This window comes from Plectropomus leopardus, chromosome 11, assembly GCF_026936395.1.
Source record: "Plectropomus leopardus strain MGB_pleo_1.0 chromosome 11, ASM2693639v1, whole genome shotgun sequence".
Taxonomy (NCBI): Eukaryota; Metazoa; Chordata; class Actinopteri; order Perciformes; family Serranidae; genus Plectropomus; species Plectropomus leopardus.
The window spans coordinates 10,993,971-11,138,149 of NC_142186.1; the positions used below are offsets into that span (position 1 = coordinate 10,993,971).

Here is a 144,179-nt window from a genome sequence, read left to right on the forward strand (position 1 = left end):
AACCTCTGTGTGTATGGTTAAATCAGTTTAGTCCTCTCATTAATATGTTTATCATCCCATTAATTTGAACTTTGTATTGGTAAAGGCCTGTTTATTTGGGGGGATTTTTTTTGTAAATGTTGATTTGACGGTCAGACAATTACGTTTAGTCTCATCCAACAACTCTCCATACACCCTGCAAATCAATCTTCACCCTGGATCATCAAAAAAAAAAAAAAAGTGAGTACAACCAAATACAGCGAGTTGGTCACATATGCCATGGCGTCTATGGTCGGTTATTTCAAGCTTATTTAGATGCCACAGTGCTTATCTTTGAATAAAAATGTATGCCCACAATTTTATACACTCTATCATCACACGACAGGCCTATGCCATTGTGTTCAACGTCACACTGTCACGCCTGTCACGCCATCACACCCTTCACGCCTCTTTTAATGCCGTGATGCCATAACCAATTTAAAATCACACACTGAAGCAGAATGATGCTGCTGTCGTTTCATTATGTGTAAAAATGCAAAGGAGTCATAAAGAAGGGACTTAGCAGCGGCCCTATAGCACAATCTCTGTGTAACAAGGGCTTCTGTCCGTCACTCTCTTTGCTCCCCCTTTTTTGTCCTCCCCCCTCTCTTGGTGATGTGAGCTCCCTGGCATTTGAGGCAGCCAGTCATTACACCATGGAACGTGGAGGAGCCAACCAGAGCCTTAAACGTTTGGAAAACCATAGTGCGGACAATTTTATTTATTGTTACCTTTTAGATGATGTTTTATGGTCAGTCCTTTTAACATAAATTATTTGTTTCTCAGGCTTACCAGAGTGAACTGCATTCAACTAACTTTTATTTTTAGTTTTGTGTTTTGTCTCAGTAAGCTCAAACTGTGTGGCTGGAAATGATTGCAGCCAAGCAGCCAGGGTACAACAGAGCAGGACAGCCTGGCTAAGCTCATATAACCAGTCAGGGGAAAACACATAGCCCAGGGAAAAAAAGCACATGAACGGTAGGCAGGGATGGTGGCAGATTGAGGGAAGAAGAAGAAGTGAGTGAGAAAGTGGCAGAGTTAAAGAGAAAGTTAAAAACACAGAGGGGAGAGAAAGAGAGGTGAGCTGGTGAGCGAGTCAGGTGGTCAAAGTGCTCTGCCACCTCATTAGTGGTGATGACATCACAGATGATTTTTCTTTTAGTCTGCTACCACTGCTCCACCACTCGTCTGTTACAGAGAGGTAGAGCTGCTACCGGCAGTAGTCTTTAACGGCAGAGTCTGGGGAGCAGCTTTTATGTCGTCAATAACTCAGCACGAGCAAAAAGGAGGCTGCTCTGATTGGGGAAGCGTTTTTTGAGCTGAGTAATCACAGCTCACATTTTGTAATATTTTTAATTTAATGAATGAACTGTACTGAACTGATTTAGTTGTAACTAAGCCATTTGCCGTTTCCCTTGAGGATATGGCCCACGTCAAGGCTACAGAGAGCTTTCAAAATTGTTTATACTGTAACAAAGAAGATATCTCACAGGTGACGAACAGCGCCTCCAGACTGACTCAGTCAACTTCAAGCCAATCCTTGCACTTTTGTGAAGAGTCTCTCCATTTTTATTTTCTGTGTCCAACATTCATACAGGAAACAAAGGCCTAATAGTCTTGAGAGGAGACGTTTAAGCACTGCTCCAGGTCTGATTGGTTGCAGAAAAGTGAATGGTGTCTTGATTTTTTCCTTTTTATATATCCACTGACATGAACCAGACCTTTCACCTCCGCTGGAATAAAAATGCTGAGGGTAACAGAGTGTGGAGAGGGGTCTGGCTTGAGTGCACTTTGCACATAATTAACATAATTCACAGTTACAACACTAAAAATGATCATAAATTTAGGCCTGATATCTAAGGAAGTTCTATTTTTGAATTATAGTTTAGCATATTTGTGCAGTATAGTTTAATTTACCCGGATGATTGGCACTGCTTCTGCATTACTGACCCTGTAGAAAAAGTGCACCAAAGACTTCAGCCACTGAGCTAGCTAAGTAATAGATAAAATGATTTCATCTCGCAGCTTTTCTGGATTGTCCAAATATTATCAGACCGAACAGATAAAATCCTGATAGTGAAACAAGTCATTTGCTGGTGCTGTAATGCTAAAAAAAATTATCCACTGATGGGAAAAAGTAATTTTGGGCCCAATAGCATCATGTGGCGGACTTGGGATTTGTAATTCCACTGTTTGGCCTCAACAAAAATTGGCTTCAAAGCCCAACACACTTCCTGGAGGCCTGGTTTCACCACTCCAACTTTCCTATACATGGACCGTGACGCTCCGTTTATATGACAGAGGACAGCCAGTAGCCAGCAGAATGTCCAGATCTTTTTTTACTTAGCAGGGGTGGCATGAAGTACGAGTGCTGCTGCGGGCACAGGTGTCGGCATAACTTTGATTAACCACTTTCGTCTCTACCACCCATACCTACTTTAATTACTTACATTGCATTGTTTATAGTTAAAGTCCTGTTTACCCAACACAACGACACCACACAAGTGAGCTCTGCTCCAAATCAAAACAGATCTGCTTCCTCCTCTGTGGCTTTTTTTTTTTTTGCAGCTAGACACTACTCTGCCTCATTACTGCCGCTCAGGTTTAGGACTGAATTGCACCTGTAAATTCAGTTTATTCCTCAAACAGTTCAAACTGACTGGGCAGCTAGCTAATAGCACCTAGGATGGCAAACCAGATTTCAGGGGTTTCTCGTGCCACCTCAGGCCATTCCCTAGACATGTGATCACAGCCTCCTGGCTCACAATTACACTATATGAGAAAAGCCCGACCATAGTTAGCTTGCACCTTCTAAAAAATATATGCTGGCACTACAGTGGCTGCAGAGATAAGCTGCAAGAATGTTTATGTTACATATAACAGGAAAATGTGACAGCAGTATTTTATTCTATTCAACGGCTAAGATTTTCTAAAACTTTTGCAACAGATCCAGGCCGTTCCAGACTACTGTTACATTCAAATATACGACACAAAGTGACAAAATGCTTGGCACATAGTTGCCCCAGCACATCCAGACAAGACGGATCAACCATATAAGGTCTATGTTTGCTGTAAATGTGCCGCCGATTCAAATTCCCAGACAAAAAGTGACTGTAACACTTTCCGGACTCTGCTGATATGCACTGGAGGTGAGACGGCCTTGAGTGTTGCACTACACCCTCAGCTGCCCCAGTGGAGCAGATCAGTGGCCAGCAGCTGTTTGTAGAAACATTGTAGGTGTGAATGCGTGTAATTGCATTACTCTAAAGCACAGTGCATCTGTGGAAAAAAAACCCTTCAAGGTTAAACGGCAACTCAGACAAGCTGCAGTAGAAAAGAAGCAAATCACAAATGAACACCAGATAATGGATTGGAAACAGACTTCCACCCTTCAAAGTTATTTTATTGCCCCAGTGTGTTCACAAATACTGCAAGATTCAAACAAACTAGAAGAGACACCCGCATGCAGCCGGGCTCAGATGTATGACGACAGCCTTCAGACACACTCAGACAAACGAGATAAAAGTCACACAGCCTTTAATTTCCCAGCATTTGTTTCATTGTTTTACAGCGTTCTGAGGGATGTCGAATCAAACAATAGCTTTTTACTATGTGTTTGAACCCGGTGCACCACGAACGTGTTTGTGAGAAACTCTATCATAAAACGGGATATGAACGGAAAAAACTAAGAGAGCGAGCACGGTTTCAACTGATGTCTTCCAGTTGTGTGACCTCTCTTTCCTTCTCCGTCTTTTTTCTGTCTCTCTGCCTCTCTCGGTTTAATAGGGCCAGCTGTAGAGTCTGGCTCTCTTGGGAAACACAGTAGAGTGTGGCTGGAGCTGAGGCTGAATGAGGCTGAAATTGGGGCTGGTGGTGGTGGTGGTGGAGGTGCTGGCGGGGGTGCAAGTTGGGGGGGCGAGCACTTCCGACCATTTTCCCCATGCAATACACCATGCAGTCTGGAGCGTTGGCAGGCCGCCGCCAACTCTCTCCCCTTCGTCTTCTTTCCCTCCCTCCTTCATTTCCTTCCTTTCCATCCCACTTTTCTTCCTCTGTCTCACTGCCTCTGTCTCCCTTTCCCTCCACCTTCTTTTCTTCCTTTTCCTACTCTTCTTCCTGCTGTCCTTCTTTCAGACAATTACATTTGGTAATGACCCTCTCCAGACGTCTGCTCAGTGGCACCATAACAAGTCTAGAAGCTCTTCCCCTCCTTCTATCACTCTCAGCAAGGTCTAAAAACGACTGTCCAAGGACTACGATAAATAGCTCAAGTCCTTGGAGTCCCTCTCCCCCTCCAGACGCCTGCTCTGTGGTACCGTATCGGGTCCAGACCTGCTTCCGAGTTTTGACAGGTCCCTGACCCACGCCAGAGCGGTTCAGCTAGGTTGGGATTGCGTGTGTTTAAGTGTGTATGTGTGTGTGTACTGGTGTGTGTGTGTGTATGTGTGTGTGCGAGGTTGGGCCCGGCTAAGTTGGTGGGTGTTTTTCATCAGACTAATGAATAATACGTCTGAGCTGAGAGAGGAGTATCAAGCGAGAGGAGAAGAGGAGGAGAAAGGAGGGGGGAGGAGAGGGGAGGGGTAATGACTATCAGATGGTGCTCTACTACTGTGCTGCTGCCGCCACTGCTGCTGCTGCTGCTGCTGTGTCCTTAAAGGAGAACGACACTCGATCTAAAAATTCACATTTGTGTGTTAATCTTATGAACTGTGTGATTAGCATTGTGAAAAAGAAAAAAAGTAGATAGAAAGACTTGAGAATCTAATGAGTAATTTTAAACCTGGTAAATGACAGCAGACTCTGGAGCAACAGACGAGTTGCTGAACGTTAACGTTTTCATGGACTGATTTAGTCTTTGGTCTAACCTGTGTTGGACAAATTACTTTAAAATGGTTAGAATCAATATTTCATGACAATTATAAAATGAAACAAATGTAAGATATGACAGAGGCTGCTCATTGTGGTTAACCTAAAGATAATCATCTGAATTTTCTACTCCCCTCAGCTAAACATTGCTTTATAGTGAGTTTCAGCCCACTGTTTAGCCCACAACTTTGCTATTTGGTTCATTCCTGCACTGCTGTTCGGCTGCAACTGGCAAATCCACCCCTCACTCCTCCCTAGCCCCACCCCTTTGTCCAAATATGGTCACTTCCGGCAAAAAAAGAATAAAATAAATAAAATAAAAATACTAATTGGTGTAGGCCAAATTGCCAAATTTGTGGTGTCAAAACAGTAGTTAACAAACTAATGGGTGCTTCACTGTAGCTAAGTCCAACACTTTTATACAATCTTTATTTCAGCTGCCCCCCTGTGGCAAAAAATACTCATTAACCTATTCATTACAGACTGCGGTTCTTTTACTCAACTTCACCGATTATTGCAATGAATCAGTTAAGTGTTACAAATTACAGATTACTAGTTACTCCGTTAAAATGTGATAAGTAATGTAACTACTTTAATTACCTAACTTTAATACAATGTAACACATTACATTTAATTACCTTTAGATTACTTTTCAAGCCAAAAGAAGGCAATAAAGTGAACGTTATATTCAATATATAAACTTTACACTGAAAAGAATATATTCTGGTTTGACTCCAGTCTAATCATCAGTATTTTTATTTTTACTGTAATTTATTTGTATATTTTTTTTCTCAGTAACTGTAACGGATAACATTTATTTATTTATTAATGCCTATTCAAGAATAAATTTGATGAGTTTTCCTCACTCTGTCGAGCTCTGTCTTTAAACAGCGCAACATAACTTTACCCATCAGGCCTTTCGACAAGACCTTTGACGAAGAAGCAGCAGCTGGTATCAATCTACAGTTAGCTTAACGTTAGCCGGGTGACTCCACATCGCCAATTATCTTCGCAGTTTACACAACCTTTAACTCTGAACAAAACCAGCGAAGTGTACAGTGAGCGACGGCCGCCGTTAGCAAGCCAGCTAAGAAGACACAACATGAAGAAGTCAACTTTGGAGTTTCCGTAAGGTGTATTTCTGCTGTCATGGCGGAGGCTCGTCGCCTGCACAGAGCGCATCGTGTAACCTGTCGTCCACCTGTGCTCCAGGTAAGACAACAAACAAAAACACGCCGACATTGTACATTCAAACACCAACGCACTAGTGAAGCCCTAATAGTGTCGTTCACTTGGCAACTTGTTAAATAGACAGGTTTCATTTTGAATTTGGTAGGAGCATCTTTTTTTTTTTTTGGACGGCCATAATGGACATTTGTGTAACGTCAGGCGAACTGTGTGTGCACTTCCTCTTTTTCTTCTTCACAAAAAGCTTAAAAGATAGGCTACTGTATATAAACATATTCAAAAACCCCACTTCATCCACTATGTGTTGACACATACAACTTGCCTAAAACCGTAACTATATAATTTTTCTTATTTTAAATAGATAAGTTACATTTAATTGCATGAATATAGATTTGAGACTACATTCATTAATTAAAAATCTAGATATAGGCCTAGATTTTCCATAGTAACTATTATGATAACATAAATGGTTATTCACTAGTGTTGAAACCAATGTTGGAAATAACTTTTTTATCCACCTGTCAGTATGGCAGATGAACTCCAAAATATACCAGCCACTCAACTGATAATCATTGTTTCTTTGGCTGGTAAGTGAAGCAAATCTAGCAGCCACTTGCATATTTTACCAGCATTTTGCTGGTGACTCCGGTTGCAACAGAGTGAGATTTTAACAGTATGATAGCCGTATTGCAAAATATCGCTGTTTCACTGTGTTACAGAAATATTGTTATCATTGAAAATGACCCTTGAAAACAGAAGGATTAGTTTTGGTTGAACAAATGTTTTATTACTATAACTGAAACTTGAAAGCATTTATTTAATGGAAGTATGTGTTAAAAGACTGTCTTTTAAAAATAACTAAAATTAAGTTGAACTTCTCAGACCAGTTGCATGTTTTTTCAAGATCATAGCTAAGCAAACGTACACAGTATAATAACCATCAACTTTAATATCACAGTGTACCTTAAAACCGATATATAGCTGCAACCCTAACATTCACTAGTAATTTAATTTGTAAACACACGTTTAATGGTATATCTGTTCTCTTATGCAACCTGAAGACTTTTTGCAGCATTCACCTCAACAAGGGCTGAATGTTGAAGCTGTCAGTGACTTCCTCATCATTAAATGCATAATTCTGCCCATGGCAAGAAGAATTATAGCCTGTGTCTGTGTTAGCTCAATAGCTCTTCTATTGTGGCATGCACTGTCTAAATTGGAGCGATATTGTAAACATAATATGTATTTCATGTAATTCTAAGAACACGCTTCATAATGATTTGTCATATAACCTGTAACTGACAACTAGTGCTCTTTATTCGAGACACATTCAGCATGATTATGTAAAATCTAGACTCGGTGTTGTGGACTTAGGTCAACACACTTTATGTAGTTTTATGTAAATGCCACCATTACTGTGCTGTAATGTAGCTATTTCCTTTTTCATACAGCATTCTTCTGGCAAATGCAGCCATGTGTGATTATGAAAAGATTTAAAGTCTACATTATACCCAGTCAAATGTTTTCTGGCCTGAGGGCAACAATTGAGAGAGAAATGGATACTGTGTTAGACCAGCCACAAACTCCTGGGAGATGAAAATCAGAGGAAGATCATGCTAATGCATGTAATGACGGACCACAGTGAGTGGAACTGGTTTGGAAATGCACCTCCAGAGTGCAGTGGGCAATCACAAATATATATGCATGTATGCAGTAATGGGCTCAGGCCCTGCTGTGTGGAGTTTGCATGTTCCTCCTGTGTCCGTGTGGGTTTTCTCTGGGTCCAAAGAGTTCAGAGACATGCAGGTCAGGTTAATTAGGTAATTGGTGACTCTGCATTAACCCTAAATGTGAATGTGAGCTTGACTGGTTGTCTGTCTCTATCGTGTTATCTTGGTGATTGACTGGTGACCTGTTGAGGGTGTACACTTTCTCATGCCAAATGTCAGCTGGGATCAGCTCCAGCCTCCTCTTGACTCTCTAAGGATAATTGTTTTACAGTGATAGATAATGGATGGATGGGTGGATCTACATGCTATTTCCATTTTTGCTAATCTGAGACAATATTTTATATTACAATATTATTATAATTATAATATTATAATATAGTATATGTTTTATCAACTCTATACTTACCGTAAAACTATAAATGATTGAATAAATAATTGACAGTTTTACTACAAATTAAAATAAAGTCTGAAATACTTTCAAAATCCATGTAGATTGATTTAAAATAATTTCAAGAACTGCACTGATTTTTTTCACTTAAAAAATAACAAATTGAAGACATGCCGTCAACTTGAGTATTCGGACTATTATATTGGGAAGCAGATCCAAAAGGGAATCAGAACCAAACTCCATTGTTTACCACATGTTGTCATGATTTTCTCCTTTGCAAGAGCAATGAGCTGTTGGATTGCATTGGCTCTCGAAAGACGTTTATTTTCTTTGGGTGATTTTGATCTTTTCGGTCATTGAGGCTGTTGTTTCCAAAACTAACATAACTCTAACGGCAATTATATCGGCTGTTGAATCTGGGTCACTCACTGAGGTGAAATCCATGCAGGTGTGGGAATCTGATCTACAGTTTAGGTCAATGCAGAGGACCCAGGGCACTGGCTGCATGAAGGCACTGCTCTTTCATGAGTGACATGATGTAATGTAGATCCAGTCTGCGTCTCAGATGTTCAGAGTTGACAGCCAGGCAACTGTTTTCAAACACATTTGCTATCCAGTGACCGGATGTGTCCAGTGAGAGCTGGAGGAGAGTGGAAAACTATAAAACTAACTATAAAATTTAAGACTTTTGTTTCCATTGCATTCTTGGTCCATACCAGTTTTGCAACAGTTTCTCAGTGAAGGAAATTTTTGTGAATTTGCCCAGCATGACAGCGCAAAAAGTAGACAGCAACTGCAAGACCTTAAAGGATCAGTCTAAAAGATTTAGGGGGCTTTAGTGGCATCTAGCGGTGAGGATTGCAGGTTGCAACCAGCTGAAACTTAACCAGGTTAGATTTTCTTCTGTGTTCATTGTTCAGGAGGTTTTTAACAGAAGCCAAATTACCTGCAGAGGTCTCTTCCTCTCCAAAACAAACAGACTATTTGATTAAATGCGTGGGAGGGGTTTCTGCTGCAAGCGAGTGAAAGCAAACCTCTAGACCTAGTGCAATGAACGTTTATGTTTCACTTTCACTGCACCTGACTCTCTGCTGCTCCATCTGTTCCCAGAGTACGCTGTGCGCTCAGAGAGTGTGGTGCAGTGAATAACTGAATGGTATTCTAATTAGTGCTTCTAATGAATGGTCCAGCTCCAAAAATATAAAATCTATACGTAGTAGCAGATGGTTTAATCATGGCAGGCAGCCACAAATACATGAATGAGTGGGGAACCCTGCCTCGTTATATTGCACCTTTAGGGGGGACATTGGGCGCCAACCCCTAATGCTTTCTGGTTTTACTTGTCATATTATGGGTCAAATTCAGTGTTCCTCCATCCTGACTGTTCCATGCACTTCCTGTATGTACTGTAATCCACCACTGCAACCAGCACTGGCCTCACTTCATACAGTCAATACCACAGCATAAACACCACGACTGTGATTGAAGGGTAGAGATAGATACACAGACGAGGGAAGGAGAGAGAAATATGGACAGAAGAGGAGAAGAGAGCGAGAGTGATGAGTGCTGACTTTAACATTGTGTAACTCTGACAGATTATTCATTGTGCTATTAGTTTTCAGCAGCGGCTTATGGTTGCCAATCTACACAAAAGAGGCATACCAGCAATGGCAGCTGGGTTTAGAGTTTTCAATAATGCACTACTGAGGATTATAGACTTCATAGTTGAGTTTTACATAGGTTGTCAACCTTTAACCACCGCACAGTTGAAGCGGGAAACAAAATTTAAAGGTCAGCCAGTTCCTTGGAAATAAGAGTTAAGTTGCACGATCATGGCTAATAAAACCCCAAAGACTTGAAGAAGGAAAAGCAGATTAGAGTTTGATCAAGGCTGTTTAAAAGCTTTGGTAAAATCTGAGGGAGGACTTGATTTTCGAAACTATTAGAGCCCCTTCATACACATGGTTAATTTGTATCTGTAGCGAGATAGATCTCTTTCATTTTGTTCTGTCTTTGTTTTCTCTCACTCATGTCTTTATTCCCCCCTCTGTCTGCTCCCTTTGCTGTCTGTTCTCATTTTTTCTCCTCTTTTGGAGGAAGACAGATTGTCAAAGGGAGTGTAAGTGAGTAAAGTAGCAGCTCCCCTACTATAAACCCCTGAGCCTCCCCTTCATCACCAAAACACTCCACCCAAAAGTCTGAATCCCTTGAGAGCAAACTCCCTACAGAACCTCCAGTGTCACAGCTTGTACAGATAAAAGGCTTCATCTATGGCTGAATAAACCTAGTTCCTGGCTTTAACCACAAGCCCAGCCTGAGCCGTCCAGCACTGTGGCCGCCCGCCTCCCAGCCTGCTGTCCAGGGACAAACACGGCACAGATGGGGAGGCAGAGGAAAGAAAAGAAGACACAGGGAGAAAGGCAAACTCTTACTTCACCACTCAAGCTTCTCAGCTTCTTGCTGTCAAGAAAGTGGCTTAACAAAACATCCGTTTGTGCAAACCCAAGTCCTGATCTTACCTCTTGCTGGCAGCCTGCTCACATATTGAAGTATATTGATGACAAAAGATTTGTAGCAGCACAAAACAAATTTGAGTGTTTCTCAGTCTGCAGTTCAGCTTTTGAGAGTAAGAGCAAATTAGATTTGTGCACAAGGAAGGACAGAATTGGGATGGACGATTTGAGCATGCAAGAGGAAATATATAACTCATTTTACCAGCAGTAGAGATTCTCACACTCCTAACTGTCAAAGCTGCTCTGGGAATTTAGTGTCACCCAGTTTATTTGAACGGGAGTTGAAAAGTGAAAATGTGCTGCCACTAAGTGACTAAAATCAACTGCAGTTGGCATATGATATCATTTTTAAGCGAGCAGTTTTAAGAGTCAAATAATTCATTATTTATAATGCTAGTAAATCATCATGGGCTGTGGCTTCATTCAAGATGTCAGCATTTTAAGAATAGGTGTGGCACTAGTCTGTCATACTGGAATGAATAAGTCAGGCAACAGTGGATGAATTGGATTCTGCAAACTTAAACTCTGAAAAAGGTAATCCTAACATCCAGGTGTGGGTGTTGTAGCTTGCTATCAAAAAGGGTTAGCAAGTGACCCCTTGCGATCTCAAGTGCTCCAAAGCTGCAAACTGTAGAAAATTGAAAGTGAACTTTGACAGTGTGCATGATCAGGACTGCACGTTGCAGTTGTAGACTGAGAAGTGCTCAGAATTTGTTTTGTGCTTTCTGTTAAAATCTTCTTCATCAATGTACTTTCACATTGTGTCAGAAAAGTCCAGAGAAAGAAAAATCACCTAGCATGGAAAAACAGGAAAATTAGAGGAGACTGTTTGCTTTTCTGTCTGCAGAATTGATCTGTGTCAAAACCTGCAATAAAAATGATCACAGAAGATTCTCAAATCATATTAGATAATCTGATCAAGTTCTTTGTTTTGTGAAGAATGGGCCTCCAACAAATTTAATTAACTTTGAGTTCATAGAGTCCGGTCTGTCTTTGCACTGCTTTTGTCTCAGACATTTGATATTTGATAGCACTGTCCAAGATCGTGGCTTTATTACCCCTGTCAGCTCACATTTTATCTGTTTCTTTCACATTTTAAGTCACCATCCAAGAAACTGAATATGTTATATTCATATTGATAGGAATATATGTTTCAGAAGCCTCTGTGGTCACTAAGGTCACCAAACCCACCCAGTACACGAGGGTGATGCAAGTCCTGTTTTAGGGTGGATTTCCCTTGAAACAAACTAGCATTCAGCCAAAACAAACTCCTGCTGATGGTTTGCCTCTTGCCTCTGGTCTCTCTGGCCTGCTTCTAGACAGCAGCCGAGGGACCCTCACTGCTCAGGGGGAGGAGCGGAGGAGTCCTCCGGCCCTCCCACCGGCTATAAGACCAGGGGCAGACGGAAACACTCAAACAGCAGGCACACGTGGAGCAAAGAGGCAGGGAGAGAGACGGACGTGGAGAGAGGCTGAGAGAGAGAGAGAGAGAGAGAGAGAGAGAGAGATCAACTAAGTCAAACTGCTGCCACAGGCTGGGAGTAGATTTTGCTGTTGGGATTGAAACATACAAATAAAAACAAAGGATCAAGACAAAGGTTTAGAGAAGACAAAAGAGGACAGAATCAACAACCATTTGACTCCAACATGCCATTTTAAATTTGGTTTTCTTACAAAGGATTAACAGAGAGAAGAATTGACCTTTGGGATGTGAAGTGTTTTTGTATAAACCGAGAGAGAAAAACGCTGCAGCTCTGTGGTCAAGTTGGTCTGGACCACTGACAAAGGACTATCTCTGCATCATAAGGGCGACATCTGACTTACTCGGTTTAACAGAGTTTGCATAGAAGAAGAGAAGTTGGAGGTTAAGTAACAATTTAAGGGGTGCGTGTCTACACAATTAGATAATTAGATAGATAATTAGCTTCTGATAATAAACTTTCAAAAGTTGAACCTCAACAAGTGGAAGACACTCGTGGATTGACCAGCAGCTTACGCAGCGTTGTTACGGTGAAGATGACATTCGCCATGCTGCGCACGGCGCCTCCAGCAGGCCGCTTCTTGTACGGCGACATTGCCCTCCTCTCCGAAGACGAGGAGGAGAACGGAAGCGAGGGGTCAGGCTCCGAGGAGCGTACCACCAACTCCTCCAACTTCCGCCTGTCCTCCTCGTCGCCATCTGCCTTTCACATCAAGGTGAACAGGAAGAGGAAGCTGTGCGGGGCAGGAGGGAACGGAGGGGTAGATGTAGCCATGATGGGGAGGCTCATCCCCCCAGGGTCTTCCATCCCTGGGGAAGGTCGCCAGAGGACCGCAGCCAACGCGCGGGAGAGAGATCGCACCAATTCTGTCAACACAGCATTCACAGCGCTGCGCACTCTCATCCCCACCGAGCCTGCAGACAGGTACAGAGCAACATGAGTCACACTGTGTCATGACATTTTTTTTTTTTTTATCTGGAGACCAAAATAAGTAGTCCCTGATGATGAAGTTCTGGATAACATGCGCCTTTAATCACAATTGAGTTATTTTTTGGAGAGGCCTGTAATCTAATTGAGGTAACACTGCTTTTAATTATGAGTAGATATTTCCTATAAGACATGTGTCATAGAGTTAGTTTCCAAGAAGTGACCTCTCAAATATCCAACATCTGTTGCACCTTATTTTGAAATACTATATAACAGTGTAACAGTGTTTTGATAATGATAATTTTTATCAAATAATCTCCTTCTGATTTGATGATTAGGAAGCTGTCGAAGATTGAGACGCTACGTTTGGCCAGCAGCTACATCAGTCACCTGGGCAACGTCTTGCTCCTGGGCGAGGGGCTTCATGACGGACAGCCGTGCCACGCTCCCTCACCACCATTCTTCCACGTCAACTCCTCCCCCAACCGAGGATCCGACCAGTCGGCTCAGCCAAAGCACATCTGTACTTTCTGCCTCAGCAACCAGAGGAAAATGGTGAGCAGACAAAAACTATAAATTAATAAACAACAAAATGAAACAAAACTAAAGTATATCGAAACAAAACAGTGTTATCAACTTTTTAAAAAATGGTGATAAATACTCTGAAATATTCAAGAAAATAGCTGCAGCTTTTGCCTATCTCTAAGTGACCTAAGAAACACTGATTAACACTACAAAAGTAAGAATAATGCATTTCTTTAGTCACTTTTAAAATGCAATACATGGAGCACTAATAATGCTTTTTCCAGAGTAAGATAATAAAAAAGCCCAGATTTAACCAAAGAGAAAGCTGATGATACTGTAGGATGAAGCTTCTTTTTGGGAAACTGCACAGTGCTTTAGGGTCAATTTGGTGTTTAAAGCTGACCTGAGGTCAGTGACTGTGCCTATAAACCTGATTGGCCCTGAGGGACATTAAAAGCAGAACCTCTTTAAAGTCCACTTTTGGGGTGAAGGACTGTGTGTTATTGTTCTGTTGGGGGTTAGTTTTACTCGAGCAGGTGGCTTGAAAGTTCAAGGTGCTTTCTGAACCTCAGGAGACATTACAGTCAGCGATGGAAGTTATTGTTTTTGTCTCATAGGAACTAAAAGAGGTCTGACAGCATGCAGTCTTTTATTATGGTGACTGACAAAACGTGCTGGACCGTAGCGTTAAAACGACAACTGTGGCGTTTTTGTTCTTTCTTTTTTAAAAATATGAATTTAAAAGTTTACAAGGGTATTTATGCAGCAAGTGAAATTTATGACCAGGAACCCATGAAATTCATCCAAAACCATGTGTATAATTTCAAGAATGTATTGACGTCACCCTAAAGATGAGGTTTTAATCATAACTCCTAAACAACTGACGAGAGATTCAAAGACTGGTCATGGCAATGACTTTGTCTCACTGAATATGGATTTCATGAGAGAAAAAAATCTGTCATATGTGCATTTGCATACTGCATGTTTTAAGAACATTTCCCAAAAGCTCTTTATTGTATTTGGTCATAAGTTTATACACAGTTTAATAATTCAGGAATAAATTCAATTCAGGAGGATGGCACAAAACAAACTAACAAAAAAAGAAAGAAATAAAATGATTTTTTCTAAAATGGTAAAAGCTGCAGATTCTTCAATTCGTTGCTGCAGATGGCATGTCAGACTTTTGTAGCAGTTTTTTTCACTTCTTCCACTCCTCTGTCTACACTTCAATAGAGATACAGAGAAGGGGAACTTCATCCAGTCCAAAGTTCATCTCGCATTTGATTGATTCAACAGAGGAAATAGAAATAATCAAGAACACTCTCAGTATAACAAAGTCGTCAGTCAGATGACAAATAACAACAAATGAAGAATTCCCATCAGCTGACTGTAATCAATGTACATGACTGCCGCTCCGACTTCAACAAACACCATCAGTCTGCGCAGGAGATGATAGAGAGGTGACGTCCACTCAACTCTCCCCCCTCTAACCTAGCCGCTGCCCATTTAGGAGGATTTATGGGTAAGGAGCTGACATCTGGCAGACTCCCCCGTTACCCCAGCAGTGTGTGAAAGCTAATACCCTCCTCAGTGTCTAAACCCAGAGACCCTTCAGCTGGGGGATAACCTGAGTCTCAGCAGTGTGCGTCTCCCCCTCCCTGCTGCCTCCCCTCTGAACCTTTGTGAGTGAAAGCCTAGACGTCCTCAGCGTCTCAAGCCCAGACACCCTCGGCTGCAAGATAACTAGTCTGAAATCAGTCTTGCTTTCTCTCTCGTTTCCCCTTTTGCCTCAGTTTGTCCTCTCTGAGTTCTCCATTTTTATTTCTTTCTCCCGTCTCGTTTTGTTTCACTTTTTCCTCAAAGCTCTTCTCGTCCCCCCGCCACTCCCTCAGCTCTCTGCATATCGATCAGCCTGGTGGAGGTCAGAGCTGTCAGTAGGAGCTGTGTAATACTATCTGCTGCTGTCAACTCACTGCTGCAGATGCGTGGCTGACCTGTAAATGCATGCTGGGTAGAAAACAATTTGGAAACTTTCTCAAGTCAAAACCTTCAACTGTAGACACGTTGACACAGACTATATTACTTGATGTCAGTCACATTATGCTGTTTCCCATTAGCTCAGTAACAACTCACTATTCTGTGTATGCTGAACGTACTCTTACTGTTTTAATGTAGAGCACTGATCAGGTGAACCTAGGTAAAAGTCAACATCTTTTGATTATCCTTTGATTTATTTCCCTAAGACAATATCACTCACAAATGAGAAAGGCGATGAGTTAGGGAAAGATTTTGATTTTTTAACTTAGATCTGGATTGTGCAATTGAAATAAAAAGATGTCTCATGTTTCCATTCAGTATAACTTTCGTATATGACATAAAATAATCCTCCCTGATGAGTTTGGATGGCTAATATAATTGTCAAATTCAGTGAATATATCCCCACAGTCCTCTAGCTGTTCGCTCTGCGTGCAAAAAAAAATCCAGCGTTTAAACACAGCCCTGTCTCTGTGAATGGGAAACAAATAAGTGACTTAAACCGAATCATAAAACGCTATGCCGACTACTCCCTCCTTCACGTCCTTGTCCACGAGGAACAGAGATACAGCATGATAGTAATGAAATGCAAATAGCATCGGACAATTGCCAGAGCTTCTGACAGAAGGGGTGTATTTGTTTTGGCACTGAGTTCAAATGCCAGTAATATTTTTCCAGAGTCACCGGCTCCACCTTTAGTTTAAAAAAATGGCTCAGTAAACTCATTAAAACGACGGTCTCTGCAGTTTTTAGCAAACGTTGCTCAAACGGGTAAAGTGTGAATTGTTGGGGACTGTTTCCAGCTGTGGATTAATACACATTTGGTGCCCTAGTTGGCAGCAGGATGGTGTGTGTATGGTATTTACTCACTATAAACTACAGCACCTATGTTTATAATAATGAAGGAACATGTCACCCAGTGCAGCCGTGCGGCTTATTGATGTTTATTATAGTTTGTAGACAACAATTGGAAAAGGATGAAGTTACTTTGTGTCAGGTTTTTACCACACACACACACACACACACACACACACACACACACACACACACACACACACACAATAATTGCTAGTCTTGTCAGACCTTTTCATAGGACATCAAGACAAATCTAAAATATCACCAGATTTATCCTTTAAGGAGAAGCATAATAGGCTCGCCTGGCATATAAACAGTTAACTGTGAATGGCAGAACCTGAGAGAATTTCATTTTCCCAGGAAAAGTGGCCATACAGTGTGTTTAAGTGGGCTAAAGGGCAGAGCCGGTGCTGGTGATTACAGAGAGGAAACGATTGTGAAGGTAAAATGAGACTTTGTGTCCTGAGTGCTCTCTTTGTATGTTTTTATGGTCATTGAGGTTCATCACAGCTGTCAGGTCTGCTTAGAGCAGCTGCTTCAATTATGCTTATTTCCAATGTGGGAGAGGGTGAAAGTGAGAAAAGTATATGCTCATTTCCTCTTATTATGTGTGTATACAGTATAACTATTTCAAAACAAACAGTCTTGTTAGTAATGACTACTGCACTGAGAGGGCTGAACTATCGCAGATTACACACTCAACGGAACACGAATCTGATGTCATTATCTGTGTGACTGTGCACGTGATTCAGAGAGATTTCATTTTATTCAGGTGAACGAGATATAATTTACTCTTCTTAGATTTGACAGAACGCAGTAGTGACAATAAGAGTGAAAATTAATAATAACGTCATCTATCTGTTAAGCTTTGTGACCGGAGCTGCAACGATGAGTTAGTTAATAGATTTGCAGTTAAAAGAAAATGAATTGCCAACTATTCTGATATCAGATTTCACAGATTTTCTTAACAAATATGTCAAACATTTGCTGGTTCCAGCTTCTTAAATGTGAGATTTGCTGCTTTTCGTTGTCATTTATGACCGTAAATGAAAAGACTTAAGGTTGGATAAAAGAAGCAATTTGAAGACGTCAGGATGTAGGAAATTCTGAGCATTTTTGACTTTTTGTTGACATTTTATACATTAAACAAGTATTTGTGAAAATAATCAGCAGGTTAATCAATTTGAAAAAATAACCATTAGTTGCAGCTTAGTTGTAACCAGACATTTTTTAGCTTTTTTTTAAAAAATAAAAATCTAGTGGCTTTTTAATGTAGGTTTTTGTATTGTTCATTTATTTATTTATTTTAAGATTTATTTTCAACCCATAATAAAGATTCCCAAATTTTGAGATACACGGTTTTTAGACAGTTGAGATTGTTCTGCTGCATTTGGACACTTGTGAATATCACCTCAGTGTGAGCTTAAAGCACGAGAAATTGTTGCTTTCTTTTTTAGTGAGACCCTTTGAATATCTGCGATGCTCAGTGCAGTGATCATAGTGCAAATCTTTTCCTCCGCATCACCACCAGATATAAGTTGTCAGGTATAGAGCCACACACTGTGGGACATTTCCACTTCGTATCTTTAAATCAGATGCCATGCTTTTCCTCTGGCGTGCACATATATATTGACAAATTTAGATTTTTCAGGAAACCTGTTCTGGTGTGGAGCACCAGCAGTTTGGTACGGACAAACTGGAGCACAGCCTTCATTTGCCGGTGTCTTTGATAAATGCTGTCAAAAAACTAGGGGACGCTCTTGATGGCTCCATCTGTAAATGAGATGTACAGGGCTGAGGATTGAGGATCGAGGTGAGCAAAGGGCTGCTCAATTCCCAGCGCTGTCTGCTTGATTGATGCAGATATCCTGTGCTAGGCCTCTCTGCTTCTGCTGATCAGTGCAACTGTCAGGTGCCTGGACTCAACCTGCAGCAGGAAACCTGCACGATTACAGCTTTTTTAATCATCGTGGTGTTAATATCTGCAGTATATCTGCTAGATGTCACATTTAATGTTCCTGAAACATAGTTGAGCATCTGCAGCGCTACTTAAATACATGTTTTTTTTGAGTTACAGGTGAAGGCAGCACACAAGTATCAGTTTAATGCTACTGAGTAGTATTGAGATGGTGTTTATTCAGTCATTCTTTAATACAAAACAAAAACAGAAAACTTTTTAAACCAGTTAATCTTTCTACTTTGTTGTCTTTAGGCTGTGACGCTTGAGGCAGTTTTACAGCTTCCTCTGCAACTGTAGCTTATTTCTTTTGGCTTGAAACAGTGAGAGGGTCAATTCAATTCTTCGACAAATGTAAACAGAAATGTCGATTAATCTGCCAGTAACAGCAATCATGCTGAACTTTTTCCTTCCAAGCTGGATATGACAAGTTCAAACATTTTCCAATATTTAAAAATTTAAAGAAGCTCGTTTGACAGATTAAAGGAGACTTTATACATTTGGAAACAAAATAAAAATCTGGCAAAAATAAAACTACTATGATACTTATTGTGTGGTTGCTGTAAATAGACCATTGTTCCTTTGAGATGGTTACACTTAGTGGAGTTTACAAGCATTTTAAGGCACAGCCCCGATTTAATTCCAGCTTGAAGGAATCTTATTTATTTGGAATTTCTTTAAAAATTAAAAAGAAATGTGTAAATTTAGCGAAATGGCAAACATAACAAATGATGAATACAGCTCCTAATATCACGAACAGTTCTAATTTACATCTGGGCTGCAGTAAAACTTTTATATGTGATGATTTTTGTGGGTGGCTGGAAAGCAGGGCGTATGAAGAGACAGTGGCACTAAAACTGCACTGTGCAATTGTAAACTGACTTATCTGTACTTGTGTATTTGTGTGTGTGTGTGTGTGTGTGTGTGTGTGTGTGTGTGTGTGTGTGTGTGTGTGTGAGAGAGAGAGAGAGCGAGTAAAAGTGTGTGTGTATGTATGTGTGAGAGTGGCTGAGAGAGGTAAGCAGTGAGTCTGTCTATATGAGACTGTTTCTTTGAGAGGGATGTGAGTGACAGAAAGATTTTTACATCCATGTACATATACAGTACACACATATATCTACACACACACGCACTGGCTGGCTCTCTGTGTCTGGAAGTCATTGGCAGTGCAGAGCGGAGCAACAAATGAGCTAATTGTTCTGTAAATGATTTATCCTCTGCTGAGGCCTGTACAGCCAGTGTTTAATTCAGCTGCTGCTATTAGAAACACATTGACGTTGGGCTTTGATGGTGATGTTAAAGAAGCCTGGAAACCGCGCTCTGTGAAACGCCCTCGCTGCCTACACACACACCCACACATGACACATATACACACACGTGCACGACCGTAGAAACACTGACGCTGGAGCGTACAGCACACCACACTCTGAGACTTTTATCAAAAGCATTTCATTCGACCTCCTCAGTTTCTTTTCAGCCAGACGGCAGTTCATTGCTTCTTTCTAGACACCCCAAAAAAAACTCATATGATTACTCACTTAAAGAGGGCTGGATCGTGACTGTGCTTTCAACACTTTCTTAACTAATGGTGTGCAGGAAGTTGTGGAAACAGAGATGGCGAAGGAGAAAGAGAGGCAGAGAAATAGCCAACGACTCAGCGGGATAATCAACTTAGCTATTTATCCTCCAGTTTAGACAGTTGGTTTTCGACTGCGCCGAAACTACACTTTGCTTCTTTATAGACATCAAATGAACCGTGCACCTTAAGAGAGCTTAAATGCATGAATAGGACATGTGCAGGAGTGAACTAATGACTGCGGTTTTTACAGTCATTTGGTTATTAGTCTGTTTTCACTGGAAAAAAGCATTACGTCACTTGTGTGCATGAAGTAGACGTTTCGAGGTCAGAGATGAAAAGTAAATTACCCTCATTTGCTGATAATGCTGGTGTTGACTTGGAGTTAATGTTTTGCGCCTCATGAGCGAGAGCTTTGCCTGTTTGCTTCTCAGGCTATGCTAATGAGGTGCATCGGTGGTAGCTAATATACTGCAGGCAATTTTCAAATGTATTCTAGCCCACGTTCGGTGTGTGTCTGTGTGCCGTCATGCATGGACCTCTCTGTATATTTTCAGCACAGATGGAAGCAGTTAAACCCTAATTTAACACCAACAGAAGAAGTCGTGTCAGATAACTAACAAAATCTATTAGTAAAACTATCATTCTGTTGTCATTTGGTCTGCAGGGAAAGGGTTGCTCACAGAGCAAATTAAAGCAAAACTACAGTAATCTGAGCCAGACACAGAGCAAATCTAAGATAAATTTAAAACAAAAATAAAAGCAGAAATTGGTGGTTTAAATTGTGCAGTTTCTTAAAACAATATCTACTGAAGCTAATGACATATTGGCTGCTGTAGGATGCTCATCGTAGCAGCGATGATAAAGTGCTGGTTGATGCGTAATGTAGCAGGATGAAGTCATCCGAGACTGGTGAAAATGAAGTCGGGCTTGTTCTGGAGCCATTATAACAGATTATTAAAATGTGGGAACAATTAAAAGCATGTGTGGCCGGCTGGTGCGAATTACATCTGATTAGGCGATCTAAGATAAATCAAGTGTTTTTCAGAAGCTATCAGGATGCTTATTAGCAAACCACAGCGAGCACAAAGTACATGTCTGATGCATCCAAGCCACATAATGGCAGACTGAGGCTTATATGGTGTGTTAGTTAGCTTAATTTAAAAGTCTGATGTGCTATTTATTGCACCATTTTAATGCACGTCTATGATCCTGTAATCGCTGATCGTTTAATTACAGCTTCTTGTAGAGACTTGAGGGAACTGACTCATATTCACATACTTTCACTCGATAAACTAAAGGGATATTACCAGTTTTCATTTCATGGTTGAATACCAATCTCCTTATACGATTGTCGGGCCAGTACCCAAGTGGAATTATTTTTTCCAACCAGTCATCCCTCTACTCATGCAGCCAGAAACTAAATTAGATGTTTGTATTTGACAGAATGGCTTAACACAGGAAAAAGAAAAGAGAGAGCGTGCATGGAAAATGTGCAGTTATAGGTAAAGGAACAGTCTGGATAGGGTTTCGGAAAAACATAATTAAAGTTTGAACTTAAGCTGATAAGATGCCGTGAAGACAGTGTTTATGATCTTCATGTTGAAGTTAAAACAGGCTCCTTTCTCCTTGCTAAAACAACAATATTGTTCCAGTGTGTTAATATCATCATATTGTATCTAAAGTAAACATCATCAGGTAATCAGATTAGTGTCGGACAAATCACTCCCCTGGGATGACAGTGGTATGCCTGTGTGCGTGTGTGTGTGTGTGTGTGTCTGTGTGTCTGTGTGTCTGTGTGTGTGGGTGTTTGGAGAAAGAGAGAGCAGAGATGTCATCCGACCACGCTCTTATTAGTCTTCAGGAGACTGTTTTGACTACCAGGCCAGCCTCAAAGCCCCCCTCCTCCTGTTTTGACTAAACCAGTCAGACTCCAGCTGAACCGCCTTCGCAAGCTACAGCTGGGCTTCAAAAAGTATTGCTGAGCGTTCACAGTGAGCTGACTCCTGCTGATTCCACAGTAATTTGATGTAATTTGGTGAATCACCCAATTGTCATGCACAGCTTTTGAGTAAGATTTCACGTACGCACGTTTTCTAACCTGCCTCAACTTTAATTTCCACTGATGAATACCTGCAATTTTCCACAGCGCCTTCCAGCAAACACCAGAGAGCGAGGCTACACTTGTCTCATCCAGCTGTTGGTTTTATAGTTTTTGTTAGTAGAAAGCACAAAAACAGCAAAGCCACAGTGAGACCAAACGTTTTCCAAGCTGCGTGTGAAACAAATTCAAAACTCACAGAGACGAAAACAGCCAAAATGTAACTTTTTTTCCTCTCTGTGAAAGATTGTATAAGCTGTCAGTTAGTGACCATTGTTTCTTCATCACTTCCCTTATAGCACGGCGGCATAATTTCGGTATGCCATAAGCAGTCCTGTCCCCCAGAAATGACATTAATTTACTACTTACTCGTTTTGTTGTCATGTATCATGTGTGGTAAAGTTCAGGCAACGATGCACGTTCATTAAGGTCAGGAAAAGATTGTCGATTTGGTTAAATGTTGATAAAGTAAACATGTTTTTTTATTGTGCCTTAAGTCACTTTAGACTTTGTTATCAACAACGCCAGCTTTCTCTAACTGAAATCATGTACTATGTGAATGTAAACATTACTATAAAACTATTCATAGTACTGCTTCAGTTGCTGCAAGCAAAAAAAAAAAAAAACAAGCAAAAATGTTAAGAAAAAATAAAACGTTTAAACAAAACCTAACAAGTAACAAGTGTTATGGCTGCAAAAAATTGTGTTACATTGAGTCAGCTGCAGTGTTAATATGTTTTTTTTCTTTTCTTTGATGTATAATTATTTATCGCTGGTTCAAAATGATGAAACTCCAATGACCCAACATTCAACTTTTGAGGTTTATTGTTTCAGAGATATGTCTGCCACTGTAACTTTGCTAGACATTTATCAGCTGAGGGCTACATCATCTACATTTTGCACCCAGAAAATATCCCCAGAAAAAAAAACAGCAAAATGGAACAAGAAATGAAATATGTAAAACTAGTAGCTGGTTATAAACATATTTAAAAGATGTATACCTGCTATTAGCATTAAAGAATCAATCGTTAATGTCTAAATGATGGCAGTCTAATAATAATGGCCCTCTGCTCCAGCTGGAGGAAGAATTAACAATAATAGTTCCTGTGTCTCCTCACATTCACCTCAATCAGTGGGAGGACCGATTCCTGTCCAAATCTTATGATCTCACGCTCTCATTACTGCCTGATACCTTTCCAAACACCTACCCACCTTTGTTGATGTCAGTCAAACGGACTTTTCCAAACACCTACACCTTGTGCACAGTCTGAGAGGAAATGTGTAACAGGTGTTCGGCTGATGAGAGAAAGGCGAGAGGGGGCGGCCGAGAGGGGTTAGTTGAGACGATATGAGAAGAGGAAAGAAAAGTCAGGAGAGGACAGGAGTGCAGAAAAGCTGATCCACACTCCAGTGGAAATTTTCTCCCAGAACTTTTTTTTGCTCTTTTACCACAAAATGAAATTCAGTTTTCACTTGCAAAAATAAAGGTTTTTTTTTCACTTATTTGTCCATGAAAGTTGACCCTAGATAGAATAGCCCAAGATCATTTTCCAACCATGAGTTAATCAAACATCAGTCCTGAAAAGTAATTAGTAAGACGGGGATGACGTGTGTTGCATATCACTCAACGGTGTGTTTGATAAAATCCCTTGACTGTAGTTTGAAAAGTGAGCGTAAGATGGCCTGAGAAGTGAGCAGAGCAGAGGTTAGGTGGAGGAGGGAAAATGTGATGTTATTTTCCTGGCCAGATAGAGAAAGTCTCCTCACCAGCCAGGAAATCAAGGCTTCTCTGTTCTGATACCACAGATAAATGAGAAGCATATCATGGTGCAGGGCTGTCATGCATCAGCTCATGATGTCACTCCTCAGGCTGTAGTAAAATCAGCTACCACCACAATTAATGTACAGCATGTATGCTGCTGCACAGAATGTGTTTGTGTGAGTTTGCTGCACATAGTCAGGGTTCATTTACTCTATCAGCCCTGATAAAGTACATACAGTACAACACTGTGCCAGTGATTGCAGTAAAACAGTATCTATTTACACAATATGCACTCGTTTTTCCTGGATTGCCATTTCATGACACTATAAAGACATCAAACACTGCAATGTGACTCATGTTGAAGAGATAGTTCAGATTTTTTTAAGAGGGGTTGTATGAGGTACTTATCCATAGTCAGTGTGATGGTAGTCGGCACGCAGCAGTTTGGAGAGGAGTTTAGAGAGTACGGCCACGGAAGCTAAGCAATGTACAGCTGTGAACAGCGGTAACAGCAAAATGTAGTTTAGCTACTTAAAAAAAGTAAAACCTCAACAAATCAATATCCATTTTTAGTGTATGCTATATTTAGAAAATTTTCAATGCTATACCTTTTACCTTCACTCCCTTGACAAAAGCAGTTTTACCAAACAGAAGTTGCTGGTCTACCACTGCTTCAATCAGTTTGTTTGTTCTGTGACTTCTGTAAATAACACTATAAAACACCAGAGTCACTCAATAACACAGACGTACCAATCATGGAATGACTTATTATTAGCATGTGAAAAAATGTGTTGCTAGTTGTTCGGAAGTGAGTTACTCCCCCAAGTGAAGGAGTTCAGGTATCTGTGGGTCTATTTATATCTATTTTCAGTAAGGTGCGTAGGACAGGGGCAAACAGAGCACAACTTGGAAAAAAACTCCTGTACTTATTTTAATGCAATGTTTTATTAGGTTAAAAAAAAGCAATGAAATAGTTATTTTTGCAAGTTAGTGTGCCAGATTTTTTCTCTAAGTCGTGTGTGAGAGGTAAATAAGCTTGAGACAGTAAGGTGGTTCGGGCATCTGATCAAGATGCAGCTTCCTATAGAGGTGTTCCAGGCACGTCCAATTGGTAGGAGGCCCCGGGGCAGACCTTGAACACAGTTAAATATCTGATTTTGCCTGGGAATGCCTCAGGATTCCCCAGGAGGAGCTTGAAAACATTGCCGGGGTTGTGGAAGTATGGAATATCTTGCTCGGCCTGCGACTCGGCCTTGATAAGCAGATGGGTGGACGAATAGCTGTTTCTCCATTTCTAGTCCTTATGCTGAAAGAAACTGCACTGTTCCTTTGGACTCATTTCAGTGTTGAAATCCTTGATAATGTGAGATGTTTCTTTCTTTTGCAGAACAAGGACAGAGACAGGAAGACGGCCATCAGAAGTTAACGAGGACACAAACTTCACCGATGAAATGCTCGTCACTCTGACAACGCTTTCAGTGATCTCACCGTTACTGCAACTTGAAGACTTCTCAGACTTGACACATTTCAGGCTTTTGATGGACCTCTATAGCACTTGCAGGACTTTTCAAGGAACTTAACCAACATTTCTTTTTTTTCTTACTTTTTATATTGCATTACAAGAACTTTACACTTTTTAGAGTGTTTTCAAATATGTTTGAATCACTTCTGAAAAGTTCCACAGTACTTTTAAAGGGCTTCCACATGCTTATCAAGACCATGACGAACCTTTCAACAACATTTATAAGACTTTTTACTGTATTGTTCAAAGACTCCGTGGCTCTTCAGTCAGAGTCTGAGGAACTTCTGGCACATGATCAAAAAACACACAGAGCCTATGAAAGACAAATATGTATTCATCGAAAGCTGTGTGTTATTAATGTGTAAACTGAAATATAAATGTATATTTATGTGACATAACATTATATAATGAAACTATGTTATTTAACCAGCATTGACATTCATGACAAATTATGTATAAAGGTAGAAAATATTGGCTATTGACACAATTTATGGCATTACAAAAAAACATGCTGGAACCTTAGTGGTATTGGTTATTTCTAATAATCTAAAAAATGTCCCAATGCTGGAAAATAACTCAAGATGACCAATAAATTGTTTGTATATCTGGGAGTAAATTTCATTCATATGTTGGTGGTACTTTGAGCCTTTTGTCCTCTAAAATCCTCCCAAGTTCCAACCACTAAACATTATAAAAGTTTCCACTGTAAAACTATTCAAATGGTGGCTCATTTAGGCAGCTCGGGGAGCGATAATTTTGAAATAAATTCCCTCACTAAAGAAGCAGCGCAGCGAGCATAAGTGGAAGTTCCACAGTGACTACACCTGTGGCTCACATCAGCCTAATTCCTAATTTTACTTTTGGCTGTCTCTCTGTCTCTTTTCCTCTCTCACACACTCCCTCTCTCTCTCTCTCTCTCTCTCTCTGTCTCTTGCTGTCTTTCTTCTCTTTTGGGGCACCAAGATCAGAGCAGACAAGAGAGACAGGGTTTGAAGATGAGGCGGACAAGAGGGGTTTGAGGAGCAGAGGAAAGACGAACAGAAGAGAGAGTGGAAGAAAGAAAAAACAGAATTGAATCTGCAGGTATGGCTGCTTGGACATCTGCCTGTGTCCCCTCACTGTCCTCTTCTTTACCTTTCCACATGCTCTTTTCTCCTCCTCTCCTCCTCTGCTCTTCCTCTCTTTTCCCTGGAGTGCCACTGGCCAAAGTCTGGTTGGTGATGGCTTTCCAGCGTGTTGAGCCACGCACCACTTACCCTTCCCTTACCTCGTTTTTCTTTTTTATCTCCATCCATGTATATCTATCCATCTAATCTTGCTTCCTTTTTCTTGTCATATCACCTTTTCTCACTACTTTTTCCACTCTTTCCATCCCTCTCTCCCTCTGTTGCAGTCTTTCTGCATCTCTCTGTTTTCTCCAAATCTCTCCACTGCCTTTATGGAAAATGATCAGGGCATTAGCAATGTGGAATGTTGCCCTTACTTTTTTTTGGAATTGTCACTTTTTTCATTATAGCTTCTCTCTCTGCCTGCTATACGCTTCTCTCAGACCAGTGGTTCCCACCCTTTTTTCTTTAGGGACCCCTTTTCTATCATTGAGTAACTAACAACTCTGGAAAAAGTGACAGTTTACAGATATTTCGTATCATGATTAATGCATAACAACTAAACATAGGCGTAGATATCAGAAGCTGGGGATACCTCTCCCTCAATATTTAGAACATGTGCTGTTGTCCTCCACAATAATAACAGTAAGAGTGCACTTTTATTTTGATAAAATTAAAGACATTTGCACCTTGAACTGATGGAAAAAATGCACACATTTGTAGATAGAAATTCATCAGAATGCAGGAAATTGTGTTTGTCGTCAAATGCGACAAGGTCCTTGACCATGGCAGAGGTGGGTGGATGAATAGTTTATCCACAAGACTTTCAGGGCAGAAGCTGGAGTTCAGGTCCCGTGTAAGGTTTATGGACTCTTAGGCGTTCTGAATCACATACTAATTCTTTTTACTTTAAGTAGGCACTATGGCTGCCCTTGGTAATCTCTAGGATTATTTTGTTTCTCTATTTTAATATACTGTACAATACAATCCCATTACTACTCAGCTGGTCATCAGTCACTTGAATACACTGTCATCCATCACTGTGGCTCCTGTCAGCTGTCAGTCAGCTGATAATCAGCTGTCAAGCTGTCATCTGCTTGCAGTTCAGTCGATGGGACTGCTAGCCTGAAAAGCATGCTGGCTTGCATACTGCAAAAGCCAAGCGGATGTTGTAGAACATCCCGTTATTTTTGGCATACTGCATCTAATCTGCCATACTATGTATACTACTATCTTTTTCTGGCATACTACATGTATATAGGTAGTATGGATGCTGGAACTCAGTTATACTTTGTCACTATTTATACCATGTTACCTGACTTTCTGGCCTTCATTTGTCCTTTTTTTCTTGTAAAGTTTAATCACATAATATTATAACTTTTTCTTTAAATTACAACTTTATTCAGATAAGACTACCATTTTATTATAGTATGACTAAATTCTCATTACATCTCAACATTACTCCCATTATATTATGATTTTATTATTTTAGATTTTCTTAAGATTTTCTTCTTCTTTATACACACACACACACACATATATATGTGTATATATATATATATATATATGTATATATATAAATCAAGAACGGCTTATGACCCCTCATAAAGCTTTAGTGACCCCTTTTGGCAGTCACAACCCTGCGTTGGGATCCAGTGTCCCAGACCATAAGGTGTGATGTTACCCTCTACAAGGGCAATGTGCTTGTTTTTTTGTAGTTTGTAGTTACCTGTTAAAAGACAGGACAACATTAGATGCAGTATTTCTACCGCTCATTGGTTCTGTAGCAAAATCCAAAGTTGTGGTTATCTGAAATGTTGCACTGCACAACTGATGCGAGAGAGATGCTGGTGCTTCTTAAGGATTCTTCTCGTAGTCGTAGGTTTTATAAAAGAAATGGCTTAAGAGAGTGAGAATCTATTAATACTGTCTGTACCCAGGCTACGGTGTCCCAGTTCAGCATTTTAAAACCACATTACAGCAGTATTCCTTGAGCCTTTTTCCACCATTAAGGGAAATGTAAATGAGCCGTTCTTTTAATGGAGGCTAACCCCTGTGCTGCACCGGTTTGGTGTTTCCAAATTATTTTTTAACAATGCTAACAAGCTGTTTCTGCAGCCGAGGTGCCAATTATGGAGCTTTTTCCTACAATGTGACAAGTGCCCGGTGAAGAAAAACAACCAACAAAAATTCAAATGTCACTTGATCGTTCTGCCAAAACACAGTTTTTAGTGGAAGCTGCCCTGAAAAACAAAGCTGATTTATTGAGTGCGTAATCTCACAAACACCCCCAAAACTATAAACAGCACCTGACACTTGCAGTCGGTTTTAGAGTTAATGTGTCTGACTTTTCCAAGGAGTGATGTCATGTAAAGGACACTTGCTTTAATGAAATAACTCAGAAAGGTGACAAAGAGGGAAAAGGTGTAAATTTAAATTTTAGACTAAAGAAAGACTGGGAAAAAATATAGTTACACAGTTGATAGTGTGCTTTAAGAAGTCTAGCAAGAAGAAGAATGGCAGCCAAATAATGAACTAAAGATTGTTGCAAAATCCTTATCTGGAATATCGCTTATACCAAAGACAAAATGCAGTTCTGGCATATTATGCTTGAAATGCCCTTTAAACTCAAGTGCCAGAGCAGGTTTTTTCCTCCCTGCACGTAACACAGGGAAACAAAAGACTAAATCTCAGGGCACAGTTTGAGTGTAAGTGGTCCCTGCTGCTCGCTGGTTCCTGAGACAAAGGTTTGAAAAGCACTGTGTGTCTTGTTTAAAAGATCTTAGTACTATTATGAGCCGATGAGACGTAGATAATCTTACTGCGGAAGGTTTTTTAAAAGGAAGCAATAGCTTTGAAAAAAAAAGTGCTGTGTGTCTAGTGTGTCCTAATGACTTCTGGTCCAGTTAGTCTGAGAGTCTGATCTCTCTAGCAGGCCGTCTGTCTGAGCAGCGGTGAGGGGGGAAAAAGGAACCGGTTCCTCCCACACAGAACAGATCAGGTTCCCCCTACGCCTACACACTCACAATTTAACACACGCAGATGACCATTTACACACTCATATGCCGATGAACTAACATATGCACAAATAGATGGACGTATGCATGCTAGTGCAGTCACACACTCACAGGCGCGCACACGTTCACGCTAAGCAGAAGGATCTGTGATATAGCTTAGCTGTCTAATGATCTCTGTATTTTACATTGATGAAAACAGATCAGCTGAGAGGGCAGACTGCTGTGGTGTATTTAAGTGGGCGGTTTTGGACCAAGGTGAACCGGAGGTTGGACGATAGACTGGCTCTTATTATCAATATAATGGTCTCTGACGAAGATGCCCCCATGGAAATCTGGCATGTGAATACTGATAGCTGAAGTAATAAAAAGCTGGCTGTTGAGTCTTAGTTGGTAGCAGTGCCAGAGGGACTGGTGGATGTAGCCTGAAGACGTGTTGGAGAAATTTAACATATTTGGAATATAGTGGAAAACTGGCAAAAAGTAGTGAAGGCCTAAATATGGAAAACACAAACTTGTGATCTATTGTAATCACTCACGAAAGAAAATAATATACATGTCTGGTGAGCTCAATAGTAACAATAATTATCCCACCAATTGATTTTCCTGTTGCGCACGTGAGCCTTCGTAGGATCGTGACTCATGGAGATGATCATACAAAGGTAATTTGATTTTTCACTTTTAGTTTATTGGAAACTGCAGGCCATGGCCTCTGTTTCCCCTCTTTACTCCATCCATCACGCTGCACAATGAGCCTCCTCAAAAGCTGGCCAGGCAGACATCTTGGTTAAAGTGTCTAATTACAAATTACTTGATTTGAAAGTAGGTAAATCAAACTTAGTATATAAAAAAGCAGTATCTTTAAATAACTCCCCTCAAATGAATGGCATTAAGTAAATGAAGCCGCTGTTGTGGCTAGTGGTCTGTTAGAGTTTAAGCAGCTGTGGTTTGGTGTCGAGGTGCCCACAAACTGCCGAATTGATTTCCCCAAAGCAATAGCATTACAGTATTAAGATTCATTCATTTGTCCTTGAACACTAAACACCCTCTTTATCATTTTGATGCCATGTTGGATGTTGTTTCAGGACCCCTTGTTTACTCTTTGATGGCTAGCATTGGCTGGATGCCATGCCACTGTTCAGACAGTAAAAATGCCCCATAGGACAAAAAGCCCACTTGTCCAACGTTATCCTGAAAATCAGACGCCCATTGCTGCGAAGGCCTGATACTCTGAAAATATACTCTCTTGTAGTTAAAGATTCATAGCCTGCAGTCAGTCGGCCCTGCCTCCTAATGTTTCACACCCTCTTTCCCACAGTTGATTGGGAGCATCTGTGTATATGGCCGGCGGAATAGACTGACGTCCAGTAACTTACTGAATATTCCACCCAGCTGCCAATGTGTCACCCATGTGCTTCCATGAAGAAATGTGAATAGCTTGTTCTTCTCAGAGGATTAAGCTGACACTACCATTATAATGTCACTGCTGTGTGAAGCGCTACATAATGCCTACCAGGGAAGAAGGATTGTTTGATTATATATCCAACCACGAGGTTTATCAGGCCAGGGTTAGAGTTAAGAGGTTAGTTCAGCCCGGCCCAAGATGGCGAAAGCATGACCCGCCCTACTTTGCGTACTCAGATAAACTTGCCCTAAACCAAACCAATCCCATTCCTCATATCTAAACCTAACAAATCCAACCAATGTTGCCAATGAGTATTAGCCAATCAGAGGCAGAGTAGGGCGGGTCATGCCGTCGCTATAGAAGAAGGTGGCATGATGTCATTCTGCATAATAATTAGTCATGTGCTTCTTTTTCGGAGAGTGAGTGAGAGTATATCATATGTTTGGAGCAAAAGGCCTTTGAAGCAATGCAGTTGCTTTTGGGATAACAGTCTGTCAATCAAAGGTGCTTTCAGTCCAGTAGGACATTTTTTTAATTACTGAGGTCCTGGAATAATGGGCTGTAAGAACAATGGATGGATCCACATTTACTGCATACGTTCTGCTGTGTACATGCAGTGCAGAATAAACAGTTGTGATGTGATAGAAAATTGAACTAGGTTTCTTGTCTTCAAAGCAGTATATTAATACACATAACTAAACATTGACATATTATCACCCAATAAAGGGTGTGTTTGGATGCTGTTGGAATGTACTGTTCAGTTATCCAGAGCACCGCAGTGCACTCTGAGCCCTCCGTCTGGGGAAACGGAGCAGCAGAGTCCAAACAGAGCGAATGTATAACTGACTTGGCTGTTTGTTAACTCATGTTCATTCATTTATTAAATACAACACTGTTTCTTTGAACAACAGCTCTCTCATTTTAGTGTAGAGCGTCACATTAGTCATTTAAAGTTGTGTTTGTACCTTCCTGACAAATGTAAATCCAATATTCACTTTCCATTTTGCTCTGTTTTGGTCTGCACCAATTTCTGCGGGAGATATCTGGCTCTTTAGTCTCTAAATGCTTCACCATGTTCACCAGCTAGTTGCTAACTGTGTCTGCCTGCTGTTTGGTGCTGGGCAAAGCTCTCTGCTGCAACTAAAAATAAGACTGCGTGAGCAGAGAGTGTGAACCAACAAATCACTATACAAACAAAACAGCAAGCTGAATGACTCAAAAACAACTTCAGAATCAGGTGATAATTCTTTGTGGGTTCTTCACTACCAGAAACCTTTTTACATTACACAAAGTCCTTTGAACCTTTGTTAATATCAAAATATTCATGAGTGCAACTTTAAGTTGACTATTTACCCCTGATAACAGCTTGGCTTTATAAGGTAGCTGCTGTAGCCCCATCCTCCGATAGAAACCCAGGAACTGAATATGAAGATTGTAAATCTTAAATCAAATTTGTTTTTTAGCAACCACCACAGTTTTTACAAATATAATTTTTCCTTGAAAGAAGACAGGTTCTTGGATTTACTCTCCAAAGCATAAACGAGTCAGTTTTTTCAACTGTCATAACATGAGAATCAGTGGAGGAGACAGGAGCACTTCCTGTTTTTTTTCCAACTCATCCATGTTTTTGCGCTCTGATGGTACCCAGCTGAATAAGGTCTATTAATTAAAGATGGATAGGTAGCAGTGCTTTTCCTGAAGCGTGACCTCCTGTTGACATTGGAGCAGAAGTTTCCTCTGGTGTCCTCTCCTGCTCCGTAGGCCTGTTGGCCAACTTCCTGCCTCCACTTGAACTGTCTCAATAAAACATAAAGAACAAAGATATAAAAAACATGGAGGAAAGAGCGAAATGCACCTTTAGGAACATTAGTCTTTCTAACCCAACAGGGACCTGAGCTACACAAACACACACACACACTCGCTCACACACACAGTCGCACACGGCAGGAGGCTAACTGCTCCAAGTGGGAGCTGTGCTGCCGAGAGCCGGATGAAAGGAAACACTAAAACTACAACGAGGGAAAGACAGGTGGCCAGTTTGGCAGTTCCACACACCCCTGCGCACACTCTGACACGCACGCACACACTGATACACACGTACACAAACTCCTTCCTCCTCAAACCCCCTGTTGTGCACACCTGTGAAAGTGCCAAATCCTGGACTCTACCACTTTCAGCTCTCCAGTTTTCTTCCTACCTCCTCTCCCTTCCTATCTCTCCCTTCTCTCCTCCACAATGAATCTCTCTCCCCCTTTCAGCGAGCTCCTCTGTGTAAACATTCTTCTTGTAAGCTAGCAGCCTGGCTCACCTTTAATTGGTTGTTAAAAAGACATTTCCTGCTCATGAGGATACCACCATGGAAGCCCCTATGATTGCATACGACTGAGTGTTTTTCCTTGACAACTACCTGTGATTACAGAATCCAAATATGTAACCATGCATGTGTTGATTCTGTAAGATTGTGCACATCACTTGTGTAATCATCAGTTATATTCAGCCACCTGATCCCACAAGATCACAAAAACACTTGGCAATGACAGCAGGGCACTGGACTGTGGACCACTAGTAGCAGCAGAGCACAATGAGGAGAAACACATTTGTGGCTCAGAAAAACACTCATCAATCGAACTGTTTCAAACCTAACATAATGTTTTGTTCCCCAAACAAATCCTGAATTGAAAGGCGAGTTGTTTGTCTTCAGCTCCACTTGGCATCTTCTCATGCACTGAAGCTTGTGGTTGAGGGTGATCTAGCCAGGTATCAAAAGCTGATGTTCTTTCTAGAGCCAATGATTGTTTTCCCATTGTGCTCCTCCATTGTTATTCCTCTGGTTTTCCCCCCTTTCATAAAGTAGAAATCTCACTGTAAGCTTACAGTGACTGTCTAGACTCAGTATTAATGTCTGTCTGGAAAATATACCCTTATGAGCAAAGGAAAATGACCAAAAGACCAAAACTGCAAAGGTTCAAAGGACAACTGGTGTACTGTCCTCTTTATTGTGTAAATGTATTATTAATATAACATTTTAGGGCTGCAACAAATGTTATTTTCATTATCTTTTAATATTTAACTGATTTTCCACAGTCTATTAAATGTTACAAAATAGTAAAAAAATGGCCATCACAATTTTCCAAAGCCCAAGATGACTTATTAAAACTCAAAGATAGTCAGTTTACTATAATACAACCTATAAAAACACCAAATATTTACATTTGAGAAGCTTGAACCATTGAAGTTTTGCCATTTTGATTTTAAAAAAAGATTAAACAGTTCTCAACTTTCACTTGTATGACTAATGAGTTAATAATTATTTCAGCACTAAAACGTGCTAAAGGAGCATGTTGTTGGCAATGCAGGAGCTTGCACGGCTTCATAAATATATGGACTTTTAATTATGGAAATACAGTAGTTACAGCAGCAGGCAGCTCTGCAGCAGCATTACAGAAACAATGCTGTCAGTATGAACACCACAAGCTAGTCAGGCACAGTAGTTCGATAGGGGCGCCATACCGCACTGCTCACACATGCAGTGTGTCCTGGGCGTTAGTGTTGTTTATGCTGCACAGTATGAACGGCAACGGCAGCAGTAGCGGTAGATATATATATATATATAGATATATGTTTTTCAGCTCTTTGTATTTCTAGCTGTTTGGTTTAAGGACAATCATTACTCTGGTTTTCAACCATTAGTATGTAATGAACACAGCTAAAGGTGAAAGTCAGAGAAAGAGGACAATGGTAGCATAAGGAAACCAGCAGGAAAACGCTGAAGAAACAGGAAATGGAAGAAAAATAAGCACTAATCACATTATGGGACAATGATTAATTGCATAAACTTTCATTCTTAGCCTGTTGATGTTGACACTGGCTGCTGTTGCCATAGTTTCACATGTGCAATCTGGGCCGGGGTCCCATATGTTCAGAATTGCAAAGGAGAACCAAAGGGCACCGGCTCTGACCAGAGTCAGACCCCACACATGAACAGCTGAATAATTGTGCGGTTAATAAGTATAATTATGGTAGCTTGATTTAAACAATCAAACCTTGGGGGAAAAAATCAATTTGCAACTAATCTGCTGTAAAGTGGAGAGTACCAAAGATATTTTGAAAAAAACAAAAAAAAGAATTAATATTATATTTTATGTGTACTTCAACATTATACAGTGCTAAAGAGAGCTACAGTTGACATAACAGCTCTGTGCTGCCAAGGGTGGAAAACAGAGCCAGATCTTAACCAAGTACAGGCTCAGTGACCGCCAGCTGACAATCAATGGAGACGCATGAAATATTAGCAACCAAAAGAAAACAGAATATATCTGGTAACTGTAGGTGATGTTGAGTGTTTCATCCAAACCTGCCATAAGTTGTCAACTATGAGAAACACCGGAGTGATCCGTGCAGACTTTCTATTTGATCTGGGCTGCTGATAGATGGATATAGAGATAGATGGTGGTGGAGACACACCCTGAGGTGCCTGTGGTGCATGTATGAAGGCACGCGTACACACAGGGCCGCAAGTGCTGCAAGTGTTTCATCCTTTTACAGGCTCTGTGAATCAGGAGGCACTTTGGGTTTTATTAGCCTCTAAGCAGGCGTGTACAGATCCAACAATGAACATGTGCTGCCCTTCACACAGTGAAAACACCCTTGACACACTTATTAGGCACAAGAAAAGACATGAAATAGATGAAAACAGGAGAAAGTGAAATAATTTTAACAAGAAAGCAGAATAAGGTTAAAAGAAGGGTGGGACGCAGAGGAGGAGGAGCAGGTAAAGACTGCAGCAATCTTTTTTTCAGTTAAAGATAGACTAAAGAAAAAGCAGTAGATGGTAAGAAAGAGAGAATAAGCGAAGAAGCCAAGCCTTCAGTCAGTAGCAGCTTGCCAGAGCGTTGCTTTGCTTCGCCAGGTCCCTGTGCTCTCTGCTCTGTCCTCTCCAATAAGACCCCTAGTTTAATGCTGGAAAATTCCCTCCAAGCTGTCAATCACCCCCTTTAATAAAAACAAAGTATAACATTGCGGTCTCGCTCGCTCTCCGTTCCCCCTCGAGAATTAGAATGCGAGGTTTTGTCTGCGGAACTGTGAAAATCTCCTCTGCTTTTATTAGCAAAGCCCTGGTTCGACCGAAACTCTGGAAAAAATCTGGCCACTCTCCGCTCTGCGTCTCCCATCTGGACTACATTAAAGCCAACCACCTGGACCTAAACCAAACCTGAAATGAAACTGGGGGTATTACAGAAAATAACTCCAGGATCTGCCTGCACATACACACACACACACAGTCACACACACAGATACATATCTTCCTTCATTCACTCTTGCGTGCGTGTTCACTCCACGCATGTGGCCTCCTGTTTCTCTCGCTTTTTATTTCGTGCTTAATCAGATTTCCTTAAGGAAAACTAGGCTTAACCAGCTTGATAGGATCTGATTTGACTGACTGGCTGGTTGGCTGTTTTTTTTCTCAGTGTTTGGTCAACTGGCTAGCTGATGGGCTAGTTGGGTGCTGACAAGTGGCCTAGCATGGCTGACAGAATGAGGGATTGACTGGCTGACTGATGGGCGACTATTACTGACTGACTGAGTGGCAGCTGGCATCGCACAGTGTGTGTGAGACTCTTTCTTCTCGTTCTTCTACCTGCTGAACCAAGAAAAAGTCCTCCAAAGTATATATTTTGGCCCTGAGCGTACTGCAAGTCAGTCAGCAGCCATGTTGTCTTTACATCTTCACAGTTCTGCTAATTGCAGAATATGAAGCTGAATGTTTCTGCCGTTGATCATAAGTTACCTGCAAAATCTTGTCTTTAAATTATAGAACAACTCTAACGATCTGTATTTTTCATATTGTGAACACATTTGACAGCTGGCCTTACGCTGCAGCTGTAATGAGCAAAGAGCTCACAGGTTGAGTTGAGACTCATCTTTATGCTTACTAGCCCACTTGTAAATTTGGCTTTTTTATTAACATAACAAGGAAATGTTGTTAATGAACATACCTGGCAAGTCATGAAAATGTTGATATTGATCGTATTAGCAAAATTTTCACTGACAACATAATTTATCTGCCAAAACAGACAATCTTGCCATACGCTTTTCACTTGCAGTGACTACAGCATTATTTTTTCATTATTACCTTTTTAATTAACGTTTAACCAAAATCACAATTTTTCCTTAACCTCAGCTGAAGTGCCTTTGCTACCTAAACAGAGACAGGGGTCTGAAAGCAAAGCCAGGATTCTTGTATCACAGTCCTGCACTTTGTACAGCTGCATTCCCCCTCGACCACCTCGTTCATTTGCTAAAAACTATAGTTCTCAGCTCTTTAGGGAAATTACTGAGCTCTTTTAAATAGCATTAAAATAATAGCAAACAAATATTTGCTATGTAAAGATATAGTGGAGTAATGGCATCCTGAGCATAGAGTGATATCATGCTCTCTCTCTCTGTTGTAATCCGAGCTTCTCTGTGGTTTGTTGTGGTAGATGGTGATAGATCACATGCATATTAGTGCATGTCAGTCCCTGTGTGTGTGTGTGTGTGTGTGTGTGTGTGTGTGTGTGTGTGTGTGTGTGTGTGTGTGTGTGGGGCTGGCTTTATTAATAAAATTGACTTGACTTGACGTTTTTTTTTCTGATAATGCCATCCCCGACCCACGGCCCCGCTGTAGAACCTCTGGTTGTCTCCAACGCTGTTGATGGTATTTGGCACTGTTCGCACTGTTAGCACATGAATGTCTCGTACAGCCCTTCAAACAGCACAGGTTGAGATGACAGGTGCAGTGTACAACAGGTGAAGCTGTTTTATCCATCTTATTACAAACTGCAGAGCAGAGTAAAGAATAAGAGCAAAAGAGGATGCAGTAGCTTAACACTAGCTATACACATGCAGACACACAGACACACATTCTCTCTCTCTCTCTCTCACACACACACACACACACACACACACACACACACACACACACACACACACACACATGCACTCACACACACATGCACTCACTCACACAGCCAGCTGGTTGTATTCCAAAACCACTCTTAGCCTCCTTAAATCACCAAGGTAAAGTGTTAGTAGAGGCAGAACAAAATGAAATGAAAATAAACATGGCAGAGCAACGTTTACAGCCCAGAACCCGGTATCACTCCCCTTGGTGGAAAACACACTATAAATTACTGCAGATCTTTTTGTGGAATTTCGGAAAAAATTGTTCCGCGCTCCAACAAAAAATTGGGCAGTTGATTTATACCAGCATTAATTGTGCGTGCTTTTGAGCGAGTGGGGGTGATTTGTGTGTGTGCCTGCTGGGTGTCCTTGTGTGCATCCATTTTGTTTATGTGCTAGGTTTGTCTTGTGTGAGTAACAGAGAGAGAGGGAGAGACAGAGAGGGAGAGAGATGTAGGTTTTAGCTGTTAGGAGTAGCAACGCTGTGGTTTCTGACCATATGATCCTGTGCATTTCTTGCCCTGTAGGCAGCTGGACAGCCTCCACTGCTCATAACAACAACAATGTTCCATATGAATCTCACTCCTCAACACTGTCAACTTTCAGCTACAAATGCAGCTCTGGCTGCACAGATTTGTAAAGAATATATCCTTTGACTGGTACTGGTCTGGAGCCAATAAAAAAGGGACAAGTGCAATCAACAATGTCAAGGCCATTCACTGTTTATTATAGCATCACTGAGGAAAGCATTCTTCCAGAGGACAATAAAAGGTTGTACAACAACTGAGCTCATTGCTCAGATGTAAGCTACAGTTTGGTGTAGTTAGAAAACTAGTGACTGTACCAACCAGTCCTCACACATTTTATCCCATCATGACATGATTAGAGTCCAATATAACAACATACTCTCACTCGTGTTATATACCGACGCATGATCAGTGGCCATTCATATCAAAATATGATCCACGAGTTATCCCGCCCACATCAGTTTTGGCCAGACAGGGATGACTTGTCAATTTACACTTGTTAACAAGCGTTGTGTCTTTTCAAAATAAACCTTTGTCTTCACAGGAATTGTATGTTTCTACTCATTAAATGCATAAAGTCTCTTTTCAAAATAAACTTAGAAATTAAGTACAACAATTCATTTATGGGTTTACTTCATTAATTTTCGGCTACAAAAGCACTTGGTTAGGTTTAAAAAAAAAACATCATGATTCGCCCGAAAATAAATACATATGTCACGAGCATAGTATACTACACATACTGGCACTCTTATGTTTTTCTAACTTGACTATTGTCTAATCCACCACCCCTTAAGCCCATCCTACGCAGACTTTCTCGCTCTTCATACTAGGATTGTTGCCTGGAGGCTGCCTGGCGTAGAGGGCCCAAGCGTCAGTGTTTGACAAGTTGGGAATGAGACTGGATTGAATATTTACTCTCCTTCAGTTCTGTTTTGGACACTTCCCACTTTTGAGAAAAAGTGGTTCTTTAGCTGCTAAACTCGTCACCATGGTCAGTAGCTAGTTGATTACTTTGTCTGGCTGCCTGCTGCTTGATAAAAAGCTGATGAAAATATATATGCGTTCTGAAAATCCAAAACACTGAGCATAAAGGCTCCAAAAAGCTGAAATAAACTGCAGATTTTTCTGTGGGTTTATCACTATGAACAATCACATTGCCAGCACACAAAGTCATCTGATACATTACTAATATAAAAAAATATTAGTGCAGCTTTAAGACTTGTATTTGGTATAAAGTGTAACTGTTTAATACTTATGACATGTCAATGAGAGCAGCAGGCTTGCAAAGTGCTGTCATGGACAGTGTGAGTAAAGCAGTAGCATAAACTCTTCAAAATATTCTTCTATCTGAATCTGATGAGAAAATTGGTAGGGCCCTTTGGTAGCAATTACAGCTGCGAGCCTGTGTTCAATAATCTCAGCTTTGCACATCTGGACGCAGCAATTTCTGCCCAATCTTTTCTTACTGCACTAAATTGCTCCAGCTCCATCTCACTGAATGGGAAAAATGAGCAAAATGAAATTGTCAAGGCCTTGTCTACGTCCTCAGTTCAGCTGAGGTTTGGGCTCTGCCTCGACCTTGGCTGTGTGTTTTGGGGTCAGTGCCCTGTTGGAAGATTGATTCTCTGCAGAAGCTTTTTCTCCACAATTCCCAGCTATAATTCTGCATTCATTTTCTTGTTACTTCTCTACATATTCTAAGCACGGCAAAACCAGACTCTCCAAAAATGTGCATTATTTACTCGTTTGAAGACTCCTCATCGTGAATAAAAGTACAGTTCCTAAACTACAGGATGTGAGCCTGAAATATGTGTTTTTATGACCCCTTACTGCTAAAGAGGTGTATAAATAAGCCCAATTGTGAGTGAAGTCTCCTGAAGATCTGACCATGTTGTTTAGCTTAAAAGTGTGAGGCCTGTGTCCCAGTTTCTCCCAAAGTTTATTTGTGCAAAACGTTTGTGGCCTGGGTAGCAAATCTAGATCTCTCCATTTTAAGTATAGAACTGAACTGCAATGGGCATCTCGGCCCTGATGTGTTTTTTTATAATGTGAGCAGGATTGAACGCTGGCAGTGGCTCAAATGGAAAAAGGGGCATCAGTCACAGGAGTGTGGTTGGAAATTTAACATACAGGACGGTCTGCACATTCTGAGTGACTGAGGAATTTTGAGCGTTCTTCACTCTGCTTTATTGGTCATTTTACAGGACCAATAACACTCCCAGCTTAGTAGTGGATCAGTTGTCTTTGTCCCTGTGGAGAGGTCACATTTCTTTGGTATCAGACTGTTCACCTGGCTTCAAGCCTTTAGCTCTTTCGCCAGTCCAGATTCCTGAGTGCCTTTGTGTGAGATAGATTTGTCATGAAGACAAACTGAAGGGATTTGTTTGGTCAAGATACTGCCAGCAGGTAAGAAAGGTTCAGGTTAGTACAGTATCTGATTTCAGAGTTGGTAATTTAATATAAAATTGGTGGGAATGTGCAGCTGGGAGTGTTTGTGTCTCTAAAGGCTCTAAGTTGTATCACTATATCACCAAATGCTCTGAGAACCTTCTACAAAAGCAACATAGTATATCACAAGGTCGCAGCCAAGTTGTGATTGTGCAACATTAATTTTCTGAAATAAATATGAAGTTATTGTCAAAAAGACAAATGTTACAAAGTGCAGACACTCATGCAGGGGTGCTTTAAACGTCCCTCCCTCTACATGAATGTATTTTTTCTTTAGCATCAAGGTAACCCGAAAGCTGGCAAAAGATACATTTGAAGGGTCTCATATAAATGTTCATTCCACATTAAAAGTAATGACATCATAGATGAACTAAAGACAAAGGTTTATTTGAAATGTCAAATCTCCTGCATCAGCAACGTAATGCGCAGTAGTTTGACGGTAACAAAAAGAGTTGAGAAGCTGATCCAAAGAAGATACACACAGACAAGGAAAGACATTTGTACCTGGAATTACTCCAGATAAGTCATAATTCAAAGAGCCAGTGGGCCAAAGTCATGCTACAGTAGCCCACCAAAGCAGACGTGGTGCAAAATGTCTTCGCACAAGTCAAGGACATGCAAGATTGGGAAATCCAAGACGATCAGCATTTTATGACCCCGCGCTGAGAAAGTCAGCAGCTGCCAAAGATTCGACCTGGTGTTCTTGTTCGTTACTCTGCACTCTGTTTACTTTGCAAAGCTCACTTTGCTCAGAGAAGCTGTAGTAGATTTCACTTATTGTATGACTGTATGATATAGGAAGAAGCTATACCAAACGAGCAGCAGTGAGCTGCTCGTTTGGTATAGCAGGATACGCCCTGTGGAATTTGGGCACCACGGATTTGTTGCCACTTCCACGAGTAGTTTACCCAGGCGGCTACTGAAGGGTTTTGTGGTCAGGGCGGAGGTCAGAGCACACTAAGCTTCCCTTTAGAGGAGCAACGCCGGCTGAAAAAAAGGAAGAGCAACCCCAAGAGGCTCATATCTTACAAAATCTTACATATCAGTTGATGATTTTAAGATGAGAGCAAAAGTTAGTAATTGTTTCACTTTGTTTCGAACCAACAGCTGGCACATTACAAAGTGGTGATGTAGCCCATTTGTACTTGACTTGCTATTTTGTTTCACTAAATTACTTCATCCTGACATTGTATTCATGTTAAGTTATTTCTTTTTGAGGAGAGGGGATTATCATTGTTATTTTTTGATATCACAAGGTTGAAAGTTGACCCCCGGCTCTTCCTGTCCACATGTCAAAATGTCTGAAAGCTATCAATAAGCAGATCAATCTGTGACCATTCTAATCTTAGATGTAAGTGATGCCTGAAAACAGGTTAATCCTGACACACAACGCTGACGTTGGGCCACTGGTCAAAGTCGCGCTGTCGGTGAGCATCTGTCGCCCTAGTTTTTGCAGTGGATCCTGCATCTTAGGCACTAGTCGACCCTTGTCAGCTGCTTTTTGGCTGATTCAGAATGTTGTATTGGCGTTGGAGCCAGGGGAGCCTGTTAGTGAGAAAAGTCACTCTGATGGAAGTTCAGCTCAGTGCACGAGAGGAGAAAAAGAAGCGAGGAAAGCAAACACAAAAAGTTGAGAGGTCTTCAGATTTTATTTTAGCAATTAAACTTTTTAGCAGAAACGGTTTGTAATTGTTTGTGTTTTTGTTCTCTAGTGCACGGTAAATATCATTTTTTATTTCATCATATCTTGCATTATTTAAGTTTTTTGGGGCTGGTGAGGGGGCTGTTACTTATGCTTCATCCTCCTCAGTGTTATAAATGTTTTCTTTGAACCCCCCACTTGAACAGTGCAACACCCGCCACGCAACATGTGAAAATAATAACTTAATTGCACCTCATTTTAAACCTCAATATCTTCATAGAACTTCAGATGTGGTCAACCAATACACACATTATTAAAACTCTGACAACGGGACAGAGCGTTGTCCTCTGCATATGGCAAATTCCACCTCTTTAACATAACTATCTGTGCAACTATTAACTACATTGCAAAAGAGGGCTGAAAAAAAATCAGACGAGAAAAAAAGAAAGACCCCCTCTATGCCTAGAAAGTCAGATACTTTTTCACTTTTTTTTTCACATGTTGGCTTAGCTTTTACTGCATTTGTAAAATATTATATTACAAAGTGGACCGAACATTGTTCATTGTCTGAGCAAAGCCCCCCTTGCTGGATGTGTACTACTGTTTCTGACAGTGTGCAGGAGAGTCTGCTTCTGATAGAATAATGTCGCTCCTGTATATTTCAGCACTGCGTCATCATCACCCCCACACAGGATGGATGAGTTTGGCCAGAAGCTCTCTCTCTCTTTCTCACACACACACACACACACACACCCACACACACACTGTGTGCATTTACTTGACATATGATCATTTATTTTACAAGGCTTTATTACTTTTCTATTTTTATCATAGTAGGCCATGAGACATTGTCATGTAGCTACAACAGAATAAAGCTGCAGTTTAATTTGAAATGATTAGAGCCTTCAGGACTCTATTTCCCAGAAGGCCTGACTCATAGGAACTACTTACTCCTGCACAGACTCATATGACAAAACAGACAAGAGAGGAGGAGAAAAAGGAGCCAGATGAAGAGAAAGAAATAACAGCCAGACACACATAGACAGAATGAATGGAGGATGCTTCCAGCAAAGACACAATGACAAGAGCGACAAAGATGTCTATTTACTCACATTTCATTTGCTGGTAGAGCTTTTTCCTCAGTGTTTGACTTTGGAACAGCAGGAATTGGTGCCGTGTTTGCAAATTTTATGTTGTTAATACAAGAATGTGATTATGTTTGGATATTTGAGAATACAGCAAAAACATCTAGTGAACAGAGAGAGCGGTTCTGTTTACGCTTTGTACGGACTGGATTTAAAGTGAATTGACCCCAGCAGTCAAATAGTGCAAACAAACCCTGGCAGATGTGGAGTGATGGGATTTTGGGGTCCCAATAAGTTATGGAATGTGCTTCTGCCACTTGTCTCTGTATGGACCATAAACCAACCTTCTCCTCCTCGGACAATGAGCCTCCTTGTGAGAAAGGAAAGATGTTCAGGGAGAATAGACGAGCCTGCCAACAGAAATAAAGATGGAGGAGACGGAGCGCTCTGCAAAAAATGTGGAAGCTTTTAAATGAGAGAGAGAATAAGATCTGCGCTCCGCTGTGAGCCATCAATCAGTTCAGGAGCCTCTTTTTTTTTGCTAGAAGAACAAATGATAATATTTTGATCTGCATAAATTAGATGTTTTTTTACAGCACATTACATAATATTCAGTTTCTTCCTGCATGACAAACATTTTAAATGTAGAAACATTTAATATATCTAATATTTCTAGTATACACTTAATCAGATCATATAGAAATATATGACTGACTCCCATACAAGTAATCCCTTTCAGCATGTAATGTTTGACTGAAAAACATTCATTGTTGGAACTACAAGTATACTGAGTCAGCAGAAAAGTCACTGGTGTTTTGTTCAGTTACTGACAGTTTTATCATGTAAAAACAGTTACAACACATTAAAAAGATTAAAAGTACTGCAGCTAAGCAATAATCAAAATGATCTTTAAATCACTTCTAATTTGATTATATTGTAAATAATGAAATCAGATAACTTTAAAGCTACACATTATACATTAATTTGCTTTCAAAGGGAATTATGCTGTGTAACTGTTTTTTTAGGATGACAGTTAATCTAAATGCCCCAAAATTTTGTACCTGCAGTGGTGATCCTAGCCTCTGAGGGTCCCCAGGCAAAGAAACCCATCAAACCCTTTCTGCATTGAATGTCCTCCGACAGCTGCGGTCACGCGGACAGGCTCTATTCATTGTGCAATTTAAGGTCCACAAAAAAAGGCTGCATGTGAATGACCCCATAAGCATCACTGCAGATCCTTGCAGCCATGGTTGGATGACGACATTTATGTCACACAGACTAAAACAGACCTTTGCGGACACACGCACATGGAAAGTATGATTAGCCCTTAATCAGCAGGTGACAAGCAAGACACAGGAACTGGCTCAGGTGTTGAGGAGCTGCAGCACTTATTTATTGATAAATAACCTAAACTGTACTGTACTGTAACCTAAGCTGCACACACACACATACTCTGATCTCTATTTCTCTCTTTGGGGCTCCCACTTAGTGAGTTTTTGGGGCAGTGGAGGTGCACTGTATAGTGCTTTATGGGAGGTTTAAGAGGGTTTACAGTTGTCATTGGAAATTGTGCCAATATAAGTGGCCATCAGGGGCTCCTTTTACCCATTTTGTGGGGGTGGGGGGGTGGAGGCACAAAAAACAGTTACAGCGCAATATCCATCAATATAAATGTTTTTACATTCGTATTTATGCGCAGATTAAGAAAATTAATAAATTAGTGTGTTTAAAGGTGTCGTTTTTCTGTTTGATTTTTTAGGGCCATGTTAGCTCTTTCCCCCCTCTTGTTTCTAGTCTTTATGTTAGCAAAGTTTAGCTAAGCTCATTCCTGCCAGCTCCAAATTTAATACATATGAGACTAGTTTCTCAACCAACTCTCTGCAATTAAGTGATTATTGCAGAAATAGTCAAAATGTTCACAGAAAGCACAGAAGACCGAGGTGGAAATGGGCCTCTGTTCAAGCATTTTTCTTGAACACCAGGGTCTCCACCACTTAGACAATGACATATCTGACAACTTATAGTAGCACAAAATTCAGTAGTTTCACCAATGTTTTTATGTAGAGAGTTATCACTAAGGTTTCACAGCAGAGGCAGCTAACAGTTTAAGACAACAACAAGCTGAAAATGGAAACGTAGTGAAGGAAAGTTTGTAGTGGGCTCCTTAAGGGAACAAATTGGCTGTGTTTGGGGGAGTTTCTGTTAAGTGTCTGAAATTTAAATATAGTGTTTAGTGGCAACTGCAGCTGCCTGGTCGTTATGGAAACAAAGTGACTAATGCATGACAAGCTTTTTTATCAGCACAAAATAGAGTTGAGGCAGCACTTTTTCTACAACAAAAACAGCACACGTGAGCATGCCCAAACCATACTGTTAGGTCAGCCATTATTTCAGGGAAACTGCCGTTACTTGGTAAGGTCCTTGGGGAGGTGAGTGTTTTTCTTTTTGTCCTGGAGCACACTTTGTCATGGCTCTTGTGTCTTGCCAATGGCATGCAAATGGAACACAATACCTGTACGGCCCATGTCGGGAAAGATGTCAGCTCTTGATTTAAAGCCAGTCTTGATTTGTAAGCCTCCTATGGCCTTTTTTAATGCCAACAGCAACAGAGCACTGTGAAAATAAACTATTTGTTTTTAAATGTTAGTGTCTGGCCTGCCTTAAACTTTTTTATAAAAGGCAATTTGAAAAATGTCACTTCTTTTCAATTTGATGACACTTGTAGTTACTTGTGGTAAAAAGCAAATGTGGTTTAACACTACAGGTCACAGAGTTCAGCAGAATGAACTATTGTTGTTTTAAAATGAAAGTCGGGCAATAATTGGGATTTTTCCATCATTCTGTGAGCAACCATCGTTTGATTTTACAGTGTATACGGCGTGATTTTGCAGACAGCAGGCGCAGTGAAAGAAGTTGATTACCTCGCTTGCAGCCCTTCATCTAACAGCTCACTGTGGCTGCTGCTGACAATATTTCAAGCGGATCTGCTCTCATAGAGTGTTGAGATTGACTATGGTAATGGTGGTAGTGCAAATCTCACTGACAAACACATCGCATCTCCTTTGACTACTTCATAATAAAAGTCAACTGATGTTAAACCAGTTAAATGCTTCTAATGTAACGCTGCAGCAGTAGGAAATGGTCAGTTTGCATAGCAGTAGCTTAATACAGCATTTTGTCTGCAAATGTTTTTGCTGAAACTCAGTTAAAAAGTAAATAATGCAGTAATTTCATCAGTCAGACAGGCTCAATAGCCTTTGTGTTAACTAATTTGTGGACAGATAGTGACTCAACATTTATTGAAATTAAAACTTTTGAGATTATTAATTCAAATTGACTGAATTTGAGATGATGAGTTGGATCATATCAAGATGACCACAATTTGTCTATTCAAATTCAATCAACTTAAAATTTTAAGGCAGCCTGGAGACTGACTTGTTAAAGTTAAAACAAATAGTTTCTTTTCACTGTGTGTTGCTATGGGGATGTTGATATTGATGCAGGATTTTCACCATTGTTGTTGTTATCCTTTTTTTTGGTAATTCTCATTTCCTTTGCGTCTTTTGTTATATAACCCTCCTCCACAACCCCAGCATCACACAGGGAAATTATGGGGTTCTGCTGGTGTTGCTCCCATCTGACTGTGGGTCCGAGCAATGGGACCAGTGCCAAACCTACATCAGGCTGCTCCCTTTTTTATTAGTTGTTGTAATGTCTGAAAGTGCCTCCTCTGATTGCATCAAACATTAGGTAATTGGTTGCCACCTTTATAGCTGAATATATACAGTATGGTGTCATGTTATGATTGTGCGTATTGGACAGGTAAAATGCTTATGCCAGGTTAAATTGACTTACAGTTTCTGCTGCAGTGCATTACATCTGTTTAAAATAAAAGCCGTTGCCACATTAAGGAAAATCCTTCGCTTTGACTGAGTGAAAGTGATGTTTGTTTCCACTCATTATTTTCCTTAAAGGCACGTAACTGTGGCACCAAGGTAACGCAACTTTTACTCTCTCCTCATACAAGGCACCATGCCTTTACTTTGTCAGACTTTTTCTTTTTTTTTATATCCATCACAAATTTGTTTTTTCAGTAATCACCAATTACCCTCCTACCCGTCAATCCCCAAATCTCCCCGCTACATTTAACAGCGATGTCTAATAGCTTAAACTAACTGCAACAAACTATCCATTTCTCCCTTTGAGGTTGGTTTCAATCTTGAAATATGAAGTTGGAGCATATTTAGTGATGGAAACCGCCAGAAGTGCTAAAAATACCTCTGCCAGTCTGGTAGCCACGAGGCTCCATCACACACTCATTACCACACGACCTGAGGTTGGGAGGAGAGGAGAGAGGAGGGGATGTGGTCAGGAGAGAGAGAGGCATATAGCGCGCGTGTGTGTGTCGAAAGAGTTAGCAGAAAAAAAGGAAAGGAGAGAGAAAGTAAGGGATGCGGTATAAAGAAGAGGAAAAGAGAAGTGGAGAGTGAAAGAAAGGAAGAAAGAAAGGGATATGAGGTGTGGGTGTCTGTGTCTGCACAGAGTCAAGAATGGTTGTGGTCAGATACATTAGTATTATATGATATTTCCTATGGTCTCCTGGCATTTCTGAATGACGGCACATTTTGCAGCCTACTGGGCTATTATTGAAGTCTTGCATCACATCATTTCTGAGGAATTTGCTGTTTTGTTTGTCTGTACAAATCTCTTTTTCTATGATCCCCCTCCTCTTCATCTCTCCTCTCCTGCCGTCTGTACCGTCTCTCCCCTTCTCTCCGTCCTCAACACATCCAGCCACCTTCCTGGTCTTCTCTCTTCCCTGATTTATTCCCCTGTTTCTCTCCATCCGTCTGTCCGTCTGTCTGGTGCTCTCTGTTCCAGCTGCCGAGTCCCTCCAGGACCATCAATCCTTCTCCTCAACCCATACCTGGCCCTCATTCAGCACACACACACACACACACACTCGCACACTCGCACACACACACACACACACACACACACGATATCCACACGTGTACAAATACAAAGCCATGTGCACGCATGCAGACACATGTAGTATGTATGCAGGAACAAGCAATAAAAAAATATATGAACACACACATGTACACGCACACATCAGGAAGCCAGAGGGGCAATCTGATCCTTCAGTCAACCTTGGAGTGAATCACACAGATGGAACTTCCAGGTTCGGGTCAAAATCTGAAATCAAGACTAACAAGGTGATGTGTGCCTCAGCGGGCTGAGGCTGTGCACTGGCAACAGCGTGGGTTTGAGCAGAGTCATTTCACTCTCCTCTCACTGTCTAACACTGCTAAAAATATATTTTAGATATGAAGATGACAACAAGATTGAAAAAAGACATAGAGGTGGAGCTGTTTAATGTGTTTTACTTTCAGTAGTATTCAGTACATATCAATGTACTGCGGATTTGAAGTTTTGGAAATTTTCTTGCTGGATAATTTACAAACACACACACAGAAACACACACTCTAAAGACCACAGCATGAGTACAATAAAATATAAGCATATAAGTATATAAAGATTCCATTAGATTTGGTGAAAAACATTTGGAAATACATTTTACAAATACACATATTATTTAGACACATAGAGCCTGGGTCTTCAACAAGGGGTCCTCACAGCAAATTACTTTTTTTTTTTTAATTAAAATGTGTCTAAAATTACACATTAACATAAATCCAACATATTATTAACAAAGATGAAATAGCCTAAAATAAATAAAAGAAACATTTAATTGACAGCACACATAAGTACTAATAAGTTAACACTAAATCACCGTGTGGCACTTAATTTGGCAAAAAGCTGAGGTCATCTGGTTAGCTTACATATAGATTCTTCAAATTTTCTGTATTATTATTCCAAGACATTTCAAGGATTTTAGGATGTTTCTAAGATTTTAGGACATTTCTAGGACCTAGGGATGTTTCTAGGTTTTGAGGACATTTCTGGGATTTTAGGATGTTTCTAGAATTTAAGATGCTTTATGGACTTTAGGACGTTTCTAAGATTTTAGGACATTTCTGGGAATTCAGGATGTTTTCAGGATTTTTGTATGTTTCTAGGATTTGGACGTTTCTAGAATTTTAGGAAATTTTTAGGATTTTAGGATGTTTTGAGGAATTTTTGGATGTTCTAAGATTTAATGACATTTCAAGGATTTAATGACATTTCAAGGATTTTAGGACATTTATAAGACTATTGGACATTTCTAAGATTTTTGAATGTTTCATGGTTTTTAAGGCATTTCTAGGATTTTTGGATGTTTTCAGGGTTTTAAGACATTAAGGGCTTAGCTAGGACCTCTGTCGAGGGGTGCAGGAGATCTTCCACTAGCACTTTTTTAAATAAAAAAGCTCTGTCCGCAGTGGCTTTTTAAGACATTTTTTGTGCTAAAGGCTCTCATACACCGTCCACCTCAGAAACCATTGGCAAAAGTGCAGAGGGTGAGGCTAACGTACCCATACATCTGAATATTAGTAGTAGGAGGCCTTTGCTTCATCTCTTTTTCAGTTAAGGGGTCCTTGAAAGACCCCTGTCATAGAGTATACCATAAAGTCCCAAGTGTAGGGCCCGCTAAATACTGTCTCTACAACCACAAAATGCTCCAGGGACCAAACCATATTTTGCAATCAGTTATATTATCAAATTTGCATTTATAGTATTGTTATCGTGGGTGGTTCAGTGGTCGAACATGACACAGGTGGTCAAGGTCTGATCCTTGTCATACCAAAGCAGATTGCTCGGTGTGGTTGATGGAGGAAGGAAGGTATGTGCGTAAAAATGATGGAGAGGAGGCCCCCATGACAAATATGATATGCCTCTGTATTTGCCCATGAAAATCAGTTTCTTTGCTGAACATAGATCAGCTGCAGCAGCTGCAGAGAGGAAACATCCCTCTGTACAGAAATTGACAAGATGACCACTATTGTCATTTTCTTTTTTTAAAATTTAACTGCAGTTCATGTTTGTCTCTCTTATTCGACTAACTGCTGGCTCAAAACAAAAGTCTTCTTATCCTCCGGCCAATACCTTGTCTGTCAAACTGTATAATTTTCTGTAGATGCAGCTTCTTAAAATTAATAATTTAATAATAATTAAATTAATAAACAGCCTACCTTAACATCTCAGTTACACACCTGTAGTGTTACAAATGTTCAAAAGCAACTCGGCTAGGTAGAAAAAAATTACTAAAAATTATATGAATTTACAATCAAAATTACTTTCACACACAACATTTAATTTTGGAGGAACACCTAACCAAATTGTAAGTCAAAAAGTCAACTTCCGTTGCCAGTGAGAACAATTTTCTTTAGAATTTGTGGACTTTTTTGTTTTCCCTGACTTCAAAGTAAAATGTAACAAGTAACGAGAGCCTTTATAGAAATAGTGGAGTCAAAATTACAATATTTGTCTTTCAGATGTAGTGGCATCAAAGTAATGCATTTCCAAAAAATATAATGTTCACGTAAAGTACAGATCCTTAGAAACTCTACTGAAGTACAGTACTTGAGTAAATGTACTTTGTTACTGTTGACCGCTGGTTGCACACAGAGACAAAGATTGCACATCTCTCCTCCATCCTCAGTAATTTAAGGTAACACAAAGCAGCTTATTACATATTTGCATTTAATTGTTGGTTGCTTCAAAAGCTTTGCTTTTAAGTGCAGAGAGAGCTGCTGCCCTAAGAGCCAGATCTCCAGCTGTCCTGCACGCGCTCAGTCATTAGTCCCTTTCTTCAGGAATTTAGAAGTGTGAATTATTATATTTGGACATTTAAACAGCCAATTAAGGGATTTGTCTGGGTAAACATTATCACATATTTTGGTCCATATACATGTCAAAGAGTGCAGAGTAACCCAATGCAAACACATGACATCAGCATACAGAGAGTGAGAGGGAGGCAGAAGTGTCGAGAGAGACTGAGAGATGAAGTGCGAGGGAAGCAGAGAAGAGAAAGAGAGGCAGCAACAATAAACAGGCAGAATTAAATGAAAGAGACAGGGGAAAAACTAAATCTGAAAACAAAGGCAAAGTATATGTTTCTTGGGTGGCCAATCGTTGGCTGATGTGTTTAATACACTTAACAGTCCCTGATTTATTAAGTGGCAGATGTGATAGTGACGAGAGAGAGGGAAAGATGAGGAGTGAAACAAAGGAGAGAGGTCGCATGCAGGGCTGGGTGTTGATGTGTGAAGGCAAGAGGAGAAGGGAGGGGAGGGTTAAGATGAGTAGAGTTAAGGTGTGAATATGCGTTATGGTAAAGATATTGAAATAAGAGAAGGGACAAAAAGGCAAAAATACAGGCGAGATAAATAGGAAGGAGACAGAGAGGAGGGGAAAAAAGTGTAGAGGAAAGAGGAGAGGACAGAGTGTTGTGGCAAGGAACTTAAGCTTGCAGCTGTTTAAACATCATAGTAGTTCATAGTTAATTGTGTGTACGTATGTGCTTTGTTATTAATAGCATAGAACAGCAGAGAATCCAGTCCTATTTCAAATGGAAAACAGCCTCAAATCCATGATGCTGTCAAATATAGTCAAACCTCGTTTTGTCTCTAACATGTGATTTGTTTTTATAATATTTCATATTAAGTTTCTATATATCTTTTACTGTTTTCAACTGAAATAATTCTCAGAAATCAAACAAGAATTCTCCAGAAGAAGCTGGGTAGCACAGAGTGCTCACTTTAGGATTATATCCTTAAAGAAGTTCTCTTCCTGTGGTGGTTTCTTTTATGGAAAAGTACAGTAATACTTTTTCCTTGATTTCAGACTCAGCTTCTTATTGCACGCAATATTTTAAGAATAAAGGAAAATGCATACGGATAAAAACATAGGGCATGGAGCAGTTTTGTGGAAACCACGTCTTCTGAGGAAAATTGTATTTTTAAGGAAAATCTACATGACATCTAGAAGTAAGAAGTCCTGACAAAGCCAAATAACAGTTTCACTACAGTAAAGACCCAGTCTGTAACTTATTGACAAAATCAATCCAACGTTAACAAACATATATAGTTATTTTATATATAATTTTAAAAGGAACATCTAACACCAATGAAAGTTCTAACAATGTACAATTAATAACAGTAGTTACTGGGTAGTGTTAGTATTGGTAAGAAGTGAACTACATTAGTACATTAGTAATTATAGTAGTATTTTAATTGCATTTTGCAGTAGCTTGCTGGTGTTTCAACTGCATTCATTTGTGTTTCGTGATTCAAGTAAATAAATTACATATTCGCCATTTTTTGTATAGTTAATTACTGAAACTACAGAAAAATTACCATTAAATCGAGGGATTCATTAATTTTGTTTTTTATTTTACCGTTGCTTTTTTACTGTCATTTAACCCCCTTTGAACACAATTGATTAGTATTGATTATAGCATTCACAAATGTTCCCAGGAATTATTGCATGCTATTGTAGGTTATTAACTATAATGTCCTTGTTTGTTTGTTTTTGGGTGATTTTGTTTATTTGTTTGTTTTTCACTTTTTTCTTTTCTTTTCTTCTCTTTTTTCTTCTTTTAGGTAATTTTTTTGTACTTTTTATTCTTTTTTGGCTTATCTTTTGTTAAGTTCCTCTCAAATTGCTTATTGCTTTTTTGTATGCTTTTGGAAGAAATCCAGATAGTTGGCTCGGGTTTCAAAGGGTTAAACAAAGCAGTTTGAACTATTTTTTCTAAATAGATTTAGTTAACCAAGCTAGATTTATAGTAATTGGTGGCTTGCAAAGTTATTCTTTCAAAGTAGCTTTTCCAGCACTGGTCCCTGAACTAAAACATCTAGCAGTAATTTGAGTTGTGAAGTTGTAATCACTGTTTTGAAGTTGTCTGATGATGAGCAGATGTGACTGTCAATAGGTTTTACAGCTGTTCAAAAACAGTTATTAAAGAGTTTTTTTCTCTGTTTATGTCATTTGAGTAAAATGTTAGTTTTTGTCGGCACTGTTGTGACAAAAGCATGTTCACTGAGTCAGCTCCATTTACTGGAGATTTGTAAGCTACTGGTTACTTTCAGTCTAAAATTAGCTGTTGTACAGAAACAGTCATTATTTACTGTGGTAACAGTTTTCTCATCTCGCTCCCTCTCTGCCCTTCCTTCTACTTCACTCTCTGTTCCTCCAAGAAAGTTTGCTCATCCCTCCAGAGACCCACCTGATGCTTTTGACAGAAGGTGAGCAAAAGTGAAGAGACACGTTGTACTTTCAAGAATGTCTTCTTAACCTTGCCATACCACGTCCTACACACAAACTCATCACATCTCTCTCCCTCTTTCTCTCTCTCTCTCAAACACACACACACACACACACACACACACACACACACACACACACACACACTTTTGCAAGGACATTCCACTGTCTTGCTTCATTCTTGAAAATGTTAATCCTGACACTCACCCAAACCGCTATATGACTGAACTTTTGCTCTTGAGCTAAATTCAAACCGCAACAAGTGGTTGAACATACTCACAAACACACTCACGTAAAAACACAAAACATAAACTTTATGCATGCACATAGCCACCCCAACTGGAAAACTAGTTAGATGTTAAACATGCACTCAAATGCACACACCACATATCACATTTTACCTTCGTACATACCTCAAACATATGCTGGATAAATAACCATCTTTTAAGCTGCAAACAAATATTGTCATCTAAGTGGAGGTAATATTGCTGAACCTGCCTGACTTTGTCAGGCTTGTTTGAATATCAGTCAGCACAAAGAAACTGAAGACGTAGAACTGAAGATGAGTAGCAGGAAAGAGAGATAAAGATGAGAAAGAAAAAAGATGCAACAAGTGGAGACAAGGCAATGCTTCCATCAAGCTTAGTCAGCTTATGCAATAAATTAAACATTTTAATTCACGGTCACTCAGTTAAAAGACGTCATTTTAGGCATTGCACTCCTACTGTCAGACTCCTGATGGACAGTTTTTAAAATGTTTAGTATATTTTGTAAGACGTTTTACATGCGATGCACTGTTTGTACATTTTGCAAACCGTTTTGCTTTTAATTGTATGTATTGCACTGTATTGTTATTTTTCATACATGTCACTGCAATGAGACCACATGCAAAATAACTAAATAGCTTACTCTGGACCCACAGTTGTGTTGTGCTCCTGTTACATAAACTAAAAAACTAAACTGAATAGTATAAAAATCGATGCAGCAGAACCAGACTTATCATCTTTTTTCAATTACACGCATTCTCTGTGCTTGGCAAAACATTGTGCCTACATTACCCACAATGCAATCCTAACACCAACACTACAAGATTTGGGCGTATTATGCTACAAGCAGCTAGTGCAGCATCTAGTCTGAGGCAGAGATGAGAAGTGGAGCACAGAGGTCTGGTAAACTCTATATTCTTCCTCCACACCCTCAGATTTTTCTTAATTTTCTAAACTTATAGTCCTCAACCCCAACTGATGCTGACTCAAGCGAAATAATTTGAGGTGATTTAAAAGATTTCTCACAGATCTCTCTGGAGCCATAAAAGGCTTTGCACAACTTTTTTTTCACATATGCATTCATACTCCCAAGACCTGTAAACACATTTTAATGTTTAAAATTAGCTTCCCTTTAATTCTCAGCCAGCTCAGATCACCTCAATTAAAATCAACATCTCTTGATGCAACATTCTCACATAACAAATTATATCAAAAAAATGAAAAATATAATGTTGACAGCAGAAGCGGTGATATTTCATTACAGAATACGGTTTTAATAATAATATATAATAATCTCTTTCATATCGTGGTTTTGACGGTGGAGATTGGACTTGCTGCTTGTTTCTTAAACACTTGTATCAAACCAATTACTGTCATGCAGCTGGACTTAATTCTTCTGCAGAAGTAAGCATTCTTTGCCTACTTGTGTATGACTGATAAATTGCAGTGAGTTTTATCAGACTGCCAGGATGTCAAATACCGCTGTGGCAGCTGAGTGGAATTTGAGAGCAGTTTGTTGCACAATACCCTGTTTGCCTCGACAGTAAATCCCAGCCAGAGTAAGGAAAGGTTAAAAACTGGCACAGTCCCACACACCGCTGAGGCTGATTGTAGAGTTATTACAGGCAGTCTATCTCTCAGATAGACAACGCTGTAAGAAGGACTTCATAGAGTCTGTTGAGAGCCAACAGTGTTTGTAGGAAGCTGCCAAATCCAGGTTGAGGATTTCAGATCAGATTAACAGACATCCTACTGCAGCCTCCAAGGGAAACAAAGCTCTGCAGTGATGAGGTGACACTTCCAGTCCCTCGGTGCCAGGCCAAAGAAAACACAGCAGAATGGGAGAGGAAGTGGAGGACAGATATACAGTACAGAGAGACAGGTAGATTGGAAGGAAGGTAGGAATATAGGCGGATTGATTGCTCCGTCTCTCAGATCAATGTGGAATTAAGATGGTCCCTTCAGGCATAGCATTTCAGAAACATAAGAATTATATAACAAACAAATCATTCTAGGATTTTGACATTACATTTTAAAAACATTATTAGCACTTTCTAGTTTATAGTCAAAGATGCTTTTTTATGACAAAAAAAAGACATTAAAAGCGTATTTTTAAAAACTGAGTGAGCATAAGTTGTAATTCTTGCAGGTTTTCTAAGCTCTCTTTGAACCTTACAGCTAAAGTTACAGCTGTTACAGTTTAGCTGACAACTGTTTTGTTTTTAAATAAAAACCCAGCATCATCCCTGCTGGAATTAAGGTTTTAGGCATTGAGAAATACAATCAAAAAGAAGCCGTGTTGTGAGATTGTGTGTTTTTCTGTGTTGCCAGAAATATTCTGAGAAAAATGTACAAGGCTACCATCAGTGCAAGCACAGGTAGCCATCACACTGTTCGCTCTCTATGTTTGGTCAGTCTGCTCTGCATGTGCAGTCAGCAGCGGTGTTTGTCTGTGGAGACAGCTGCTTTGAGGTCCTGTAGCTCCTACTTCCTTCTCTGCAACAAGCTTCACATTTTTTAGGTGCCCCAGGTTGTTGTTTCTGCTGCAGTGAATCAGAGAGTAGCTGAGGGGAAAGGAGAGAAGTTTCTTTCAACACAACCAAACCACTGGAGCCTGGCATCCACACAGAGGCAGACCTTGATGGTCACCATTGCTCACTTTTCCATCATCCTCATTTTGGACTTTTATTTTCCAACTTTTATTTTAAATATATTTATATCTTTAAAGGCCCAGTGCAAAGGATTTAGTGGCATCTAGTGGTGAGGTTTCATATTGCAACCAACTGAAACTTGTACCAAGTTTGTAAGACAGGGATACTCAACTTGCCTTGCTTGGGGACCAATTTTGCAAAATGACAGGAGGCCAGGGGCTAGTTGCAGCAGCCTCATACATGTTTCTAGGATTTTAGGACATTTCTAGGACTTAAGGGTATAGGCTTTTTGGACATTTCTAGGATTTTAGGACACGGGGGGACTAGCTAGGACCTCTGTCATGGGCTGTGGGGGGTTCTCCACTGGCACGTCTTTTATAAACAAGCTTTATTTTGATGCAGTTTTATGCACTCTGGCACATTTTTATGCACTCTGGCACATTAAGTATACTATAAGTACAAAAACAATTCCAAGTGTTAATCACTTTATTTTAACTGCGAATTAGAAAATGGTTGGGGGGCCACCTGGCACCAAATCGGGGGCCAGATTTGTGTAATTGCTGAAGAGTAGCCTAATAACAACAGCTGCATTTAGACTGGTTCCCAGTAAGCCTTGATTTTACAATGTCTGCCAGCAGGTGCGAACTCTCGAGAAAATTAAGACTTCATTTATGGCACAAAGGAACTGCATCAACCATTGCGCAGCCAAAACAGTAAAAGGATAGCACTTTTGTTTTCCCTGGTAACTATCAGTAGCTATCCTCAGTTACCAAAGAGTATTTGTGTAAGTTCTGTGCAGCTACTATCCCCAGTGACGGAAATGGCAGACAGTGGACTGAAGTACTACTGAAGTAACTGGAAGAACAAAATGCAGTGTGTACTGTGTATAGTTGCTTGGCTCTGAGGAAAATTGAAAGTGATCCGATTGTCTTTGAGGCGCCAAACAATACCACTGGGAACGCTAGGGGGCAAATTTTTGTAACGTTGTCTGTTTCCACTTTAAAATCTTTTGCACACTGGGGGTAAAACATTGTCTTCAAGAGTGTCTTGGTGTTAGCTGTTCATAAGAGGAGAATCATTCACTTCCCCCATCAGATTTACTCAGCCAGCCAAATAATTCAATCCAGGACCTTTACCTTTAAGCAATTTCTATCACCGTTTGGCTATCGTTGCTTTCCACCATTTTTTAGCCCTGCCAAAAAGTTTGGAAAATTGTGTAAATGCTGCAGCCCCAGGCGCACGCTATGTATAAGTGGTGTCAAAGGTTTAAATCTGACTAAAGATGGTTTTGCTGTATTTCATCCCCTGTCCTTCCCATCTTTCCTTTTCTTTTCCACTGTATTCTTTCTTAAAAGGCAGATAGGCCATAAAAAATAATTGTTATAATGAATGTTTTAACTTTGGCTAAAACCTGGCCCTCCAGGCTCTCTATCCAGACTTTGTGGTTTACTGATGCTAAGCAGCTCTTGGCATGAGTGTAACTCTGCGATTAGTGCCCCTTTAAACACTTATAATTCACAGCCTATGAAAATATTATCGGAGAGGGCCAGCTCTCTGCCTGAGGGGGTCAGGAGGTTGTTTTAATGGTACCATGGGCTCAGTGTGTTGAACTGTTCAAGCTCACAGTATTAGAGTTGTCTTAAATCACTTTCTGTGGGTTGAGAATGTGAAGAAAAACTATACGAGATATAATCATATGTGCATGGAGTAATGTAAACGCGAAAATTAGGCATAATGCTCTCGCTATTAAAACCATGACATAACTGGAACATGTGGAAATTATTTTAAAAGTTTGAATCATAATGACAAATGGTTTGTTTTTCCAATGTTGTGTATGAGCGAAAGCCTGAATTCTCATCTGCACACCCCCACACACCTCTGCACAGACCTAAATTTCCTGTTAAGTGGTGGTAGGAGGTGTATATGACAGATTTGTCATTTGGCTAGTGGCTCATTTCAGCTGACGGTTTATATAAGGAAGTTTAAATATCAATAAATACTTTGCTCTGTCTCACAGGTGCTTTCCTTTTCCAAGGCATAGTCTATAGTGTGTGAACAAGATAAATAATGAAAAATAACTGAGAAAAGTTTTGACTTTATGAATGGCAACCAAGGCCAAAGAATGCACTAAAGATAGGGTTTCCATATCCCCATATCAAGGATGGATTGCTGAAGGGGTCTAACAGGCACAGGTCCCGGGGCCCAAAGTTTTAGGGTGCCTCCCTGGCCTTCACCTGTGAAATGTCACTCAAATTAACACGTACCAACCAGGAAGAGACCAATAATATCCATAAAGAGATGCAAAGAAACAGAAAAAACACACAAAGTAACTACTAACAAAATTAAAAGAGTAACTCTTTTAATTTTCTTATTTCCTGGTAACTCTGTGACCACTGGAGTTTGCAGTATGCACAGTGATTAAAATGCTCTGTTTTAATTTTTTAAAGTCATGTTTTTTTGTTGTTTTTTTTTAGAGCTGATGTTAAATAGCTCGATCTTTTTTATGGCAGTATTTCCCAGATTTTCAGACTTTGTTCCTCAGTAATCCAAAAATGCACATATGATGGTCTTAATATGACAATAACCCCTCTGAACGTATGCCTTACATCGAAACTGATAAGTAATCTACAGTTTATTCAAATTAATGTAGAGATATAGCAGTTAAATGCATAACCTTGATAGTTTTATGCATTCAGTATGCATTGCTTTATTATTCATTGCTCCTAATATTTGTTCTTAGATAGTAGAAATATTCATCACCATATTGCATTCAACTGAAAGTGAATAGACACAAACACTGACCCTGTACTGATGTTCCCAAATAATCCGACTGTTCTGTATTAGTGCAATACTGTAAGGGCAAGTTCGCCCCCTGTTGCACAACAAAGAAATTGCATGGGTAATGTAATTACATGACCCTCGAGTTGATCTCTCCTGTGTTTCATCCTGCTGTACATTGTCTCAGTGCCAGTGATTATGTTGCTATTTCAAAATAAAGTTTAGGGATCAGGAAAACGTATTTAATATTACCAAAATCAACAACAACAACAACAGCAGATGAATAGACGGTGGACCTGGAAATGTCTTCAAATCCAAACATTCACCCAGCTAATATAGTTACTGCATATATCCAGTATGGTAGGCAGTAAAGATGTAATTTGAATTTCATCTTCCTGCAAAGCTGGTTTGGTTCATGTTAACAGTAGAGTTGTTTACTAAGCATATATTTCAGTTTGACAGCAAACAGCTCTTCAAAAGGCTAAATGTAATGGACAAAGTGATTGTTCTAACCTAATAGCACCTGGGACAACCATTTGACATCTTCACATCTCTACCCCCAGATATCCAGTGCATTTACATTACGGCACTCACTAACTGTTCCAATGCCTACCAAAACTTCCCTGTTCCATTTTTTTTGCATCTCTGGCCCTTTCACCTCCCTCACCCTGTCTTGTACAGAGCTGTTTCATATTACAACAGGGCCTCGTCGTAGTGGTGAGCCCCAGTGCGAGGTCAGGTCAGACCAAACATAATGATAGGTTCAACATTTACTGCTCCAAATGCTTTCGCAACAACACCCCATCCTCTCCAGAATTGTTCACGGATAAAGGGAAATGTTTCCACGGCAGCGAGCACCACAAGCATATGAGTTCCTCTGTAAAAATAAACAGAGGTCCTCCAGAAAAACATCCTAAAGCCCCCTCTGTTCTGCATGTAGCTGTCCAAACTATGCAAACAGTCAGTGGAAATAGTGGTGTCAAAGAGTCTTGTTAGGACAAGGCTCAGTGGAATGCCTCTAAATCAGCCCTGCACAACATGTCAGCACTTATTTATCTTGGTTTAACATCTAACATATACAGGAAGATTGCACAAAAATCTTGGTGTGCAGAATGGTAGTTTGACCAGGAGATGGCGCCATAGTTTCATTTTTTCCCCCCAGAGTGATCCCTGTGAGTGTTGAAATATAAAAATATTAGAATTAACAAAAAAATACCATTAATAAATATTTAAATTTTATTTGACTATATGTCATAAATTATAATTGTATAACAAGAAAAAAAACTAAAGCAAAAAAAAAAAAAGAAAATAAATACTGACTCAATCCAACATGGAACAGGTACACTTTAAAACCTAATGTGATCATGTTTTGTAAAAGTAGCAAAAATGTTGCATGCATAAATGCTTTGATGAATCTGTAAACTGCGAAGTTATTTGCTGTGGCTGTGGATTTATTCGATGCGTGACAGAGAAAAAAATCTAAACTAGTTTTGATATTTAAAAAATGAAACTCGAACCAAGCGACGCTTTACAATTTAGACCACTGTGAGCAGAACCAGCTTGCCAAATAAATATAGGCACAGTGCTATGAACCTGCTTTTTAATGCACAAATCAAACGCGAATCATAGATGAAGAAATGCAAGACGGGATGTGCAATGTGTGCAAATCTGGTGAAAATCACGTTGGCCAACGAGCGCTCCTTCCTCCTCGCTTTGCACTGCAGGGATTTCCCATGTTACACTACTGTACGTACGCATCCTCCCTCACGTAGGCTTGTTCAGAGAGTGACACGTGCTGAGGCATGAGAGAGGAGAGGAGAGGAGAGAAAGGAGAGGAGAAAAAGACAACATACAAATAATACAAAAAATAATTGCTAGAAAAGTCTTATTAGAGATAGACAGACAGAGAGATTTCAATTTCAGTGGAAATTTGTCTTTGGCTTCGCTCAGACTCAGCAAAGATACACATAAACAATTCAACAATTAACTGACTACTACTGAATTGTAGTCTTATTTTTATTGTCATCTATTTTATATTTTGATACATGCAAACATAATCATGCAATGATCAAGCCAGTATAGCAGCAGAGCAGCCTGTCTATATGGGACGTGGTATGTTAGTTTCATGACTTCTTACATAACAGTGCTGCATCCATCCATAGGTCCACACACAGCATCCAGGCGGTCCACTCTGCAGTCCTTTACAGATCAATGCACAGTGGATGCCTGGTTATAAAACATGTGCCTGTATAGATCTAAAGGACCTGCCACATTCATAGCCACTAGCCTACAAATTACATTAATAGTACTGTGTTGTTGTTTTTTATTACTGTGACCTCCAGATGCTCGTTTCCTGTCTCTTTAGATGCATCGCGCTATGTGTCTCCAGTATTTCATCGAATGCACGTGACCGATTCTGTACATGGTGGGAATGGGACAAAATGCTTAATCATTTCCGAGCACTTCCACGTTGGCAATGTGCCATCTCTCTTTTATCATTCATCTGCCTTCATATGATCTTTCATCCTCGTAACAGCCCTCAGCTCTCTTATATGAATTAGAAGATGGGTGGAAAAAGACGGTAACCAGACCAGAGCTTCTTCTAGTTACTATAGCAGCCGCTGGGAGACCGTGACAAGTCCCTCGTTCCGAATGGAGCCCGGCAGCAGAGGATGGCATGACGTCACGTCGCCAGGGCAACCAGGCTCCCCGAGGCACGTGTCTTGTATAAAAACGGAAGGCGGCACTGTGAACTGCGCACACAGGCTCAAGAACAAACACCAAGGAGCATCACCCGCGAGGTAAGCGGCTACACACACTCAGCCTACAGTGTGTAGAGGCCCTTATAACGACTAGTTTGAACACATTTAAGTAAATAATCTAAAGTGAGGCCGTTTCAGGCATTTCCCTCGATTCAGCCTGCACTAGTTTCAAATGTTAGCTAATCTGTCGGCGCACACATGTAGGCCGGACGTACATCAATTTGGCACGAATGCAGTTAGTTAACACAGTTTTAAATGTGTGTAAAAAAAGTGTAACATTTACTGTTTAATTCCTCTTAAAACTGGTATTATTACCAAAGGCTGGAAATGACTCGCGGAAGCAACCTCATAGCCTTGAATCTGCATCTTAATTTTAATCAGCCACGTATCCGTTTAAAGCGGTGCTAAATTAGTGCACGAGAGGATGAGGGAGAGGAATAGCTTTAAGCCCGTTTAGCGTTTGGATTTGTAAAACAGCGTCTTTCGCAGGATGCGCGCTTTAATAGTACAGGAAGAGACGGGAGGGAGGGAGGGGATGCAGTCGTGGCCTTGCAGTCTGGGGAGAGGCTGGTCGTTGTGTAATGCTTTCTACTTGAGTCGTTTCGTTGCATCATATAACCGACACTTAAACCCAGTAAAACTATAAACACCCAGAAGCATTCAAAAGGTGAAAAAAATCTCTCTATATTACTTGTAATCTATTCAGAATGAATAATTAATTAATCTGAGGCGTCTCGCTGAGCGGGTAACGTGACATTGGCAGCTCCCACTGCTGCATCTTTGCGGAAGTGGATTAGACTCCATGTTACGTAACGTCAACCCGGAGTGAAAATATATATTTCCGCGATAATCGCAGCTGAGCAAGAGCTCATTTAGTGTACCTTTTTTGTTTGAATGAAAATGGGGATTAAATAAAATATACGTTTTTGCCGCAATAGTGCCGCTGCACGAGTACACTGAGCTGTAATGATGTAAGGGAAGAATGAGTGCGTATGAATGGAGGTGAAGCTACGTGCCTCTCCTGGTCCTCACGATGAAGTCTGACGTTGCGCCGTCAGGTTTCAGAAATGAATTGTACTCTCGTAATGACGGGAAGCAGAGGTCATAGTGATGTAAGAACCGAAACGGCTCAAACGAATAAAGTTGGCTTTATTTCATGTCTAAAGATGAGAGAGGCGTGCAGAGAGCCTCCCCGCGATGCCTTTGAAGGGCAGAGAGTCTGTGCAGTGTCGCATGATTCTGCCGCAGTTTGACTCCAGACTCGACAGACCTGTTGATGCGGTTTGCAAACAGACCTCTGCTTTTCATAGCCGCACAACCCAAAGCCAAAGTTCATTTCCAACATATTAAGCTGCTCAATCAGACATACAGTGTACGAATGCATCAAGGGTTTCATTATTAGAAAAGTAAATAGTGGAATGAGTCAACCTTGTTTAATGAGGCAGAATGAAAAGATAGACACCCCAAAAAAGAATATATATATATATATATATATATATATGTGTGTGTGTGTGTGTGTGTGTGTGTGTATGTATATATGTATATATATATATGGTAAGGCCACACATTCCCATTGTGTAAAAACAGGGAATGCCAATGTTTGTTATCTCATTTAGTGTTATTTATCATAAAGATAATAATAATACAGTACATGATATATTATTCAGCATGGCAGTCACTGTATTCCTGCAGTTACTTCCATTCATCTCATGTAGGTGTGGTACATGCAGAAGCAGCCATGTCTGGCCTTGTCTCACTGTTGAAGGTCATCACTCCAGCTGATGAAGGTCACAGCAGGCCCAGAGCTTCTATAGTGATGCTGACCAGCTGCTAGTCTTCATTATTAGACTCCATATCATTTTGAGAAGGGTTATTCTCTCTGTACTCATGGATGTGGTGTCACACCTCTTAGCTCAGGCTCAGGATGACTGAAGGTCAGTAATAACAGGCCCAGTCCTGCCTGAGTAATGCTAAGTGTTTTAGCTGTATGTGTTGCCAAGCATCCGTCTCATTGATCATAGTTTTGGATGAAAATTAAATTTGCCATGCATCAGTAGGTAATAGTTTTGCAGTATGTGTAATTAACATGATTAATGATTATAGCCTCTCTATAAATTGATTTTTCCGAGTAGACGTTTCTCGTCCATGACTCAGACTAGTGCATATTGACAGTAAAAAGACATCCAAAATGAAATTAGCCTCCCAGTTTCAGCAGTGCATTTGCTGTGGTAAAAAGCTCCACTGATACATCATGATAGGTTACATGCAATGTCGTGTATAATCACTTTGGCATTCATTCAGATCTTGTAGGTGTTGCAGATCAGGCTGTTTGCCAAAGGTATTAAATGTAGATATCAGCTAGGACACAGTAGCTGTACAGAGGACATGATGTTCCAGCCTATCAAGGACTACAACCATGTTGCTTAGGAGATATGGACACACCAACACAAGCTACTCATGATGTCTCTGTGACATTGGTGTGGACTGGGTTATTTGGTGTTTGCTGTAAGAAGTATATAGTTTTTTGTTTAATCTAATATATTAGTGTCTGCATACTCATGATGACTAGACCAGAAAACCTCCCTCTTATCTTAGTTACACACTTGAGGGCAGGCTGCCTGGTTTCTGCAGTTTGTGAATGGATCATGGCTACTAAAAGTCAATTTTGTCATTAAAATAATTTACATACAGTCATTCATTCCTTTTGAGTTGGTTATGAGTTGGTCTTTCTAGATTAACACAAGTTTTCCACTTCAAAGTAGGGTGGCTGACAAATTAACCAGCCATTCTCCAGGATGTGTATGAGAGAGAAGGAACTTGAGAGTGACTCAGCACTCTGCACCAATTTAAGGAAATAAATCTTAAATTAGGGAAGGGTAGACACAACTGGGACATAAAGAGCCCTTGTACAACAAAGCACTTTTGCAGGGTTGTTTTTTTAAAAAAAAATTTTTAACTTTTATTCAAAGGTGCAGGTGTTTGCACAACTAGCAGAAGAAAATTAGCAAACACAGCAGGAAACTACGACTGTACGGTAGCTTTAGAGGTGGCAAATGACAGGGTCTGAGCCTTAGGAAGGATATCTGTCATCTGCCTGCTGACACAAGCTCATACAGTGTGTGTGCATGTGTGTGTGAATGTGTGTGTGGTCAAGCATTACCTCTGCAGAGTGGTCACATGTCTCTCCTATTGAATCCTCTGCAGTTTGATACAGCACTGCCTTTACTAATTCATGATGGCTGGTGTGTGTTTGTTCTTGTGTGTGCACAAGTGTTTGTGCATGAACAAGTTGAACTACAATAGTAAGTTACTACATTTCAAAAACCGCCCCCATTATCCTCTTTACTCTTATCATGAATACAGAAGCTATTAAATCAGTAAACTGCTAGAAATGAAGTTACGACTTAACATGTTAGTTTGCCTCTGGTGAATTGTCTAATAGAAACAGTGAGCTTGTTATCTGTCTGTCCTGTCAGCAGGAGGCCATGCCTGCTGACACGGACACACAGCCTGTGGTGTTGTGTGTGCACATGTGTCTGACCGGTGATGTGATGGCGTTGGACGTTTAACTGACTAGTTTATGGCGGCAAAGCGACATTGCTTCAGTGATGAGACTATAAAAAGGTTGAAAGCAGGTGTGCTGCTAACGAGGAGGCGAAAGAAAAGATGAGCAGAAGGAAAGTTCCTGATATTGAACATGCCACTTTGCTAATGTGTGTATAACGCTGCATAACTGACATTTATTATTCAGTCTCTAATGGATCTGATTTATTTGTGTTACCAAGAAGGAAAAACATTACTTGATTAAATAGATTGTCTGGCCTGCAGCCAATCAGCCCACTGCAGTGGAAAAATACTGGAGAAAAAAAGGGTGTGACAGAGGGTTAAAAAGCTGGAGGATGGTCTGAATAAGTGAGAGAAAGTAGAAGAAGGGCAGATGAAGGAGGAAGCCAGGGGGAGTGGCATAATGGGCAGGAAAAGAAGAGTCAGTGAGTTCATTGACTCAGAGTTGTAGTTTGACTCTCACAGCCAGTCTTTACCAAATAAGTAGTCATCACTCAACATGACCATGGAGAATTATGTGAATGGTTTCTTTGGTCTGTGTCCTGTTTTTTGCGTGCCAGACTGTTGTAAAGATGTACAGTAGTCTATCCACACTGCTCAAAACTCAGCTCCATATAAGGGTTAAACTGGAGTCCACACACTGTCCAAAAGCTCCAACAGTGTTGACATATTACAGAGAAAAGACGAGTCAGTGTTTGTTTGGCAAAGTGCTGGTGCTTGACTTCAGAGGAGGTGTTGGCAGAAGTGAAATGCCGTGTCACACTCTCTCCTCTGCCCTCCTCTTTCATTAGTCCAAAAGATTTAGTCTCAATTTTAAGATTTTGCCACCTGACGCAGCCTGCTTTCTTTGTCCTTTTCTGGTCCACAAGTTATGAATCATCTCTCCCCCAGCAGGCCCTCCTCTGAACTGGCATATAAGCAGGCATGGCAGCCCTGTCCTGAACCCCCCATGATTAAACTCTGTGATTGTGTGAGAAAAATGGGTCACAGCTCAGATGGGGGGGTACTGTTGTGCTAAATGAGGGGTGTCAGGCAGACAAAGAGTGGCGTGGACAGGGAGAAGGAGGTAGGGGGTGAATTTTAATGATTGCTTTGGGTGGTGGGATAAAGGGGAGTAGAGGCCACATATTCATGAAACCCAAAAAGCGAGGAAGAGACGGTTTAGAGTGAACCAGAAGAGGAATTAGAGGTCAAAGAGAACTGTAGCAAGTAAAGGAGAGCACGGGAAGAGGCTGAGAAGAAGTCTTAGGATGGATGGACAGATAGATGAAGAGAGAAGGAGGTATAGCAGATGAGTGAGCAGCCCTGAGTGCTCCACAATAATGAGGGATTGAGCAATATAAAAGCTTCTCTGACTGGCTGGTTCCTCCCTCTTTCTAACCAATCAGAAGAGGAGATGGTTGCACCTCCCCTCGTCAAGCGATTGAGTCATAGGTTTGGCAGGTTAGTGATAGAGGTGATGCAGGCTGTAGATGAATGGAGAGATGGAAATGATTGGCTGTTGTCTGACCGCCAATCAGAAGAGGAGGTGGATACATTGAATAAATTTGAATAATACGTTTTGCTCATACCAGTGTGGTTAGTACAGACAATTGAATTACTACTACTGAAGAGAGCTCTCATTGACAAAAAAATTGTGAGGAAGTAACCTTAATACACTTCCTACGTGTGGCTGCCTGTCTGCTTCTTCTTCCTACATTTAATGAGCGTCAGCAGATCGCAAGCTGCGGTGAACGACGTGTAACTTCTTTGCTCTGCTCTGCACAATACTGCCTCTATGAGCTGAGACATGTCTGTGTGTGTGCTGAATACCACATCAGGGCTAATTGGCCTACAGTCAAAAGAGGCAGGACTGTGTAGTGAAGTAGGAAGAGCTGCTGGTTATGGAGGTGGCATTAGAACTAACCCAAATGTGTGGTTATAAATGTTGCTATCACTGTTTTAAAGACGTATTACTGCAGATATAGTTTATTCTGTAACTGCACGAGACATAGCTGGCAGTAATTTGGGGAGCTGAACAGTGGTGCTACAGTGTGATCGTACAGTACCAGAGTTTAATTCCATTAATTCATTCATTAAAGCTGCATTAAGCAAGGTTATTTGTTAGCTGCCTGGTGTAACCCCTCCCTCTCCTCCCACTGATTGGCCCAAGCGCCACACTGTTGCTAGGCAACAGTAACAGACATGGAGGGGGAAGTGTCACCAAGTACATACTGTACAGGCACACCAAGCCCCCAGGAACACCACTCAGCCTTGCTACCATTTCTTTTCCAGTGGCCAGTCATGGTAAAGCATTTTCCCCAAAGACTACCATAAAAGAGACGTCTGCAAAAGTATTGACAGGACACCCTGAACCATAAATGCCCATCATGACTCTTTTTATTATGAATTTTTGAGCCATGGAGGTAAAACTTTTCTTGAATCAACAAAAATTATTAAAAAATCTCAACACAATATAAAGTCTATGAGCTGGGCAGGATCTTTTGGACGGAGCCAGTGGTAGAAACACTAATGCGCATTTTCAGCTGGCCTCAAGTTGTGGAAGTAAACCCAGAAGCAAGAAACCTTTGGCGTATGTGACAGGCGAGCATTAACATTGGAATTAATAGGTGCCATTTGTCATCAGGTATCCAGTTCTTATTATACATTTACAAGGCAGACTGACACACCCTTCTGCACCTGCCTCATATTTTAGTCTCTGATGCGTCCCCAAGTCAGGTCACTCAAACATAATGCTGCTGTTTTTAGAAGGATTCAAGGAGGTTTAGTCACAAGCTTTTAAAAAAAATACATTTCATTGGTTGGGAAATGGTAAAACCCACTGATAGATGTAGAGGGGGACCAATAGAATTAATTTATGAAGAAAAAAGTGAAATGTGGCGATACGAGGTTTGTGCCCAGCAATGACGATAAACAGTTTTTCTCAAGCAACTAATTACGCAATGTGAATTAACGATAGTTGCGACCTCCATGTGTAATTCCAGCCTCCTAGGGTAAATACTGTGGCCATCAAAGGCAGGGGAAAACTTTTTTGTACCGACTAAACAACAAAGCGAGCCATAGAGCTGCTGGCCATAGCTAAAAATCTTTTTTTTTGTGCATAGAATAGTACTCAAGTTGTAAATTTCTCCACATTTGGAGCCACGTCACTGACTCCACCAGTCTTTGTCCAGACTTTCCATCTGATTTAAGTGAAGCAGAATAGTCCACTGTGTTTAAAACTAGTTTCATTTGTCAACAGAGAAGCCATTTTATGTTGGAAATCCCAGGGCAACTGCCCTGTTGAGAGAAAATGGAGAGGTAAGCACAGAGAGAGAAAGCTAACAAGTGAGACAAACAGTGACAAAGTGCACAGGCGACAGGGGGAAGGAGAGTTCAAAAGAGAGGAAAGAGAGAGGGTGACCGCAGAGTTTGTGAATGCACAATCGGTAATGGTGGGAACCGAGTATTAAGGAGAGGAACAGAAATGTGAGAGCAGCACGGTCCATTGTATGCACCCTCTGTGTCTACCTCTGTGTCTACTTCTGTCTCTACCTCTGTGTCTACCTCTGTGTCTACTTCTGTCTCTACCTCTGTCTCTACCTCTGTGTCTACCTCTGTGTCTACCTCTGTGTCTACCTCTGTCTCTACCTCTGTGTCTACCTCTGTCTCTACCTCTGTGTCTACCTCTGTGTCTACCTCTGTCTCTACCTCTGTGTCTACCTCTGCGTCTACCTCTGTCTCTACCTCTGTCTCTACCTCTGTGTCTACCTCTGTCTCTACCTCTGTGTCTACCTCTGTCTCTACCTCTGTCTCTACCTCTGCGTCTACCTCTGTCTCTACCTCTGTCTCTACCTCTGTGTCTACCTCTGTGTCTACCTCTGTGTCTACCTCTGTGTCTACCTCTGTCTCTACCTCTGTGTCTACCTCTGTCTCTACCTCTGTGTCTACCTCTGTGTCTACCTCTGTCTCTACCTCTGTCTCTACCTCTGTGTCTACCTCTGTGTCTACCTCTGTGTCTACCTCTGTGTCTACCTCTGTCTCTACCTCTGTGTCTACCTCTGTGTCTACCTCTGTCTCCTTTGGTGACCTTGTATAATAGATGCTAGCAGCAGAACACAAAATGGCTGCTCTATACCCTGAAAGAAAGGCACTACAAATTTTAAAAAGAAATATGACCCTTTGACTGTTCCATAAATTGATTTTGACTGGCATCAGAGGGGGTTACAGCTCCAGCGAGACAGCATGTGATTGTGCTCAATGACAAGCAAATAAATCTGGGGTGAAATGTTCGGTAATTATCGACCATCGTTCATGTGTGCTAGAATGACAGAGGCGATTTATCCTAATCTGGCTGCCCCTATAGTCTATTTAAAGTGCTCCCACAATGCATTTCACCAGATCGACAGCCTGTCCTACATGCTCCCCACTGGGACACACACACATGCACTCACAGAGAGACACACACAGCAGCAGATTAGGAGATTACAGTAGTCTAAAATGACAACCAACCATTTTCAAGGACAATCTGGGATGCCCTTACTTACTTGACCTGCGCTAGGCCTGACACACACACACACACCGAAAACACAAACACAGACACACACACACACACACACACACACACACATATACACATAACTACTGGCCTGGCTGGCACCTGACAAATGCTACTGAGCTGCTCACCTGCATGCGTCAGTTTTTTGGTACAGTTTACATATAGAAATTCAAAATGACTCCCTTTTAATCCTAAATGAAGCTAGTAGTTCACACAGGAAATCTGTAATGCAGTTTCAAGTAGTTCTTCATGCTGAAAGAAAAGTCGCGTGGTTTATAATAGATTTGGAGCTAATATGATTTCCTTGAGCGGAGACAGATCAAAGACACCAAAGGAGAGGAAGAGGTGGAGTTAGAAGATGAATGGCACGAAGGAAGGAAAGGAGAGAAAGGATGCAATTGGTAGAAAGGATGGGGGCTGGAAAAGTAGGAGGACAGAGGAGGTGTGGAGAGGAGAAACGGGCAGTATGAGAAGGAGAGAAAAGCACGGGGAAAAGGAGGTCACATAGTTGAGTCAAGGCCAGGCTCGCTCATTGTTCGCTCGGCAGACAAGTCCCTATTTGCTGCGTACCAACCATTTTCTCCCTCCTTTCTTAACCCGTTGTTTTCTAAACATGTCCGTGCATGATGTAGCACCTCCCTACTCCTGCAGCAAAGGAAACATGCCATTTGAGAGCCCATATTTTTGTGTCACTGACAACAAACAGAATCACACACTTGTGCAGTTACATATTTTAACTCGGCTCATCTCACTAGCTTCAGCAGCACACCTGGGTGTGTTTTTCACCCTTTAGTGCTAATGCGTCACATTGCCCGTCTACTGTACTGTGACGTTACCGCTACTACAAGCTATTGTAGCATTGCTGTGCATATTTACAGTTGACCTGCAAGCACCAAAGCAGATCATTTTCAAATGTGCAAAGCTACATGAATGTAGTAGTAGTCTGTGAGCAAGTTACTTCACGTTATGTGCGTAAAGGAAAAGACAGGAAGAGTGGAGAATAGAGAGACCAGTTTGTAACATTCTGATGGTCAGTGTATATTTAACAGGGTTAGAATAAAGGAAAAACTAGCAAATTAAGAAAAAGGCTCAAATGTAACGGCAGGCTTTACAACAGCGCATCAAATATATATATTGAATGTTTTTGGGGAGGGGGGGGTTTATGGAGTCTGTGCAAGAGAGTGTTCACACTTAAATGGCAGATTGGGCATGGTCACGTTACAGCAATTGCACACACACACACACACACACACACACACTCTCACACACATTGTGTTTTGCCAACAGCTTAACTAACCTGATTAAAGCCACCTTCTGCTGCCAGGGCAACAGTTTGTCCAAAACACTCACATGCACTTCAGATGTTTAAACTCTGTGTCAGGGAAAAGAGGGCGTTTGTTGGCACATCGTTCAGCTGCAGTGATTTCTGGCATTGTTGAATCATCTGACCAAGTGTGTTGCCAGCCTAAAGGACAATTTGTTGCATTTTTGTGTCATTTGAATCATTCAGTAGCTGCTGTTGTGTTTCTAATGTCTTTGGTTTCTCTGTTTCTTCTTTTTTTCCCCTCTCAGGTAACTCAATCCCCCACCAAGCAGCAGCCATGTCAGACCTCCAAGTTGGAATCAATGGGTGAGTTTGAAACGCACACATACACACACAAACCCATTTTATAATAATTATTACGTTTTTCTGGGGCCTGTAGGTGTGTTTACGTGTTTCGGGTTGGAAGAAGTAGTTTGTAATATAGGTCAAAATGTCACAGGAGTCACACTGCAAGTATTCTGTAGCTGGAATTTGCAGCTAAAAGTAAAATTATCCTCAACTTTAAGTTTGGCCGCAGCTCTCCACAGAAACAAACTGCTGCAGCTCTGAGAGGCCACCGCAGCTTTCCACGGGCATTACAGCTGGCCTCCAATTGCACTTTACTGCCGCTTGCTGTGTTTTCAGCGAAAAAAAGCATCTCTTTACTTAAATTACATGCCGGTGTTGGTCTCTATTATGGTTGAATGAGCTTTTACAGTTTCTTATATAATGTATAAATAATGTATTTAAATGATCGGACGAGAAAATGTGCTCTATAAGTCAGGGTTTTTCTTCTTGTGGCTGCGGAGCCACATGAATAATGATTTCATGATTTTTCTGCTGATGGGGATTAATGGGCAGGTCCTCTCTATGGAAGTTTTGTTGGACTCTTTTGTTAATGTCACAGTTTGGGGCTTCAGTAGATTCGTGTGACGTCCCAAGAGTGGTTCAACATCCAGAGGAAGTTTCCCACCAGTTTCCCCAAACAGTTATTAATAATAATCTCTCTCTCTGTCCTATCTCACTCTGCAGTTTTGGCCGTATTGGCCGTCTGGTCCTGAGGGCTTGCCTTCAGAAAAAAATCAAGGTTGTGGCCATCAATGACCCCTTTATTGACTTGGCGTACATGGTAAGAAAACCTACATGCACATAGTGGCTTACAGATGATTTCCATGTATTTAAATTCCAGTGGAGCATGTGTTAAAAAAAGATTAATAACACCATAATTACCCACTTTAAATATTGGGTCCAAAAACAAGGTTTAAGCAGCAAAGCATGTTTTTGAATGAGTCTGGTTTGCAAAAAAATCTGACCCGAAGTTCTACATTTGAACAACACCTGAAATGAACATGAGTTTTGTTGCTTCCTCAGCAGCTTGTTTGTCATTTGGTTGTAAATTTTTATTCAGGTGACAAAATTAGAACTCTACTCTTAAAATAAAGAAAGGAAACTGAAAAACTGTTAAGACATTTGTGTGTTTTGGAGCCATGAGTTCATTTAGAAAGGAGTGAATTTTGTAGCATTAATATGATTTTGGATGGTTTATATTTTGCTACAGTTACGTGATTTTTTTGTCAGTGTTTTGAGATATTATTATTTATTAATTTCTTGATTGCGGTTATTGGGCGAGTTGGGTCACATTGATGTGGACACTTATAATCGATACGAACATCGGCTTTTCACCTGTCGGGTTGATAGTGAGGGTGAGTGGGTCGCTGTATTTTTTTGTTGACAGCACCTTCTTAAACAGATTGTTTTTCATCAATAAATGTATTCATTTTGGATCTCAGCAAATCTCTTTTTTTGTTGGCGTGTCACACAGTAGCTCAGGCCTTGCCTCAGCCTCTCAGTGGCGTGTTTCCTGTAGTTGCTACAGTGCGTTAAGATAATGAAGTGTATGAAATAAGATAATATAACGTGTCATTTTGCATCATCCCATCCCTCCCCTCGTAACCCTGTCATTTTCCTTCCACCTCCCAGGTCTACATGTTTAAGTATGACTCCACCCACGGCCGTTACAATGGCAGCGTCAGCCACAGCAATGGCAAGCTCGTGGTCGATGGACAACCCATCTCCGTCTACCAGTGGTAAGTGAGGATGATGTTTAGTGGTGAGTGGGTGGTGCTGCACAGATTTCAAATATCATTCGTGTTGATGTAAATTGGTGGCAACACAATAGAATTGTATCAGAGAAATATGTGTAATAGAAGCAGCCATCTGGGAGTTTAGTTTGAGTTATTACAGACTTTTTAAGTCAAGGTATTTTATGTCAGTGTGACCTCCGGGTCTTTAGTATCCTGAGTGAATTTCAGGCAGTGGAATGAGGCTTTCTGCTGACTGGGGCCTCTCGTACAGCTACAAAACGCTGTACCGGCTGTTGTTTTAGTCCTTTCAGTAATGGTGCCTCCTCTCTGCAAAGGGCAACACCAGCGAAAAGGAGGGTTATAGAAGAGACATTCCTGTCGCTCTTTGAGCACTGAGTGTAAATTATTTGAGGTCTTCGTCCTGGTTTGTCCTGTTTTTACCACTCCATTTGCTCTTAACCTTTACATCCCAGGGTTTTCCCTGAAAAATTCTATTGTTTTCATTACTAGAATGGCATTATCCAAAGAGGCTCTGCAGACCGTTTTAGAAAGCACAGGATGTACTTTTTAACGAGATTATCCCTCACTTCTCTTCCACTATATGTAACTTACACCATCCCTGTTTCTTTGTTTCTAATTTTGTAGTTTTCTGGTGTTAGTTGTCTTTTTCAACTCCAAATGTAATATAACTAAACTGTAGTTCTAATCATTTAGTCCTAAACTGATTGTTATTTCTCTGACTTTAGTATGAAGCCAGCAGAAATCCCCTGGAGTGAGGCTGGAGCCAAGTACGTTGTCGAGTCCACTGGAGTCTTCCTCAGTGTGGAGAAGGCCTCCGTATGTACACACAAACACACATGCACATATACAGAAACAAATGTACAGTACAGAAACAATGTACAGATAGTCCAGTTTCTAACCTGTGCCCTCTTTCTCTCCTGTCCAATCACAGTCTCATCTCCAGGGCGGAGCTCAGCGCGTGGTTGTGTCCGCTCCCTCACCTGATGCTCCAATGTTTGTCATGGGTGTTAACGAGGACAAATACGACCCCTCCTCCATGAACATCGTCAGGTAAAGCACTTTCAGTCTTGGGCATGCATTTGCATTGTACGTTTTTTAAATTTTCACAAACATTTTCTTAGATTTAGGTGGAACAATTCCATCATGTATGTCATGTAGTTAATGACCATGTCTGTCCTTGTGTTGATAGCAATGCCTCCTGCACCACCAACTGCCTGGCCCCCCTGGCCAAAGTCATCCATGATAACTTTGGCATTGAGGAGGCTCTCATGGTACGTTACGGTGAATCTGTGTCAAAAGGCCTCTGTGACGATGCCTTTTTATAGATGGAACTGTCTTTGGAAGTCTTTGATGGTCTTTTCATGAAACTGGGCTGTTAATGCAGTAAAGAGTGATTCTACATGAACAGAGAAAAAGAGAAATAGGGCTGTGGCACTGACTTTTGTTCAAGAGGTAAAAAAAAAAAGCTTAAACTACTAGAAAGTACTTAACCACACTGAACCACTAAATACTCCAACTGGTGGATGACACAATGTGAGTTTCAGTTTGTAAAGCAGTATGGCAGTGGGCAATAGCAGAGAGGAGCAGATTCTGCAGAGGCCAGTGACAGCAAACTCGCACAATGAACGGGTCACTCTCACTGCATCTGCCTCTCTGGCGTATATTCCAACAGCGCTCCAAACAAATGGCCCAGCTTCAAGAAAAGAAAATGAATATGTTGCGGTAGATGTTGTTAGTGTGGCATATCACCACAGATACATCGATGTGTGGGCAAGCCTTGAATCCTTGTTTGTATTTGATCAACACCGTCTAGATTTAGTTTCATCTCAGTTTTGTCTTAGTTTTGAGATAGAGAAAGAAATAGAGAGAGCAGCGTCTCTCTCTCTTGATCTGCTGCTCCTATACTCTTTGTGTCGTAATGTGGAAGTACAAACTGTAGTTAGAGCAAAGCCCTGCTTTCATTCTGTAGATTTGAGCAGCTGGTTGAAAATCAGCAAAGTATCTTTTAAAATATTTGCGAGCGTTAAGAAGTTTGATGTTATATATTATTTTCTCCTTTTGTAGACTACAGTCCATGCATACACAGCCACCCAGAAGACAGTGGATGGCCCCAGCGCCAAGGCCTGGCGTGATGGCCGCGGTGCCCACCAGAACATCATTCCAGCCTCCACCGGTGCCGCCAAGGCAGTGGGCAAAGTCATCCCTGAACTCAATGGGTGAGGACACACACATGCCATCATCTTGATAATCAGAAGCACCTTTTCTAATTTGGGCTATGGGCTTAAGAGAAACCAAATCCAGAAGTCAACATGAGTCCAATTTATTTATTTATATATTCATTTTGTCCCTCCTCTCTCTCTAGTAAGCTGACAGGTATGGCGTTCAGGGTGCCAGTCGCTGATGTGTCAGTGGTGGATCTGACATGCCGTCTGTCCAAGTCTGCATCTTACGCTGAGATTAAGGAAGCCTGCAAGAAGGCCGCAGAAGGGCCCATGAAGGGAGTGCTGGGTTACACCGAGGACCAGGTAACAGCCAAATTATACTTTACATGTAGTGTAAAAAAAATACACGGCTAATAATGATGTTAGAAGTATTATCAATTAGTGGACATTGAGTTAGGTTGGCCAAAGACAATCAGGCCATATTATTTGCTTTTATCCATTTAATAAGGATGCATTGATTAAGAAACACATTTATTCCTGGCCTTAGTGAATCGTGATCCAATCGTGACTGTAAATAGAAATTCAGAAATATGACCTATGTGACTGAGTTTGTATTTTGCAGTTAGTAATGAATCTGACTTGTTGTGCGGTTTGCACTTTGCAGGTTGTGTCCTCTGATTTCATCGGTGACACCCACTCCTCCATCTTTGATGCTGGTGCTGGCATCTCCCTCAACGACAACTTTGTCAAGCTCATTTCCTGGTTAGTTTTAAAACTTCTTTGTCAGTCCCATATAGAAACAGATTTTTTGTCTGAGAAAGTTTTAAAAAACTACATATGCCCTGAAAGTTTTGGAAAAGCCATGGAATTTTGTTTCACAAATCTATATAATAACACACTGTGTTCAAGGGCCGTTGGAAATTTGAAAATCCAATGATAATTTCTGTTTTTACAGTTTCTTGCTATGATAAATTGTGTAATTTTTGGTGATTTTTAAAGAAAACATGTATGCAAAAGTCATGTTTTAAAGAAACAAAAATGCCAAAAACTTTCTTTAAAAATCACCTTATTTTAGAAACAAAAGGGCCAACAATTTGTAAAGAAAACATGCCTTCCAACCCGTGACTCTGGGTTTAGAATGCATGTTTTCTTTAAAAATCACTTAAACATTTTAAAGAAAAAAATACTGCCCAAATGTTTTCTTAAAATTTTGCCAAAAATTTGAAAGAAAAAAATGGCCAAAATAAAACATGCCTGTGGGTTTGGAAGTCATGTTTCCTTTAATAAAAATCTGCAGTCAAAGAAATAAAAATACAACCATTTAAAGTTGTATAACCCTCCTCTCAAGCCAAGATTAAAAAAAACTTAAGTCCTCCCCACTGCACCTACTGCTCCCCTCACATAAATAACAAACAGTCCCTAACTTATATTTAAACATCCAGTTGTAATTCTGTTCTGAATTTTTTCTCAGTAATATATATTTTTAAAAGCTTTTATATAGTAATGAGAACGAATCAATAAGGAGTATCGATGGTCATTTTGGAATGTATGGTCATGGATAAGTCTTGGAAATTTATCAGGGAAAATGTGTATGAACCCTGTAAAGAGGAAAAAGAAAGCACAATGTTATCCTTTCAAAAGAAAACAATGAATTTCTCTGTCTTCTTTCCGCTCCCTCTCTCTCCAGGTACGATAATGAGTTTGGCTACAGCCACCGTGTCGCTGACCTGCTGAATTACATGCACTCCAAGGAGTAGACGCTTCCTGTCCAAAAAGGAAGTCAGGAAAGGGACCACCCCAACCATCCTCCCACACCCTCCCTTCTCTTTTACACACAGACCCCACCCATAGCCAAGTCATAGCATCACGGCCCTTAGCTCTACTACAGCATACGTAGGCAGCAGCAACAGTGTGTTTGAGTGTTCTGAGTTGATCTGTTTTTATTTTCCTTTAATGAGACGATCGGTCGGTGACAGTATTTGTGTCCGTGTGCCCCCTCTCCACCTCCTACTGCCACTTTAGATGTGTCCTTATGGCTCAGTGCTATGGTAACTACTGTATCCATCTCCCTGTTGGTGTGTTTAAAAGGCTTAATCACCAGTGGAAGGAGGAAGCTGAGAGGCAGAGCTACTGTAACTCCGCTTAAGAGTAATGAGACAAAAATAAAACTTGAAAAACCTAAACCTAAGTTGTCCTGTTTTATTTTCATGCACTGCTTCATGGAGCCTTATCAGAACCCCATGCTCATTTCCATCTTGTAAATTGTTGAATTTGGGGACTTGATACTATCTGTTACACAGTTTTGGAGCGCCCTCTGTAGTGAACCCTCAGAGCCACCTGCTGCCTCTTTTGGGGCACTGCAGCAACGCTCAGTATGCGGGCTGCATCCTAATATAGAAGAAATGTTTCCCTTCTGCTTTTTACCTCCCTTGGTTAAGTTACTCCCTCTGAATGAGCTGACATGAAAAGCTTCGAGGCTGCTTGTAGTGATTTTGCTGCAGTGCCACCTACTGTTAAACTGAACTCACTGCAACAGGAGCAAAACATTTCACCAGTGTGTGTGTGTGTGTGTGTGTGTGTGTGTGTGTGTGTGTGTGTGTGTGTGTGTGTGTGTGTGTGTGTGTGTGTGTGTGTGTAAAAATGGTAGCATTAACTATAAACAGTATTAATTGTTTTTATTGGAAGCATTTAAAGTCATGTTCACAAAGAGTTAAACCTGCACCACATTATAGTGATGAAACGTTGTTCTGTTTGTGTTTGTGACTTGACTCTTTCTATCGGCCTCAGTCAAAAATGGATCTCATGTCTACAGCTCGTTAAATAACTGCAATTCAAATGTTAACTTGTGCTAAACATAGAGACAAACGTTCCCCAGGCTTAGCACATCTGCACTGGCTAACAGTGGTATTCAGAATTTATTTTAAGACTTTACTGTTTACTTCCGAAGCACTGAAAGGTCTAGCTCCTTGCTAATTGATGACGTTTTAACTCTTTATGAGCCAGAAATTACCCCTGTATTCTCAAACTAGATTAAAAGTGAATGAGCTTTCTCTGTTAGGGTGCCAGTACTTTGGAAAGACCCGCAGAAGGAAAATTAGACTGGCAAAATCAGTTTCCTCCCTTATCCCAAAATGTATATTTATATTTTAGTGTTTAGATATATGTTTAGATATATTTATTTTATATTAGTACTTTAAATTTTATTGATATATTCTATACTTTCCTGCCTCTTTTGAATGGGAGCATCCTTAATTTAGTTAATTTATTTCCAATTTCCCCTCGGGGATCAATAAAGTATTTCTGAGCTGATCTGATCTGATCTGATCTGATATTTCTACTAAAAACATACATTAATAAACAGCTTTTATGTGAATCACTCCCAATGTACCGTGGTTTCAAAGTTAGGAATCACTTAGGGGGTCTTTGTTTTTCCTGCATTTCTCTTGCTATACCCTTTATTCCCATTTTTAACAATGATTTTGTGGAACACTAGAATTTAAAATATTCTTAATTGTATCCCTGTGAGTTATGTTTCTAGTTGTATCTATTTACTTTAAATATTACTTTTTAATTCTTTTAAATTTTTGCAGCTTTTGGGTTGTATTGTATGTGGAGAACTTTGTAATCTTCATTTTAATCATTCTGCTGACATTTTCCACTCAGACTGCTGTCGGCTGCTTTTGGTCCAATCCCCAGTAACAAATAACATTGTGCAGAAACCTATAGGTAAGAATCGCCAGATGGACAGAGGTCATCCCAGGATGTGTACATCAGCATCTGTTGACTAAAAACATTCAAATCCAGTCATTTGCTTACAGCCTGATTTCCCCATCATGCATGCTGGACAGTTTTGAATGTAGTTCATTTGAATGAAGCTTGTAGATTCAGAGGAACAGAGCCTTTCACTGCACCACACATGACTGGATTTGGGTCCACTTTGTTTGTTTTTTCTGGTTATTTCTTATTGCTATGAAGAGTGAAAAACAGAGATTTCACTCAGAGCTTGAAAAAAAAGGAAAAACAGATTTGAAAAAAGTGGTCAGATAGAAAGACACAACGAGTGGTCAAAGGAGAAGAGGCATGAAGGAAAAAAAGGAGAGTGACTTCCAAAAATCAAATAAACATAATTTGTAGTTATCATTAACATTGCTTAATTGTGGACACAAATTTAAAATAAACTGAGATCAACACCAACATAATTTGTGTGCCGACAGACTTAATCAAAAATGGTCCTTTGTGCCTGTGTTTTCCCAACCTTCTCGGTCCAGTATACCCCAGAGCCACTTACCAGTTTGACTCCATTTCATTGCAGATTGTCTATAGATGGGATGTTTTTATTACTTTTGTGATAGGTCCTGGAACTGTTTGTGCCAGCCTCAAGTGGCCATTTGAGGAACTGCAGTTTTTGTACTTTTGCATCAGTGTCATTTTTTAGCTTTGGAGGCTTCAGTTTATATCCTGTGTAATGAGTTGATCAGATTATTGTGACATAAAATAAACTCACATCAGTGTGTAATCCGACTTGTATGTGCATTTTCCTTCAAGCACACAGTAGATATGTGAATGTATGTGAGATATGTATTTTTTTTAAAAAATCCATCCATCATCTGTGAATGCTTACTCTTTACAGGGTCAGCCTGATAGTGGGCAAAAAGCAGGGGACAGATACACCCTGGACACGTCGCCAGTCAATCACAGGGCTGACACATAAAGGCAAGCTCACATTCACACCTACAGGCAATTTAGAGTCAACAATTAACATGCATGTCTGTAGAAACCCATGTTAACATGAGGAGAACACATGCAAACTCCACACAGAAGAGCTAGGCTAACAACTGCAGCATGCCATCCCAAAATCTATGAATAATTTCTGTTTTTTTCTGGTATAAAATCAGTCATGTCACTCATTTTAATTTTAGTACCCCTAGTTGAGAATTACTCACTATTATAGTCACATCTTCTTATTTTAATAGTACAATATTGAAAATGGCATGACAAACTCCATCTGGACTGTATCAGAGGTGAGAGGTGACACTGGTGTGAGGTGTGTCTATGTGGGAGTGACCAGGTACGTCGTTCCTTGCTATAAGAGCAGACCGAAAGATCCTCACCCACCACTCACTGCACCACGAAACCACCCAACTAATGAGGGTTTTGCAGACACGTTTTTGTCTGTAAAAACAGGAGCAGTCATGGGGAACAAGAACAGCTCTGAGTTCAGTCTCTCCCTCCTGCTCATTACTGCTTTTTGTTTGGAGGCATTTAGCATAACGAGTTTCATTATCTCTCCAGGTAAGAAGAAGAGTTGGACAGAGGCGAGACAGTACTGCCAGGAGAACTACATTGACTTGATTACTTGGGACATAGTGCAACATTTTGATTTGACTGACTTTTTGCTGAAAAAAAAGGTCCAAGAAATCTGGATCGGTCTGATGAGAGACCCTAAAAATGACTCAGCATGGAGGGGGATAGATGTGATGTGAGTACTCTGTTTGAAATGATGCTGATTTCAGTACTGATGAGTATAAATGAGGTTATATGAGGTGGCTTAGTGAGATATCATCCATTTGTTTGTTTCAGAAGTGGAGAAGGGATCGCAGGAGATGACTACTCGCAGGACAGAAACTGGGAAGAGGGACATCAGAGCAGTCACTGTGCCTTTGTGAGTGGTGCAGATTTAAAGTGGTACGCTGCGAAATGTTTGAAAGAATCTGCCTTCTATTGCTCACAAAACAACAAAATTAAACATTTCAGCATTCTCCGTAACTGGTACAAAGCCTCTCAGTACTGTCAGGACAGAACTAGTAACCTCTCGACCATCACCGGAACAAATGACTTACAGGATGGTGGCTGGATTGGACTGTACCGAGAGGGTGGTGACACTTGGAAGTGGATCGGAGGACCATCTGACTACAGAAACTGGGCACCACAAGGGCGTATCACCTACGACTGTGCCTCTTTTGATCATACCACTAAAAAGTGGCACAGCAAAGTGTGCTCCGAAGAACTTCGCTTTGTCTGCTACGGTGACAACCTGTTGGTGGTGAATGAGAACAAGACATGGGAGGAGGCCCTAAAGCACTGCATGGAAACCCCATGTGTCGGCCGAAGCACTTGCAAATATGAGCTCCTGAGCCTGGAGTCCTTGTCTGACTATGGCTACAACTACGTCAGAGAGAGGATCTTCAGAGCCACAACCGATGAGGTTTGAGAGGAGGGGTTTACACATAAGCAAAAAAAAAAAAAAAAAAAAAACCCTTTTCACTGGAAACTGTCTTGAAATTAAACAAATTACTTAAAACAAAAGGTTTTCATATAGTGCTGGCTTGTGACCCTTTAAAGCAAAGCTGAGTGAGTCAGTCCTTGATTGCGTATTGCAAGCTGTTCAACCACCTAATGAGTTTTCCTTAACTCATAGTTTATTCTTATAGTTTTTTTGAGTCCTGCAAAAACAGCGTTATCAAATATCAAAAATACTGGAAGACATCCAGATACAATAAACATGCTGATTTTATTTTATATTTACTTTCTTGTTAATTATCTCACAACTCCCTCAAATTTATCTTGCAGCCTCTTGTGGAAATCACTGAGATGGAATATGTTAGACACAGTAAATGGAATAAAAGGCAAACTTTGAAAGCCTTTTAAAAGTTCAAGGTTTTCAGTTATTAATAATTCAGTTAAAAACAGAATAATCATTTTGTTAATTAATATTTTTTTTACATTTCAATTTTATGGATCATTTAAATTGAAAAGTATTTTTTAAGTATATTTTGAATTTTTAAAAAAATAAGATAAAAAATGTTTATTAATACATTGAGGCAGGGGTGTCCAGACTTTCTTGAATGAGGAGCATATTAGAAAATGTGAAAATACCTGCAGGCCAGCTGTTTCTCACATCATACGGGTTATTAAAAAAAAGAAGAAAAAATTCTTTACAGATGACATTAACTGTTTCATCTTGAAGTGAACAAGTATTTAACTTCCCACGGCTCCTTAAAGTGACAGTCCTCGCTGTCGACTTAATGCTGCTTTGCCGTGACCAGGTCTGCTATGTTGCAGGAAGTATTTTAAACGGAGAGTGAATACAGGAATATTCAGGGAAATAGTTTGAGGAAAATTAAATCATGTAAGCATGTCCTAGTAGAAACATCAAATACAAATAGCCTGTGAACCTGAAAAAAAATGAAAATTGAGCTTGAAAGTGGCATATATGGGCATCAAACACACAGGTGGCACACTCCACTTTTTAAAACAGGTGTACCTTTTGAATTCAATGAACGACTTTACTCTTCTTATTCTGTGGTGAAGCATTGTGGGACTTTTTTTTAATACTACAGCTTGTTTGTTCAGTTATGCATACTTATAATCCGTTTAGCCAAATATTACTCACTTGTTGTAAAATTATGAATTACCTCGTGGAAACATGTGCCTTAAACTGTGTGTATTCATTTTTTGTTTACAGAACCACAAGTTCACAAATTTAGTCAGTGTCTTATTTTGGATAAGTGCCTTGTTGTGTCTTCAACTTCAGCAGTTAAATTAAGATCATTGTGTTTGGTTTGATTAACAAACTCAGCAACTAAACCAGAATAAGGTGAATGAAAGTGTTAGCAGCCACAGATGAAACACAATCACACCTCTCAGTCTCGCCTTGTGCTTCTCAGGTTTGGACGAGCCTGCGTTTCCAGGGAGGGAAGTGGTTTTGGGTGAATGGAAAGGAACTGGCTGACCATGGGATGCTGCCAGACTGTCCATCCCTGTGGAAGCAATGTGGGACCCTGTCCAAACACGACACAAACAAGTGGATCATCAGGGACTGCTCTGAAAGACGAAACTTCATCTGTCAAGCAATCTCGAAGAGACACGAGTGAGACAAGCTTTGAGGGAGAGGAGGTTTGACTTTTCAGTGCTCCGTGAATGCTTCTTTTGTCTGTCGGTTTGCACACTGAGCTCTCTATATTCTATAGACATAATCTCGTGCTGTAATTATATTTAATACTAATACTTTTTGAAAATATATAATTAGATTATTAGATTATTACCACATTTAGAGAGTGAGGATGTCATTTGCCTACATAAAAAAATAAATGTTAAGTGGTTTTAAAAAAAAAAATTCTCTCTTGACTTTGTTGGTGACAGATCACATATTATTTTGCTTGTGTAAACTGTGGCCAACTTTAGAAATTTAAATGAACGAGACATGTGGACATGTGAATAGTCTGAGTTTACCCTGCTTTTCATTGACACTCTCATCATTAACATGAAATCGTTGCTTGCTCCAGCTGGATTCCTTCAGTGCTGCGAACCTATCAGCAACTGTAGGTCCCTAAATTTAGTCAGTTAAACATATTTATCGTCCCATGTATCATCTGTGTAACTTTTGTCTTTTTCAAAATTTGCTTTGCATTTTAACAGGAGGGTAACAATTCTGACAATATAAGGGAATGCACTTTACTCATCAGAGAAGGGTGTGGCTGTGGTGTAACTTATTTATTTATTTCATCTTGACTCTCCCCTAAGCTGCAAATATTTTTCCTTGAGCCTCCACGAATGACTTGAGAAGAAATGTATGACCGGTCCTCCACAGTAAATGGGCCCTAACCCTCTGATGATTGACAGTAAGAAATTGAAAAGATACTCCTGGAATTGTAAAAATAAAATAAAATAAAATAAAATAAAATAAAATAAAATAAAATAAAATAAAATAAAATAAAATAAAATAAAATAAAATAAAATACAGCATTTTTGATGATTGATTTCTGTGTTTAAAGTTTCTGGCTGTAATAAATTATATGATTTCATTTTTTGATTATGGTTTTGAGGTCCAGGTTGTATTTAAAATAGATACAACACACAACTTTCTAAGCTGCATGTCTCTCCCCGGAACTAAAATAAAAAAACATAAATACCTCCTGAGTGCCATTATTGAGTTCCTATTGGTGACACAGTCGGATGCATTTTGAGGTTGGACCTGGCTTATTTCCGTTTGTCATTCAACGAGACTGCGCTTTTCAGTTAGCTTCTCCTCAGCTCATCAAACTCGGTAAGTATTGACATCTAAAAAATATGTTTTATTGTCGCTGCCATTTGAATTAAATGGTAACTTGATTGAGACTAGTTTTATGGTTCAACTCGGCCGAGTTAAAATATCTTGGCTTGTTTTTGACAGAGGCGCGTGGGTTGTGGTTTAGCCAGCTAACGTAAGCGTAGCAGAGTACTCATGTCCTCAGTGAATTTGACGTTCAACAGCTTTATAACTCTGTAGGTTGATCAAAAAGACACGCCAAACATTTCTCATGGCGATGACAAACTTGTGTTTGCTTTGCAAATGCTGTAAATCCGCATGTTAGCTCGCTTGTAGCTACGAAGCTTCAGTGTTAAACAGGCGACAATGTAACATTTCCAACACTGTTGGTGACTGTCTGGTAGTACTGAGTACTGAGCACTGAGTACTGCTGTTGTTTTGTACAACATTTAAAATAAAGAATTGAAATAGTAATCAACATGTCTGCAAATGATTGTTATATGTTCTGCAACACTATTTTTCTAACCTTTTGACTTGTCACGGTGGGAATAACACAGGTGTCAAGTATGAGATGACTGATGGCCGAATTCCATTTAGCTGCTTTGTTTTCAGGGTTCTTGTATCCTGCATGCTTTCTCACTGTAACGCTCTCGCAGAGACCTTGTGCATTTTCTCCAATGACAAGTCATAATGTCTGCTGTGAGAAAGGCCTATCAAAAACCCCAGAGCAGGCTGCTACATTATATGATTTAAACTTCTGAAGTCTTCAAGTCTGTTTCATAGAACTTTGAATTGAATTTATTTAGGTTTTGGGGAGTGGGACATTTTGAGGTGTCGCGCGTGTGTGTGAGAGAAAGAGAGAGAGAGAGAGAGAGAGAGAGAGAGAAAATGTTTCATTAATTAAAAACAAAAATATGAGAACAAAGGGTGTCTTTTTGGATCAACAGTCTGTGTTATCTTATGTTGTTTCTCTGCAGGGAGCTGAATTTTCTTGCTGGACATCATGACACTGTTTCACTTTGGAAACTGCTTTGCCCTGGCCTATTTCCCTTACTTCATAACATACAAGTGCAGCGGCCTGTAAGTGTCTGTTTAAATCAAGGGTTTGCAAAATGCGTGAATGATGCATAACTCCGTACTGATACACATCGGTTCAGTCATAGCTAGTGAAGCATAGTTAGAGTTCAGGATTGAGAATAAAATACTATGATGTAGTATGCTAGACAAAGACCGCTATGACTGATTTATACATCATTATAACATAGTTTCTTCCTATTCATATGTTGTAGCAACATATGGCCAGAGACTAAGTCTGTTAATAATCTGCTTAAGTTTGGAGGGGGTCCACATAATCTTCTTAGACCTTTCGAGTGTGCTCCTGAATTTGGTCGTACTTTTGCTTAACAACATAACTTTTGTTTCTGTCACCGCTCCTGTGCTCAAGTTTAAAAACACTCTCAATTTGTGAATTTCTGCCTCGACTGCTTCATCTGTGATGCCTCCTTGTTTTGCAGTCTGGTCATTTAACTCTGTGTTTGTGTTCAATCTTTAGCTCAGAGTACAATGCTTTCTGGAGGTGTGTCCAGGCTGGAGCAACCTACCTGTTTGTCCAACTCTGTAAGGTGAGTGAGCTTTCTGGTTATTCAACGATCTCTGAGTCCATAGACTGGCCCTTAGACTTATATCATCTGTCAGCAGCCATAAACCCATCATTTATTCATCATTATTTATTTTCAAGTGAGCAATACAGACGTAATGGGACAATAATTCTGTGCAATAATGTCTTAATTGTACAATAATCTGTGCAGTAATTCCACTGCTGCAATATTATTTTCATCTAATATTCTTATTGAAAGGAACTGTGTGTGATTTAGGGGGATTTAGATGGTGAGGTATGCTGATTGCAACCAGCCTAAACTTCTCACACTTAGACTTCCTTTAGTGGGGATGTCAGTGGCTCAGTGGACAGAGCAGGCGCCCCATGTACAGAGACTGAGCCCTCGCCGCAACAGCCGCGGGTTTGACTCCGGTCTCGGCCCGTTGCTGCATGTCGACCCCTCTCTCTCCCCCTTTCACACCGACTCTCTCATTTAATACATTTATTCTATTCTTGCATTTATTTAACACACTTTGTAGTCTGAGGCACATATTTGTACATATTTCCTATTATATATATACACACAGACAAATTTATTGGTACCCTTAGAGCTCATTGAAAAAACGTTTCATTCATCCTGAAAACTGATTGAGTTAAAAGCAGTTGTCTCATGTATACCTGTGTTCCTTTGGTATGTCATAGAGTAAGGTATTTAAGTAAATGTCTATTTTCATTAAATATGGAATTAACAGTAATGGATGCCTTTTACTCTCGTCTGTGTCAAGTTTTTTCAGAGGAAATTGTGGGTTCTTCTATTTTTATGGAAGGGTACCAACAAATTTGTCCATGTCTGTGTATATATGTGTGTATGTTGTTATATTTTGTAGTATAATGCACACATTTTTATATTTTTACATAGCTTTTATTTTCTATTTCTTTATCACTTATCTATGCTAAAATATAAGAAAAACTGTAACATGTCCAAATTTACCTCAGAGGATCATTAAGGTATTTTTGATCCTGATTTCATCATATAACTGAGCATGGGAGTTGTAGTATGTAGTATACAAGCATAGACTTTAATGTTATTAGTATTTTGGAGTGTGTAAACAGGATTTGATGATCTTTCATCTTTCTTTCAGATGCTGTTCCTCGCCACATTTTTTCCCACATGGGAAGGAGGAGCCGGAGTTTATGACTTTGTAGGGGTGAGTATTGTTACCTCATCATCGGAACATCAGAAAAAGATTAATATTTTTTTGAAATGTTATAATTACAAAAACAAAGATCATTAGTAGAATACCAGATTGTGTGTGAGGTTGTAATGCGTGCGTTTGTTTTTCAGGAATTTATGAAGGCGACAGTGGACCTGGCCGACCTGCTGGGTCTGCATCTTGTGATGTCTCGAAATGCCGGTAAGGGGGAGTACAAGATCATGGTGGCTGCCATGGGCTGGGCAACAGCAGAACTTGTGATGTCCAGGTAAGCAGTATCACGGCTCCTGCAGAAGAAACTTTAGCTTTTCTTTGTCAAATGATTGTAAATATAGAAACACTGAATCTGCGCTGACCTGTTATTGCTCTTCAGGTGTCTTCCTCTGTGGGTGGGAGCCAGAGGAATTGAGTTTGACTGGAAATACATCCAGATGAGCTTTGACTCTAACATTAGTTTGGTGAGTAGCTGTCTTCTTCTGCTTCTGTCGCTGTTCTGTCTATTCCTGCATTTCAGATTATCTGCCCTTGACCTTCACTCTAGCCTGACTTCCCTCATCTTAATGTCAGTCTCTTCTTTTTCTCTCATCCTCCCATCTCACCTCCATCCACTGCTTTCAGAAAGGCTGTCACATTTTGAATTATCCTCTGCAGTGTTTTTATTTTCTTCCACACTTACTCAAGCAGCAATTACTCCTGTTTGTTTATAGGTCCATTATATCGCCATGGCAGCGGTGGTGTGGATGTTCACACGATATGACCTTCCAAAGAGCTTCAGGCTTCCTGTTACTGTGCTGCTGGCTCTCTGTGTCTACAAGGCCTTCTTAATGGAGTAAGTGTGACACGCTTTGACACACTCTTACTGTAAATACTCTACTAATACACACCATCGGACATACAGAACAGAGAAAAACAAACGAGTGGTTTAAGAGTGGGATACCACATGATGATGATATTAAAAGAATTGCTTGCCTGCAAAATGACCATTTTTATATCAGTTACTCACAGGATGTTACCCTTACTTTGTATAGAAGACTGTTTTTCTCACATGCCTCCACAGGCGCGCTACTCTGCCGTGTGTGAGACTGTTTCTACTGAATGTACGGGATGTTTTAGATCAATTGCGTGTGTTCAGGAAGTACGACTGCATAAGTAAGACTGTTTTGATACAGTTTTGCTGTTTAAAGGAAGTCATCATTTAGTTAAATTCACAAAGACTGTTTGCCTTTTTTAGATTCTCTGTTCACTGTGGAGGAATGCAGAAAAAGTTTCCTCATAAATCGAAGGTTAAACACAAGTATTTGATATACAAATGATCTTTTTGCTGGTGAAGTATTCCTTTAATATTCTAATCTTAACTTTAGACATGGAAACAAATATTGAAATTCAGCTTTAGTTAGATTTGACTGCCTATGTGTTCGCTGTACTTTATTTTGTCAACCACAGGATGGCTCTAGTTTACAGCAACAACATGAGCAGTGAATAGCAAAGAAAACCAAGAGAAATACACAGAGCGCTTTTAAGTCTTTTTATTCAAATTTCAATTTTAAAAGGACTCATTATGTTGTCAGTGTTGGTGGCTGGAGTCGACCTCAGTTTACGAACAAAAGGCCACCGCTAAATGCATGCCTGGTTACGAGTGTGTTTTAGTTGCCTGGAGGAATTTTTAAAAACTCTTTGCTTACAAATGCATTAACATGTGGAAGAGTTGAGAATTTTTAAAATATTTGACACTCTGTTGCTCTGATTTCAACTATGCCTAGTAACTTTGTTATGTACTTAAATGCTGTAAGTGACATCGTGTTTCTCTCTGTTGTGCCGTCAGGTTGTTTGTCCACGTCTTCCTGTTGGGCAGTTGGACAGTATTGTTGGTGAAAGCCGTGCTGACTGGTGCCATCTCGCTCTGCTCACTGTTTCTCTTCGTCACTCTGGTCCACAGTAACTAAGTACACCTCAGCACCCTGAATGAGCCTGCAGCAGTCTATTTGGTCCAGACTGGACTTGCGTTTTGATGAATCAGAAGCTGACTCTCAATACCCTTTCAGTTTACTTATCACCACACATCACCAAAGACTGCTGAAAAAATGCCTGTTGATATTTGGTAGCTGGACTGGTCTGATGTACAAACAAGGCCAAGCTACCAAATGGTACGCCAACCAGTTCTACCCGTTTGTTTTAATCAGTCTGTACGGACCGCTGATGGAAACCAAGCTCTAAGGCTTTGTTTGCTTTCAGTCCAGCGGTTAAAACTGCAGGTTGAGTGGAGACATAGTGGAAGCTTCCTCAATGATTGGCTTACCTAAGCTGTGTTGGTTTTTTAAAAGGTGAATTTTGTACAAGAACAACCTCAAATGAATTGAGACTTTAACAATAACTTCTTTCTTTTCTATGTGTTGTCCAATGAGCCAGTGTAAATGCTTAGAAGATATAGTGAAGTGAATTTATAACGATGATAGTAATAGTTCCTTGACAGTTCATTGTGTGGCCACCAATTCATCAATTTATTTATCCACAAGTAAATAATATAAGAAGTTAAAATGTAACTTGAGCAAGATTTTTCTCATAATTGGAAAAAAAGACATCTAAGATTTAAAGTTTAACTCAAAATCAGACTCACTGAATGAATAAACTGAAGTCCATTCAGCATTACGACCATTTCATGTTAAATTCTAACATATGTGATTTTGACATTAAAGTAATAAAATTGTCTTTGTTTAATTTTGCTTTAAGTTTTGATTGATTTGGGGCAGAAAGAAGCATGCATCTACGAGAGGCTTGTACTCGTCCTCTTAGGCTGAGCTGTAGCATTAGCTAGCTCAAAGGTGCTTCGTGAGCTAGCAGTAGATCCATACCTCCTTCTGCACGGTAACATGGTTGGCTGGTGTAGTTCAGTAGAGAAAAAATAGTTCCTACATGAAACTGCTCACAACAAGGTGTGTGGAGTTACCGGGTCATGATTTCTGCAAAGAAACATTGCTGTTGAGTTTTTCCAGTGTATACTTTTTGGCGTTTTGAGCATAAGCTGAGTGCAATCTAGTTCTGTTATGTTGGAGAGAGCAGACGTCTCTATGGCCGATATCGCCAACACTCTGCAACTCACACCGAAGCAATCTAGATTGATCACTAGCACTACAAACGAGAGAAAAAATATGTATTTTTTTTATTTGGGGGGGTGAACTGTCCCTTTAAGTCCATCCCTGCAAACAGTCAAACACAAAGGCAACTATCTGAAATAATAACTAAGTGGACATGATCCTGTACTGGCATTTTTAGTTTGATTTCTTCTTCCAGAAAGCACTATAGAGATTGCAAATGAGGGGAATACTGTAAAAATCTTTAATCAAGAATCTTATTCAAATCCGTGTTGTGTAATTTGTTAAACAGAGGACCATTTTTATAAAGAGGAGTGTCATCTCAGCAGTTTTGTTTACCTACTGTTGCATTCATGCTTCGGCAGGGCCAGTGTTAAAGGAGCTTTGGGTTTGATTTAAAAATTGGTGTGAAAGTCAACGAGAGAAGACATGTTCCGTTCTCTCAAACTAATACTTTAACTGATACTTTTCCCAAGGATCCATACAGAAAGTGATACCTTTGATGCTTTGCTTCAGGTCATGAAAATGTTCAAAAAGTTAAAATAACTGAGTTGTATGACATCACTGTGATTTCACTGGTAAGCTAACCAGTGGTGCTAGTTTGTTTTGATGATTCTGTTTCCAAGGAAAACAAGCACTGAAGGTTAACTTTTTATCAAAACGACCGGGGATGAATTGAGCATTAAAAAAATAATGTCATTCCTTTATTATCTATCATTTAATGAGTCATCTTAAATGCTTGGATTAAATAGTAAAATATTTTTACAAAAATGATGACAGTGAAAGTTCCTTGATAGTTGAGTAGCCAAATTAATTGGAACATTTAGTTAAAGCGTAACTATAGAAAGAATATTATTATTAATCATTAAGTTTACCTACAAAAAAAGAGATGCCTGCAGAATGAATCAGTTCAAGTCTGCTCAGCATTATGACCACATCATGTTGAATTGTAACATCTGACATTAAAATGTCTTTTAGACTTATCTTGCTCTCAGAGTCTTGATGATCAGACTAGATAGTGTTCAATGGCTGTCATGAATGATCAGATGTCATGTTTAAGAAAAGGGACAGGGTATCTGAGGACACATGATGTTTTTCATCACTAGTGAGCTTCATGTACTTTGCACAGTGACTGATAGCAGAGCTCTACTTATAAAGCACAGATGACCACGGTGAACCATAACAGCTGTGCATGTATTTGCAGGCAGATGTCAAGCTTGTGTCAAAAGTTCACTAACCAAGACAAAATTCAGACAATTTGCATACCTCACGTAGACGACACAAAAAACATCAAGAATGACGTTTCACAAAGACTGATTGATCCGTAAGTGAACAAATGATGCTTAAAGATCCTTTTTTCCACTGACTGCTTTAGTATACATAATGGCAAAATTGAAAATGCTCAAAATTGAAATGTCAAAATTTCAGTTTTTGACATACAATTGTGAAACTGTGGACACCTCAGCTATCATAATTGCAACTTATTGTCATTTTTTTCCATGAACAATGGAGATTTATTTAGTGAGAATTTGCAGTAGCTGTTTACAGCAACTCATATTGATGCCCTGTGGGTTCAATTTTTGATCATTCGAAAATCTGTGTAATGCTGTGTAGTGAGTTTAGTGTGAATTGAGCAAAAAATGTTTGAGAAGAGAGGTTTAATTGGTTTTTAACAGTTTTTAGTAGAAACTGCATGATGAACTTCATAATTTGCATTAGAATGGATTTACAAAAGTGTCTTCAAAATTGGGCCTACAGTTTAGTGAAAGTTGCAAAGCTGTAGACCATACAGGTGATTAGTTATTCATTTTCAAAGTTTCCAAATTTAATGTATTGTCATGCATGGTTAGTAAGATTTCCTCAGACGGAGGAGGAGGAGGAGGATACTGGCAAAGGGACGCTTTATAACGATAGAAGCTCCCAGACTACCTCAGACAGAGAAAGTGAGCAACGTGAAGGCAATAACCTGCAGAGCTTTTAACTTTTTAACCGGACACAATCATCATGTCTTCCAACGAGTGCATTGACTTCCACGGCCTTCTCTTGCCCCCTACGGCTCACAGTGCGGAGAGCCTGAAGTATGCCCAAAGTTTCTCTGTGAAAGACTCCGATGTGTTTGCTGTGACTTACCCCAAGTCAGGTACAGTGAATTCATTTTCATATTTGTTCATTTTCTCTTTTAAAATGTACCACAACTTTTCAACTATGTTTATTCATGAAGGTAAGGCAGGTACAACATTGTCGTATTTGTGAGTCACAGCTGAGCATCGAGTACCTGTATAATGAACAGCTGCAGCAGATAGCCAGTCACATTACAAGTGACAACTCCCATCCTCTATCTGAGGAATTTCAGCTCCCACCGTCTGGGCCAAGCTTTAAAGTACCTAGGTGTAGGACAAAGTGCTACAGGAACAGCTTTGTCCCAACCGCTATCATTAATTTAAATAAAGCCTAGCATGGGTTGCACACACATTTTTTAATTTTTATATTTATTTATAGAACTATTTATCTGCCTTTTAGGCTTTATTTGATTTTACAGTTTTGCTTTAGGGCCTTCTCTTGAGTCCTGATTTTTGTAAGCTTGTGAGTACCCGGTGTTAGCCCTGTCTGTTATGCATGTGTCCTCTGTAAGTGTTTCTCATTTAATGTTGTAAACTAATATGGATGCTCTCTCTATTATGCTGCAAAACAAATCTACCTACGGGTACAAATAAAGTCACATACCTACCTTTCTGAGGATATCATTACTGCTAACTGTTAAAAGAACTGCTAAATGCTAAATCAACATGGTTTTAATTGTGCCCATTTACCAGAAATATACACAAGTTGAAAACCTAAACCTAAACCTGAAAACCACAGATTTAGACCATTTAATGTTGCTTTTTCACTTTGTTGGTGCATTTTCCTTTCAGTACTTCCAGCAGTCTTGTGATGTATTTTCAGCTGCTCTTTTGTTTTCTGCAGGTACAATCTGGATGCAAGAGATCCTCCCACTGCTGCTGAGTGGGGGCGATCTGACGCCGATCCAAACCATTCCTAACTGGGACAGGGTCCCCTGGCTGGAGCAGGGAAGACTGGCAGTGGTTGTGGATCAGCTGCCTTCTCCACGGGCGCTGGTCACTCATTTTCCCTGCCACCTCATGCCCCCGTCCTTCCACACCTCCAAAGCCAAGGTAAAAGGGTGAAGACTGTGTGTGATATTCCTGTGTAAATACTTCCCCTGTGCAACTGTGACATCAGCAGCTTTGAGATGTGGAGATATTGTACCTGAGAAAATGTAGGTATCTCACAGAACATCGTGCAGGAGCTCCTAGTTTATGTCATTTTAACAACAAATGCTAGGGATGGGCAACACCACAAAATCTGATACCAAGTAACTACCAAGGCAGTATCTATATTTTGGTATCAGTCCACCCACCCCCAACATCTACAGTTAGAAGAGCTCTTGCTGTGGTGTTTCTGTGAAAACTTCCCAGGCTTTTTTTTTTTAAGTATTTGTCTGTAACTAACATTGTCTTTGTCATAGTCTCAGTCTGTAATCAATGGGACACATTTCACCTGACTTTTTATTAAATCAGCCTCTTATGTCTCCGTTATAGGTAATCTATGTCATGAGGAACCCTATGGACATCTTGGTGTCTTCATACTACTTCCATCAGATGGCCGAATTCCTTAAGGATCCAGGAACCTTTGATACATTTGTGGACAAATTTCTTGAGGGCAGAGGTCAGAGGGCTCATGAAGTCTTTTCTCTTAAAAAGTCATCTTTGTTTGTCATTTTTGCTGAAGGAATGTAGTGGTTGTTTGTTTTTATTCTGTGGTCTTTTGTCTGTGTTGTCTTTAGTGATGTTTGGAAAGTGGACAGACCATGTGAAGAGCTGGAGAGGCACAGACCTGGGAGACAGAATAATGTACGTCACATATGAAGAAATGACTCAGGTAAAACACTACCCAGAACTCTCATAGACTTTTGTTGGCTGTTTCAGTGACATAAAACAGCGACTTACACTCAGAGAGGGCAGGTAGACCGATGGTCAGGCTTGGGAGTAACAGAATACATGGAACGGTGATATCAAAGACAAAGTCAACTTTATTGTCAGTTCTGCCATATGTACAGGACATAGACAGGATTGAAATGCACTTTCTCCTAGAACCTCACTATAAACATGCAAGTACACAAACAAAAGAAAAAAAAGTTTTTAAAAAAAGGTAAGTAAATACAAAATGAAAGTAGCAAAGTTTCAGTCAAAGGGAAGCACACATAAAAACATACAAGCACCAACCTCTAGTATAAGTATAAGTAAGTGAGCGATTATTTCTGTCATGCAGTGTGTGATTATTGTGTAAATGGCCTGAATAGCCCAGATATAATAAATAGTTAAGATGTAATAAATAGTGCAATACAGCATATGGATGTGAGAGTAATGTAAAAAAAGAAAAAGAAAAAGAAAAAGGGATTTGCCCTGAAGCGTTTCCTGGGACAGGGACATGATCAACACTTATGACACGATCAAAGCTAAGTTACATTATTATGATACAAGAAAAAGTAACAGTATATTATCAGAATTTAAGAAAAAATGAAATGAGTTGAACATTTCTAGTGAGAAATGTGCATTTTTTTATTCCTAATCTTCGTTCTGTGGATGTGTGTGATCTGCAGTTGGTTATTACAAAGATTCTAATGTTGCTGTGGTGGTTGTTGTGGACGCTGAGACCACATATTGTTGGTTGAATGGACATGAGTATTCCAGTTTTAAGGCTTATCCCAATTTTGACAATAATAGAGATATGGTGTTTACATGGTGCAAAAAGAAATCAGGTATTTATATCCCCGTATATCTGATGAAAATAAAAGAACGTGTCCCTGTGCCCTCTTTTAGGACCTGCCTGCAGCTCTCAGGCGCATGTCTGATTTCCTGGGCCGTAATCTGAGTGAAGGAACCATCCAGAAGATAGCAGAACACTGCTCCTTCAAGGCCATGAAGAACAACAACATGTCCAACTTGAGCCTGGTCCCTAAGATGTACATGGACTCAGACAAATCTCCATTCCTCAGGAAAGGTGAGGCCCCACGTGTCCATCATCACTTCCTCTGACTGGATTAAATTGTCAACCTGTTTGAAGCTGATCAGATCAGTTCAGCACAACACAAGAGTTCAAAGTGACTTATTAGGAATACGATATAATCATGTCAGTTGATTTCAGTTTCCATTAAATCTGGCTTTTCCACATTTCCACTGAACAGTTGATTTTCTTCCACATCACAGATTTATTGTGTTTATGTGACTGTCTTGATGTGGGTGTTTTTATGTTAGGTGTTGCGGGAGACTGGAAAAACCATTTCAGCCCAGAGCAGCTGGCCAGATTCACATCAGCCATTCGCAAAGAGCTGGAGAACGAGAGCTTCACTCTGCCATGGAGCCTGGATTGACCATCGACCAGAGCAAAGACAGAGATGGAAAGAGCTGTAGAAATAAAGTCAAGGCAAGTAGTTTGCTGCTAACTTGACCAAAATTCTTAGTTACTGTTGGGTTTAATGTTAGTGTCATAACTAAAAGCATTTTATTGATTTTAAACAAACAGATAACAGAGAGCCTCTTTAAAGTTGATCTGCCCTCAATGTATGTAAATTTTATCCAACTGTCATCGTATTTTACACATCTTTTCAGTTATACTGTTTGTGGGTATTAATCATACACATGTTGCATTTCAACAATTTGGTGATGATACTGTGATTTATACAATGTTTAATTGTTATAATTGTTATTATGGTGTCTCAATTTTTAATTCACTATTATTTAATTATTACTGTATTGATATGCATTCCTATCTGATTTGTATCACATATGGTATGCTTGTTTCAGCCTTAAAGTGGATGTGAAAGGAAAGTCAAGTCTACATGCTGATCTTTTCTTTTTGTGTGTTCTTTTTAAAGGGTATGTCTGTAGACGTTAGTTAGTTTTGGTTGCTTTGTTGGGCCGTGTACTTTGTACATGGATAATCATGTTATTCAGATTTAAATGTAACCAGCATGGTGTCATCTGAAATTAAATTTGTATAAACACGTTTTTTCTTCAAGAAAGCGAGCCATTTATATCAGAAAATCATCGCGATCATCAGCTCATGTATGTGGTTCAGCACTATACTTCATGGCGATAAATCATTAACTATTGGTGAATATGCCTGCACTTTCTCAGGTTTGACTTTAAGGACTTTGTTGTTCAGAAAATGGTTCAGGGTTAAAACTGCCTTCTAGGAATCAAAATTAATAGCTAAATCTGGCATGAATCATCTTTTCTCATTTTGAGATTACTGTCTTTTTATGCAAGGTCCTTGTTTAATAAAGACATGTGGAAAAAATCATATCAGATCCTCAATACTCCAAGTAATGTTAGTTTTAATACATTTTAAATATATTTAAAACAGATATTTCTCTTGCATTTCAGAAACAGAATTGTTTATTTAGTTTTATTAAGTTTGTATTTGTTTATAACTACAATAATAAGATACTACTAAAAACAATAAAACTAGAGTTTATGTTTTGTAAGGAGCTGTTTTTGTTTAACATGCTGAAGACAGCCCAGAAGATGAGTCACTGTGGTACAGCTCCATCATTGTTCAAAGTTTTTAAATAAATAAATAACATATGATCATAATTATAATGTTAATTTTAATAAAAAATGAATTAAAATAACATGGAATAAAAACTATTAAAAATCAAGGATATTCCTCTGGCATTTCTGCTTTCTTTGCTGTATCATAACAAAGTGAGCTGTTACACACCTAGTACAAGTATGAGCATTTTAGAGGAAGCCTGACAACAAAGAATTTCCTGACTTTGACTGTTTTACTGGACTTTCTGTCTTTAGTCTTACCACACTCACTGGAAACTGAATAATGTAGTAATAATTACACTGACATTACTTTAAAGTTCACTAATCATTTCCATATCAAGCCTAAACACATTTACTGATAATATCTTTATGACTATTTTGTTACGCTGCTGCAATGTTACAGGGGTCATTTTTGCTGCAAAATGCTTGTACTGTTTAACAGAGCAGTAATAGTGTCAGGATTTTCCGTTTTGACAATATTTAATGTTATACTGTTTCTACTCTGTTTAACAACAAGAACAAATTGACACCTGTAGCAGCGCTACAGGCTTGATAAAAAAAAAGTCTGCTAAGAAAATCAAACCTTATGGAAATCTCTGAAAAGCACCCTTAATTACATTAACAGCTGTCAGTTTATCTTTTTGCAAGCTGCAGATTATCAAATTCACTAAGACATTGTTTCTGGAAAAATGAATTGTAGCCAGTGTGTTATTTTTTTTAAGTCAACCACAAGTCTGTCCATCATTGTGGTGGTGGTAGAAATCTGAAATACAAAAAAATATTGGAGAAAGAGTCACCACTAGTAAATGTGTCACTAATGGTTAGATAATGTAATATTATTATCTGCAATAACGTTATTAAAGTTTAACAGAGCCTAAATTATGCTTAAGAGACATCTTTTTAGTTCCTGCATAGCTCATCATCATGCTAGTGCTGTTTTTACCCTGTTTAACAACAAGCAGTTTGCAACACAATGTAGAACAAAATGAAACCTGTAGCAGCGTTAAAAAAATAATATTTTACATAATATCAGTGAATGTGGTTAGACTAGACATTGATGCCAAGTAATTATTGGTGAGGCGCAAAAAACTTTGAAGTAATAATAATGTAGGCTTACTATATTAATACTTAATATACATCTTTTTAGTTCATCATCACGTTAGTGCTGAATATTATGAAAAAGAAAAAACAAACAGCACCAGCACTGCTGGGTTGAGTCTTTCTGCTTTCATTACGCAACTCACAACTGTAGAGCAAACAGATGGTGCACACCGCCTGGCTGACATGAAGTGGCAAAGAGCTCATGTAACAGAGTGATAGATTTATTTAATTTTGGATATTTGTTTTTTCAAAATAGGTAAAATCTTGGTAAATTATAAGGTAGCTTTCTAGAACATACATCATAAATTGCTTCTACATAAAGATAAAAGCATAAAATAGGACCTAGTATCACGGTATTAAGCCCATGTGAACAAGACACATAAAAATAGTAAAACTGAATTTAAAGGGGGGTAAGGGGATGGGGGTCATAGAGTTCAGTGAGTGTTATAGTGAATGAGCCAGTTTGAACAGATGGGTTTTGAGATGAGATTTTAATGTTGTTTTGCTGTCAGACTGTCGAATGTGTAGACAGAGCGAGTACCAGAGCCTGTGGGCACTGTAGCTAAAAGCCCGAGCACCCATGGGGATGGTCAGGAGACCAGCAAAAATACATAAAAAAATGAAATGAAAAATAAGAACTAAACTGACAGTATCTACTTGTAGGGGTGCAAAGTAATGCACAACAATCAACACATGATTAAAAAAAGGAGTTTTTAAGAATCAAGTACTTTTTTAATTTGCTGCATTTACTTCTTACTTTTTGCCGCCACAGTACTCTTCTCTATTGAGGACTGAGTGTAGGGGGGTAGAGCACAAGAGGAGCACATCAACTGCAAATGGCAATGGAAACTTTATTTATTTGACACTCTGGCAGGAGTAATCTAAATAGTTGTCAAATATAGAATATGGTAATTATAATTTCAATGACAAAAAAGACAACAAGTGTTACAGCAGATAACTTATTTACTTTAAATGTATTTGGTTTAACCGCTAGATGGCAGCGACACATCATCACTGTTTCTGCTGACTGTTCACTCCACTCCTTCAGTACATCAACTACAAAGACATTCACTCATAAAGATGGGCTGACAGGTTCTTTGACACTCACAAAAGTACTACTAATAATAACAAACCTTTATTTATAGAGACCCTATGTATATTAACAGAAATCTGGGAGTATGCTGAGTGACGCTGTTAATACTAAAATTGAATTGTTAATTGATATGAAGTCAAAACCATGTGGATGATGCTGAAATATCTGTAGTGACAAACAACAGTCATGCCCTTTTCTCATGTACAACCTTTTGTGCCTAGCAGAGGTGTGTGTGTGTGTGTGTGTGTGTGTGTGTTTGTCTTTTTATTGTGTTTATCAGTGTTATGTAAATGGTATGTAGTGCTGGTGGGTTTGTCTCCTGCTGATGGTGGGCACGGTTTGTGGGGTGTGATTTAAGCTTTAAATAGAATGTGGCTCAACAAACACAATGGACACACAGTGGTAAGACCATATGGACACACACACACGCATGCACACACACAACATCAGCTGCACACAATAAATTTGCCACAGTAGGCCAGCTTGATCAATCTGACACATGTAGAAAGTATGGAGGCGCCCCAAGACTGTATGAGCTCTGTGACTTTACAAACACTCTGTCAAACTCACTGACATATTTGCTGCATGTTGACTTCTAACAGCTACTACAACATCCCATATGAGCCTTTTTTGACTTACGTTTGTTATATATGACTCCCTCTGTCAGGACTCCTCTACTGGTCGGATCCATGTGGAGTTGAGGTGTGTTGGTGATTGATGATGTAGTGCCCTCTGATGGTGGACTGAATTTCTGCATGGCTGTCAGCACCACTGGAAATGCATCTAGAGACATTGCAACATACAGTAAGAGTTAATGTTTGTCTAATATCACTGATACATTGTCGCTCTCTTTCTGGTCCAGACTGGACTTATGTTGTGATCAATCAGAAGCCGGCTCCTCCTCAGTCTACGTTTCACCTCACAACAGTGTGTGTGTGTGTGTGTGTGTGTGTGTGTGTGTGCGTGTGTGTGTGTTATTAAAGATTGACTCAAAAACAGGCCGTCAGAATTAATAAGTGAATGCTGAATTGTAGCATATTTGATTTTGACATTAAAGTTATAAATAAGCATCTTTGACTTATCATGCTCTTAGAGTTTTTTAGAGTTAGAGATTACTATGTAGTGTCTAATGGCTGCCCGAATGATCATATGTCACATTTAAAATTATTTTAGACGTAATTTTTTGTCTTCCAAGCTGATGGCTTTCATCAGTGGTGCACTCTCTATCCTTGTATCCAGAGGCTGAGACCTTTAGCACTCTAACCCGAGCATTTATTTTACTCAGATGAAGCTAGAGAGCAAATAAATAAACTTAATAAAACTTTAAAACAATAAAAAAAATTTAAAAAAACAACAAAACAATCAACTTGAGAGTATATCAAGATGGATTTGGATGAATGATTATTTAATGTTTTGTCATCTCAACATTTTTGTTTTCAAAATTAAGTTACAAGTGAACAGTGTTCAGTCCATTTCATTTAAGTCAATATTTGGTGGTCAGAAGAAAGCAAAGATTTTAATGTCAAGATAATGAAATGTTGGCTGTGATCTAAAATCAACAACACTAGTGGCTTTCCTTTAACAAATTATTAAATTAAATCCACTAATACTGTATAACAACTAATGTTAATTAGCAGCTTTTCACATCTTTTACCTTTTTTGAACAAAATAATGCAGTTACTTTTTAGGATACACAAAAATTCTCAAAAAGTTTGACTCGCTGCAGCAGCGATATACAGAGTGTGAAAAGATCTCACTCTGTTCCCGCACTTCTACTGTTACACTTCAGGGAGGGAGGGAGGGAATGCAAACACTGAAAGGGAGATAAAGAGATTTGTAGACATGTACTCCAGTGAAACGTGTTTGTGTGTAGAAGGGTAAGGACATTTTTTGTTTGATTTCCACAAAACTTGCACAAAAAAGAGTTGTCAGAATTATTATAGTAGGAAGAATGCTGCAAAAATCTTTATTTTGGGAATAATCACATTCAAATTTGAGTCGTGTCTATGGTATAAAAGTTCAGTTAACAAAGATTTTGCTCCAGATACTTAATATTCTAACTTCTTTTCACACAGCACACCTCCTCTGTAATCACAACTCATGTTTTTCCCCGTTACCCCCTTTTCTATTCGCTCTGCCTGCACTCTGCTTCTCTCTTCCTCCTCTCTCAGCTGGGGTCCCTGGAGTCCAGCAAAGCTATCATTATTGAAAAGCCACAATAGGCTTTGCTGTTACCTAATACACATGCACACTACCCTCTCTGTTTACTGTTGCTGCTTGTGTGTGGTTGCTGCAGAAATCACGCTGGCTTGTCAGAGGAGAGACGGCTGCAGTGACACATTGACATGACCCGTGCCCTTGTGAATTCCAGTGAGAATTAAAGGAGTGTGACTTCAGGATCTCAATGGTACTAACCACGGCCCATGCGGGTTTATTAGCACTTAACAGGATTAATAGTAATGGCGTGCTGGACATTAGGAGTGCCATGACATTCAGTCCAGGAATGCATTAACATGGAATCACTGCAATGTTTGGTGTCAGGATACGGATAAGATTCTTTGCATCTCCTCAAACACACCCAGGATACCCAGAAAAGCACAGAGGAGATTCTTGAGGATGTAAAGAACCTCCAAATTAAAATCAGTGACTGTGCAAACCAATCCTTTAAACCTGGACCTCTTGGTCATGTGGAGGTTTCATCCCCTAAACTAGAAAACGACTGGGGCAAGATGCATAAAACTGTAGATTCACGACTGAAACTGTGTGACAACAGAAATATGCGTAGCCTATATAAATCAGTGCACAGCCTATGTTGGATTCTCTTTTATAAAATTTTGATCATTGTGGCACTGGGCGCACATGCACGGGCCTCATTTCCACATCCATAGTTATCCAAAAGTGTAGGCGAGGCCTAGTTAGAAACGCCGTTTTAAACATATGTTTGCATATCGATGCTTGTAAAAATTAAAGTAATTTAAAGTAAATTAAAGTAAACAAAACTGTTCCATTTCAACATGGACATTTGCATATACTCCAATGTAAGCTAGGACTGGGACACTCAGTTTTCATGGTTGAGTATTTGAATTATGACCATTATTAATGAGAATAAAAGGACGTTTTGAATAATGCTGTCAGCTAAAACCTTTTAATGAATGTATGCCCTGTATTTAGTTAAAAGTCGTGTATTTACATTTTCGAAGACAGCTGGGCCCTCATCATTTATGTGTATGTGTTCTGATGGTGGCCTAAATTGCCAAATATGAACAAATTCAGGTATGAAAATAGTAGCCCTCTGAATAGTGATGAATTCCAGATTTGTGCATAAAAATGTTCATATGCAGGGTTTAAGCACAGATTTGTGAATGAGGCCCATTCTTCCTTCATATACACCAGTTTATGTGTGGGATAAGGCGCACGCATGGATTTTTGTGCGCACACATCGTTTGTGAATCTGGCCCCTGATGATTTGCAGTACAGAGTTGCCATTCAGAGAAATGTACTAGGGAGAAAAAAAAGTGGTTCCGCCCTGCCAGCTAGAGTGGCAAATAAAGAAAAGCTCAGAGAAAAGGAACTATATGTAACAGAAGAAACTCTCAGACTACCTCAGAGAGAGAGAGAGAGAGAGAGAGGAAGGAGCAAGCGAAGGCTACCCAATCCCTTGCAGATTTTTTAACCCTTGAGGGGACACAATCATCATGTCCTCCCACAAGTATATCCAGTACCACGGCCTTCTCGTGCCCCCTACGGCTCACAGCGCGGAGAGCTTGGAGTATGCCCAAAACTTCTCTGTGGAAGACACCGATGTGTTTGCTGTGACTTACCCCAAGTCAGGTACAGTGAAGTCATTTTCATCTCTTTATTGATTCTTCTTAACTGTTCATCTTCTCCTCAGGACACTTTTCCAGCATGAGCACATTCTAATCTTGGAAATTCACCATGAATCAATATCAAAGTCTGTGAATGGGCTTTATATAAATGATAGATAATGATAGTGGCTGTGTTTTGGTACCCTATAAAGAAAACCCTGAGAGCACCAGCAACATGCAAATATGACAGGTGTTTGAGCAGCATCATTGCTGCCTGACAGCTGTTCTCTGTGTGTTGTCAGAGGTGGAATGTAACCAAGTGCTTAACTTGAGTTTAACTTGACTCCACAACATTTATTTGGCACCATTAGTTATGTTACTAGTTAGTTGTCAGACTGAAATGTATTAATACAAAATAAAAATCAACTAATAAATGTTATATATATATATATATATATATATATATATATATATATATATATATATATATATAAAGGAGACTTACATGTCTAAGAGTACTGTACAAACATGCACAAGGTAGACCAAGACATTACCTATGTTCTTAAAGTCAGTTTTTTTTTTTAAAAAAAACGGGTATAATACCCTAACATTAACTCTTTACTTCCGGTGATAGCATTTAAGCTTCAAAAATCGTAAAAGTGGTGTTTATTTGTGAAGATTATCTTGCTGAACAAAACATGTAAGTATCATAGACATTTGTTTAGCAAAGAGATTATTTTCTGCAATTATCCAAAATCCAGTGGATGACTTTTTGACGAGGGAACCAGGGTGACACTAAGTTCTGGGTTGGCCTACAGAAAGACGTCATCCCTGGAGCACTCCATTGGCACTGTTTAGGAATGCAGAGGTGGAATTTAACTGAGTACATTTGCTTAAATATTGTGGCTGTTTTTCACAAATTGAAGGTACTTTACATTACATTTCTGCTCTACTACATCTACAATTTTTACTTCGCTACATTTATCTGGAACCATTGCAAGATTTTTGTTTCATAAAAAATAAAAAAAAATGTATAAAATATGAAGTTTTGTTGTAGTTTAAAAAGTACAGCTGAAATAACGTTATAAATAACGTAATAAAGTTATTTAGCAATCACATCAACTGACAACCATTTTGATGATCTTTACTAGAAAGTTACTGAAAGTTCATGGTTCCAGATTTGCAGCTTTACTTTTGAATCTTATAATTGATTTTAAATATATATATTTTTTTTTATTATTGGTTAGACAAAACAAACATTGTGAGGGTGTCGCTTTGGGCTGGACAACATTGGACAACATTTCATTGCTATTTGCAGATATTTTTTACAGACCATCACTCAGTTGACAAAGAAATTAATTAGCAAATTTATCCATAATAAAAAAAATCAGTTGCAGGCCAGCACAAAATAGTTAAAAATCAGCTCCAGTCATATCAGCTACATTGTTTTTATGGTAAGAGTACCTTGACTTTTAATACTTTAAGTGAAGTTTTTAATTCAGGACTTTCACTTGTAAACAAGTGTTTTTACCATGTGGTATTGTAAAAATGTGAATACTTCCTCCAGCACTGGGAATCAGTGACGTGCTGCCTTCATGGGCCTCTTGTAAAGCGGGTAATATGATATGGTATTGTTTTATTTAGAGTGATTATTGTGCTGTTGTTTCTTCTCTTGTAAAATGACAAAGCGAACGATTTACTAATCGGGTATTCGTTGCAGAGATGCGGTAAATCTTTAAATTATTTGTACTTCAGTGACAAATTAGGATACTTGTAGCCTTCTTAAAGTGGGCAAAACGTAAACGCCTACAAAATCACAGAACATACCGGAAAAATGCAATAAAAAGTATAAGTGACATGATTTGCCCAAAACTGGGTGTCACGAAGTTTTTATTTTTACTTTTGGTCTAATATAGGCTGCGTTTCTGTGTATATTCCGACTTTTCCCATATACATGAATGCAACAGTGAATCACATTTTGTTTCGTGACCTATTTGCTTCCCAGTCTTGACAACATGTCTTCTGAGGGGATGTACATGCAGTACCATGGACTTCTGCTCCCTAAAGAGACTCACTCTTTAGAGAGCTTGAAGTTTGCACAGCAATACACATTTAAAGACGAGGACGTCACGGCTGTCGTTTATCCGAAGTCAGGTCAGTGTTCCTGTCAGAGACAAGTTTGTGTCTCGACCACAGAGAAAGTGTTTGCAAAAATCTGTCTTCCTGCAGAGACGTGCTCATGACGTTTTGTTTCAGCAGCAGTTGCGTGCTGCAGTGCTCTCACGGGATTGAGGAATGCTACAAGATTTCACACGCTATATTAGGTTTTATGTATTTTGACAATACAGTTTGCGATGAGTCCAAGAGGAGGAAGTATTTTCTGGGAAAGGGAGAGAGGAGGCTGCGGAGGGCTCCCTGTTTAAAAAAGAAGCCTCCAGGGAACATCAGGGAGCTTCACTTTGTCAGGTCACTGTCGCTGAGCACACTTGTTGGACCTGTTTGTTTGGTCAGATGAGAGACTTCTCTGACTTTGTTATAGAAGTATTATCAGCCTTAGTTACTTTATGTTAGGTTTGGGCTTCCCTTACTTGGCGTGGGATGTTGATTGTCTCAGCCGGTGCTCTGAGTGCGCGTGCATGCTCTCTAAAGTAGCTTGTGTGCACCTTTGTAAGAATACAGAAATCAAAAATCCCTGTGTTTGTTTGTTTAATGAAAATGACAAATTGGACTGAGTGGCAAAGTGTTGCTTAGTTTGATTTCTAATACTTGGGCAATCAGTCTGGCTGTCACACTGAATAACACAAGCTGTAAGTATAAACACAGAATACATGAATGCAGAATATGCCAATCAGGTTTTCCTGCCATTTGTCGGCTATATTTGGTCTTACAATTGGATATAATTCAGTCCATCCAAATGTCAATATATATATTTTTTGTCAATATAAGATTTTATCAGCAATCAGTTAAAATGCATTTGAAAATCTGAGAGTAACTTTGGTCAGCTGGGCCAACAGTACAAGGAGCAAAATGTGTGTTTCTGTGCAAATCGATAATCTCACAAACACAAAAATCCTCTCTGTCTGAAGTTACATTTAGGTGACAGGTCTCCTGTGGGTTTTATCTTGAGGTTAAAGGTATAGTTCATTTTTTTTAAAAGTGGGATTGTAATGGGTACGTGTCCAAAGTCACTGTAACTCATACAGTAGTGCATGCCATATTGAGTTTCTGTCAGACAGCCCGTTTTGATGGATAAGCTGTTAGCAGCTGTAGGGATTTGCTCTTACAGAAGCCACAAAACACCATTGAGGGGAACATACATTTTTAGCCTGATTTTAGTTTCGATCTGTTAGTCAGTATGTGTTATTATGCAACTTTTGATGATTCGAACTGGCTCTTTTAAACACCAAAGTCACCCAATAAGACAAAAACTAACTGATCAAAGTAGCGTTAGACCAGCAATTTCTGTGTTCAGTGATTTTAAATAATTGTTTTTCTCAGTAGAGTCTGGCTTTGAAGAGAGCAAAATCCAAACTTCATTTTTCTTAAACTGTGTGACATTAAGATAAAGCAGTAAAAATAATCTCAATACAGCATACACTTGATTTTTTTTTTTTTCCGTCTGAGCAGCACTCGAACTTTGTTCAAAATTAGTCAAAAGGTTTAGAGAGAGACTGAATAAGTAAGCGATATGAAAAATAATCAACTATTGTAACATTTCACTGGCCTCCATGCTGCTAATGTCAAATGTCAATATTTGAAGGAAAAAACAGCGCCATTGCTAACAAGAAATATTCAAAAAGAAGAGCTCAGGGACACGGAGGACAATTTGTCCTGACAGCAACAGAAGTAGGAGCAAAGTGAAGGCTACCAGACCAACTCTGCTGAATCCTCTCGAAGACCTTGATCTGAGCACAGTCACGTACACCGACAAGCACATTTGTTACTGCAGCATTTACATGCTCTCTGAACGTCACTCCTCGGAGAGCGTGGAGTTCGCTCAAAATTTCTCTGTGGAAGACACCGACATGTTTTCTGTGACTTACCCCAAGGCAGATACATTGTATTTAGAGCTAAGGATACCGAGTGTGAAATGAGTGATAGTCCATTTGTCCCAAATTTAAAATCTTTATACTTTACTGCAGGAGTGAAAAAACATAAAAGGTCATTAGCTGCATGCTGTGGTGTAGTTTTCTAGCATGTAGGGCTGCTTATATGGTGCTGCATCGTGTTTTCTTAATTTTAAGGCTGCTTAACTGGGCACTTCTTTGCGTTTTCTGTCATGGGAAGTGTACCTTAGAACAATATGGGAAAATAATATAACTTTTAGACCAATGTGATTGCAAAAAAATATGATTTTTCAAAAAGTTCTGATCTGTATTATTCACTATTCACCAGCACTAAATCCTTCTATGTTATAATCACAGAAACAGTGGAGGGAATACCAGTACACTGCTGTCATGTGGCCAGGCCTGCGTGTTATGATGAAGTGAGATGAATTGATATGAACACACTTAAACTTACCAAGTGAATATTGAAGTGCTGCGGGGATGACATTTTTGTAGGCCTGCAGAAGATAGTACCAAGTTAAACTACTTTTGGCACAGTCAAATTTGAAAATCGTGTTCTTTTACATCACAATGGTGGTTTGAATGTAATTTATCATTCAGTACTGTCTAGAGGGCACTGCATCATGTTTTATCTACCATGTGGGCATCCAAGAGGGCACTTTTGCTGTTTTTATTTTACGTTTCACTGTAAGTACACAATGGTCCAGAGTGCAGGAAATGGGAACAGTGTGCTAACTTGTAAATTAATTCTTGGTAATCCTTCAGCAAAGTGAAATATGGTGCAGATGCTGCACAGACACTTTAGCAGGATTACGCTGTGGTCAAATTGTTGAGTGTCCACAACATCCTGGCTGCCTCAGCTCAACACAAATGGTTACACAGCATCAAGTCCAATCCTCCATTCATCCAGCATGTGTGAATAGCAGTGGGAGTGAACAAAAGTAGTCACTTTATTACTAAATTAAATTAAGCTTTGCCATGTGATTTTCTTTAGCCATTGCCAGCACATAGTAGTCTCTGCTTGCATGTGAAAGTCATTGTTGAGCCACTGACATTATTTCCAAATGGCTTCAGGACATGTTTTATTATTTATATATTTTGATGAATTTTAACTGTGGTTTATATTATGTGTTTGCATAGAGCAAGACCATAAACACAGTTGTCAAAAATTCATTAGGGTAACACCAGCAGATAGTGTGTGTGAGCGTGATGTCCACATGAACGAACGTGTGTTTTTTTACTCACTCATTGATTAACTTCCCATACCTTCTTATTCCTGTTCAGGGTCATGGGATTTGAGGTTTTGCGAGGATGTCATTATATTTCGAAGTGAATTACACATAAACGTCCATAAATCTGTATAGAAACCATAGAATAAGGCTGCTCCTTATAACCCAGAATGTGCTTGAGATCTATTGCATTTTTATGTTTTCTTCAGTAGCAAAGTAATCCAGTGTATCATATTATGCACACTCTTATCATGATGGACCAGCAGCAGATGGAGACATAAAATACAGTGCTTTTCAGCAATATATAATATTCATTCATTGTGCAAAATAAGACAAATACTTAAACTTGTTTTGTACATGTTCACTTTGTCAATATAAAAGATTGATGAATAAAAATATTAAGTTTGCATATCGGTGGAAATCAGCATGTTGACAGATATTGATATTTCATATATTATCGATATTATCGTGCATCCATTATTCAGAGTATTCGTTTCTGCAGGTACAATCTGGATGCAAGAGATCCTCCCACTGCTACTGAATGGGGGCGATCTGACGCCGATCCAAACCATTCCTAACTGGGACAGGGTCCCCTGGCTGGAGGAGAAAAGACTGGCAGTGGTTGTGGATCAGCTGCCTTCTCCACGGGCGCTGGTCACTCATTTTCCCTGCCACCTCATGCCCCCTTCCTTCCACACCTCCAAAGCCAAGGTACAGGTGTAAAGACTAGTATGACTTCAGCAGCATTGAGATGTCAAATTAATGTACATGAGTTTAGTGCACTTTGAAACTCAAAATAAAACTTCCCCGAGGCGTAGTCGTAAGAAATATAGATAAATAAGATCTTTACTAAAAGACATGAGTTAGTTAGTCAACATTCGTTGAAAGAAGAAGAATTGGTCTGTAACTAACATTGTCTTTGTCATAGTCTCAGTCTGTAATTAAGGGGACACATTTCACCTGACTTTTTATTAAATCAGCCTCTTATGTCTCCGTTATAGGTAATCTATGTCATGAGGAACCCTATGGACATCTTGGTGTCTTCATACTACTTCCATCAGATGGCCGAATTCCTTGAGGATCCAGGAACCTTTGATGAATTCATGGACAAATTTCTTGAGGGCAGAGGTCAGAGGGCTCATGAAGGCTTTACCCTAAACAAATCGTCTTTGTATGTCACTTTTGTTGAAGTAGAGCGGCCGTTGTATTTATTCTGTGGTCTTTTGTCTGTGTTGTCTTTAGTGATGTTTGGAAAGTGGACAGACCATGTGAAGAGCTGGAGAGGCACAGACCTGGGAGACAGAATAATGTACATCACATATGAAGAAATGACTCAGGTAAAACACTACCCAGAACTCTCATAGACTCTCATATGCTGTCACAGTGTCCTCTTGTACACAGCTTACTCAAGGCACGAGTGTTACGCAGGGAGGGAGTGTGCCATTGGCATCCTGACTGCAGAAATATCCACCAGAGCTGTTGGCCGTGAATTAAAAGTTCATTTCACCACCATAAGAAGTCTCCAATGACGTTTCCTTGAATTTGGCAGTACATCCAAATAGCCTCATAACCACACAAGTTTGTTACGATGACAAACTGCTGTCAGGTCAGGACCCTGAGCATGCAGATGAGCTTTCCTGAGACAGTTTCTGGAGGTTTTGTGCAATTGTTGTATCCGCTGTTTGGCTGGCTGGTTTCAGAGGATCTTGCAGGCCATCTTGCAAGACAAGAATTGCAGGTCATCTTGCAAGACAAGACAGACATAGGTGTGGTTACATGCAGTCTTTTGTTGTGAGGCCGGTTGGATGTACTGCCAAATTCATGGAAACAGCATTGGAGACGGCTTGTGATAAGTGAAATAAACATTCAGTTCATTGGGAAACGCTCCGGTGGACATTTATGCAAACGGCATGATGCACTGTGTTGTGTAATCGAACTGAATATTTTAGAGTGGCCTTTTAGTGTGATCATCCCGACGCACACTTGAGTAGTAATGATGCTGTTTAATCCCCAAATTGGCAAATGCCACACCTGTCAGGTGAACGGAGAACTGCTCACTAACGCCAGGTTCACACTGGATGGGGAAGCGCCTCGATATGTTTACTGTCTCACAGCCTGCTCTGCTCCATTCCAATCACACAGAGAGCTTTGTCCCTGTCTCTCTGTCCCTGCTTGCTTCTGTGTCTCTGGCTGTGTGTGTCTGGATGTGTAAGCATCTCTGTGTGAGTGTGTGTCAGTGTGCCACCGGATGCATATTTTATCATTTATCATTATCAGATCATTCATGCATGTATTATTAATAGAGTGTTTTGCTGCCAGATTCGCTTGTAGCTCATGGAAAAAATAGACCAAATGCCGAAATTATCACTGCATCGTCAGCCTGCCGCAGACCTCGGGGCCGCGTTGCGTCCAGCGTGAATGATCTGATTATTCGACAGGGTTTCTGAAGCCAAGCAACCATGGAAAATTGGCACGCTCGGTAGCCGTTTCCATGTCCAGTGTGAAACCGGGTTCACACTGATTTCAACAAATTTGTGACCAAGTATATCTATATCTACTATCTACTTAACCTAAACTTGTGAAAATGGGAGCGAAAACCATAGTGCTGCGATTAAATTATTGTTCAGTGTAACTGAAAGAACGTGTCCCTGTGCCCTCTTTTAGGACCTGCCTGCAGCTCTCAGGCGCATGTCTGATTTCCTGGGCCGTAATCTGAGTGAAGGAACCATCCAGAAGATAGCAGAACACTGCTCCTTCAAGGCCATGAAGAACAACAACATGTCCAACTTCAGCCTGGTCCCTAAGATGTACATGGACTCAGACAAATCTCCATTCCTCAGGAAAGGTGAGGCCCCACGTGTCCATCATCACTTCCTCTGCCTTTGTCAGTTACATTTAACTGTCTGACTGGTTAGAGCTGATCAAGTCAATTAGGTACAACGGACGTGTTCAAATTGACTTATTAGGAGTGACATATATTCATGTTAGTGTAAACTCTCTCACAGGCTTTGTAACCATATGGTTGACATTTTTGTGATCGAACTGCTGCACTAAAAACTCTTTTTTTTTGTTTTTGTCTGTTTTTTCCACAGACATTATTATACTCTTATTGTAATAAATTCTATTTTATTACATACACTGACTGTTTGTTTTTTACCATACGTTTTATACAGATTTTGTTATTAGATTTATTTTTATTTTTTATTAATTTATTTTTCTTTCTTTTTTAATTATTTGTTTTTTGTTTTAAGGCACTTTTTATAATGTGATATACTCTAACTTTTTTCTTAATAAATTGATGCATTTTGTTAACATATTATACCGTCTATAATTTTATTATATGAAAAAAAAATCAATCAATCAATCAAAAAAATCCATTGATGCTTAATATGTGTTTATTAATGCTGGAATTACCCTAGTCAACTTGCTGGTTGACTTGCATATCTGCTTCCTGTATGGGTCATCTGAAAATAAAAAAAAAAAAAACTGAAAAGTTGCTAAATGTGGAGTTAGGAAGACAATTTTTGCGAATGCATCTCTTAGTGTGACTGTTAAAGAGTTGACTTTACTTTTCAATTTAAGCTGAACAGTTGATTTTATTTCACATCAGAGGTTTGTTGTGTATATGTGTTTGTCTTGGTGTGTGTGTGTGTTTGTGTTAGGTGTTGCGGGAGACTGGAAAAACCATTTCAGCCCAGAGCAGCTGGCTAGATTCACATCGGCCATTCGCAAAGAGCTGGAGAACGAGAGCTTCACTCTGCCATGGAGCCTGGATTGACCATCGACCAGAGCAAAGACAGAGATGGAAAGAGCTGTAGAAATAAAGTCAAGGCAAGTAGGAGGTTGGTGCTAACTTGGCCAAAATTCTTAGTTACTGACGGTTTTAATGTTAGGCTTACGACTTAAAGCAATTAATTGATAAATATATATATATACATATATGCACTTAACAAAGATCTTCTTTAAAGTTGGTTAGATAAATATGTTGTCATTTAATCTGTTCAGAATCTAAATGCTGCATCTGCAAAAGTACACTGTCTGCAGAAAAAAATATTTGTACTTTTTGTGTTAAATTCCCAACAAGGAAATGCTGCCTCAACATCTGGATTCCTCACAACTTTAACAGAGCTTATTGCACTTTTATGGTCCAGTCTTAACATATTTAGTTGTTTTTCTGACAGTGAAAACAATTAAAGCAACAACACAACAATGATGCAAATTTGCTGGCTACTTGCTATCTTAACATAATTTCATAATGTTATTATTAGACATAAAATAAACATTTTTACTAATTACTAATTTGTAAGTAACTGCTGAGGAGTAGTTACTATGGAACAAATATACAAGTTTTTTTTTTTTTTTTAACTAAGTACAAGTATTTACAGTTTGCATAGGGAGGTATGGCATAATTACATAAAAAAAATGCTTAATTACTGTTACACCCCTTACTGTGTCTTGGCTCATAGGATACAAGTTCATACCTGTTTGTGTATGTGAGAGAACAAACTACGTTTACATCCTTTTTCTTTAACGCATAACAATTGCCATGTTAAGCGTCCACACTACTCTGGCATTTTGCAACTGCTGCTGACTCTGTTTTAGTTTGACAACTTGTGTTTTAGTCTTGACGGGCGGAAATGAAGACTTTTGAAAATTAGGATGCAGACATCTGCAGGTACTTCCAGAAAGGGTCTTATCAGTCACGACTTGTCAAGCCAAAACTTTATTGCTAGACCTGCATACCTTTTGTGATTTCATCCTTATAATGGCTTCCTCCGGCAATGGATAATGATCCTGATATCACTCTAATATGTTGCTGTATTTGCTTTGCAACAACTCCCAAACGGTGTTTGGGCCACCTTGACAGCCTCATACTCAAAGCCTCAAAGTAAGAGTTCCACCTTGTTTTTGGTCTTACTTTTGGCTGTCTCTGACGTATTTTCTGAAACTTTGTTTTAGAGTAAAAACCTATTAGCTTGAATGTGGCCAACTTAAAAAACAACAAGCTGATGTCATGTAAATCAATCTGCTGTCCTTAATTGTATTACTGTTGACATTGGATTACGGTATTTTAGGATTAATTTTCCCAAAAGTCTCAATCTGCCATACTCTTTGCACAAGAAAATGAAAGAAGGCAAAATATACTTTATATCTGGCTCTAATTATTTAGTCAGTTATGTAACACATTTATTCACATATACTGTTTTTATCCTTTACTGATGACTATTCGGTGTATTATTGTCATAGTTCAACACATTGAATGATTAGTTAAACTTTTAATTATTATTATTATGGTGTCTTAACTTTCTAATCACCATTATTAAATTACTACTGGATTTATGTTAATTTCTTCAATATCTTATTTGTATCACTTGCTGTTTGCTTGCTTCGGCCTTAAAGTATATACTGAAGGAAAAGTCAAGTCTTCTTGGTGATCTTTTCCTTTTTTTAAGTTTTTTTTTAAGGGGTTCATCTGCAGAAGTTAAGATATTGTGGTTGCCCATCAAAAACTGGACTACATTCTTTGTACAAGAATGTTTTTCAAATGTTGAGGATTTGCACAAGTTAGGATTTTTGTCTTTTTGAATTAGGTTTAAGCCTTGAACTGTTGTCAGAGCAAAAAAAAAAAAAAAACCTTTAACCCCAAACCAGAGAAAGTGTAGGCTTACTGGCTGATAGTTGATGATTGATAGTTGCTGGGTCATTAGCATGAAGTTTTGCAATGATATTGTACATACAAGAGTTAACTTTAGGTTATAAATGGCTGGCTTTTTTAAAATTAAACAAAAAATGTTTGAGGTAAATGATCTTGGATGAAAACATTCTGCTTATTGAAAAATCATTATGATATGCTGGTGTTATTTAACAATTGAACTTTCATAATAAAGAGTTACTGATACTTAAACATGATAAAATGTAGCTTGAGGTGCATTCAACTAAGATTCTGACTGTCAAAAGAGCAACGGAACATATAGCATTTCTTTTTTCATTAAATTGGGCATTTGTCATTATAACACTAAAACTTACACTTTGCTAAAAAACGTTGATGCAATTAAAGCTATTTTAAAGAGATTTAAAACTGATTATGAAGTCTGCTGCAAGTCAATCAAACCTCACCAGTCATCACCTAACATTTTCATCCCTACGGTCTATATATAATAAGAATGTATATTACATGATAAATGGTTTTGTATTCAATTGTTTTACTATACTTTAACTTATGCACTATTTCTTGTTTATGTCTTAGATTTCTATTCTTTCTTGTGTGATTTTTTTAAAAAAACATTATAAGAGCATTTTTGGCGGGAGACTAAGAACAAAATTTACAACTGCTTCACAAATAACTTTGCACTAAAGTCTAACCATTTTTATGATGATCGTTGTTATAGTTCTTTGCACCTCACAAATAATTTCCCAACATCGCATCGAGTCTAGCCACATTCAATGTTAAAATGAAGTTTAATTGGTGTTGTTGCATTGTTACAGGGGTCATTTAAGTCTACATTGTGCTGCAAAATGCATTCACTGTTTAACAGAGCAGAACAGTGCAAGCATTTTGCACTGTTACTGCTCTGTTAAACATTGCCAGGGCAGAAAATGCTTGCACTGTGGCAGTGTATGACAAAGCAGCATTTTGAAGCACAATAGAACAAAATGACCCCTGTAACAATTGGAGGAGCACCAAGATATAGTAATTCAGAAAAACATGTCCATTAAAACAATGGTGGAGAAAGAATCGCTACTGGTAAATGTGTCATTATAATAGAAGAATAGAATAGAATATTCCTTTATTGATCCCCCATTGGGGGAAATTCCAAATGTTACAGCAGCATGAAAAAAGAAAAGTGAAATGTAACAAAGAAAATAACAATAACAATAACAATAACAATAAATAAGTAATAAAATAAGTATGTACATAGAGGAAATAAGGTATGTACACATAATAATAATTAAGTAATAGAATAGTATGTACACAAAAGATGGATTAGAGAATATGTACAAAAATTTGTTGTGCAAATTACTCTGGGATGAATTTTGGATGAAGCCAGTTTTGTTCCTATCAGCCAGTGATGCTGATGTTATAGAGTCTTATTGCAGATGGGATGAATGACCTGCGGTAGCGCTCCTTCTTGCAGGGTGGATGTCTCAGTCTGTTGCTGAAGGAGCTGCTTAAAGCCCCCACAGTCTCATGCAGTGGGTGAGAGGGGTTGTCCATGATGGATGTGAGCTTTGCTAACATCCTCCTCTCACCCACCTCCTCAATGGAGTCCAGGGAGCAGTCCAGGACAGAACCGGCCCTCCTGACCAGTCTGTTCAGTCTCTTTCTGTCCCGATCTGTGCTCCCTGCTCCCCAGCAGACCGCTGCATAGAAAAGAGCAGATGCTACCACAGTGTCATAGAATGTCCGGAGCAGAGTCTTGCACACTCCAAAGGACCTCAGTCTTCTCAGCAGGTGGAGACGACTTTGGCCCTTCTTGTACAGGACATCTGTGTTATTAGACCAGTCCAGTTTATTGTTAAGGTGAACACCCAGGTATCGATAGGTCTCCACCATCTCAATGTCCAGACCCTGGATGTTCACCTGTGTAGTCTGGGGTGTCTTCCTCCTGCGGAAGTCAATAACCATCTCCTTTGTCTTACTGGCGTTGAGCTGGAGATGGTTCTGCTCACACCAGTTGACAAAGTCCATGATGACGGTCCTGTACTCCCGCTCGTCCCCCTCAGATATGCTGTATAATACTTAGATAATGTAATATTATTAATATTATTTGCAAAATGTTATTGAAGTCTAAGAGAGCCTGAATTATACCTAATGGACATCTTTTTAGTTCCTGCATGATTCATCAAAGTCATAGACATTAGTGCTGAATACCAAGAAAAAATACCCAGCACCAGAGCTGTTGGCTGCATGCTTGAGTCTCTTGTTGCCCCTCATAATAACAGAAGCGACAAGCTCAGACAGGTCCAGTGTACACCGCCTGGCTGACATAAAGCAGCAAAGAGCTCATGTAAAGGAGCTTTTTGTCAAAAGATCATGTTTCCAAGTGGTTTTACTTTATGGAAAAGCCCAGTGAATAAGCACAACTCCACTCTCCACTCTGTGGTAGCACTCAGGTGTTTGCAAATGCATTAACCAAAATATCTTGATAACAGAAGTAAGTAATATAGCAGCTTTCTATAGAGCATGCATTACAAAATGCTTTCACATAAAAATAAAAGCACCAGAAAGCTCTCAGTCTCATAGTTTTCAGGCTTGTCTTTGTGAGTCTTCTGCCCCTGTGGTTGAAAATAGCATCAGAAGCCTTTTAATAGCTACCAGTCAGCCTTGACTGGAAAATAACCACTAAATTGACAGTGTACTTACTTGCAGGGGTGCGACAAAAAGCTTTAAAAGTAATGCACACAATCAAAAAAGTAGATTTTCAAAAAACAAATAATTCTCATGTTCTTTTTGTTTAACTGGTCCTCTACACTTCACTTTAATATATTTGAGACCCAGAAATCTTCTCTTTACTTTGCAACATTTGCCATTTATACTTTTGCTACAAATCTAATCTAAAAGGGGGATTGAGTGTAGGCGGGAGAGGGCGAGAGGAGCACTTAACTGCAATGCCAAGTTGCCAGCTGCCTGTGTTTTGACCATGACACGATGATGACGGAGCAAAACCATAGAACAAGAAGCGGATCCCAGCAACAATCCCCAAATCTGACAATACACAAAAATCTAAAAGACAACAGTCACATGATGAAGTTCTCCCTCCACAAAAACATCTCTGCTTTCAAAAACTCCTTTTCTAATGTGTGCCAGCACACTGAAGAATTTTGCACATACTGTAGGTGAAGATGTAGTTAGCTGGCTAATGTTGGCTGCGTTTTTTTGTGAAATGTTCATCTTTGATGTTGTGATAATGACATCAACTCATCTTTTTAGCGGTCTGTTGACCTTTTTTTTTCTTATTTCATTCTATTAAATGGAAAGTAACTTGTACATTGAGTAACTTATTAGTCAGGTGATTTTTACTGTTAGTTGAGTAAGTTTTCTTAAATGGTAATTTTCACTTTTACTCAAGTCATTTTGATAACCTACTCTGCTGTCTACGCATCTGTCGCACAGATTTCTCCCATTCAGGGACACTGAGTACGTATGGCTTTAGATAGTATTTTTACACACCCCTGTATTACTTATATTGTGTTACTATAGTTCTGAACATTCAGGACTCATCCAGGATGTGTGGCTTATGAGTAAGTCATAAGTCTTAGAAACATACCTGAAGACCTGAAAACATATCCAAACATGTCTCCACCTAAGAGCCTGAAAAACTTACTGTATCCTCTGACATCTCTCGCTTGGCTGAATGCAAACATGCACACGTACACAAACGCGCGCATGCACATATACACACACAAATAAATTTAGAAGGTTGCCGCCCATGTAGAAGTAGACCTAATCTAAGTAGCTGTCAAACATATAATATCCAAAGCATTTCACTGACAGTGAAGTCAAACAAATGTTACAGAAAATCATCTATTTACTTTTAAAGTCTGAGTCGACCACTAGATGGCAGCGACACATCATCACTGTTTCTGCAGACTCTGCTCTCTCCAGTCCTACAGTACACCAAATACAAAGACTTTCATTCCTAAAGAGATCAGGGCAAAGACTGATGATTGACTGATTGTGGGCTGACAGATTCTTAGACACACTCACAAAAGTCCTAATCATAACAATAAAACTTTATTCTGAGAGTCTGTGTACGTACATGCTCAGAAACCTTGGAGTCTGTTGATTGATGCTGCTGTTTTTAAAGCTTAGGCTGTTGCTAGTTTAATATGCAACTATAAATTAAGACACATCTTTTTTTTTTTAAAAAAAAAGTACTTATTTTAAGGATAAATATGCACTAGACATATCATAGGAAGACATTGTTACCAGGATCAGTCAAACAGCCTTGTCGATGATGTACTGTAGAATTAATTAATTAAATTGGCTAATTTGTCAATGATTAAATCTCCCAAAACTGATTGTTTTGTTCCCTATAACATGTGTTAAGTCATGGAGGAGATGTAAAATGTGTCATTGACGTTGGTTTGGCATTATTCTGAACTGGCGCAGCGCCCATTGGAAACCTGCCTGTTCTGAACGGACCATTGCTTGGACTTTGGCATTGCTGCTTGCAGCTTTCTAGAGAACTGCTTATTAAACAGCTTCACACTCGACACGGCGCTTACTTGGGTCTTGAGGAATACACCTGCCATGACATAGATCTGTCCCACAGCGATGCTAGAGAATATGCATCATTTTAGTGCAAAAGCTAAAGGAACATTTTAAAGCCTTAATGAAGTCAAAACCTGGCTATTTCTGGGAACAAAAGCACTTATTTTAAAAGTTATTTTAGGGTTTGCTGTAATGTAAAAACTCTGGTCTCTTACTTAAGCTGTTCTTGAATGTACTAGTGAGTGCAGAGAGCGAGGTGTTCCCAGCATGCCATTTGGTGGTGTAGCAGTTAACAGGGGTCCCCTATCAATACGCTACACAGTGTGTATAACCCACAGCTAATAAATGTGTCCCGTAGATCTCAAGAGCTCGACTTCCTTCAGTCCTCAGCAATTCACGTACTAAGCATGAAGTCGATCAGATGAACGGTTGTCAAGAAAATCAAAGGACAGACAGATAGAAGCTCCTTCCATTTCAGATATGACTAATAAAATACTGTCGATATTACAGTATACCTTCAACTACCACTGACATGAATATTTTGTGTGCAAGTTTACCATCTTTATTTTCAGCTCTATCTAGGCTATTTAGTGAAAGTTTTTTCTTTTTTTCAATTTGGTTAAAGAAATTAATGATCAAGTAAAATATCCCAAATGAAATAATAAAATATCCCCATCAAACCGAAAACACTGGAAAAAAAGGGGGGGTGGCTTATTGTACTACAACACTAATGAATCATAATCAGGAAATCTACCAGACACCGCTGCTACAGTGATGCTGTGCTATTAAATGCATGAAGCACTTAATTTCAATTAATCAGCTCAGCAGTGGCTATCAAGAAGGACAGATTTAATTCCGCAACATAATGAGAAATGAATGAATACTTAAATTCAGTTGTGAATTTACATGTAGTCAAAACCATCTGGATGATGCTGAAATATCTGCAGTGAGAAACATCAGTCCTGTCCTGTTCTCATGTACTTTTCAGTGATCATTCATTTGACTAAAACCCCTAAGCCTCTGAAAAGTGTAAATGCACATTCCCTAATCATTGTTTTTGTCTTTAATTTTAGCTTTAAATTGTGCACAACACTGTAATTGTAACATTAATGTTTCAGTTAAATTGGATAATGCTGTGGAATAGCTCCTCTGAGCGTGTTTATGTCCCTCCCATCTCTCCGTCCCCTGAGTTCTGACACTACTTCAATTACACGGTGGCCTTTTGTGCCCGAGGAGGGTTTGTGTGTGTGTGTGTGTGTGTGTGTGTGTGTGTGTGTGTGTGTGTGTGTGTGTGTGTGTGTGTGTGTGTGTGTGTGTGTGTGTGTGTGTGTGTGTGTGTGTCTGTTGCGGCAGACGGTGTGGTGCCTGCTTCAGGACACCCACCTCGCTGCCGCCTTGTGCCCACTGGTCCTGCCCTGGGCTGCCCACAGGATGCTGGCCTGCTTTGATGCCCTCATCTCATCAACGTGCTGTAGACATACACACTTACACAAGATAGCCAATAACTCCTCAGAAGATCCTGTAATCTTTTTAAAGTCTGTGACACTCAGTCAGCCAAGTCTTCTCAAGTCTGCTGACTTCCTCTGCCCAGAGCGACGCTCACATTTATCCGATGAAGCTTCAGTCAAAGACATCCAAATGTTTCTAAACAGTGACAGTGTTTGGAAAAGGCTTCTTAGATCATTCAAATTAGATTATGAAATTCACAGTGCACATCAGAGGTCTTCCCACAGTGTCCCTGTTACTTTTTTTTAAAATCTACTTTCCTGTCCACAAAATTGCCAAACGACAATTTGAATCCCAATAAGCGAACAAAGACGATTGCCCAAAAAGCAGTAGTTTTTATAGCCGTTTCTATTTTCCAAGCTTGGGGGGTCAGCGAAACATTTCATTTATGAGCAAGCTGTAAAATAATCTGAAATAAAATAAAATGTTTTACCACTGCAACTTTATTTTTCGTAGTCTTGTTAACCTATGACGGTTGGGCTTTGCTTCACTGGAATTTACATAACAAGAAAAACAGAAAATATCAATAAGTCAGTAGATGTGAAAGTAAGCTCTGAACTTGTGGCGACTCTGAGTTGTTTTCTATGTCAAAGTTTTTTTCTATTTTTTTGTTTTTGTATGCCCTCACCCTGGTTTAGAGGAATCCAAACATGTTTTAGGAAATACACTTATTTGCGCTATAGCAGAGAATTTAGTGAGAAGCTCAATACTGCTGTAATATCTGCGCATCCAGTAAATATAAAGTTATAGCCAGCAGCTGCTTAACTTACTTTAGATTGGCTTCACAACAATTAACCCAAATTTAGCCAATGCCCGTGTATTCTGCACGACCTTGCAATTTTGTGCAATCACTGCAACTTTGACCACAAATTTGACTAAGAAGCTAAAATCTCATTTCTTTGTAGAGCTGCGATCAGCCTATTGATTGGCTCAGCCCCTCTCTCTCCATTTATCATGAGACTACTGCTTCTCCGTGCCTGGAACAAAGTCTCACACGCACGTAGGTGCACACACACACACAAACACAAACACACACACACACACAGTGACAGAGATAACTGTTTGTATCACATGGCTGATGTTAGGCAGTGGTTATTAACAGGTTTAACCATCGACTTATTTTAGTGTCAGCTCTGTGTGAGATGTGTCTGTTGAGGGGCTTCAGCTCAAGCAGAAGTCACATGTGCTGTGTTAGCTCGTTCTAACCAGGCACAGAGCATAAGAGACAAGCAGCATGGGATGGTCCAGCAACAATTTTTACTTGCTTCCACAGTTTCATTGGAAAAAAAACAACTTAGACACAGCACAACTTGCATCTCAATTTCTTTGAAAAGCTGCTGTAAATTCAGGCACTTCAGGCCACAACCCCTAAACAGCCCACAAAATCCTGGGAATGCACAGTGTGAAAACTAAAGTCTGCTGTTTTATGCAGGGTTATGTGCTAAAGTATATTTTGTCCCCCCCAAAAAAGGATTAATTTTCATTTTTACACTTTAGTTTTTGCACAGATTAACCTAAGAAGAAAAAATAAAAAATAAATAAATAAAAAAAAGAATCCCGCTTCAGTGCTTAATTTTTTTTAATGCCTTACCTATTTTACACCACCCCTCCCACCCTCATAAATAACGAACAGTCCCTAATCCTAACCACCAAGGAAGTCTGGCACGGCAGCTAGGAGCACACACAGAACGCCTAGGTCAGTTCAAGTTTAGTTGAGGCATATACATGAAAGAGTAGCTTAATTCACTATTGAATTATCTAAGTGTGTTAGTCAGAATTTGAGGCATTTGTGTATTGTAAGTCCAGTTAGTTGGACTAACACAATAATTTGACTTTTTCTAAAACCAAATTGTGTAAATGTGTTGACTGTAATCTAACTCTTGAAAAGAGAGTTTATAAAGGTTTTTCACAAAATGCCAAACTACTACTTTTAGTTGCAAAAAAAATTGTGTTTTCAGCTACACATAGGCTACACACACAATATCCTGAAAAAGTCCTGAAAATGATCCATAAATCTTTTAGATTGTTTTTTCAGTCAATCTGTATTCCCTGTAGCTAACAGTTTTATCCATGATGTTTCTGTAGCTAAATTGTCCGTGCTCAATGTCCTTGTTAGATGCATAAAGCCGGCTGCCGGCCGTCCCCAGGGTCATATAGCCGGCTGTAGACGGCTGCAGATAGATCCGTGATAACATACAGTGGCACATCTAAACATCCTCTCCTCCCTTTTTGTGTGACACAGGAAAGTCGTCAGAAATGCTGATGCACCATCGCCCTTGTATGCCTTCTTATAACATACAGCATTATTTATTTACTTTAGTTGATTATTTTAGCACATACCTGCTATTGATATTCTAGAATATTATTACTATTCTTACATACTAAAATATTAATATCGCTTTGTTATTTTGTCCTTAATTTTGTTCTTAATGCAATGCCTTATACGCTTGTGTGACATCAATCTATAGGCTATAATGTGTCCATGTTCTTTAGATCGAAGTCTTTCCTAGAATACAACCAGTGTTCCTTATTTGAACTCAGGTCAACCAGCTTAGAGCTATTTAGCCTGTTTTGATGATGGGACTTTCCTCTTCTGTGTTATGATAGACAACATACACATTTTGTCTGGCTACATACTATCTCTCCCATCTACACCCTCCATCCTCTCTTTCATTTACAGTAAATGCACCGACAGCACTGACACAACATATCAACTATATGTTTCCCCCGGACAGCGGACATATACACTTATAAATTCAGCCATGTCAACAGGTAGGTAGCGTTTGCAGACATGTGAATAACCTATATTTCTCAAACACACACGCAGACACACACACTCCTCAGTCACGCCCCACCCAGGGTGTCTGCACAGTTCCGGGCCGTGGGGGCAATTAGCAGTAATGGCAGGAAGCTAGTTAGTGTTATCTGCTGCCATGGCAGCCTTCACTGGCACTGACAGACCCTGGGCCGGTCACGTAGAGACACAGACAGTCAGGCAGAGAGCCTAGGAGGGAGGAGGAGGAGGTGGCCCCGGGCAAATGTCCTGAGAGGACATTTATGTTATTCACCTGCTGGGCTTCATCTTTAATAAATGAGATTTTAGGGAACCAGGAGACAATAGTTTCATATTGTCTATTGAGAGAACATTGAAATAAATAAATGCCCCCATATATAGCTGTTGCTGGGGGCATTATGTCTTCTGATGGTCTGTCCATTTGTCCCATTCTTGTGATTGAATTATCTCAAGAACTCCTTTAGGCAATTTCTTTAAATTTGTCACAAACACCCACTTTGACCCGACACTGAACTAAATTAGATTTGGGTGGTCATAGGTTTAAAGGTCACTGTGACTTTGTCTGTCTCAATTTTGTGAACACAATATCTCAAGATAATCTTGAGGGAATTTTTTCAAATTTAGCACAAACGTCTCCGTCCCCGACTCAACAATGAAGTTATTAGATTTTGGTGGTCAAAGGTCAAGGTCAATGTGACCTTGCCTCTATCTCATTTTCTTGAGTGCGATATTTCCAGACCACCTTCGGGGATTTTTTTCATATTTGGCATAAACATGTACTTGGACTGAGGAAGGAACTGATTAGAATTTGGTGGTTGAAGGTCAAGGTCAGTGTGATCTTACAAAATGTGTTTGGCCTTAACTTGAGAATTCTTACGCCGATAATGATAGTGATGACATTTTATATCCAAAAGGTCAAAGGTCAGCTTCATTGTGACATCATAATATTCTGCATAAAACCTTTTTCTGGCTATTATTCAACATCTCAGGAACAGAGGGGGAGACATTTGGTCAGATACTGAAGTGGTGACACTAATCAGCACAGAAAGCAGCATGGACAGAGGTCTGTAAAAACCGTGGTTTCTTCCCTTTAAATATATCTCGTAATTATTCAGTCAATCTTTCAAAACTCGGTGCAGACAAATTTTGATCAATGTTTTAGCGTTCCTTACGGGGACTCGGACAGTAATTAGTGGCGGCTTGTCATTGCATCTCACCAGCTGAGGGGCTGGAATTAACATGCTCGCTTGGATGTTGTGTTCCCATCAATGCCGTTCACAGCCGGAGGTGATGTCTACTGCAGCGTCATTTGACCCTAGTGTGAATGCCAATTATACACTTTCCCATTGAATGAAAAAGCCAGATTTTAGCGGGTGTTAGCAGGTTTTTTGTGCAATGGGAATGAGGCTAACTGGTGTGCGGAGGCATACAAATGCGGGGCTATAAATCTAGTTTTGTTTTTTTCTTTCTGTTTTCTGTCATAGATGAGAGATTCTTATCATCAGGACCACAACTGTCTTGGCAAAAACTATAACCTACATATTTAATAAATACTTAATTTACTTACTTAATTTAACCACCTCTGGCCTGGCACCTCCTTATATATCTGAGCTCTTCACCTGTTATAACCAAATATGCTGCCAATATGAGATCTTCAGGCAAAACTGTAATCTGTTCCAATTACGGCGAAAACAAAAGGTGATTGTGCATTTGTTGTTTGAGCCCCCACACTTTTAAACGCCCTGTTGAAGCAGAGTAGGCGTGCTGAGTCGGTGCCCCATTTTGAATCACTCATCAAAACTCACTTATATAAAGTAGCTTTTAATTGGCTCTGGTGCATTTCTATTTGTTTTTTATTTTTGATTATGTAGTTTTTTTTGTCTGTTTGTGTTAAATAATTTATTTATAGCCCCTGCATTTGTAATCACCCCTATATTTACTTGCTTTGCCACCTGATACTTTGTCTCTTTTCCCCATGTCTTACATTGCTTTGCTCCATTTTAGGTATGTTCAACACTTAAGCAATTAATGAGCCAGTATCCAGCAGTCACTTCATGTATTTTAGAAATGACATAATGTCCCGTCTATGTGCCACTGCTTCGTCTGCAGATTGGCTCCTCACTGCCTTTATAGTGTCTCCCTATTGTTAAGGCAGCATGTCCCTCTTCCTGAATGCAGGACACTACGCACATGCCCAGGAGTGGGTGGCTGGGTGGGTGTTATCTGGGTGACGACAGGGAATAATGGTATGAGTAGCACTGAGCGTAAGAGGATGTGATCAGGGAGGCCCAAAAAAGACTAAAGAAAATAATCAGCAGAAATCCCTGAATGAGGCTCAGACACAACAACAGTCACGTACTGTAGGTTTGACCAGCTCCATGTCACATCAGCAGACTGGCAGGCGCACACGGATAGTAGCCTTCGTGGTCCACTGTGATTGTTTCTGTGCTACATTTATGTCAGCACTCAGCAGGATTGTTGTTCGACAGCAAGTCGAGTACCTTCAAAGACCTAATAAAAAAACTAGTGATACCAAACAAATACCAAAATCATACAAAAAAAGACTTTGCTATTCTGTTAATTAATTCATATTTTTTTCAGTTTGGATACTTCCCATTTTCTCTGTCCATCCATACCCACTCGGCATTCTTGGCACTCTCCACCAGTCCTTTCATTTCCCTGACACATGTCATAAGATCACATTACATTTACTTTCAGTAAAGGTTGTGATCTTCATAGGGCTTATTCTTAAACATTTCTTTATAAAAATCAATAAAAGTTCAGCTTTTATCAGACCTCACTTAATTAAACACATTCATTTTGTTATTTTAATACAACCAAAGAATAAATTACACACATTTATGTATATACTAATTCAATGACTATTACAAAATACATAACATTATAAATCACACATCTTTATTCATATACCGATTCTTTATTTATGACTGCATGTTTCTTTAACATTTTAAATATCTTTGTTTGATCTAACCTCCATCTGGGGTGGTTCCTCTACCCCACTGCTTGGGTCCTGGCTTTTCCTTTGGTAATGACAGGTTAGGCCACTTATCGGGGACATGCAAGTCAAGTAATGAATTACCAGTTCTGGTTCTTCTTTCTCTTCTTCTGGACCTTCGGTGGTAGAATTGGCTTGTTGCGGTTCTTCCTTTTCATTAGGTTCTTCTGCCTCTGGGTTTTGCTCTTTGCGCATTTGTGCTTCAACAGGACTGTTATCTGGCCTGTTTCTCGTATGTAGTCTGTGAGTACTCTTGGATTAAGCATTGTTGTTTGTTTTTGTAGCCTGATAAGACCATCCTGATCATGTGAGCTCAGCATTCTCTTTCTCTCCTTGTCTCAGTCTGGATTTTCTGCCAACCAAAACAATTTCAATCCACTACAGTCCTGTCATGCCAAAGAGATCTGCTCTGTAACTGTGTACATAAGCAGCTTGTCGGGGACTGTGTTATAGTGGATGATGTAACATGCAGGCCACTGCTTTCAAAACAGTAATTGTGGCTCATGCAGCAAAAAGTGCTAACTTTAGCATTAGCAGAGTAAACAAAGGGATAAGTAGATAATTGATAACAATTAGGAAGAATTAATTCAGATAACAACAATTAAACACAGATAAGAGGATGCACTGGCTGAGTTTCTTGGAGAAAAAGACTTTTTCACTGTATTTTCTGACTGAATTTGGCAAAGGCTTGATTTCCTAACTGGTTCTTTTGGTAATGATGATGTTCCCTGGTACAAATACTAATAATATTTTTTAAAAATGTATTTAAAAAATGTTATAATAATAATAATAACAACAAAAATAATAATAATAATGATAAATATATTTGCACAGCACCTTTAAAAACAGAGTTTACAAAGTGCCTTGACAAGTCAAGGAAAAATCAGAAATGAGAGGCAATATAACAACAGAAATCCAGTCTTACTGAACACAAGTGAGACAAAACTAGGGTAAAGTTAGATTAAAATTAAAATGAGAGGGCAACTAATGCAAGCTGTAGGAAACAAAATGTCAATATAAAATAATACAAATAAAGAGACCAAAAATAAGCCCAGAAATAAAATAAATAAAACATGAATAAAATCTGTAAAATAAATAAAAAATAGCCTGTATTCAGTCCAGTAGACCTAAGTTGGAATTAAAAATTTCAAACGATTTGAAGATTTCAGCACAGTATGCTGTTCAGAAAGCCTGGTGAGCAGTAGCCTCAGTTTGTATGTCCCTCTTCACACCATCCACCGCCTACAACTTTGGTAGCGGAGAGTGAATTTTATTGTGTGTACGTTTGTGTGAGAGTGTGGATGAGTTAAAGAGAGAGGATTTACCGTATGTGTTTATATATGGCAAATCTTTTCTTTTCCCCTTATAAACTCCCCAAGGCAGCTAAACAAAAGAAAATGTCTCAGTTAACACCAAAGGCTAAGATAAGACCCATTAACAAAAAACTTCCAATAATGCAGCATGGAGAGGCTACGTGCAAGTTTGCCCAACACTGTGTCACCTAACTTCTCGTCCATGAGTGCTGCTGAGCCCGTGCTTACTGGCTTCTTATATGTAAATGTACAAATGCACAGAGTATCTGTTATTTATTTATATTGCGGCAACTTAAAATGCTTCAAACTCCTGTACTCACAAGTTATCTAGATAAAAGTTCATTCATAAAATGTATCTTGTTTTCCTTCATTCTCTCAACATCAAGCAACTGACCGGCAATCCAAAGCACAACAGATTTTCCCAGCAGTCAGTTTAATGATGTCTGCCAAATGAGAGGCTGCATGTGTTTGGAAGAAAACATCCTTAACGGAAATTCTACTTAAATATCAGCTGCTGGCAAACCACTCACAGCCGACTGCGGTGTTTGGATGTAAATTCATTCATTCATGTGATGGCATGCAAAATAAACTATAAGTCAAATAAACAGGGCTCCATTCTGGTAACATATTGTTTGTATTGCTACGATGGGATGTCGTCAACAACTTCCCCTTCAGTTCAAAATGTCAATGGAAACTTGACCTAAAGTGCCACATTGCAACAAAAGTCATTTATGTAATCTATAAATAAGTAAATAAATACAAGCAAATATATTTATTTTAAATGGAAAACAAATTGGATTTGAATTTTGCCTGAGTGTGTTTGTGAGTGTAAATTCATCTAAGAAACATGTAAGGAGAGATTTTTTAGGCATGCTGCATTGTTTGTCTACAAAACAAAAAGTCTAAGCACACATGCATCATTTCTAGACAAGCTGACTGCACACCAGCCCACCATCTGTCTTCCTACTATTGTTGCTGCTGATTGTATTTTGAAATTTAGTGACGTGCAGTAACAATGACAGAGGCTGGCTTCAAACGACAGCTTGATGATGGACTGAATATGTGCAAAAGTTTTGATTACTTCATGTTATACAACATTTTCACAAGTTTTTCCAATTTTATCATCTACTTTTTAAGCGGAAAACAGACCTTAAATACTGTCACATATTAAACTTGTAAAATTGTCTTGATTATTATACTTGATTTAAATTATGTAATTCCGGCAGTGTGCTCTGCAGTGCTCAGTTCTCACTGTGATTGTTGCAGGCTGCATTTTAATCGGAGCGATAAAAAAATCAGCAGAACATCTGCAGCTTGGTCTGCCAGAGTGGGCTCAGATGTTCAGATGAATGATCTGATGGCGACATTCAGGATTGTTTAGACTGTCCAGCTGTTTGATGACGGATGTGGCTTCAGCTGAAAAATCATCTCATTAAGTGCTACTACTGTTGCCTCTTAACCCTTTGAAGCCTAAGCAAATTGGTAACTGAATGATTTCTTCCAAAAACATGAAAAGAAGGTAATAAGCAACTTAAAAAGAAATGGCCCAAAAAATTGCAAGAAATGTGCAAGAAGTACAAGAAAATTAGCACCAAAAAAAAGGAAAAGAAAGTTTAAAAAAAAAAAACACCCATGGAAAACCCTGCTTAAAAATTACAAGAATTTTGTGTCATAATTTTGTATCTGTAGTTATGATAATTATAATTACCATTTTCCCTAGCTTTTTTATTTTTCCCCTAGCTGTTTAAAACAACAAAAACAACTAATAAATCTACAAATTTCTTTTAATTGGGGGAACATTTCTTATGAAGTTGCTCATTGCCTTTGCTGATTGTGGAAAGGTGAAATATTTGTCAAAGGCATCTATAAGAAACACAATAAAAGTGATGTTTATCAAGGTTTCAAAGGGTTAATAAAATCCTTATAATATTCTCTCCCTCTCTACCCTTTTCTCAGGGTACAGGATGATCAGAAGGGTCATGTACCCCTGACCTTTGGCTCATGTAGCCATAGTTATTCTTAATTTAGTTCATCCTGCCTGTGCACCGCACGTGGCATTTAACTGACATGAAATGACGGATGCTCAGAACAAACCAAGGAGACAGACAGATAGTAAAAGACCATCACCTGTCTTCGTCCTCTGCTGATTCACTATGAGTTTCCTGTATGGCACAAGAGGACAGAAAGAGGAAATAGTCTGTGTCCCTCCTATTATTAGCTGAAGGAGGTGCAGGGGTCTGGCTAGATGTTGGATCGCTCCAGAATAAACACGATGCGGTAAAAACACGCACATACGGTGTACATGTTGCAGGGTTTGTTTATTAGTTGTTTATGTGACAACAATGGTTGGCGTAAACAGAGGTTTAGATGACCTCGGGGTGTGTCTTTTACGGTCTTCTCTGTGTGTAAATACAACCTGGACAAATATAGCCAGCAGCTGCACTGCTGTCACTTTCACATTGATAACAATAGAGAGAATACAAGTCAAAGGAAGTATTTCTTTTGTTCAGAATCCGGTCTACCGCTATTTTAGGAACACTGATGATGTGACAGATTAGAGGCCCTGCGTGCGAGGAACAAGCAGTACTTGGATTACTGTGATGCTAATTACAACTGCCCTGTTACATCATTGTGTTTATAATACCTTAATGTAGGGTTTTAATGAGTTTTAATGACCGATTGCCAATCCAGGGAGCCGGCATATGACTGAGACTTGTACAAATTGAGGACATAAGCTGATTGCCTCTTTCACCAAACAGTTTCACAACCTCTCCCTGAACTCCAACTTCACAAGATACCACATAGCTTGTCTATGTTAGTCCGCATTAAGATAAGTCTCCCTGAAAATTTTCACCCTTATCTTTGCTTTCTTCTCCCATGGATGTATGAAGAGAACTTGATACAATATTGGAGGCAGGACCCCGTTCATTCAGGTTGCTCAGTGGTGCACGAAGACAAAAAATATTTAACTCCGCAATATGAAATTACGTTCCGCATCATTGGGCCCATTAGAGCAAGTGCACTAGAGTCTTTCAGTGGCCAAGTGGATCTGCCAGTCAAGTGGCCAAATTTTGGGTTAGCCCTCCACTAACTGGAATGGGCTCTTGTAGACTTTCAAAATGTTATCAGACTGAAAGGATCAAATTCCATCATTTTACATGGATTGTGACGCTCAAAACCATAAACATGTATTTTACATTTTGAGTCTATGAGAAAAAGTCTTTTTGGACCACATGGCATCATGTGACGGACTCTGACGTTGTATTTCCATGTTTGGCCACTGCTTGGCTTCAAAGCTGAGCGGTGCTCCTGGGGGCTTATTTTCCACCCATTAACTTGTCATAGAATTTGTGATTGGTCTCATACTGGCATTTCACATTGAATTCCTTGAGCACCAGATTTACCTGTTTGTTGATAAGGCAGATCACTTTATATGTACCCTTTTTTTCTCTTCAACATACTGTATAGCGTTTGTCCAAGGTGGCTTTTCCATCTGTCAAGTTTACCACCAATATCGCTAAATTCAGCTAACAGCACCAGCAGTGATGACAGAACAGGATTTCTGCAACACTTGAGAGTTGCCACTAGTGCAACCAGTTGCTTTCTACAAGTTGTCATTCATAACTAGACAGATGTTTGTTAGGTGCACACAATTTCATACAGTAGCCAGGTAGTGTGTGTAGGCTATTGAAAGTTAAAGTGCTGAAAAAGAACCAACTCAACTTTATTACCCTGAAGGAAATATGATGTACAGCAGGCATCAAGACACAAAAATACATAAAGGGCAACATCAGGAAAAATACAGAAATATAGAAACCTGAAAACAAAGATACTCCCACCACACTGGACCAGAAACTGAAATGGTTTAAAAACAGCACAATAAACGCATCATCAATTAAAGTAAAGCGCCCTATAATTATCAATAATGCATGCATTTCATGTCACATTCAGGGGCCATCCTAAATGTTTCTGAGGGCCTCCATTGGCCTGCTGCCCGCAGTTTGAACATCTGTTCTCTGCAAAGCAAAATGCATAGACCCCCTTTATATTTTGAACATGCGAGTTTGTCCTCCTCAAATAAGAAACACGAAAGTAGAAAAATACTTCAAAGATATTTACACAAAGTTACATTTTTATGTACAAATTGGTGCATAAAACCATCGGATTGCAGGAAATGAATTGTTTAACACCCCAAATCCCCCATTTTATATGTGTCCCCCCTTAATATTGAAACAAGACCTATGCCCAGTAAGTTAGTTCTTACTGTTGTCACAACTGCTGATGTTGATGCTGTGTTGATTCTTAGTGCATTATACATATTGTAGCTCTATGTACATTTTTGAGCTAATTGTTAAACTATTTAACACCACGGCTGTTATGTACACTTTTTTAGATATCCATCTTTAAATTTTAAAAGCACCACTTCATCAGATTAAACATTGTATTGTCAAATCTACATTCAGCATTTTTAGTAATAAAAGATATTAAAACTCTATTTTTTAATGTTAATTTCAGTTAGATAATCTTGTGAAGAGAGCACATGCAAGGATAACATGCTCTGCAACACACACACATACTCACACAGATTAATATATAATTCAGCCAGTGTGACGGCCCTCTTTAGTTTATGTCAGCCGGGTTAAGAGGATGTGTCTGACAGTTGGTACTACATACATACTCACTCATATATACATACACACGCTAGTGCCATGTGGGCAGGCTAAGCACCGATTATTATCTTTGTGTGTGCACTAAGTACTTCCTGCATCTTGATGTTACAGTAATACTACAGAGTGACGGCATGTCAGCACTCTACTGGGAACCATTGGCCTAAAATTTTTTTTTTTTTTTTTTCAGTTTTTAACTTTGGTTGTAAATATTACATGTCCTGTCAGGAATAGGGACTGTATTAGTACTTATAAATTGAAGAAGTGGAAGCTCCAGCAATACTTCATGTTTAATTACTCGTATTTTCTGCCATTATGAACACTGTGAACCTGAGGCCGTACATTTGTTGAGCACAAAATCAAACACCACAGATCAGACATTAATATTTTCTAACTCATTTTGGTTGTTGCCAACGCCATGTATACGTCAGTCAGTCAGTCATTTTCTGTAACCGCTTGTCCTTGTAAGGGTTGCGGGGGGGCTGGAGCCAATCCTAGCTGTCATCGGGCGGAAGGCGGGGTACACCCTGGACAGTTCGCCAGACCATCGCAGGCCATGTATACGTACATATGTCCATTTAATTGCAGCGAACATGAAGGAGTTTTTCTCTTGGTTGCTACAAGTAGAAAAAACTCTCACCCTCCCAGGGTGAGTGCTATGTTCAGAATTCTTAAAAGCAACTCAATAAGCAGTAAATAACTGAATGTCCACACAGAATTTAGAATTTTAAGTTCAAACCTTTAGTGAATCTTTTCAAGCAAGCAGTGAGCAGTTACAGAGCTCTGGATCAGAAATGCCTCCCCCTAGCCGATAACATCAGCGAGTCAGCCTGCATTCTGACAACCTGTCTTTCCCTGATCCAGTATTTTATACTATTTACAATGAGGAAATGTGAATGAAGGTAGAATCATCTTCTGGTTGGTTCCCCTCGTCATCTGGCTCCCCATTCAGCGTGGCATTATCCCTGGATTGGTCAACTTCGAGGACAGTCCCTTTTTAGGAGTTGTGTTTTTTCTTTTCTGCATGACCTGTTGAACTCAGTCACAGAGACCAGACACCCACACTCTTTTTTTGTCTCATATACACATTAAATTTTCCTCATTTTTTTCGCTGTTTACAGGTGACCTTCACATGACACTCCTAAATGACCTATACAGTAGCATTTCAGTTCTTCTAACGGTAGTTTCAGCATTCTTACTTCAGCATTCTTGCAATTGCATAACAATTCTAACCTTGCTTGGACAGATCCTTAAGGGGTCATGTCACATGAAACTTGTTCCCTATCCTAGCATTATAATCACACTTTAGCTGGAATCATTGTTCAGTTACAGAGATTTAGGTTACATACTTACGTACTCCAACATTATCCCTCTTTTGAACTCAGCTCTTCTGAGTTCAACCTATGGAAAAAGTTTACAGTCCCTCTTTTGAACTCAGTACAACTGAGTTCACATCCTCAATGTCCAGGAACAGTAGTTAAACTTACGATGGAGCAGAAGTGTCCCCCCATCTCTGACATTCAAACCTTCACCTACTGATCTCATGTTTACACCAGAGAGTCGTCCCATGGCTCTTCAGGGCTGTTTTCTCCATCAATACCTAACAAGGAATGACGTTCTTCAGTGAGAACGCACATCTGGTGATACGGCGGGGGAGGTCCATAGCCTTCTTTCTTCGTCAAGGCTGTTACGATAGCTTTTTCAGTTAGAGTACGGACACAAGGGATGCAACAACAACCACAAATTGCTAAAGCAACCACAACAACTATACAAGAAGTAAATAATGATACTATAATGTTCTTATACTTGCCAAGCGTACGATATAGCCAGTCGTCCAGGGGATTCCAGACACCCGAATGCTCGTGCATGGTGGCTGAGAGGGACCTGAGTCCCGAAAAAAAAAAATTAAACAGGTTATAGACCACATGATTTACCTCTTTTCAGGTCCTTCCTCCTTTTACAGATTACACTGGCACTCAGGTCTCCCGTCTCCCGGACGAGTGGATCTGGTTCCTAAATCTGATACGCACGAAAGAATACTTGATTAATGGATTAATGCATAGGCTTACACGCAAACTATAATGTATTTATTTGTTCTCTGCTCCTTTCTCCAAACCAGTGGCACTCGGGGCGCACTGGGAGAGGTAATACCAGTTGTTACCCTTTTCCGCCAGTTTAACTGCTGAGTGAGTTCTGGCTGTTACTTTAAAAGGTCCTGTCCAGCGTGGTTCATTCCATTTCCGTTTGATGGCCTTCAAATACAGGAACTCTGGAGGTCCTTCTGGTCCCTTCTCTGCTTCTTGTTCCCCCGTGGAGGTATTTTCTCCTGCTGATAAATCTGTGGGAATAGAAAATTCTGACACCAGAGCATTTATTTACACGTAATATGGTTTATACCCCATATTCGGAATTTCTCTTAAGGAGTGAGTTGGACCAGGTATTTCTCTGCCATGATGTAACTCAAAGGGAGTCAAGCTAGTCTCCCTATTCACTGCAGCTCTCACTCCTAAGAGGGCCAGAGGCAGAGCTTCTGGCCACTTAAGCTTGTAAGTCATTACAATCTTCAACAGTTTGTTCTTCAATGTTTGATTCATTCTTTCCACCTTTCCCTGGGACTGAGGGTGATACACTGTCCCATATCTATGCTTTAATCCTAAAGCTTTTTCAACTTTCTTCAGGTCTTTGTTTTTGAAATGTGTTCCGTTATCTGATCGAATTAACTTAGGCGTGGCATCCTCTTTCGCTGTGGGATAAGGCCTCAGCCAACCTCGAAAAGGAGTCCACAATGACCAACATGTAACGTTTCCCATTCTCACGTTTCAACATGTCTGTAAAATCAATGGTTATCTCTTCACCTGGAGCTGTCGGTTCTGGGTATTTGCCAGCTTCCACTCTAAGAGCTGGTCTTACGTTGCATGTTTGACACACTGCGCACTCTTTTACAACATTTCTGAGTGCTTCATTCTTCTTGTCAATCCACCAATGTCGTAAGTCATGAGTCATCTGTCCAATGTTTCTGTGATCAGGTCCATGAGTCTGTGTCAACATGCTGTCAAGCCACTGTGGGGGCATTATTACTTGATTATTTACATGCCATATATCTTGGCTGTTTTGTTGTCCCCCTTTGGACTGCCAGTGCTTCTTCGTTTCTTCAGAACTGGCTCCTTGTGCTCTTTTAATTGTTTCCATATTTACATTATCACCCATCGGTGGGTCTGAGGCTAGCATCATCATATTTACAGTATATCCTGCTGCCTGATTTGCTGCATGGTCAGCTGCATCATTTCCTCATTTCCTTTGGCTTCTCTATCATCTAGAGTGCTATGACCTTTCACCTTCATTATGGCTACTTCTTTTGGGAGTTGTAAGGCCTCCGCTAACTCCCTCATCATTTTCTCATGTGCCATGCTTTTTCCTCCACTGGTCGTGAAGCCTGCTTGTATCCACCCAATTAGATCTCTGTGTACCGCATTGTATACATATGCTGAATCTGTATAGATGTTTACACTTTCATCCTGTGATACCTCTAAGGCTGCTATTACTGCTCTCAGTTCCGCTTTCTGGGCTGATACACTTCCAGTCATCTTTTCTTGTTTGGCTATTTTTGGTGTCTCATCTGTCCCTAACTCTACCACAGCATATCATGCTTGGAGCCCCCGGTCTGGATGTCTGAAACAACATCCATCTGTGTACAACTGTACTTCTGGGTTAGTCAGCGGAGTTTCACTTAGATCAGATCTTACTTTGGTTTTATCCCGAGTTGCTGTTATACAACAATGTGGGGGTCCTTCCAGTATTTGATTTGCCATATTTATGCCCTGATGTACAAATGTTATGTGTGGTTGTGTCAGCGCTTTCAAAATTCTATTCTGCCTTAATGGTGTCAGTGTGAATGCAGAGGATGTTACAAACGCCACTGTGGCGTGTGAGGTCAAAATTGTCAGTGGGTGATGCATGACAACATGTGCGACTTTTTCTAGTAATTTTGCAACTGCCGCTGCATATCTTACACATGGAGCAGCTCTTTTCTCCTGTACATCAAACAATACACTGCAGTATATCAATACTTTCCTTATCCCCCTTTGTTTCTGATAGAGAACACCATATGCAGATGCCTGTCTCTCAGAAACATCCAGAAAAAATGTTTGAGTGTAGTCTGGGGGCGCTAGGGACGTGGCCTGCGACAAATCCTGTTTAAGACAGATAAAGTCAGAGTCTGCTTCAACTGTCCACTCTAATTTGTTACTGAGGTTACGACAACCTTGAGTTTTAACCATTGCACGCAAAGACTCAGTCCTTCCTGCGTAGTCAGGCACAAAATGTCTCGAGTAACCTGTCAGACCCAGGAAGGAGAGCATATCTTTCACTGTTTCTGGTCTGGGATGGTTCAGAATAGAGTCTTTATGCAATGCAGAGATGTCGGCTCCTGTACCGGAGACTTCTCTTCCGAGGAAAGTGACTGAGGCCCTACAGCACTGAAGTTTAGATTTAGAGACTTTGTAAACACATGCATGTAGACGCAAAAGGATCGATTTGGTGAGCTGCAGGCACACATGGGGGGCTGGACACGCTATTAAGATGTCATCAACGTACTGAACAACCAAACATCCTTCTGGAATCACTAGGTCGGCCAGTTGAGATCTCAGAATGTCATTAAAGATCGACGGTGACAGTAAAAACCCCTGTGGAACATGTGTGTATGTGAGTCTGCGTCCCTCATACGTGAAAGAAAACATGTCCTGTAGGTGTGGTGCCAGAGGTAAACAGAAAAACACATTAGCCAAATCAATGCAAGAAAAGAATTGATGAGAAGTGTCTAACATTGCAAGAGCCACATGAGGGTTGGGAACGGGTGTGACAGGGGGAGGTGATGATTTTGTTAATAGCCCGTAGGTCATGTGCCATCCTGTAAGTACCAGAGGGTTTTTTACAGGTAAAATAGGAGTGTTCTGTGACTGTGACGGTCTCAACACCCCAGCCTGTAACAGGCCTTCAATGGTGGGTTTTATGCCTTCCGTAGCTTCCTGTTTATGTTTGTATTGTGGCTGCCAAATTGGCGTAGCTGTGGGCATGACTGAATAAGATACTGGATTTACATCTTTACAGAAACCGACATCAAAAGGTCCAGATGACCACAGAGATTCTGGTAGGGATGAGAGTATTTCCTGCATCCCATCTCCATCAGTTCGCTCTCTCCCGTGGTGTCGGGTGAGAGAACGATGCTCACACACACCATTAATGTCAGCTTGGAAGAGAATTTTGTACATTTTTGTTGAGGGTGAGATCATTACTCTAGGAATTTGGGTGGGTGACCAGTCAGTAAGTGTAAGTGCCTGTTTTACCATGGGATCCAATTCTTTGGCTTGAGGCAAGAGACATGTGGCACAGCGGTGTTTGACATTTTGTACCAAGTATTTCCATATTCAGGTAATACGACGGCTGCTGCCACACCCTCTGGTCCCCTCTGATCCGTTTGTATAGTCCATGTCTGACCCTCAACCTGTTCTTCAAACTCGGTGAAATAGATTAAGTTATCAGTTCTATCATAGTACAACGTGCAGTGGGGAGGATGAGGAGGGGGATGATAAGAGGTGAGGGAATGTATCCACAGGGCTCATAAGTTAAACTGATCTATCAAGGGATTGTTTTCTGTGTCTAACAAAACCCAGTATATGTCAGCTGGTGGTGCAGCAGCAGTATACGGGGTAGAGGCCCCCAAAAGCATCTGTCTGGGAGAGGTGTCGTAGGATGAGCCACAGCGGATGACAGTTCCATCGGGAAAATGCAACGAAGTTCCCTGAGGTGCACATTTCACAGCCACTCCAAGGCGAACCAATAAGTCTCTTCCCATTAAATCCACAGGACAGTCAGGTGCATATGCAAACAAGTGATTCAATGTCTGATTCCCCACAGTCACAACAGTCTCTTCAGTGAACAGCAGTTTTTGCTCAGTGCCGGAAAATCCCAAAACAGAAACATAGGTGGCTGAGAGTCTGCAGGGTGGATCACTCAAGGTTGAGTAGCGAGCTCCTGTGTCCACCATGACCCATTTGGTTTTCCCATTCACCTTTAGAGAAAAACAGGGGGCTGCCAAACCCTGTAGTTCTTCTGCTGTTGGGCATCCCTATTGTTGTGGAAATTGTCCCCACCCACTGGGAGGTGGTGGCCATCCTCCTGGTGCCATATGTGGGTTGGGTGCTTGTGGAGGTGCAGTTCCTCTTGGGGGACCTCCATTCCCTCCCTGCTGCTGACCATAGTTATTATACGGGCAGTTTTTAACCCAGTGTCCCGTGTCTCCGCAAATAAAACATCCCGTTTTTCCCTGACCTCTACCTCTGCCTCCCTGTCCACCAGAGTTTTTACTGAAACATTTGACCTACATCATACATTGGGACTGGAACAGGCACAGGATAGTAGAGGTAGGGATTTGGAGAGGGAGGAGGGATAGGGTTAGGTGGAGGAGGGGTAGGGGTAGGGGTAGTTTCTGGCACCAATACCTGCACCATTTGTTTGGATTGCTTACTGCTGGCCTTTTTATCTGTAGCATGTTCACAGGCCTGCTGTAGCTGTAGCTTTAAAAGCTGACCCTTCAGTTCCTCTACCTCGCTCTCTTTTTTCTTCTGTTTCTGTGCGTGTACGTCCATGTGATGTGTGAAATGCCTATCCCATACATCAGATTCAGCTCCAGGGAGATCAGGATTGTCAGACATTTTAGTTTTTACTTCCTCAGGACAGTTCTGGAGGACTGCCTGCCTAAACAAATAGTCATTGCCGTGTGAGGGGTGTTCTCCTGTTTTATCCAGCCACTCCTGAGTGCATTTACTCAAGAACACAGATGCTGACTCACCCGGTTGCGGGTGGAAAGTGAGATTATGTCGTTTGTGTGCAGGAACCAGGAACCGTGCCCTAAGTGCGTCTCCAAATACAGTAGCATACAAACTAAATGGGGTGTTATCTGCTACTAGTTGTGTTCTTGCCTGTTTTTCTGTCGCGTCACTTTCCCAGGATCCACAGGAGTGGCCTACAAGGCCTCTCATATCTCCCATGGCGACAGTCTGTCCCCGTGTGAGATGTGAAACCTTGTTCAACCATGGCTGAGCTCCTTCCCTCAGGGGAGGTAACTGATTTACTAACGCTGTCATGTCACCCAACGAAAACGGTTTATATTTGGTGGGGAGTTTATTTGGACCTTCTGCAAACAAAGGGAGCTGCAGGTCTTGCCATCTCTTACCTGTATGAAATCCTTTCCTTGCTCTTTCCTTCTCCTTCAGCCTGTACGAGTTTCTTAACCCACTTCCTCTTATCCTTACTTCACTGATCTCCCCCGATATCTCCTCTTCCTCATTTTCACTACTTTCTGCATCTGCCTGGCTTCCCCTAATATCATACTCTCTGCCCCTGTTACGTCTGTCCCTACGTCGTTTATCCTTTATATCTTCATCCTGCCACACTTCTAACCTTTCCCTTCCCGCGTCCTGACATGCTGCATTCTTATATCTGCGTTTTTCCTGCTCCCACCTCTCCATTTCTGGGGCTTGATTTTTATCTGACTCTTTAGATGCGGACATGGGTGGTGAACGTAGTGATGAGCTAGAGCTTTGTTTCATGTGTTTTTCTATCCCTTTCTCCATTTCCTCTAACTTATCTTGTAGCTGAGTGTCTGCCTCCTGGAAAGATTTTAGCATTTCTCCCACTTCTCCTCCATCACTACATCCTCCCGCAGAGCACACTGAACTTTTGTTGTCTCCTACCAGCCGTATTTGTGTCACATCTAATTTACCGCGTACCTGTACTAACGGTGCTTGCACAGGTGGTGAATGTACTGTCTTGTATACTGGGTTATAGGGAGGAGGATTGTCAGACGGGTTGTGAGCAGGAGGAGGAGGAGGGGATGGATTTTTTGTGTTAGAGACTGGATGTGAGACGAGAATTAGGTTTACATATCCCATGTCCTGATCCAGCTCTTCAGTCTTTTTCTTAGCGTCTCTCTTTTTTTTTAGAAAATTCCCTGCCTCATCTTCTTCCTTTTCTGCGTCTTTAAACTGCTTTTTTTAGCTGTGTCAGTTGAGTCTGGAGAGTCTTTTTTATGTCATCCTTACAGTCGTCATGAGGAAACCAACCTAGTTGTCGTTTTGTCCCGTACCAGTCCTCAAATTGTTTGAGTATTTTTCCTTTCCTTTTTTCTGGTTGGCACACTGAGATGTTATGTTTTATTACTTCCCACTTCCTTCCCCATGTTACAGGGACACCTGATTGTTTTTCCAGTGTGGATATATCAACTTTCTGCTTTTTCACGATCAAACTCGCCTTCCATTGTTACAACTTGTTACTTTCGTTTTACAACAGTTATTTTATCTGGTGTTACACAAGGAAATATCTCATGAATGACTCCTGTAGGTCAATCGGGGCTGCTGAGAGACAAACTTCTACAGATTCTCCTAGAGAGAAAACTGCGGTCTCCCACTGGGTGTTTAAGATTCACACAGTATCCCGATCTTTTAATTCATGAAATAACTTTCCTTCCAAACCACCCCAATACTTTACCTTCTCGCAGATGTGTGTATGACCAGCATACACCAGGCCCTCCCCACAATCCCTTTATTATCACACACAAATACACATGTAGGCTTTTAAGGCCCGAAGCCTTCTACAACATAAAAACACAATACAACACAAAATATGGCGTGCTAGGACTCTCCTGCACTGGGACCTGCCCGCACAGTGCACAAACACAAAAAATATGGCGTGCTAGGACCCTATACAGTAGCATTTCAGTTCTTCTAACGGTAGTTTCAGCATTCTTACTTCAGCATTCTTGCAATTGCATAACAATTCTAACCTTGCTTGGACTTGCTTGTTATCTGCTGATACGAGCCAATATTATTGTGCATCCCCAAAAACAGTTTCATATAGGCCTACTTACAATCTTGCCAATTATGATTTTACAGATGAGATTTTGTGATTTTATATAATTTCCAAACAAGTATTGACATTTTTCTTTCGACCAAAACATATCATCTCTATAAATAAAACCGTAAAAAAGTGAGGAAATGGTATAATGTTTTGTCCTTTAGACAGGACTGTTTACTGAGGTCCCAGTTACATAAACCAATGAGCCAGGCTTATCTGTATGGCAAAGACACTTGAGGACATGCACATACACACACAGGTCGGTTTCATCCACACAAAGGGGAGAGTGAGGGTGTGTTTTCTCTAGTCACGAGAGTCTGTCTCTGTCTCTCTCCCCTTCCTGCCTGTCTCGTCTTCATGTCTTCAGCTGTCACATCATTGTTTCTATCAGTCTCTGTGCTACATGTAGCTGCGTTTGTGCATACATTGTTTTTGTCACTATTTTATATATACACAGTCGCACAAATATATTATGTAAATGCTTCACATTTTTCCACATACAATGTATTTTGGGTATTGTTTGTGTATTTGTCGACAGAATATATACAGACACAGTGCACATGTATCGTACAGACACTGTAAACACACTGTTAATTTGTCTATTAGCAAGCTAATCATTGGAAAGAATCATATTTTACCAAAAACTAAACTAATAGAGCTAGGGTGTAGGCTAGTGATTTAAATCATTGTTACAGAAAGACATTTAAAATAGAGTGCACCTACACTGTTAATTATATCCAGTGTTTTACGGGATGTAACTGAAAAATTTCACAATAAATTACTCAAAAATTATACAGTGAGACAGATACAGAGATACTGTGAATATTTTCAGGATTTTACAGGATGTAACTGTAATATTTCACAATAAATTACTCAAAATGCATACAGTGAGAGATACAAAGAAACTGAAGTTATTTTAAGGATGTAACTGTAGCATTTCACAATAACAACAAAGAAAATACAGTCAGATACAGAGATACTGTGATTTTTAGATTGATTGATGATTTTACAGGATGTAACTAATATTTCACATTAGATTATTGTAAAAATGATGTAATGATCACTGTAAAATGTTTGACTGAACATTTACAATAAATTTCAGGCTACTGGTTGGATTACTTTCACAGGAAGTTACTGGATTGCAGTTATTTATTGTGAAACATTACATCCTGGAAAATCTAAAAAAAATAATTACTGGTATACAAAGATGCTGTGATTTTTTTTTAGGATTTAAAGGATGTGACTGTAATATTTCACAATAATGTAACTCACTGTGAAAGTAACAAGTTGCTATTAATTTATTGTAAATATAAGGTCAAATGTTTTCCAGCATACATGCACATCTGTTTTAACTGACACAGTTGTCCACACCAAAAAGCTCAAGCTTTCCTCCTGTTTTATAGATGAAACTGCATCTGACGCATCTTAAGTCCATGTTTTGCATAGTCATTGTTTCAAGTTCATGACTTTCTATTTCCCTGTAAACTCTGTCAAAGTTCACAAGCGTACAGCAGCACTGAGGCAAAACAATTCCAGTTTAGACACCAAAGAAGAACTGCTCACTGTGTGGCTGCTGAAGAAAAGGTCTTCTGTCTCTCCATACTGGTTCCATTCAAAGTTTATTTCAATGTTAAAAATATATAAGCGTATGTAATTTTAACTCTTTTAAACGAGCAATAAAGAGATTAAGCAATTCAGAATGATGCTGATAATCAGTGACGCATGTCCTCAGAGCCCTCTGTATGAAACCTTTGGTCTCTGACTCTCAACATAAAGATGTTTGTTGTCGTTGTTAAGCTTCGGGCACAATGTCAATAGCAGCAACAAATCAAAACATGAGTTTTATCAACTTTATCAATTACCGGAGTTAACAAGAAAATGTGATGTGATGTGAGGCAGCTGTCAGTGTGTGCCCACCCTTGGTAATGAACCTCGTTTACTGCCCTCATTATGAGCACACTCCGTTCTAATGAGCCATAATAGCACCTCCTGATAATCAACCTGATAGGTGGCCCCTTCGGACCCTCTACCCCTTTGATTGGCTGGCTGGACAGCGGTGTGGGGACACTGATAGGCTATCAAAGGGGAGGTGGGAGGGGCAGGCTGGCTGCTGGCCAATAGAAGTGATAGGACCCAGAGGGCACTAACACCGCGTAGATGAAAAGGCAGTGACGTAAGGCGTGTTTGGGTGTTTCAGCTAAGGATGGTCATTTCGCTGACCACTTCCCCCTTTCATGTTAAAACGCAAAGTATCAAACTTACATTAACAAGCGTCAACATCATCGACGGCTCTTTTCTATTGAAGTGTCCCAGTAACAGTGTGACCGTGACAGTGATGCATGCAACAACATTGCAGTGGTTATTATCGTTTTCAGCTTGTGAGTCTGTGTGTGTGATCATGGCAACATGTGGCAAAATGTGTCTACCTGTTGTAGCAGGATCTGCCTCAGGCCTTCAGAGGTGGTCTTGAGTACTTTGCCAGGTTTATAAAGGCCCAGACACACCAAGTCGACATCAAAGAATTTGTAGTGTCAAGAGTCGACTGTTGCTTCGCCTCACATCGCGTGTGTCTCGGCCAAAAAGCACACCGCAAAGACTACACGACAGCCAACAAGCACTTCCGTTCTGTGTCTGCGGGAGAAGAAATAACTAGCAGACAGCGGGCATCTAATCGTCATTCAAAAAAGGAAATCATTACTGGATGCCAATGAACAACAACACAAACAATCAGGAAAATTTTCTGCTAAGGAGCTCAGTGGCTAAAGACAAAACAACTGACTTCAGTCATTTGTTTACTTTCCTCATTTATGTGTCTGTTCTTGTGTGCTGAGCTAAATGCTGACAATCAGTTTGGTGTGTCAGGGCCTTAACACTTGTGTGGGTGTTGCAAGTCAGCCCAGAGACCAGTATGACATCATGGGAAATTCTAGGTTTCTGCACCTGTATGTCTGTCTCTCTATCTTTTGA

The 144,179-nt window shown here is 39.8% G+C and overlaps 7 protein-coding genes across 9 annotated transcripts; 6 read left to right on the forward strand and 1 right to left on the reverse strand.

Moving 5' to 3' along the window:
- The first annotated feature begins 11,339 nt into the window (after positions 1–11,339).
- LOC121946174 (basic helix-loop-helix transcription factor scleraxis-like) lies at positions 11,340–26,059 on the forward strand. The gene is made up of 3 exons (XM_042490642.2): positions 11,340–13,108; positions 13,450–13,666; positions 25,309–26,059. Exons 1-3 carry the CDS (start codon positions 12,720–12,722, stop codon positions 25,345–25,347), a joined length of 645 nt encoding a protein of 214 aa, XP_042346576.1. The 5' UTR covers positions 11,340–12,719; the 3' UTR covers positions 25,348–26,059.
- Positions 26,060–62,204: 36,145 nt separating this feature from the next.
- Positions 62,205–78,135, forward strand: gapdhs (glyceraldehyde-3-phosphate dehydrogenase, spermatogenic). The gene is made up of 11 exons (XM_042490906.2): positions 62,205–62,320; positions 71,955–72,012; positions 72,718–72,814; positions 73,666–73,772; positions 74,516–74,606; positions 74,722–74,840; positions 74,980–75,061; positions 75,855–76,006; positions 76,153–76,315; positions 76,617–76,714; positions 77,640–78,135. The coding sequence occupies exons 2-11, from the start codon at positions 71,984–71,986 to the stop codon at positions 77,707–77,709; spliced, it is 1,008 nt and encodes a 335-aa protein (XP_042346840.2). The 5' UTR covers positions 62,205–62,320; positions 71,955–71,983; the 3' UTR covers positions 77,710–78,135.
- Positions 78,136–81,250: 3,115 nt separating this feature from the next.
- On the forward strand, positions 81,251–84,790 carry LOC148188207 (secretory phospholipase A2 receptor-like). The gene is made up of 3 exons (XM_088084011.1): positions 81,251–81,431; positions 81,533–82,157; positions 83,620–84,790. Exons 1-3 carry the CDS (start codon positions 81,385–81,387, stop codon positions 83,824–83,826), a joined length of 879 nt encoding a protein of 292 aa, XP_087940137.1. The 5' UTR covers positions 81,251–81,384; the 3' UTR covers positions 83,827–84,790.
- A 96-nt stretch (positions 84,791–84,886) lies between these two features.
- tmem147 (transmembrane protein 147) lies at positions 84,887–90,506 on the forward strand. Its single transcript, XM_042490270.2, has 8 exons — positions 84,887–84,998; positions 85,958–86,060; positions 86,533–86,602; positions 87,720–87,785; positions 87,923–88,059; positions 88,165–88,249; positions 88,499–88,620; positions 89,614–90,506. The coding sequence occupies exons 2-8, from the start codon at positions 85,984–85,986 to the stop codon at positions 89,732–89,734; spliced, it is 678 nt and encodes a 225-aa protein (XP_042346204.1). The 5' UTR covers positions 84,887–84,998; positions 85,958–85,983; the 3' UTR covers positions 89,735–90,506.
- Positions 90,507–92,748: 2,242 nt separating this feature from the next.
- Positions 92,749–97,601, forward strand: LOC121946290 (sulfotransferase 2B1). The gene is made up of 6 exons (XM_042490794.2): positions 92,749–93,020; positions 93,845–94,053; positions 94,480–94,606; positions 94,725–94,819; positions 95,761–95,941; positions 96,196–97,601. Exons 1-6 carry the CDS (start codon positions 92,885–92,887, stop codon positions 96,309–96,311), a joined length of 864 nt encoding a protein of 287 aa, XP_042346728.2. The 5' UTR covers positions 92,749–92,884; the 3' UTR covers positions 96,312–97,601.
- Positions 97,602–103,354: 5,753 nt separating this feature from the next.
- Positions 103,355–114,207, forward strand: LOC121945665 (sulfotransferase 2B1-like). Of its 3 annotated transcripts, none has more exons than XM_088084012.1 (6): positions 103,355–103,519; positions 109,293–109,501; positions 109,792–109,918; positions 110,033–110,127; positions 111,455–111,635; positions 112,453–114,207. In XM_088084012.1, the coding sequence occupies exons 1-6, from the start codon at positions 103,384–103,386 to the stop codon at positions 112,566–112,568; spliced, it is 864 nt and encodes a 287-aa protein (XP_087940138.1). In that variant the 5' UTR covers positions 103,355–103,383; the 3' UTR covers positions 112,569–114,207. The 3 variants fall into 3 exon arrangements, with proteins under 3 accessions (XP_087940138.1, XP_042345898.1, XP_042345899.1); XM_042489964.2 differs by lacking the exon at positions 103,355–103,519 and adding an exon at positions 105,482–105,648; XM_042489965.2 differs by lacking the exon at positions 103,355–103,519 and adding an exon at positions 105,940–105,960.
- A 24,164-nt stretch (positions 114,208–138,371) lies between these two features.
- On the reverse strand, positions 138,372–142,182 carry LOC148188208 (uncharacterized). The gene is made up of 2 exons (XM_088084886.1): positions 138,690–142,182; positions 138,372–138,549 (listed from the first exon to the last, which is right to left on the reverse strand). The coding sequence occupies exons 1-2, from the start codon at positions 140,249–140,251 to the stop codon at positions 138,372–138,374; spliced, it is 1,740 nt and encodes a 579-aa protein (XP_087941012.1). The 5' UTR covers positions 140,252–142,182.
- Between the last annotated feature and the right edge of the window lie 1,997 nt (positions 142,183–144,179).

What these genes read in the sequence shown, in the direction of transcription:
- LOC121946174 (XM_042490642.2), top strand. Translation starts at nt 12,720, where the DNA reads ATGACATTCGCCATGCTGCGCACGGCGCCTCCAGCAGGCCGCTTCTTG. An exon ending in CCCACCGAGCCTGCAGACAG is followed by an intron (nt 13,109 to 13,449) that starts GTACAGAGCAAC and finishes TTTGATGATTAG; the next exon opens with GAAGCTGTCGAAGATTGAGA. An exon ending in TCAGCAACCAGAGGAAAATG is followed by an intron (nt 13,667 to 25,308) that starts GTGAGCAGACAA and finishes TTTCTTTTGCAG; the next exon opens with AACAAGGACAGAGACAGGAA.
- gapdhs (XM_042490906.2), top strand. Translation starts at nt 71,984, where the DNA reads ATGTCAGACCTCCAAGTTGGAATCAATGG. An exon ending in CTCCAAGTTGGAATCAATGG is followed by an intron (nt 72,013 to 72,717) that starts GTGAGTTTGAAA and finishes CTCACTCTGCAG; the next exon opens with TTTTGGCCGTATTGGCCGTC. An exon ending in TCAGTGTGGAGAAGGCCTCC is followed by an intron (nt 74,607 to 74,721) that starts GTATGTACACAC and finishes GTCCAATCACAG; the next exon opens with TCTCATCTCCAGGGCGGAGC.
- LOC148188207 (XM_088084011.1), top strand. Translation starts at nt 81,385, where the DNA reads ATGAGAGACCCTAAAAATGACTCAGCATGGAGGGGGATAGATGTGAT. An exon ending in TGGAGGGGGATAGATGTGAT is followed by an intron (nt 81,432 to 81,532) that starts GTGAGTACTCTG and finishes TGTTTGTTTCAG; the next exon opens with AAGTGGAGAAGGGATCGCAG. An exon ending in TCAGAGCCACAACCGATGAG is followed by an intron (nt 82,158 to 83,619) that starts GTTTGAGAGGAG and finishes TGTGCTTCTCAG; the next exon opens with GTTTGGACGAGCCTGCGTTT.
- tmem147 (XM_042490270.2), top strand. Translation starts at nt 85,984, where the DNA reads ATGACACTGTTTCACTTTGGAAACTGCTTTGCCCTGGCCTATTTCCCT. An exon ending in ACATACAAGTGCAGCGGCCT is followed by an intron (nt 86,061 to 86,532) that starts GTAAGTGTCTGT and finishes TTCAATCTTTAG; the next exon opens with CTCAGAGTACAATGCTTTCT. An exon ending in TGTTTGTCCAACTCTGTAAG is followed by an intron (nt 86,603 to 87,719) that starts GTGAGTGAGCTT and finishes TCTTTCTTTCAG; the next exon opens with ATGCTGTTCCTCGCCACATT.
- LOC121946290 (XM_042490794.2), top strand. Translation starts at nt 92,885, where the DNA reads ATGTCTTCCAACGAGTGCATTGACTTCCACGGCCTTCTCTTGCCCCCT. An exon ending in TGTGACTTACCCCAAGTCAG is followed by an intron (nt 93,021 to 93,844) that starts GTACAGTGAATT and finishes TGTTTTCTGCAG; the next exon opens with GTACAATCTGGATGCAAGAG. An exon ending in ATCTCCATTCCTCAGGAAAG is followed by an intron (nt 95,942 to 96,195) that starts GTGAGGCCCCAC and finishes TTTTTATGTTAG; the next exon opens with GTGTTGCGGGAGACTGGAAA.
- LOC121945665 (XM_042489964.2), top strand. Translation starts at nt 105,510, where the DNA reads ATGTCTTCTGAGGGGATGTACATGCAGTACCATGGACTTCTGCTCCCT. An exon ending in CAAATTTCTTGAGGGCAGAG is followed by an intron (nt 109,919 to 110,032) that starts GTCAGAGGGCTC and finishes TGTTGTCTTTAG; the next exon opens with TGATGTTTGGAAAGTGGACA. An exon ending in CATATGAAGAAATGACTCAG is followed by an intron (nt 110,128 to 111,454) that starts GTAAAACACTAC and finishes GCCCTCTTTTAG; the next exon opens with GACCTGCCTGCAGCTCTCAG.
- LOC148188208 (XM_088084886.1), bottom strand. Translation starts at nt 140,251, where the DNA reads ATGGGATATGTAAACCTAATTCTCGTCTCACATCCAGTCTCTAACACA. An exon ending in GTGCCTGTTCCAGTCCCAAT is followed by an intron (nt 138,550 to 138,689) that starts GTATGATGTAGG and finishes AACTATGGTCAG; the next exon opens with CAGCAGGGAGGGAATGGAGG.